Genomic DNA, 141,089 nt, shown 5'->3' on the forward strand with positions numbered 1-141,089 from the left:
ACCCTAAGCTTAACCTTTAACCCAAACCCTAAACCTAACCACTAAACCCTTACCTTAACCCCAATTATAACCATAACCCTAATTCTAACCATAACCCTAATCGTAACTCTAAACCTAACCCCTAAGCTTAAAAATTGCTTTTGTCCTCATGGGTATGTGGAACATTTTCCTTGTTATCCTATCCTTGTGGGGACTTTGGGGGATTTTAGGTCCCCACAAGGCTGGGTGAATCAACACACACACACACACAAACAAAACATGCAGGTAAACGGACAAAGCACAGCATATCATTTTACATAAAATTTAAACACTATTATAACTTATTTGTGGTTCTCAATATGACCAGTCAAGTGTATGCATGTAGTTACGGAGCTTGGTTCACCAGGTTGTTATATGTAATATGTAGTGTGTTACACTATATTTTTAATATACTGTATAACTTCCTTTGTTATCTCATATATTATGCGCTGCAGACAACATAACTATTGTTCCCCTCCTTCCCACTCCCAGAGATTGGATCCAGGACTTATCTGCCTACGCCACCTCCAACTTCCTGCGTGCAGCCGAGCTGGGAGCAGAGATTCGCGAGGCCTGGGTGGTGGTCAACGCAGCCGTGTACTTATGGAACTACAACAGCCACTTGGTGGAAGCTGGGGAGCAGCGACGCCTCCTGCCCACCTTCCAGAGAGCCGTGGAGCTGCTGAGACAGACCGGCCACGCTGGGTAAGTCTAAGAGGAACATCTCACTGGACGGTAACACTTAAACACTACAAATTGTAACATTTGCTTGTTGCTGTCACATACTTCATGCTCATCAGCCTTTTAGTGACATAGTACATATGTGACCCGATTCAGGAAACTAGGCGTATGTCGCAAGTCACAACTTCACAGGAGAGCTGTTTGAACGGAAAAAAATATTTTCTTATCAAAATGCATTTTTTAGCAGAAATGCCTTCTCGAACATGTGAACTTTCATCTGCCTTAATATCAAACTTGCATGTAGGGTTGCACAATTTGGGTAATATTCATAGGTGGAAACTTTCCGTGGGAAATAACGGGAATATATGGTAATTAACGGAAATATATGCAAATTAATATGAATACCATTTAAATGTAGATGTTTTTTGCATTGGATATATTTACCATATCATATGGAGACATAACCTTTTACCTTATCATAAGTACAGTAGACATAATTGCGAATTATTCAATTCTTTCAATAGAAATACAAAAAAACTATTTAGTTATGAATTGAACTTTAATTAAATTAGTTGACTCTTCACATGGGATGATTTCACTGAACAACAAAAGAAAGGGAATATTGAATGATCCCCAATGATCCATCGCATCTCCCAAAACTGTTTTCAGCATACATCTGTAAAATGATAGTCTAGAAACTAAAGCTTTGGTTGTCTTCTTCTCAAGCTTCCATGTCTTCTCCCTGGACCTCCTCAATGTCCACCTCTTGAACATCAGACTCTGAGGCCTCATCTTCACTGTCACTTTCCAACCTTGTGGACGATGGCTCATTGTCAGGCTCAAAAAAACAGACATTTTCCCGGATGGCCACCAATTTTTCAACCCTTTTATTGTTGTGTGCTTGGTCAGCCTGTTGTGTGCTTGGTGTGTGTTTTCCCAAACAAGGACCAGTTGCGCTCTGAGGCGGCTGATGTTGGTGGGATTTGGAGGATGATGGAAGCAACAGGGGAAAGAGCCTCAGATCCACAAAGTCCCTTCCATCAGGTGACTGATGAGATATGTTGGCACCATAGGCCTTGTTGAACTCTGCACCTAACAGGATGCTCTTGCCAGCATACTTGGGGTCCAACATGTACACTGCGGCGTGTATGGGCTTCAGGCAGAAGTCTTCACACTTTTTAATTTATTTCAGAACTGAAGTTTCCTCTGCTTGGAGCAACAATGAAGTGGGCAGGGCAGTATGGATTTCTTCTCTTACATCTGCAAGCAGAGTCTGAACATCAGACAGGGTGATATTGTCTCCCTCAATCCGTGCAATGGCTACTGCTATAGGTTTCAGGAGTTTCAGGCTGCTTACCACTCTCTCCCAAAATACATAATCCAGGAGGATCCTCTTGATGGGGCTGTCCATATCGGCAGACTGTGATATGGCCATTTCTTGGAGAGACTCCTTCCCCTCCAGGAGACTGTCAAACATGATGACAACACTACCCCAACGGGTGTTGCTGGGCAGCTTCAATGTGGTGCTCTTATTCTTCTCACTGCTTGGTGAGGTAGATTGCTGCTGTAGCTTGATGACCCTTCATACCTAACTATTTCCTTGGCTCTCTTGTAGAGTGTATCCATTGTTTTCAGTGCCATGAAGTCCTTGAGGAGCAGATTCAATGCATGAGCAGCGCAGCCAATAGGTGTGATGTGAGGGTAGGACTCCTCCACTTTAGCAGCCTTCATGTTCGCAGCATTGTTTGTCACCAGTGCAAATACCTTCTGTGGTACAAGGTCATTGATGCCTGCTTTCAGCTCATCTGCAATGTAGAGACCAGTGTGTCTGTTGTCCCTTGTGTCTGTGCTCTTATAGAATACTGGTTGAGGGGTGGAGAGGATGTAGTTAATTATTCCTTGCCCACGAACATTCGACCACCCATCAGAGATGCTTGCAATACAGTCTGCTTTCTCTATGATTTGCTTGACCTTCACTTGAACTCTGTTGAACTCTGCATCCAGCAAATTAATAGATAAAGCATGTCTGGTTGGAGGGGTGTATGCTGGGCGAAGAACATTTAGACATCTCTTCCAATACACATTGCCTGTGAACATCAGAGGTGAACCAGTTGCATACACTGCTCGAGCAAGACATTCATCAGCATTTCTCTCAGTATGTTCCTCCATTTGGGTCAAAAGAAGCTGTTGCTATCGATAGGGTGTCTGATTCATCATTTTCACCTTGAATAGAAGTAGAGGAACTTTTGTCAGAGGTTGCTTGTTGTGAGCACTGAGGGAACTTTATGCACTTGGCCAGATGATTCTGCAGCTTTGTTGCATTCTTCACATATGATTTGGCACAGTATTTGTAAATGTACACAGCTTTTCCTTCTACATTAGCTGCAGTGAAATGTCTCCACACATCAGATTGTATGTACAGAGTATGACGCTCTTCTGTGCTTCCAGGGAGCCGGTGCTGTTGGTTATGCTGTGTGATGCGGTGGCCCAGGGGCTGATCCAGCCCTGGTTTGTGTCGCCTGCTGGGCCGGGAACTGGCCAGGGAAGGGAGGACAGCGGAGGCAGGGGGGAGCTGAGGAAGAAAGGAGCTGGGAAGGGAGCCGAGAGGACAGGTAGCATCCACAGCCTCCCCCTCGACCATGCAGCCCTCCAGGACATGCGGAAGGCTCTGGAGGTGTGTGTGTGTGTGTGTGTGGGTCAAGTAGTGAGCTAGCCAGGAGACGGGGCCATGGGAGATTTTAAAGGTGACTTGCTAATTAGGTTTGGCAGAGAGTCAGGTTCTATTATCCTTCAATGTGCTGTCAAGGGTACTCCCTCCCCTGAAGAGGTCTTAATTTGGGCTCTGCAAAAACAAACACCCTCTCTCCCACTCTGAGCTTATTGGGATAGGCAGAGGGCAGAGGTGGACCTGCATAGAGACCTGGACTGTATTACTGAGGGATTATTATTGAGGGATCAGAGAGCTGTGCCTGTGTATTCCTGAAGGGCAACCTCTGGTCTTCAGGTTTCACAAGTTTCTCTGAATAAGTGATCTCTAAATAAGTTCCTGGAGGGCTGTTGAAACTCTTTATGTCTTACATCTTAGTATCTCCAGTATCTTTCTCCTATATTTTATTTTGTTGAAAAGGGGGGGGGGGGGCACAAAAAAATGAAAGAATCAAGGCACTTTGATACATTATGCTTTTCAGAAATACTCTAAATACAACTAGGGCTCTATTTTAACAAATACATTTTTCTACAACTAGGGCTCTATTTTAAAAAATCTATATTTCTAACCTAGCACTATGGTAAATCTTAGAGCAGCCGCTGTTGAGTTGTGGTTGTTTTAAAATATTTATTATATTTTCACAGCGGGAATCATGGGCGCAATAGCTGGCGGTGGCAAGGAAAGGCTGGGTTTTGATGAATAAATAAGTTGTAGGTGTGGCGAGGGCTTGACCACTCACTGGCTAATAAATGTTCTCCATGGCTTAATACTGCATGCGGTTGTCTCAAGTTGTTTAGGCTATTGGCAGTCTTTGCGATATCATCAGCTCCAATTCGTCTGGAGGGAATGGGAATGGAATATTCTCGTCCTAGTCCATTGTGGATTGATACTGTTTATTAAATAGTGTACAGCAACAAATAATAGCAGTAACAGTAAAATACATTGCTTTGTTTAATGTTTCGCATATTTGCGGTCTACATTGTTCTATTTGGCTTCAACATGTAGGCCTAAGTGTCTTTACGCATCACATTTTCACTTCTCCAGAATGAAAAAAATATTAGCTCCAAAAAATTGTGAATTAAGCAAAAGCATGAGGGCAAAAACCTCAAATATTTCAAGGCACTCTCACGAGTAGAATATTTTGTAACCTTTCATTGATAGGCTACTTGGCTAATGTATGGCCAGAATAAACAAAAAAGATGCGAAGACACATTGCTGTTGAACCAGACTTATAGTAGGGTAGCCTACTGCGGGCTTGGTTTTTAATCAAATAAAATCGAAAACAAGGAATTGGACAGGAAAATAACTTAAATATTTCTAAATATGAGGGTCACCGACATATTCGAATCTTTCGTTCCATGATGGGCATATGGACATATACATTTTTATTTTTATTTTTTACCTGTCTAGGACTGGGGTCCTCGCCAACAGCCAATGAAATTGCAGGGCGGCAAATTCAATCAACAGAAATCTCATAATTCAATTTTCTCAAACATACAAGTATTAGACACCATTTTAAAGATAAAATTTGCGTTAATCCAACCACAGTGTCCGATTTCAAAAAACCTTTTCGGCGAAAGCAGAACATATCATTATGTTAGGTCAGCAACTAGTCAGCGATTTTCCAACCAAAGAGAGGAGTCATAAAAAGCTGAAATATTGATCAAATTAATCACTAACCTTTGATATTCCTCATCAGATGACACTCCCGGGACAACATGTTACACAATATATGTATGTTTTGTTCGATCAAGTTCATATTTATATCCAAAAACCTCAGTTTACATTTGGCTTTGCCTCCAAAACATCCCGTGAATTTGCACAGAGCCACATGAAATCACAGAAATACTCATAATAAACATTAATAAAAGATACAAGTGTTATTCACAGATTTAAAGATATACTTCTCCTTAATGCAACCGCTGTGTCAGATTTCAAAAAAACTTTACGGAAAAAGCAAACCATGCAATAATCTGAGTACGGCGCTCAGAGACCAACACAACCCAAGAAGATATCTGCCATGTTGGAGTCAACATAAGTCAGAAATAGCATTATAAATATTCACTTACCTTTGATGATCTTTGTCAGAATGCACTCCCAGGAATCCCAGTTCCACAATAAATGTTTGATTTGTTCCATAAAGTCCATCATTTATGTCCAAATTCCTCCTTGTTGTTCGCGTGTTCAGTACAATCTAAGCTCACGACGCGGGCAGGTCCAGGCAAAAGTTCAGACGAAAAGGCATATTACAGTCCGTAGAAACATGTCAAACGAAGTATAGAATCAATCTTTAGGATGTTTTTAACATAAATCTTCAATAATGTTCCAACCGGAGAATTCCTTTGTCTGTAGAAAAGCTATGGAACAGAGCTCGCTCTCACGTGAACGAGCGTCACGAGCTCAAAGCATTCTGCCAGACCTCTGACTCACTACCCTCTCATTCGGCCCCACTTCACAGTAGAATCATCAGACAAGGTTCTAAAGACTGTTGACATCTAGTGGAAGCCTTAGGAAGTGCAACATGACCCATATCCCACTGTATCTTCAATAGGGAATGAGTTGAAAAACGACCAACCTCAGATTTCCCACTTCCTAGTTGAAATTTTTCTCCGTTTTTTGCCTGCCATATGAGTTCTGTTATACTCACAGACATCATTCAAACAGTTTTAGAAACTTCAGAGTGTTTTCTATCCAAATCTACTGATATGCATATATTAGCAACTGGGACTGAGTAGCAGGCAGTTTACTCTGGGCATGCTTTTCATCCAAACGTGAAAATGCTGCCCCCTATTCATAATTAGTTAAGCAAGGAAGCTGATGTTAGACAGGTAAATTGCCGAACCTGGTTGCAAGGGGTGGCAAATGCCAGAGCGACAGTTTTTACAAGCCTAAATTGCCAAATACTGTGCATTTGACAATAGCGCCGCCTTAGGGGCAGCCAAAATGAGCTGCCTACCATCCAGGACCTCTACACCAGGCGGTGTCAGAGGAAGGCCCTAAAAATTATCAAAGACCCCAGCCACCCCAGTTATAGACTGTTCTCTCTACTACCGCATGGCAAGCGGTACCGGAGTGCCAAGTCTAGGACAAAAAGGCTTCTAAACGGTTTTTACCCCCAAGCCATAAGACTCCTGAACAGGTAATCAAATGGCTATTTGCATTGTGTCCCGCCACCCACCCGCCAACCCCTCTTTTACGCTACTGCTACTCTCTGTTTATCATATATGCATAGTCACTTTAACCATATCTACATGTACATACTACCTTAATCAGCCTGACTAACCGGTGTCTGTATGTAGCCTCGCTACTTTTATAGCCTCGCTACTGTTATTTTTCACTGTCTTTTTACTGTTGTTTTATTTCTTTACTTACCTATTGTTTACCAAATACCTTTTTTGCACTATTGGTTGGAGCCTGTAAGGAAGCATTTCACTGTAAGGTGTATTCAGCGCACGTGACAAATAAACTTTGATTTGATTTCATTTGGAATTAGAGCCCCTAGTCTGTGTGAAACCCAAGTGACTCATTCTGACATTCATCCATATTTTACAGAGATAGATCTGCTTTGTTTGAACTATTTCATGTGAATGAAGTGCATTTGTTCCTATTCTGCTATTCTCCAAAGGGTCTGCTGTATCGTCAGCACATACTCTGGATAGAAGTATCTTTATTAGTGAATTATTAACTAAGCGTTCTCTTTCAGAACTGAAGATAATAATGGTTCTCCATTTTCAACATATAGGCCTATATATCAGATAAGTCTTAGATAGCTGACTTAAACAAACTCAGATTACGCAATGGATTTTCTCTAGATACTGTCATATGTGGAACTCAGAGCTGCAAAGCCCCCGCTATGGAGTCCCAAGGTTATGAGTGTATGTGGATTCGAAAAGAGTATTGTGCAGATTCACATGGTTAGGCTAGTTACTTTGCTAACTGCTATGGTTATGCAAACAGTTTTAACGCTTTTGCAAAGCAGACAGTAACCGGGCCAGTAACCGAAAGGTCGCTAGTTCGAATCCCCGAGCCGACTAAGTGAAAAATCTGTCTGTGTCCTTCAGCAAGGCACGTAAACCTAATTGCTGCTCTAAGTCGCTCTGTATAAGAGTGTCTGCTAAATGACTAAAATGTAAATGTAACCCTTATGCTGCTATGGTTACTATGCTAACTTTTATTTCCCCCACTTTATGAACTTTTAGCTGTGTGACTATGCACTGCACCTGTCTAATGGCAATGTGCCGGGAGAGAGCATCCCTATCGCAGCGAGGAAACAGGTCATTTCTACGTGGGTGTGGACCAAGAGGCTCCTCCAGCAGCAGATTGGACAGAAGCTGGACATTGATGATGAGGTACAGTAACATAACAGTCCAAGTCTCCCTTGGGAAATATGTTTTCTGACCTCAATGGGACTTTCTGGTTAAATATAGGTTAGATAAAATCAAATAAAAACATGCTCACCCAGTCAAGTTAGTCAGTATGATGAGCTGTTCATGAATCTGCCTGGCTGTCAGCCCAGCACCTCAAGCTCAACCTCGACAAGCTATAGCTATAGCACTTTGAATGAATTCTATTGTGTAGTTTCTGTGTTTCCTGTTTTATGTACTGTCTTTTTAAGCACATGACCAAATTAATTTCCCCTGGTGGGATAATAAAGTAGATCTGAATCTGAAGGACAGAGTACCTGCCCATCTTTTGAAAACGTCTGAACCCCCCCCCCCCCCCCAAAAAAAACACAACTAACACCCTTGCCTTTTGTAAACTAAAACTTGCACTTTACTTTTTTCTACTAGCACTTGCTTTGTTAATAGCTACTTTGAGGAAACTATAACTGAGATGTAGTTGTCTCACCTAGCTATCTTAAGATGAATGCACTAACTGTAAGTCGCTCTGGATAAGCGCGTCTGCTAAATGACTAAATTACAAAATGTGGTTATTCCCCCAGACTCTGAGTCAGTGCAGTGTTAATGTGAGAAGAAATATGATCCATCACCCAACCGTCTGTATGTAGTAAATCATTGTTTTAACTCAAGTTACAGTCAAGGCCAAACGTTTTGAGAATGACACACATATTAATTTTCACAAAGTCTGCTGCCTCAGTGTCTTGAGATATTTTTGTCAGATGTTACTATGGAATACTGAAGTATAATTACAAGCATTTCATAAGTGTCAAAGGCTTTTATTGACAATTACATGAAGTTGATGCAAAGAGTCAATAGTCAATAGTCAGTGTTGACCCTTCTTTTTCCAGACCTCTGCAATCCGCCCTGGCATGCTGTCAATTAAATTCTGGGCCACATCCTGACTGATGGCAGCCCATTCTTGCATAATCTATGCTTGGAGTTTGTCAGAATTTGTGGGGTTTTGTTTGTTCAACCGCCTCTTGAGGATTGACCACAAGTTCTCAATTGGATTAATGTCTGGGGAGTTTCCTGGCCATGGACCCAAAATTGATGTTGATGTTTTGTTCCCCAAGCCACTTAGTTATCACTTTTGCCTTATGGCAAGGTGCTCCATCATGCTGGAAAAGGCATTGTTCGTCACAAAACTGTTCCTGGAGATGTTGCTCTCAGAGGATGTGTTGGTACCATTCTTTATTCATGGCTGTGTTCTAAGGCAAAATTGTGAGTGAGCCCACTCCCTTGGCTGAGAAGCAACCAAAAACACATGAATTGTCTCAGGATGCTTTACTGTTGGCATGACACAGGACTGATGATAGCGCTCACCTTGTCTTCTCCGGACCAGCTTTTTTTCCGGATGCCCCAAACAATCGGAAAGGGGATTCATCAGAGAAAATGACTTTACCCCAGTCCTCAGCAGTCCAATCCCTGTACCTTTTGCAGAATATCAGTCTGTCCCTGATGTTTTTCCTGGAGAGAAGTGGCTTCTTTGCTGCCCTTCTTGACACCAGGCCATCCTCCAAAAGTCTTTGCCTCACTGTGTGTGCAGATGCACTCACACCTGCCTGCTGCCATTCCTGAGAAAGCTCTTTACTGGTGGTGCCCCGATCCCGCAGCTGAATCAACTTTAGGATACGGTCCTGGCGCTTGCTGGACTTTCTTGGGCGCCCTGAAGCCTTCTTCACAACAATTGAACCGCTCTCCTTGAAGTTCTTGATGAACCGATAAATGGTTGATTTAGGTGCAATCTTACTGGCAGCAATATCCTTGCCTGTGAAGCCCTTTTTGTGCAAAGCAATGATGACTGCACATGTTTCCTTGCAGGTAACCATGATTGACTGAGGAAGAACAATGTTTCCAATCACCACCCTCCTTTTGAAGCTTCCAGTCTGTTATTTGAACTCAATCAGCATGACAGAGTGATCTCCAGCCTTGTACTCGTCAACACTCACACCTGTATTAATGAGAGAATCACTGACATGATGTCAGCTGGTCCTTTTGTGGCAGGGCTGAAATGCAGTGGAAATGTTTTGGGGGGATTCAGTTCATTTGCATGGCAAAGAGGGATTTTGCAATTAATTGCAATTCATCTGATCACTCTTCATAACATTCTGGAGTATACGCAAATTGCCATCATACAAACTGAGGCAGCAGACTTTGTGAAAATGTATATTTGTGTCATTCTCAAAAATTTGGCCACGACTGTACAGTATCACAAGGGGATAGTGAGCCATTTATTAATTGCGAATGTCAGTCTCATTGATATACTGTACATGTATGATTGTGCCTGTCAGAGATAGAGTTGTTAATTAATCTCTATTGTTTTGACTGGTAAGCCACGGTACCATTGTGATGAAATATTCAGTTGTATCTTTATCTAATTTTGTCTTTCCAGTGTAAGAATGAGGCAGTGTCAGCCATGACACGTGTGCTGGTAGGAGTGGAAATGCTGTTATGCAACAGTCACCCCAGGCAGATAGAGTTCTCTGTCCCTAGTCTCTCTACGGTAGGTCCTGCTTTCTTAGCCAGGAGGCAACAGATGCTTTGAGACTGTACTGGTAATCAGAGCGTTTGTTCATGTCTATGTCTGTGAATTTGGTCAAAAAATGCTTCCTCAAATGAACATCTTATTTGATTTGTTTGTTTTCATTTCCTAGCCCTGTAGGACTGTATGCATTTCCGCCCTGCATTCTTCCATCATTAAACCCCAGTTCTATGGATCCAGAGGACAGAGCACTCATTGCCTCTTTCTCCCTCATCTCCCTCCTCTTCTCCTCCTTCCCTACTATTTTCCTCTCCTCTCTCCATCCTCTCCTCTAGCTGGTCCGCATGACGTCAGACTGCAAGTGGAGTGACCCTGTGGTCGAGCTGCAGGTGTGGACACACCTGGCTTGCTTCTCTCACCAGGCCCAGGACCACAACCTGGTCATGACCTGCAGCCACAATGCACTGCAGCTGGAGGCCGCTGCAGCTCAGAGGTTGAAGGTCATGGCCTATGCTCTGTAGGTGTTGGTCACTATGGTGACTTTGATTCCATCTGTTTTACCAAGGCTGAAATGGTCAGATCTTCCCTGTATGTTTTACCTGATATTTACCCATTTTGGTCAATTTGCCTTTAAATCAAAATATGGGATGTGATCAAGTGTTTTTTTTACATAGGAAGTTGAGGTGCAAATGACACCTACAGTAGTGTCCACAAGAGAACATTACAATATACTCAGGGCCATATATGCAGTAATACTTTTATGTTACAACAATGTGCAATATACTATCATCGAATGACTTCAGTTAATGGTTATCTTCAAGGCTTTAAGGTCCCACTCTTTGTAGGATTCTGACAGTCAGTCATTCTAAAAAATGGTGACTGTCAGTATCTAAGTTACTGTAGCAGTGACATTTTGTCAAATTCCTGACTGGCTGACTTGATTCTCTGAACTGCATATTTGTCAGCTTATTTAAAAAATGTTTTTTGACCTTTTCAAGTTATAGCCAGTCAGCCGTGCAGGAGATGTTGAGCAATGCTGCATGTCTAAGAGGATTGAGCATGGTCCACAAGTCAAATGGACATCCTCACAGTTACAGAGAAGCCTTGCAGATGCTCCAGTCCAGTGTCAGGTTAGTTTCTGTTTTCTGTCATTCCTAAACAATAGACTGCTCATTACTTTGTTCTACCTTTATTTCACTTTGTTGCTTTGACTACAGTATCTCTCTCTTTTTCTCTCTGTCTCTTTCTCTCTCTCGTTTTCGATCTGTCTTAATTTTCTCTCTCCATTTCAACCATCTTCATATCCATTCGTGCCATAGCAACCAATGCTTTCTCTCTTCTTCAGCTATGCGGAGCGGGCAGGTAACTCTGTCCTGTGTATGGCTACAGCGCGCCACTACTGGAACAACTGCCTGCCCTTGACTGAGACCTCACTGGAGAGACAGCAGCTCCGACAGCCTCTGGAGAAGATCCTGAAAGCCCTGGTCCACACCAGCAAGAAAGACCCAACTGTAAGAACCCCATCTCGAACTAGCCTGGTCGCAGATCTAGTTTTATAGCGAACTCCTGTCGTATTTGTCATGTTTCTCTGGTACGAGCCACTCCCCACATTGGCTTCTGTACAGTATGTGTATCATTGGTGCTGTCACTGTAAAAATACTCCTATTCAATCAAGTGGGGTTTGAAGTGTTCATGTGTATGATTCATTTTCTCTGGTGGTTTAAGCAGGGGGAGGAGAAGGGAGGGGCTACCCTGACTGTGATGCCCTCTGTGACCTCATCGCTGGAAGCCTCAAGTGAGTCCCCACACAAACTTCAAATGTTCATACCACACAAAACTTTGACTGCTGTTTCACAGCTAACTACTACTTTTTATTCTATAATCTTGTTTATGACTTTAATTCCATAAGCCTGCTTGTTTATTTTTTCCCAAAACGGCCTGTCTTGTGCTGTATCATTCTCAAACACCACTAGTCGACGTGATCGATGAAGTCACATTCCCACGCACACCAGTAGGCCATTAGATCTGTGGCATTTACATCCAAGCAGTCACATAGAGTAGTGCTTTTTCCTGAAGTTCTGTTAAGTTCCGTCACCCAACCTATTCACTCTCTACAGAGAACTTCAGGATGCAACAGATCTAATAGCCTACTGGTTATGCGAATCCAAAATATTTGTGATTCTCATTCTCTATTCCTTTCTTTCTGTGTCTGTTTGTGTCTCTGCATTTGTGTTTGCGTGTGTGCGTGCGTGTGTTTATCTATACATTTTTGTGTGTGCGCCTCTGTCTGTGTGTGCGTGTGTAGGCATGGGGAGCCCTGAGGATGACCTGACCCTGAGAGCAGCCATGTACGGCCTGCTGTTCCACATTTATGCGGACAGCTCAGATTGGACAGGAGCTCTGACGTTGCTGGAGCAGGCTATCAGAGACATGCCCCGCACCAGACACAGGCTGTGAGTGCTGGAGAGAAATGATGCGGGGAATAAGGGGAAATAATGGGGAAGGCCAGGAGGAAAGGGAGAGAGGAGAGAGATGGAAGAGGTTTTTAAAGGCCATGAGTACTACACTGACACTAGGAGAAAACGGGGGATAGAAATGGTGAAAGGAGAGGAGAGGGGGAGAGAGAGAGAGAGGGAAGAGGTTATACAGGACTGCGGACTCCTATCACTGGCGTCATCACATTTCTGTGTGCTTATTTGTACGCATGTTAATATGCCTCGATATGAATATGACGCTATAAATAAGTATGTGTGTTTTATGAAATGTCATATTTTGGATATGGGAAATTCCATCATTATGGAGGCCTCAGCAAAAAAGCCTGACCCTTATTGGGTGAATAAGCATAAAATATGTTTGATTTGTAAAATCTTTTGCTTAAACAATTCGTTTTTTTGTGGGGGGTTTTTTCAGCTTTTGTGAGGGCTTTTCAGAGCGTCAAATCCTTAGTAATGAAAACATTAGGTCTTGATAGTTTAGCCGGAGGAAATTATGCCCTTAATAAAGCATCACACAAGTTTTTCAGTGTTTGAAAAGGAAATATGGAACGTAACTCTTTCATGGCGATTATCACAATCATATTTCTGTGGGGTTACCCATGTGTGAGTATGTGATACCCTTTTCACACCACTGAGCCAAGATAAGCGGTACTGTGCTGGCCTGGTTATGGCATTCTGGTTACACATCCACATAGTTGCTGGAAATGACAATGTGAAAAGAAAATGTCTGAGCCAGCACAGGATGGTTTGGGTTGGCACGATGGTGGGAAACGGGCATGAGAATGTGAAACTGTGCTTGTCTTCCCCCATGACTGTGCCCTAGGCTCCTGTTCAAGCACCGGGTGCTGGTGAAAGCTCGGCTGGGGGAGAGTGTGGTGATAGACATGCAGAAGTTCCGGGATGAAGGGGAGCTCTACTGCTCCCACATGTGGCACCGAGTGGCGCTGTGTTCTGGGGAGATGCTACAGCAGTTGGCCTGCTACCAGAATGCCATTACTTCTTTACTGGTAAGGAAAGGGGGACACCTAGTCAGTTGTACAACTGAATACATTCAACCCGAAATCTGTCTTCCGCATTTAACCCAACCCCTCTGAATCAGAGAGGTGCGGAGGGCTGCATTTGCGTTTAGTGAATCCACCAGATCATGTAGTAGGGATGACCAGGCTTGTTCTCTTGATAAGTGCGTGAATTGGACAATTTTCCTGTCCTGCTAAGTATTCAAAATCGAATGAGTACTTTTGGGTGTCAGGGGAACTGTATGGAGTAAAAAGTACATTATTTTCTTTAGGAATGTAGTGGAGTAAAAGTTGTCAAAAATATAAATTAGTAAAGTAAGTAAAGATACCAAAAAAAACGACTTAAGTATTTTTACTTAAGTACTTTATACCACTGCACATACACAAACATATACACACAAAGAGACATTCTTGAGCAAACACATACACACACACCTACACCATACACATTCACTTTTGCATTTTCACTTTTGATTACTTTACATACATACAGTTCTTCAGTGTGCTCTTCGAAGTGTGAAATATTGTCGCAGTTCCTTGCCAGGTCTGAATCCAAGTGGCCCTATTGAGCTAAGGGACTCTAGCAGCATCTAGTGGAAGCTTAGTGCTATTGCAGCCAGGCTCTGTGCATCGCTTACGCTGTAGCTTTGTATGGGTGAACCTTATGGGTTTGTTGTGTTTGTGTAGAGTGTGAAGAGTCAGTGGCAGAAGGCAGATTTCCTGTTGGAGTTTGGGGAGTGGCTGTACTGTCAGAACGTTCCCCTTGCTGATGCCCAGCACCAGATACAGTGGGCTATCGACATCCTCCTGCACATGATCACTGACCAGGAAGAGAGCAATGGTATGTTTCTTGTCATTGCTATGTGTTTGTGTGATTGCTATGTAAAGGTCTGTTTAGTTACTGAAGAATCGTAAACCATTTCCTTTTTTTCTTTTCATTTTAATTAGTAGAGAAGACCGGTTCCAAGGGAAGCAAACTGAAAGAACTGGAGAGGAGAGAAAATTCCCAAGGAGGTACTGCTTTCTCTTGGGATAAATGAGTCTACTCATTTATGTTGACTGCTGTGCGTGTGTGTGTGCTTGTACATGTACGCCAGCCTTGGGTTCGAATACTATTTCAGATGTTTTCAAATATTTTAGCAGGGGTTGATTGAGCTTGCCTGGACCCAAGAGAATATTTTCAAAACTGCAACCCTGCAACTAGCACTACAGACAGGCCAGAGCGAATGGGAAAGTATTTTAAAGATTTAAACCCAGGTGGACAGTATGTGGGGAAATCCGACCCGAGTTAAGCACGCGTAACTGGAACGCAATTCCCTTTTTATGCAGTTTTCTCTCTATGCGTATTCTGACCTTGACCTTAAGCATGAGAACAGCATCCTATTCACCATTTGAGATCTAAGAGGTGTGTCTACAGATAAGCCGCATTATGACTTAATTCCCTCATAATTCCACCACCTTTACTCACAATGAAATGATGATTAAGGTCGAGCAACCTGTCGGTCCCAAGTGGAACAACATCTACTTAATTTTTCTGAAATAACACCGTTCTCCGTGCACTGTAATTTACAAATTGATAAGAGCTAGGTAAATGGAGTAAGCCGTTTGGGTAAGGGGATTGTAAATATAAATGACAATCGTTTTCGATCTTAGGATCGCTTGTAGACAAATGTGAAACCAGTCATATGGCAGCAAACTGAAGCATGTCAACAGGTCACCTTTTATCACCACAGTGACGTTTATGAAATGCTGGCCTTATAACATGTAAGGATGACATTTGGAGATCAACGCTATGACAGGCCTATAGCGCAAATGACAGGCCTATAGCGCAAATTACAGGCCTATAGCGCAAATGACAGGCCTATAGCGCCAAACCTACCAAGTTGATTTATGATTTCTAAAATGTTTTAATTATGCCCAGACTTTTCACTGTATCTAACAACAAAAAAATGGTATGGTGTTAAATATTATCTACTATCGGTAGCCACCGTCAATTATCCCTACATTCATGTATTACTGTCACTTTTTTTTCTTTTTTTCTTGCTGGATTCCATTATATCGTTAGTTTACCTTTATTTCCTCTGTCACGTTCGTGTGGTTGTTTCTTAGGATTGCTAGCAATAGTGGATCATATTAGGCTAACTTATTACAAGTTGTGCAATAATAGGGGACGGGTAGCCTATTTGTGTCATTATGGAACGCAGGCCATACGTAGCAGTTTAAACCTGGAGCATAGCGCATGGTTCACGATGACCGTTGTCATCACAGATCCATGGTGAGTGAGTATTATTAGGGTAGATTCATATGACTACTGTTCACTCACCTATTGTACACTCACCTTCCAATATTTCAACTATTGAACAATTGAATATGGCAACTTCAGGATGAATCAAACCACTGTATTTTTTGATTCGCCAATATATTTAGTGTGTAAAAGCTCTCCAAATATATATTTTTTATCATTCATGAATACCTTCTAACCCTAAATAATATACAAGATCAGAATATTTTTTAAATCTACCAATTGATGCTGAAAAGGAGACAAATATGTGTGTATTTAGGCCTACATGGCTTTCTTGAATTGATCCCTAATATTTTGAACCGTTCTCTCCATATATTCTAGTGAGTCTGTCGAGAAAATTCGAACTAAAGGTACCCAAATTTAAAGGGATTGCTTCAGATAAATGTACTGAAACCTCTATTGAATGAAAACTCCACCAGAAAATCTGTTAGCAAGTGGGAGGGTTTTCAGCAGGTGAATTACTTTTATTCAGCGCGTGCAAGGGAACCACGCCTGCAAAGCCCTTTACGCATCTGCATAAGGTAAGTCTGAATACCAACTACTGACTAGTGCGTAGGAAAGGCGTGCGCAAGGCGGCGTACATTTCTTAAGTCTGAAACGGGCCCTATATGTTTTTCCTCCTCCCTTACAGATGAGTCGGGAGAAGGGACAGGGCTGATACCAGTGAAGGTTCAGTCCCACATCGGGGTGCAGGGGGCGGTGTCTGGGCCCTGTCTCTCTGACCTCAGGGAGGTGAGGCGTCTGGACAGCCTGGTCAGAGCACACACTCTGCTGGCTGCCATGGGGGACAGGGCATCCCCCCAGCACCAACAGAACCTACTCAGGGCCTATAGCCTAGTGCTGCAGATCTGGCAGGTAGGGACTCCTTTAAAACTACCACACCTAAGTTGTGTTCATGAGGGCACACCGTAACAAAACATTTTGTAATGGACAACAGGTTCAGATAGTACCTTTACGTTTCATGTCTACTGAACACGACCCAGTAATTTCACAATGTTTTATACCAGCAGATGCATACAGTATAAGCCACAAAACGGTTTCTCCATTTAAAAAAAAATTGATTTACGGGTAACAAAAAGACGAGTGATAGCAGTGCACTCCCATTGCAGGTGTCCATGGCAACTGCACGTGAGGTAATCAGGGAGATGATGAAGAATCCTCTAGTCCCACCGTCCCGGCCATGTCCCTCTGCAACAGCCCAAAAAGACAAAGATAAGGAGAAGGACAAAGGCAAAAAATCTAAAGAGGTAGACCTGACCACCCAGGCCTGATCACCTTCAGAGAAGTCCATGGCTATTTTTTGTTGTTTTCTCATTGTATAGCATTGCAAATGACAAGTAATGAATGATACGATATGTTATTTTACCATTGTACATTCTTGCCAATGTGCAGTTTAGAGTATTTGTACAGTTCAATTGTACACTTTTGCCAGCTGAAAGGAATTAGGAATGAATATTTGGCCAAGGAATACCAGAGCTCTTCTGTGTTGAAACAGCCACCCCCTACTGAGGAGAAGCCCAAAGCCCGGAGGCCACAGGATGACGTGTTGCCCTCCAGCCCAGAGGAGTGGGCACAGTACGACTGTCCCGAGGATGTCCGCCAGGCCTTCAGATATGACACCAGCCCCCACTGCATCAACAGACACAGCCTCAGCAAACAGGCAGGCACCACTAAGCTCTCTCTGACTGCCTCTGTTATAGAGCCCGATAGGGTCATGTTCATTAGGGCACACCATGGCAAAACGTTTTGCAACAATAGTTGACAAGTTCAGGTAGTCTCCCTATTTCAGTCTGTTTTTGTCCTTTTGGTCCCTAGTGAATATAAATTAGAGTCATTATCGGAACAGGGACTGTTTCAATTGGCCGTGGCGGCTCAGGGTCGAAGGCTTGAAAGCCGGAAACATTGACTCAATATTGATCCTCGTCTTGACAAGTCATAATTTGTTTGTTGGAAGAGGATGTCTACTCATTGATTTTGGGAGCAAATCAGAATGTTGGCGGAGAGAGAAAAAAAAGAAGCTTATTTTAAATTAAAGACGTGTAGTGATTCATTTATCTTATGCCACTCCAGTGTGACAGTATTAGGTGACACAATTATGCTTGGTAATCATACAAGTTAAATGAGAACATGCTCAGATGGTGCAGTCCTACACAGTGTCAAAAATATGCTGATCGATGACCAGTCCAACACTTCATGATATCAGGCTGTACTGTAGTGTTTTTTTTTCTTCTCTGTCCTGTTCCACAAGCTGTATCAACACATGATACAGGTGGATAAAGTCTTATTGTCTATGGCTCAAAGTTTACACGTTCTACACATCAAATTTAACCACTGTCCTGCACAATTTAACCACTGTCCTGAACTACTTATTAAATTACTAATTACAAACGCAGGATGTTAATGAAACAAAATAGTAATGATTAAGTCATGTATTTACTTCCTTTTCTCCCTGTGTCTGGGTGGCTACAGACTCAGAGCTTGTTCTTCCTGGACCTGCTGGTGAAAGAGCTGCAGTCTCTTTCTCTCACCCACCTGACTCTTCCCATTCTGCACCTGGCGGAGGTCATTGCCCATGACCTGCTGGACAGAAGGAGCCTCTCTGACCTCTACCGTCTCAGGTGAGAGTTTATTCTTTCTGTGCGTGCACAGGTGCAACACTGCTACTTTCACTGGAAATAGTCTATGGGGCGTTTTACCAGACACCAGGCTAATACGGGACTAAAAAGCATTTTCAATGGAGATTCTCCATTTATCTTGCCTTTTAGTCCAGGACTAGACTTAATGTGTACAGGACATTGTGCATATACACTGAGTATACAAAACCATGAAGAACACAGTCTGTCATGCGCTTTCCTTGACAGACTGACCAGGTGAATCCAGGCGAAAGCTATGATCCCTTATTGATGTTATTTGTTAAATCCACTTCAATCATTGTAGATGAAGGGGAGGAGACGGGTTAAAGAAGGATTTCTAAGCCTTGAGACAATTGAGACATGGATTGTGTACAGTATGTGTGCCATTCAGAGGGTGAATGGGCAAGACAAAAAAGATTTCAACTCAATATTAGGAAGGTGGTCCTAATGTTTGGTATACTCAGGGTATGTTAGTTAAGGCTACTGCTTTTACTTTTGGCTTGTCAATGATTGAAAAACAGTGTAGAGCTAAACATTCAATATGAAAGGTTTTCCACGTGTGGTCCAAATCCTTGCCCATTTCAGAATCATTGATTTATTGTGAAATATTACCTAATAGTTTTCCCGTTTATTTCCTTATTCTAACGTTTTAGAATTGTGAGGAGCTGTTCTCAGCTGGATATGGAGACGTCTACAGTGTACCACGAGAAGCTCCTGAGCCTGACTGGTATCCATGAGCAGGAACAAATGGAGTATGTGTGCCTCACTCTTTTCCACCAGCTCCTGTACATATTGAATACTCATTTGTATTGGATTTGTAGTGTTTGCCCTGATTCTGTTACTGGTGTTTTGATCTCCTGTCCATGCATTATTTCATTGCAGGTGTCGCAAAGCTATAGCTTTACAAAGAGAGAGAAACAGCCTGTATATGGATTATAATGGCAAAACGGACAATGAGGTTAGTTTCAAAGTGTCATAGCTGAAATGAACAAGCATACCATACAAGGTGTATTATCACCGTAAGGGTTTATAGACCTAGAATTGAAGAGAAAGAAAGCGAAATGACCCCTGAAATGAATAACTGTACTCCTGTAGTTCTTAGTTTGATTCTACTTTTATTATAGTTTAAAGCCTGATTGGCAAGCAGCACAGGTTGATTACAGTCAAACGCAGAGACAGGGATATAAGTCCAAACTGCACTTTTCATAATGTTAAACCCATAACACATCATTATCACAGGTTCATGAGAGTTTAATTAGTTGCTTGTTAAATTTCAAATGGCCGTCGTTCATGTCAATCTGGCATGACGATGATCCAATTTTTTTTTTTAACGAGCATTATTAATGGTTGTACTTTTTCATTGCCTTACCCAGAGTTCTGCAGCCCGTGAACAATCCTTTAGATTTACAGTATGTTCAGATTTAACCTACTGAGTTCATTCCATAATTCCATATTTTCCATCTGGTGCAGGGCCAGAGGATTGAATAGAATTTAGGGATCAGAATTCTGACATTGCTGCCTTTATCCATTTCTCTGTTTACAGAAGTCTAAGGTTGACCACATCTGTCTGTCTGGGAAGCAGTGTGGGGATCTGTGGAGTCAGGATATCTGGCTTGATAAGGCTGAGATATGCCTTGGTATGGGACTGTACCAACCCGCCAGACAGCTACTGGCAGAGGCCCATCTGGTGGCTAAGGTTATTTCAGTTTGAGTAATTTTGTCAATAGTTTGGTTTTCAATATTTCTCTTAAGTAGTCCACTGCATATTTGTGAAGTGTTTCTCTGTTTTGGTTGAAATGTGACTCCTATTTATGTGTATGTGAAGTCATAACAGTTTAGCAATTCCCTTGTATTATATTTTTGTGGTCTCTTCTATTGTGTGCTCAGGAGCTGGGAGATCAGGCTGCAGCAGGGAGGAGTCTGCTCTCTCTTGCCGTCCTGGCCAATAAGGAACAGAATCACTCTCAGGCCTTGGCACTGCTGGAGAAGGCCCAAGACATGGGAGGTGATGAGGACTTCTGGTACAAGCTCACCCTGGCCCTGCTGACAGCTACGGTGACCCAGAGGGGCCAGGATACAGACACCAAGGTCAAAACTATTCTATTTTATTCTATTGAAGCTCCTACAAGCCTCTGCTCAATTGTCTCCTCTGAAGCAAATGTTGTCCTTTTCAATGTGACCACTCTCTCCCGTTACAGACAGATCAAATAGTAAAGCAAGGCTGTGGAGCCCTGAAATCGATGCTGGAAAAGAGGCGGAACCGAGCTCCCGTGCTCAGGTTCCTGATCACGTCTCTGGAGAGCAGGTAAGGCTCTTTGATGTCTGTGTTCTCCAAATTCAGTCCTGGAAAGCTGGGTTGTGCAGGCTGTCGATCCAGCCCCGCTGTAAATCACCTTATGGTCCAGAGTCAGACTCACCACCTTGATTAGTTTGATATTTGAATCAGGTGTGGTACTGCAGGGTTGGATCAAAAGCCCTGGTGTACAGTGTTCTCCCCTGTGCTGTGACCAAAATAGACCTCTAGATGTCATTGACTCACTGTGATGTCTGTCTTTCAGAGGGGCGGTGGAGCGTCTGCATGCAGTCAGCCCTGTCGAGCCAGGTGAGGCTCTGTCCACCCAGTCAGTACAGAATCTCATGGCTGCCTGTGACTCCCTGAGAGCGAGCACCAGTGAGTTCCTCCGACTGGGCCACAGAGAGCAAGCTGCTGAAGCTCTCCTGGAGCACGCACAGGCATTGAGGTCAGACATCAACACAACACATCATAGTATGATCTATCCAATTTGGGATCAATAACGTTCATTCATTCACTTTTGTCTACAATTCCTCTGTTGGTCCGCTTCAAATCATTCACAGCATGTTCTACTTTGTAGGATACTGGCTAAACACACTGACGATGAGGGAAAACTGCGCCACCTGCTGGATGCCTACTCCTTCATGCAGCAGGCCGTCTCCGTACAGGAACATGTGGTTCTGAACGCTCAAAGCCTGTTCCCATCACAAGAGGTAAAGCACATACTGTATACCTTCCCAATATCAGCCTTCAAGTCAGAACATACCATACAGTTCAAACTCTTAGGTAATAATTTGGACCTATTTTAAAACATGTTGTAATTTTACTAATCATCACCACCAGGTTGAGTCAAGTTATTCGGTTAGATTCTGATCTAAGGATGACGTGTGTATGAAACAGAAAACAGAACACATTTATTTTATAATTTTTACCCCCTTTTTCTCCCCAATTTCAGGATTACGATCTTGTCTCATTGCTGCAACTCCCCAACGGGCTTGGGAGAGGCGAAGGTCGAGTCATGCGTCCTCTGAAACATGACCTGCCAAACTGCGCTTTTTATTACCCGCTCACTTAACACGGAAGCCAGCTGCACCAATGTGTCGGAGGAAACACCGTTCAACTGACGACCAAAGTCAGCCTGCAGGTGCCTGGCCCGCCACAAGGAGGCGCTAGAGCGCGATGAGCCAAGTAAAGCCACCCCGGCCAAACCCTCTCCTAACCCAGACGACACTGGACCAATTGTGCGACGCCTTATGGGACTCCCAGTCACGGCCGGTAATGACACATCCTGGGGTCGAACCCCAGGCTGTAGTGACGCCGCCACACTGCGATGCAGTGCCTTAGACCGCTGCGCCACTCGGGAGGCCAGAACGCATTTATTTGAACCATATCTCAGCAGTGTTCTTCATTGTGAAGGAATTTGTCTTAATAAGCGTGCAAATCCTATTTTGCTCAGCTGTTACAGTTCCTCAAAACCGAGTTCTGGCTGTCTGTCCTGGAACTGAAAGCATTTGCAAACAAATTACACTCTATTTAGAGAGTAACTGAACATGTTGACAGGGTTGAGATATTAGATTTGCTTGTGAAAAGTCCATATATGGCTTGTCAGAAAGCCTGATTCGCTGCTTGGACTCAAGTCGACTCAGGGCTGCCAAGTCCAAGCCAGTGCTGCTAAATTATTTATTGAGTTCATTTTGCCCTTTGTTTCACTAGGGATCTACATTGTTACATTTTCCAAATGGATTATTTAATTATAGAACAAGGAATTCCTGAAAAGGAGAGAACCATCCATTATAAAGCAGATAAATATACCTATAAACAAGATAAACCTGACCTGCCTGTTAATACTCGCTCAATAAAAATGGCATAATCAGTTTTTTTTACTGAACATGATATCTCAGCCAAATTATTACTGAATGTGTGTGGACTCTGGTGGATCCACCTATTTGCTCCAGACCTCAGTTAATATCTGATATAGCCTACAGAGTAAACAGACAGACAAACAGACACACACACACCCGTTTTGAGTTGTTTTTTTCAGAAACACCTGATGGTTAAAAGCCAACTTTCAAACAGGCCGACATCCAAACTGCCTTATGTAGAAAAAGCATTCCAAAAGTCAATGTCAAATATGGAGCAGACACGACTTGCACACTGCCATTTTGAAATGCATCTTGATCTAATCATGAAAGGACATTGAAATTGCATCTTGCTTCATTATTAAACCACCTGCTGAAATCCGGAAGAATCCAGTGAGCTAGATACAATCTACTTTGACGGTCCAATTCTGCATTTAGGATTAACAGTCTATAGCCCTGTGCTTTCAGCAGATGGTACTGCTGCCCCAATAAGTTACATTGAAATGACATACCAAATATGAAAACAGCAGTGTATATGAATTCACTTACTCTCATGGAACCAGACGAGTGTCTGAAAATTGCATATGAAGTCTGTCACGCAAGATTTGAGTTTATTTGACCCAATCTACATTTTGTTTCTTGGTTACTTCCCTTTCGTTACGTTGTAAATGAAGGTGTCACTTTTGTTCAGTCTGAAGATGTACATCGATATACGTTTATCTTCTTCATGAACTTTTCCATTACAAAGGAAATCAAATTCAGATCTAAGCCTTTTAAAGCTATCTTGCACTGGGTTGAAAAATGAGCTGGGCACAATAAGACATTTTAACTTCCTGCATTTGCATTTACAGTGGTGTCTGTGCGTGTGTTCTTGTTGTTGTAATGTGTCTGTCATAATCTTTGTCTTTTTCTCGCTCTCTCTTTCTGCCCTCTGTACCTTCCACAGTGTCAGCCCTTGTCTCTCCCAGCCACGAGGAGGCTGTTGCGGGTCAGACTGGCTCTGGCTGAGCTGTCCTTAGCCATGCTGGAACAGGTGTGTGCTGAGGAGAACAGACTTGCCCTGGCCCAGGACAGGAAAGCCTCTGTGGAGAGAACCGTGGAGGAGTTTGTACGCATTACACCAGACCTCGGATCTGTAGAGCAGGTAAGGGCATAGATAGAGGTCGTGTCCAAATACACATAATTGCGTTCTAAATAGTAGGCTTTTTGGGTATGCGAAGAAATTTAACGTTTTATAGTATGTGACATTTCTGAAATGTTTTATGCTTTAAATACCAGGATGTCATACTCATTTCGCTTTTCATCAAGTAGAATTCGCTGCACACTGTTGAGGAAGAGAATCATATTTTCACACTTTTTGACTGTTTGACAACAGTTGATAATCAGAATAGGGGATGCCCTCAAAAAAAATGAACGAATAGCAGCGAACAAGCACGATTTTCAAACCTGTTTGGTTTGCTTGGATAGCTAGCTAGCTAGTAGTCAATGCCATGGCAAGCAAGATATGATCTAAGCTAGCTAGCTAGCCTATTATGCTAGCGACGACGCTTACCGTTTAGCTAATTAACGTCAACAAGCTAAATACATAGCTCTGAGTCTGGCTGGCACTGGCAGGAGTATGGGGTAACGTTAGTTACAGCATGGTGAGGGTGAATTAAATTCTTCAACATCTTGCTAGCTAGCAACATTAGCAAAGCTAGCTGCAGTTATATATTGGCTGCCTAGCAACATGACATCATTTCTGGAGGCAGTGTAAACACAATTTGTGTTAGTCCACCAAGGCCAGCCCAACCTGGGTTGACTTCAAAGTCCCAATGGAAACGGGGATTAAGCCAGTTCCAATGTGATCGGTACCCCTCCCCTTGGCCCTAATTACCCCTTCAATGTTTGCAGATCTGTACGGTGAAAGCAATATGGTGGAAGCTTTACCACTACACCTATACAGCCTCTTCAGACATGCTAACATCAAGGGATTAGTGCCAAGGGGGAGGGATAGGGAGAAATTTGAGACTGGTGGATAGACATAGCGAAAGAAAACTACTGGCCTACACAGTTATTGGACAAGTTACAAACAAAACTATTTCCTCAATTCTGGGAGGCTTATTACAAGTCAATGCCCGACTTGTGAGAGCGGGAGAGGAGATTGCCGATTTCATCAACTAGCGCTTTGAGTTGCAAATGGTCTATCTAATATTTATGTGTGAAGCTAATGATTAGGCTCAGACAGGGATGGGCTCGTAGGATATGGGCATGCAGACTGCAGAGCACACGCACTCCTCTGGTCAATCTTAAGTAGTTCTGTGGGAGGACCGCAATCATGTCTGTCTGATAGTAAAGGGCTTTTCTCCCAGAGTGAAATCTCCACCGCTATAATGGTCTGATCTGATCAATACTGGCAGTGATTAAGCTTATTGCTTGATGACTCGCTTCATGTTGTTTCTCTCTGTTGCTGCTCCCCCGTCATATCAGCTCCCCCATGAAAAGAACTAAGCAAGATCTCACTATTAGTAAGATCTGGTCTGTAGCTACAACCTTTAAGGGGTTTTTTTTTGTTGAGAAATGGCCCGTCTTCTGCAACCAAGACGATTCATTAAACCAATGTGCTTTCGATTTGGAGGAGTTTGTGTTTGTCTTGAAATTCCCGAAGTTGGTACACGGGAGGGAGGACCTCCTCTATTAGAGGAAGTCCAAGTTGGTTTTGGAATAAGGATTAGGCCTACCTATTGGGTAATGACCGACGCCGGGGATGAGAAGCAGGTACGGGGAGTTGAACATTTTAATGCGGAACAGACAGGTAACAGGACAGGAACAGCGTCAGCACACGGGTATACAAAGACATACGAACATTACTGTAGAAGCCGGGAACAGAGCGGGGAACCAGATAGATATAGGGAAGGTAAGGACAGAGGTGATTGAGTCCAGGTCAGTCCAATAATTGCTGATGCGCGTGACGGGGGGAAGGCAGGTGTGCGTAATGATGATGGCAGGAGTGCGCAATGCTGGGGAGCCTGGCGCCCTCGAGTGCCAGGGGGGAAGAGCTGGAGCATAGTGCAGTGGTTCCCAACCAGTGTACACTCACTTATAAAAGTGACCTGTGGAATGCACATGGAATTTTGACTTGGGGGCACTAGTGCCGGTCAGATAATAGATTAAATGGCACATGGTTACAACTGTATCTTTGTTTCAAGTCCAGTGCGCTCAGGCTGTTATTACATTTGTATCATTTGAGTGGAGTGCAGTAATTTGAATCATTTTTCTTCATCTGTGAAAACCATTAGCAAAGGCAAATCTGATTTAGGTTTAGTCAGTCATTTATTTCTTAATACATGGCTCTGGGCTTAGCTCTACCACAGCCTCTGCCATAGAAACAAACGGAGCATGACATTGTGTCTGCGGTTGCGCCTTTATAATGCCTAAAACCGCTCATCTGTAGCTCAAACTGTTCAAAACTAAAGACCTATTTTACCAGAGCTACATTTTCTTCCTGGTGCAGATTCGCGGAACGCTCTTACAGGGGTACACACAAATTAACATGAGTAAGGAACTATCAAACTATCAAAACGATGAAAATATTTCAAATAAACCCTATTTAATGTCTAAACTTTAGTCCCAGAAAATAGATGATTTGCAGTGTTGGATCAGATGAGATGGTCATTACCATTCAAAAAATGAATAGGGACATTTTAGGTGTGCTGCAGAATTTTGTATTCCATCTCCCTCCCTTCTTCCTTTATACATCCCTCCATTTCCTCTGTGTCCCCCAGTAACCACCCCATCCCCTTTGTTCCCTTTGTAGGAGTGGATAACTACAGGGAGGACCCTGGGGCAGGTGGCTTTGAGCCAGCTGGCCACAGTCAACTTCCTGTCCCTTGACTGTTTGGAGACCAGAGCCAGCTCTCTGAGCCTGATGGGGAAATGCCTGAGGCTGCTAGCCATGCAGAGAGACCCGCTCTACCCCTTCACCCTCTGGGATGGACACAACCTGGTACAGACACTGACAGACAATACCAAAAACATAAAAAATGGACTAAAATAAATTAGGGGGGCTCAAAGTGACTTTTAGAGATGTCATTCCTCTTCATAAAAATCTAAGAGCTCAAACATTGTCAGCGTTCATGACCAGATTGTGAACTAATCTTGATTCTATGAACAGGAGGAGGACCGGTCAGAGTCTAAAGCCAGCCCTGAGGAGGAGGAGGAGTTAACCGGAGAGAATGGCCGAGAGTCAAGCAGAACGGAGCCCAGACAGTATGCAGCCAAATATGCTGAGTTGCAGGTACTCTATAGTCTACCTGGAACCTTTCCTCCACTTTAATCTGGTGTCTTTAGACAAATCTAGTTGTTCTTATCTTCAACGGAAGTCACTTTCTTGGCTAGTCTTGATATACTGTAAAAGGCCGTCTTTATTTTTAAAGTAATCTTGGTTACCCAGAAGTAAAATTCTCTCGTGAAAGTTTGTCGTTTCCTGTTTTACTTCTGGGGGAATGCCATTAGCAATTGTGATTATCTTTGTGCAAAGCAGTGATGGAAAAGGTACCCAATTGTCATACTTGCGTAAAAGTAAAGAAAGTCACCCAGTAAAATACTACTTGAGTTAAAGTCTAAAAGTATTTGCTTTTAAATGTACTTAAGTATGAAAAGTAAATGTAATCGCTAAAATATACTTAAGTATCAAAAGAAAAAGTAAAAGTATAAATCATTTCAACTTCCTTATATTAAAGCAAACCAGACAGCACAATTATTATTTTTTTTTTAAATTCACGGATAGCCAGGTGCACACTTCAACATTCAGACATAATTTACAAAGGAAGCATTTGTGTTTAGTGAGTCCGCCAGATGAGAGGCAGTAGGGATGACCAGGGATGTTTTCTTGATAAGTGCGTGAATTAGAACATTTTCCTGTCCTGCTAAGCATTCAAAATGTAACAAGTACTTTTGGGTTTCAGGGAAAATGTAAGGATTAAAAAGTACATTATTTTCTCTAGGAACGTAGTGGAGTAAAAGTAATATAAATAGTAAAGTACAGATACCCTAAAAAACTACTTAAGTAGTACGTTAAAGTATTTTTACTTAAGTACTTTACACCACTCGTGCAAAGGAAGGAAGCGAAGTCTCCTCCCTCGCAAACGAAAACTCTCGGCCAAATCCCTCCCTTCCGCTAATTTCACCCATGTTTATCATGGCCAAAAATGAATGAATGAATGAATTGTTTAATGAATATTTACGATACAGCCGATTTTGACTTTGTGGCTGTGGAATCTAGTGGAAACCGTTTATCATCCGCACACAGGCTTGAAAATCACCGCACCAGTTTAAGCACCGCCTTCGTCCAATCCTGATTCATCCAAATAATCAATGACGAAAACCCAAAACCAGGAACTACTGTTGCTCGTAATCACAAAATTCTATGTGCGCTTTGACAGATTCTTGCCGTTTCATCTGTCCACGAGAGTATATTAAAAGTAACCTAAGAAGGTCAAGTCCATCCAGAAATGTTACTCTGAAGTTGGTGCAATAGATTAATAGCAACAGGTGGCATTATGATAGCATGGTGGCATGCACAACTTGTAGCTACTTGTTTTCTCTCTCTGTTTGTGTGTGCGCGTGCGCACGTGTGCGTGTGTACGTGTGCGTGTGTATTCCAGAGAAGAAGACGTTCTGCCCAGCAGCTTCTGGCTCAGGCCAGTGAGACTTTAGCACAGGCCGTCAGCCTCTGCCTCCAACACAAACTCCCCAGCTCCATCCTCTCAGAAGCCTGTCTCAATATGCTGGAGTGTCACGGACAGTTTGACCCCTGTGCCACTGGTCAATACCTAGCCCTGCTCCAGGTACAGTATGTACAGTTGAAGTCGGAAGTTAACATTCACTTAGGTTGGAAAAATTAAAACTTGTTTTTCGACCACTCCACAAATTTCTTGTTAACAAACTATAGTTTTGGCAAGTCAGTTAGGACATCTACTTTGTGCATGACACAAGTCATTTTTCCAACTATTGTTTACAGACAGATTATTTCACTTAGAATTCACTGTATCACAATTCCAGTGGGTCAGACGTTTACATACACCAATGTCGTGTCTTTGGGTATGCCGGATTAAGTGATATGACATGCTATTCTATAAAATCCTTTCTCTGTAATTAATATTACCTGATTGAGCTAATCATGTAAATGTAATTAACTAGAAAGTCGGGGCACCACGAAATAATATTTATAGAGCAGTTATCTTCCGAATAAACTCTTAAAGACCTAGTAATATTTTACATCAATAGCAGTCAATATTAATCGTCACCTTATTTCAGTCTCATCTGAAAGTTGTAAATTCTTGGTTATCTTCACAAACCCTGGCTAACAAGTTGAATCAGCAATACAAAGTTGGGTTTAATTATTTATTTACTAAATACCTAACTAATCACACAGAATTACATATACACAGAATGAATCATACCTTGATTACAAATTATGTCATAAAGGAAAATGTCCCGAGCGGATGGAACAGATATGACAGCTGGTTACACAAAGAACGGGGGTTGGGTTTGAGTGAAAGAGCGGGAAGACTGAAGAACAAAGGGAGAAGCTGTGTCTATCGGGCCGACAAAGGGAGAAGCTGTGTCTCTATCGGGCCGTAGGCAGCTACTCTATTGTAAATACAAAATCTTATGCATTCTAAATTACCGCCCATTTGGAAAAGGAAATTGAAATAAATATTTACTCTGAGCTGCGCTTCAATAGGTTGGCGGTAGATGGAAGGCCGTGTTGCCCAACAGAGTCCTTGGTCCTTTGAAGAGTGTATCTGGTGGTGAACGGGATACGTTGTAGTGTCGTCGTTGTGTGGTAGACGGGATACTCTGTCTGTCCTCTCCTAGCCCATGTTTACAGCGGCCGCTGCTAACTCAACGGCTAGGAGGTGTCACTTCTGTAGCGAATAAGTGTTCAAAGTTCATACCATTCACAACCAAAGCTCACACTGAGGTTGGCTTCGTTCTGTAGTTATTATCTGAATCCTTCTGACATCGGACCGTCATCCTAATGTCCCCGGAACAGGAGGTTACATTTTCGTCAAGGGCTTATATAGTGGAGGGAGAAGGGTGTGTTTCATAGTTTATAACCCATGTCTCTTCACAGGGGCGGGCCACTGATTGAGCAGAGCCCTAACCTTATGAAAACCCAAATCTCTCATTTGGAAGCTAAAATTACATTTAATCTTTTCACAAATAATTTTATATTTAAACATTTGAATTGCACAACAATTCCATGTGAATCTGATAACTATAATGTGTAGACTTTCCCAGTTACAGTTTAGGTCGTCCTGTCATCAGTCATAATGTCTCAGATGACAACCGGACTGACATCATATTCATTAACTTCTTACGGCTGAGATCGGCTGAGATCCCGTTAACGGACTTGACAACAGCCAGTGAAAGTGCAGGGCGCCAAATTCAAACAACAGAAATCTCATAATTAAAATTCCTCAAACAGACAAGTATTTTACACCATTTTAAAGATAAACTTGTTGTTAATCCCACCACAGTGTCCGATTTCAAAAAGGCTTTACGACGAAAGCACACCATCTGATTATGTTAGGTCAGTACCTAGTCACAGAAAAACACAGCCATTTTTCCAGCCAAAGAGAGGAGTCACAAAAAGCAGAAATAGAGATAAAATTAATCACTAACCTTTGATGATCTTCATCAGATGACACTCATAGGACTTCATGTTACACAATGCATGTATGTTTTGTTCGATAAAGTTCATATTTATATCCAACATCTTAATAATAAACATTGATAAAAGTTACAAGTATTATACATGGAACTTTAGATAAACTTCTCCTTAACCTCTAACGCCTCCCAAACCCGCATCCGGGATCCCCCCCATCACAAAAGCTGACTAGCATAGCCTAGCCTAAAGCCACAGGGATATCATATAATAAAATGTTCATGAAATCACAAGTCCAAGACACCAAATGAAAGATACACATCTTGTGAATAAAGCCATCATTTCTGATTTTTAAAATGTTTTACAGGGAAGACAAAATATGTAAATCTATTAGCTAACCACGTTAGCAAAAGACACCACTCCCATACTCCACCATTTTCTTACTGCATCAGTAGCTATCACAAATTTGACCAAATAAAGATATAAATAGCCACTAACCAAGAAACAACCTCATCAGATGACAGTCTGATAACATATTTATTGTATAGCATAGGTTTTGTTAGAAAAATGTGCATATTTCAGGTATAAATCATAGTTTACAATTGCAGCCCCCATCACAACTCTCACTAAAATGACTAGAATAACTACAGAGACCATCGTGTATTAGCTAATTACTCATCATAAAACATTTCTTAAAAATACACAGCGTACAGCAATTGAAAGACACAGATCTTGTGAATCAAGACAATATTTCAGATTTTCTAAGTGTTTTACAGCGAAAACACAATATATCGTTATATTAGCTTACCACAATAGCAAACCAGACAACAGCATTGATTCCAGCCAAACACAGCGATAACGTATTCACCACCAAAATAAATTAATTTTTCACTAACCTTCTCAGAATTCTTCAGATGACAGTCCTGTAACATCATATTACACAATCCATATAGGTTTTGTTCGAAAATGTGCATATTTAGCAGCACAAATCGTGGTTATACAATGTGATCAGTGGCAACAGGTCATGCATTCTGGCCAGCGCCATCTTGGAAAGGCACCTAATCTAATCAATAAATAATCGTAAACTTGACTAAAAAATACAGGTTGGACATCAAATGAAAGATGCATTAGTTATTAATGCAACCGCTGAGTTAGATTTTTAAAATTAACGTTACTAGACATACAGTGTGCGTTACAGCCAGACTAGTGCCGCAATAATGGCGGACAAATCCGTTTACATTTTTCCACATAAATACGGAATAACATCATAAATAGCTCTTACTTTTGGACGAGCTTCCATCAGAATCTTGTGCAAGTGGTCCCTTGTCCAAAAGAATCGTTGCTTGGTTGTAAAACGTCGTCTTCAACTTCGGAATTAGCAGCTAAGAATAGCTATGTGGCCACAACATGCCCAAATCCTCCAAACGCAATACTAAGGAAATTCCGAAAATAGCAATATACTCGCATAAACTGATATAACTCGGTTTAAAATAACTTCGTTATGATGTTTCTAACACCTATATCGAATTAAATTACAGACGGATATATCTAAGGTCGATAACTGAGCGTTTCAAAATGCCATCCTGAGGTCCTGCTTTGCGCAATGACGAACGTCGAAAAGAGAGCTCCCCTCGTTCCTTGGCCTTTTATAAACTCTGAGAACTACGTAGAAACTCCATTCCACTTCTCATTGGTTACTGACATCCAGGGGAAGGCGGGGGCAGTTCATGTCGACCCATAGGATACATACAGAGCTTTAAACTGATCTGAGAACAGAGCCTCATTTTCAGACCTTCGCAGTTCCTGTCATGGATTTCGCTGCAGAAAGAGTTCTGGTTCACCCACAGACATAATTCAAACGGTTTTAGAAACTAGAGATTGTTTTCTATCCAATAGTAATAATAATATGCATATTGTACGAGCAAGAATTGAGTACGAGGCAGTTTAATTTGGAGACCAATTTTCACTAAGTCGAAACAGCACCCCCTATATTCTCAAGAGGTTAATGCAACCGCTGTGTCAGATTTCAAAAAAACTTGAAAAAACAGCGCTCAGAGACCAAAACAAGCCATACAGATATCCGCCATGTTGTGGAGTCAACAGAAGCCAGAAATAGTATTATAAATATTCACTTACCTTTGATGATCTTCATCAGAATGCACTCCCACAATAAATGGTTGTTTTGTTCGATAACGTCCATAATTTATGTCCAACTACCTCCTTTTTGTTCGCGCGTTTAGTTCCAAAATCCAAATTGATGACGCGCAGGCCAGACGAAAAGTCAAAATATTCCATTACAGTTCGTAGAAACATGTCAAACGATGTATAGAATCATTCTTTAGGATGTTTTTAACATAAATCTTCAATAATGTCTCAACCGGAGAATTCCTTTGTCTGTAGAAATGCAATGGAACGCAGCTAACTCTCACGGGGGAGCGCCTGAGTGAGCTCGTGGCACTCTGCCAGAGCCCTGGCTCAATCAGCTCTTATTCCCTAATCCCTCACAGTAGAAGCATCAAACAAGGTTTTAAAGACTGTTGACATCTAGTGGAAGCCTTAGGAAGTGCAATATGACCCCATAGACACTGTATTTTGGATAGGCAAACCTACAAACCTCAGATTTCCCACTTCCTGGTTGGATTTCTTCTCAGACTTTTGCCTGCCATATGAGTTCTGTTATACTCACAGACATCATTCAACAGTTTTAGAAACTTCAGAGTGTTTTCTATCCAAATCAGTTTACTCTGGGCACCTTATTCATCCAAGCTACTCAATACTGCCCCCAGCCATAAAAAGTTAAGAACCAACGCATATTTTCAACTGGTTCTATTACCGAAATATGGTTCCTTTCCCTCCACTTGTTTGATGTTCCCAGACTCTCTATGTTTAACAAAGGCTATTCAAGAGTCCCTCTGTAGAGTCAAGAGAGAGGGAAGGGAGAAAGGTATTTATGGGGGGGTATTAAACCTTACCCACAGGCCAACGTCATGACACTAAGTTGACTGTGCCTTTAAACAGCTTGGAAAATTCCAGAAAACGATGTCATGGCTTTAGAAGCTTCTGATAGGCTAATTGACATAGTTTGAGTCAATTGGAGGTGTACCTGTGGATGTATTTCAAGGCCTACCTTGAAACTCAGTGCCTCTTTGCTTGACATCATGGGAAAATCAAAAGAAATCAGCCAAGACCACAGAAAAAAATTGTGGACCTCCACAAGTCTGGTTCATCCTTGGGAGCAATTCCCAAACGCCTGAAGGTACCACGTTCATCTGTACAAACAATAGTATGCAAGTATAAACACCATGGGACCACGCAGCCGTCATACCACTCAGGAAGGAGACGCTTTCTGTCTCCTAGAGATGAACGTACTTTGGTACGAAAAGTGCAAATCAATCCAGAACAACAGCAAAGGACTTTGTGAAGATGCTGGAGGAAACAGGTACAAAAGTATCTATATCCACAGTAAAACGAGTCCTATATCGACATAACCTGAAAGGCCGCTCACCAAGGAAGAAGCCACTGCTCCAAATCCGCCATAAAAAATCCAGACTCCGGTTTGCAACTGCACATGGGGACAAAGCTTGTACTTTTTGGAGAAATGTCCTCTGGTCTGATGAAACAAAAATAGAACTGTTTGGCCATAATGACCATCGATATGTTTGGAGGAAAAGGGGGGAGGCTTGCAAGCCGAAAAACACCATACCAACCATGAAGCACGGGGGTGGCAGCATCATGTTGTGGGGGTGCTTTGCTGCAGGAGGGACTGGTGCACTTCACAAAATAGATGGCATCATGAGGCAGGAAAATTATGTGGATATATTGAAGCAACATCTCAGGACATCAGTCAGGAAGTTAAAACTTGGTCACAAATGGGTCTTCCATATGGACAATGACCCCAAGCATACTTCCAAAGTTGTAGCAAAATGGCTTAAGGACAACAAAGTCAAGGTGTTGGAGTGGCCATCACAAAGCCCTGACCTAAATCCTATAGAAAAGTTGTGGGCAGAACTGAAAAAGCGTGTGCGAGCAAGGAGGCCTACCAACCCGACTCAGTTTTACCAGCTCTGTCAGGAGGAATTGGCCAAAATTCACCCAACTTTATTGTGGGAAGTTTGTGGAAGGCTTCTCAAAACGTTTGACCCAAGTTAAACAATTTAAAGGCAATGCTACCAAATACTAATTGAGTGTATGTAAACTTCTGACCCACTGGGAATGTGATGAAAGAAATAAAAGCTGAAATAAATCATTCTCTACTATTATTCTGACATTTCACATTCTTAAAATAAAGTGATGATCCTAACTGACCTAAGACATGGAATTTTTACTAGGATTAAATGTCAGGAATTGTGAAAAACTGAGTTTAAATGTATTTGGCTAAGGTGTATGTAAACTTCCGACCTTAACTGTATGTGTGTAGGGAGGGGTGTTTGTGTACATGTGTACATGCATGTGTATTTTTGCATGTTTGCTGTGCAAGTGTGTGTAGTTAGAGACTGTCTTGGTCACTGTAAGATGTTGTGTCACAGTCTAAATGTTTGTGTGTTACTGTCCCTACTCCCCTTAATTTAGATATTGTGTGCTTTTGCTAATCTCTGTTAATCTCTATTCCCAGAGCTGCTCCTGCACGGCTATGATGGCTGACATTCTAAGATCTGCTTGCACTGACGCTCGTGTGTCCCAGCTCTCTGCGCTACTCAACTTACACAGCAACCTGCTCCCCTCACAGGAGGAGACCCCCACTAGTCTGCTGAAGGGAGTGGAGGACTCACTCAATGGCCTCTCCAAGGTACTGTCCCACAAAACACCCTCAATACAACAGATGTTTTCTAGGCACCATAGAGATTCACTTGAGCACCCATTACTGGTTCCCCATGAATGTATTGCAATAGATTAATTATACCTTGTTTTGTTTCACACATTGAACGCCATGTGGTCTCTCTGTGGTGTGTCTATCTTTCTTAGCTGGCTAATTGCCCTTTAGAGAGTGTTCATTACAAGCTTTGGATAAAGAGTATTTATTTGCAGTTGCCATTTCAATTATGTATCAACATAAATAATGTGCTCAGTATAAATGGGTAGAAAAAGTATCAACATGTAGCAAATCTGTGCCCAGACCTACAGCCACCTGACCATCAACCCAAGTCACCTGAGTCTCCTGGGAGAGCTGCCCTCTAACCTGAAGATCCTGCTGCTTCAGCACACACAAGACAGGTACATGTAAAATCGGGCTTTGAGTCTGTCTACCGTGTGTCAGACACACACAAGCCCACGAGTCTCCTCTGGCCCCATCTGTTACACTGGCTCGCGGTCTGTCATTTTATGACCGCGTGGTCACATTTCACATTGGGTTAGTTTACATACATTTTCTGGAGCTGGGTGCAATATTTGATGACGCCACAAGAGGTATAGTCTCATCCTATGTCCTCTGTAGAATCAGCACAGTCAGGCTCCTGCTACACCATTTAACATACTTTACTGGAAATGCCAAACATACTTTACTGGAAGTGCCAAACATACATATAAAGTTCTGTCATGACACGGTTTGCATGGCAAATAGGTGAAATGTGTGTTCTTTTTTAGGTCAACTCTCTATGGAGCTTTCTATGAGAGGAGCAAACTTACAGAGAGTCAGAGAGGGAAGGCCATGCAGGTTTCTGGTGAGGCTTCTCAAACTTTGGGATATTTTCATGTAGTACATGTTCAGTAGGTGGTAACCAGTAGCACGCTTGCATTTATGGAATAAGAAGATGGATGCCAACCTTTAATTAAAGGTTTATTATGTATTTTATTTATTTTTGTGTATGGGTGGGATTTTCATTGCTATGATGTGCAATTCGTTTTTTAAGACTAGGCAAATATTCCATTGATATGCTGCAGCAATGCACTTAAGTGTTATCAGCATTCAGAATTAAACTATAAAGAAATAAATCATTCCAGCGTAACATTTAGTATGCTGGGTCTCTCCCTAACAACAGTGCCAATGAAAAGTTGAGAGCTAATTTAGACAGAGACACATGCAAAGATGAACACTATATAGTAAGATACCTGGACACGGACCCTTTCACCTTTTGTCTGCAGCTGCTAGCCAAGCATGGGAATAGCAGATTTTCTAATTCCAAAAAACAAAGGAATGTTTGCATATTACCTCCTCAAATTACCTTTCTGTAGACTCTGCTGTTCGAAAAGGCACAGGCTAGCATCTGGGCTTGTTTCGGTAGATTGAGATCAAATACAATCATCACAAAGAAGAGAGGGGAAGGGATGGAGAGACAGGGTTCGTACGGTCTTGAAAATCCTGGAAAAGTAATGGAATTTTATAATGGTGTTTTCCAAGCCTGGAAAAGTAATGGAAATTAATTTCATAATTTCTGTTAATTCAATTTATTTAGGCACAGTTTTTAAATATTTTATCAATCAAATAAAAATCAACATATAATTCGGGATCGGAACGACACTGTGTTTGCGAGCATCACCTGCGTGTGTGCGAGACAAGTGGGCCATTGCTCAAGGAGAGAGAGACAGTCGGACATGCAGCAGCAGGTAGGCCTAGCCTATAAAATATGATAGAGAACAGACTAGCTAGGCAGCAATTCAAAACAAAACTTGTACCCTCTAGTTAACGGTTTAGCGATTGATAGCATGTATTAATGTTTTCGTCATGTCCCCAAAATCTTTCCACCGACATTTGCGAATAAGCCCATCCAAAATTTATTAATTTTTTTGAAAGATTCATATGATTATTTTAAATGATTATTCTTGATGAAACAAATGATTCACTTCACCATTGTATTAGTTGGGATCCAGTTCAATCGTGGTGAATCGAATCATGTGAATCAAAATAATAAAATGGGAATAGTGAACATTAATTTTCGGAAAAAATATTAGATTTAGCCTTTCTTTTAGATTATCTGGTTTATTGGGCATCCAATGTATGGGACATTGCAACTCAATAGATGCTAATCAGCCTGCAAAGTAAATAATTCTAAAGTAGCTAAGATAAATATTTGAAAAAGAAAAGGCGAGGAGCTCAGATGCAAAAATGTAATAACTGTCACGACTTCCACCGAAGGTGGCTCCTCTCCCTGTTCGGGCGGTGCTCGGCGGTCGTCGTCGCCGGCCTACTAGCTGCCACCGATCCATTTTTCTTTTTCGTTTGTGTCTGTCTGTTTTGTTTACACCTGTGTCCTATTAGTTAATTTCGGTGGGTTTATTAACCTCCGCTGCCTGCTATGCTTTGTGCGGGAATATTTGCTGTTGTTTGCTCTGTTAGGGGTGCGTGTTTGCGCCACAGGGTTTTTTCCCCCTCACGGTCGTTGTACCGTTTGGACTGTGATTAGGAGTAGAGGTTTCTCCTCCGTGTGTGACGTTACTTCCCTGTGTGTGGCGACTTCGTTGGGTGTGTTTCCCCACCTGTTGTTGTTGTGTTGGGACTTTCAAATCAACATTGTGCGACTGGGACTTCCTTGCTCTCCTGCTCCTGACTCCTGCGCCTACCTCTTCTTAGGAGGCACATAACAATAACAATGTTTTGACAGCCAATATGTCTTCATCAGGCTATAGTCTAAGATAAACATGACTAAACAATAAAAGGTTTATTTCCTGAAGAAAATGTGTGTGCCTGCTTCAGCAGAATAAAAAGATTTGTAGCTTACCATAGCCATTTGATCTTTGATATATTGAATGAGCACATTATTTAAAAAGGCATTAAACATATTTGATTGTATTGTTGCAATGTTTTACATCAAGGGTGGTCAACCATCCTCCAGGAGAGCTAATGGGTGTGCAGGATTTTGTTCCAGTCCCCCTCTAACAAACTACATTTTAAAAATGAGCTGGTCAACCGGACCTTGATTAACTAGCTCTGGTGTGTTTGAGCAGGGCTTGATCAAAAGCTTGCACAACCAGTAGCTCTCCAGACTGAGGGTTGACCACGTGTTTTATACAGTTGCCTAACAGGTATTCTACTTTATGGGGGGTTAAGTGCCTTGCTCAACGACAGAAGATGGTACCACCCATGGTGTTGATACCACATTATGCTTACTTTTCTATACGTACATAGAGACGCTGCCAATTGTTGGTCATGGAAATTTGGTTAAAAGTCACGGAGAACTCATTGAAAAGTCATGGAATTCTATCTTTCAAAATGTGTATGGAGAGAGAGAGGGAGGGAGAGACATGGAAGGGAGAAGGAAAGAGGGATGGGAGGTACTGAGCAGAGAAGGAAGATGTGGGTTTTGGGGAACCAGTTACAGAGGCTGTGCTGTTCTTTTGTTGCAGGTATGCTGGTCTGTACCAGGGTCGCCAAGGTTGCTGTCCAGCCCAGGGCTCTGCTTGATCTCCAGGACAGAACACAAGCCTTCAAACGCGAGACCAAACACAACTTATTGAAAGAGGCGCATTGGCTTGGCAATGAGGGCAGGGCGGGGAGCGAGCGTCACGTTCACCTAGTAGGTCACGAACCCTCTACAACCCCTTTATGAACCCACTACGACCCTTTGCGACCCTTTTACTTGGCTGTGCAAGTAACATTTTTAATCGGTCGCATCAATGCGACCTGCATATTCTAGCTGGTCACTTCAGTCAAAACATATTTGGGGGGGCGGCTAAAACCATGATTTGGTCGAACAGTAGCTCAAACAAGATAACTCAGATGTGCTAGTGCTTTTGGATTTTGGAACAACATTCAAAATGCAATCGCAGGGAATGAACGGTTTGAACACATATACTGTTGTGACTGTTAGAGAGAGGAGGGTCTCAGCTTCCTGTAAGTATTACGTTTATTTCTCATCTCTCAATATTGACTGTATTAGCACCTTTTCTAACCGTCTATATGGGTTTGAGAAATATGGAGCGCGGGAAGTGTGCATCTGCCATTTTCAGTGATTTCATTGGCTAGTATGCTTAATTAAAAAAAGCTGAGTTACTGTATCTAGAAACAGGTGCATGGGAATAATATGATTACTTCAATGAAAAGAGAAACCCGCATCATACATTTTATTAAAGCTTTTGTGTCGGCCTCTTGACCTTCGTCAGAGCTTTGAGCTTTAATCAGTGACACGAGCAAGAGAAGTTTGCGCGCTTCTCTTTTCTTTCTCTTTTTTTGTTGCTTTTTTTAATACATTACATGTACTGTTAGTTTGATTAATTACACAATGGTGAATTAGCACAAAATGAATAATGATATTGGTACACAAAAAATTTACCAAATGAATCTCTATTCAACAAAAGGAATCTGCAATTCTGGAGCCCTATTTTGAGAGTAAAATATAGCAACAATAGCCTAATTGTCAACCCAAAATTCATGACAATCACTTTTTCAGATTGCACACAAAATATCTTGATCATGCATTCCTGATTCCTGCTTCCTGCAGTTAAGTTAAATTCAACTTATTTCTTGAAACATACCATCTAGGTAGCACTGTGAATTACTTTATGAGATGATTGCAAAAAATATATATATTGCATGACGCCTCAACAACATGGTGCGAACAAATCATGACCTGGTGCCACCAACTGAAAATGTTAGTGGCCCTGCTCTATTACCCCTCCACAAACCCTCTACAACCCCTTCTTCTCTTTTTCTCTATTAAAATGATCGACTGGCCTCATAAATAAACCAGTCTACAACAATATCCCGGAGCTGAATTTCTCTCTTCCCTCACTTCCTGACGATATCGGATTTTAATGTAGGTCTGTGTAATCGTTGTCAGTGCTCGAGACAAGTGTTGATTTTACATGTCAGCTAGGCTTTTTCTTTTTGTCCCTGTATAGAAATCGAACTCAGAAGAGAAATTGGAATCTCATTTCAAAGCCATTGTACAAGAAATGGAGGACTATTTGTGTCCAATCCTCTCTCAGTTTGACTTCTCATGCTTCGGGTAAGTCAGTACAGGTCCGGATATTGTCCTGTATTGTACAATGGTCATTTTAGGGTAAAACTATTTTATATCTTAGCTGTACTGGGAGGTCAAAAACATTCTGCTACTGAGTTCTGTTTATTGCAGAACTTAAACTAAATCCAGCCCCTTACACTAACCTTAACCAATTGGGAACTTACTGGACCTAAACATGACCAGCCTATTTTTTGGGCTGAACCACTCAACCAATCACATTGTTTCTGCCCTTGAAGCAGAGCTTGAATAAGGAAAGATTGAATAAGGAAAACTCCAATGCAGTTGATTTTGTCTACAGTTCATCATAGATATGGGCAAAAAGCCATATTGCAATAAATTGCCTGAATTGATGCATTAACAATAAATAGAATGATAAGACTATAACATTAATGTGCAACACATTTATTTTTAAAATGTTTATCCTTTAAACTACTACGAGCAATTCGATGGTTGTAGCCATCAATTCTCCCATTAACATCACCCATATTAGCAAACTTATTTAATTTCAAACTTCTCTAGTATAGGCTATGATCGGTATGGTCAGTGTTGATTATTTTCTGTTTACCTTCCCAGGTCTAGTTCATCATGTCTGACTTATTCATGTGTTGTATCAGCTAGACATTCACATTGCAAGACTTTGTGTCAGTGTGGCCTGTGATCTTTTTCTCTCTCTCTCTCTCTGTGTTTGTTTGGTTTTACTATCCTTGTGGGGACCAGAAGTCCTCACAAGGATAGTAAAACAAGGGACATTCTGTGTTTCATCCGACATGTTGGTGCAGCAGGCTTCCGGGTTAAGCGAGCTGGTGTTAAGCGCTTCTTGGCGGGTAATGTTTCGGAGGACGCTTGACTCGACCTTCGCATCTCCTGAGCCCGTTTGGGGAGTGGCAGCGATGAGACAAGATCGTTATCACGAAATTGTGGAGAAAAAATGCAAAATTGTAATAAAAAAAAATTTGGGTTGGGTTTAGGGTTAAGGATAGGGTTAGGTTAATGGTTAGACTGGGGCGGTATATCGTATATTATAAACTGGGTGGTTCGAGCCCTGAATGCTGATAGGCTGACAGCCATTGTATATCAGACCGTATGCCACGCGTATGACAAAGCATTTATTTTTACTGCTCTAATTACGTTGGTAACCAGTTTACAATAGCAATAAGGCACCTCGGGGGTTTGTGATATATGGCCAATATACCACGGCTAAGGGCTGTATCCAGGCACTCCGCGTTGCGTTGTGCAAAAGAACAAGCCCTTAGCCGTGATATATTGGCCATATACCACACCCCCCCGGGTCTTATTGCTTAACTGTATACCGTATACCAGGGTATTTGGAAAAAGCCACAGGATGGTTTTTCAATACCATCAAAACTATTTATTTTAAGTTTTTCAATACATTTTTATATTAATACCTGGACTTACCTTTAAGTTAATACCTGGAGTCAACTTGTGCAATGCGTTAGGAGATACAGCAGATTGCGTTCTTAATTTCACCTGTCACATTATTTTACATTATGAAGCTTACCGTAGTTCCCCAGAACAGTTGAGCCAGTCACGTGTTTGTTTGTAAATTGCACAACAGGAGAAAGCAGGAGCTGGTGAGTCCATAGCGTTCTATTTCTATCTGCGAGTGTCTTGTGTGGCGCACTTGAGGTATTTATTTAATTACATTAATATTTAACCTTTATTTAACTAGGCAAGTCGGTTAAGAACAAATTCTTATTTACAATGACGGCCTACCCCGGACAAACCCTAACCCGGGGAAGGACTATAGCTCTCCTATAGCTCCTCCTACCAGCCTCCACTGGTGTGTATGTTTGTGCGTGCGTGGGAGTGGGTTTCTTTGTGCATGTACAGTTGAAGTCGGAAGTTTACATACACCTTAGCCAAATACATTTCAACTCAGTTTTTCACAATTACTGACATTTAATCCTAGTAAAAATCCCATTTTAGGTCAGTTAGGATCACCACTTTATTTTAAGAATGTGAAATGTCAGAATAATAGTAGAGAGAATGATTTATTTCAGCTTTTATTTCTTTCATCACATTCCCAGTGGGTCAGAAGTTTACATACACTCAATTTGTATTTGGTAGCATTGCCTTTAAATTGTTTAACTTGGGTCAAACATTTCGGGTAGCCTCCCACAAGCTTCCCACAATAAAGTTGAGTGAATTTTGGCCCATTCCTCCTGACAGAGCTGGTGTAACTGAGTTAGGTTTGTAGGCCTCCTTGCTCGCACACGCTTTTTCAGTTCTGCCCACAAATTCTCTGTGGGATTGAGGTCAGGGCTTTGTGATGGCACTCCAATAGCTTGACTTTGTTGTTCTTAAGCCATTTTGCTACAACTTTGGAAGTATGCTTGGAGTCATTGTCTATTTGGAAGACCCATTTGCGACCAAGCTTTAAATTCCTGACTGATGTCTTGAGATGTTACTTCAATATATTCACAATTTTCCTGCCTCATGATGCCATCTATTTTGTGAAGTGCACCAGTCCCTCCTGAACGGTATGACGGCTGCGTGGTCCCATGGTGTTTATACTTGCGTACTATTGTTTGTACAGATGAACGTGGTACCTTCAGGTGTTTGGAAATCCCAAAGATGAACCAGACTTGTGGGGATCTACAATTTTTTTTCTGAGGTCTTGGCTGATTTCTTTTTGATTTAACCATGATGTCAAGCAAAGAGGCACTGAGTTTGAAGGTAGGCCTTGAAATACATCCACAGGCACACCTCCAATTGACTCAAATGATGTCAATTAGCCTATCAGAAGCTTCTAAAGCCATGACATAATTTTCTGGAATTTTCCAAGCTGTTTAAAGGCACAGTCAACTTAGTGTATGTAAACGTCTGACCCACTGGAATTGTGATACAGTGAATTATTAGTGAAATTATCTGTCTGTAAACATTTGTTGGAAAAATGACTTGTGTCATGCACAAAGTAGATGTCCTAACCAACTTGCCAAAACTATATTTTGTTAACAAGACATTTGTGGAGTGGTTGAAAACAAGTTTTTATTACTCCAATCTAAATGTATGTAAACTTCTGACTTCAACTGTATGTGTCCGCATGCATCAGTCTGTCTATTTGTCGAGTTAGGTGTCAGCTGTGACATTCCTCTGTGTTCTCCTCCTCCTCGTGCTTCTCTGGGCCTTGTACATTCATTTTCTCATGTCTGGACCAGGTCCCCACTGTATCCCTCCTGATCCTCACTGTCCTTATCTACTTCACTTAGACACCAGACGCCATCAATTTCCATCCCGGAGTCCATCCGGCCCAAAGAAAAGGAGGAGAAAGCAGGCCTAGATAAAGGTCTAGCGGGTACGTATTGCTTTTCCCAATAACTGATATATACAGTGTATGGATCAGGGGACTGATGTTCAGAATCTGGAGAGTGCTTGATGTGTTGTAATGTACTGTACTATACCTGCTCATTGCGTGTGATTAGCCCCACAGATGGATTTACTTAGATTAGATTAAGTTTACTAATTCCCCCTCCATCTCTTTAGATTTTTGTTATACCAGTTTGTTTATTGACCAAATGATATACAGTGAAGCCACATCAGCATGTTTTTACACAAAAGGCAAATGGTATTTAATTCCCTAAACACAATACTACCTGAAATATACAGTGGGGCAAAAAAGTATTTAGTCAGCCACCAATTGTGCAAGTTCTCCCACATTTCCGTAAGATGAGAGGCCTGTAATTTTCATCATAGGTACACTTCAACTATGACAGACAAAATGAGAAAAAAAAATCCAGAAAATCACATTGTAGGATTTTTAATGAATTTATTTGCAAATTATGGTGGAAAATAAGTATTTGGTCACCTACAAACAAGCAAGATTTCTGGCTCTCACAGACCTGTAACTTCTTCTTTAAGAGGCTCCTCTGTCCTCCACTCGTTACCTGTATTAATGGCACCTGTTTGAACTTGTTATCAGTATAAAAGACACCTGTCCACAACCTCAAACAGTCACACTCCAAACTCCACTATGACCAAGACCAAAGAGCTGTCAAAGGACACCAGAAACAAAATTGTAGACCTGCACCAGGCTGGGAAGACTGAATCTGCAATAGGTAAGCAGCTTGGTTTGAAGAAATCAACTGTGAGAGCAATTATTAGGAAATGGAAGACATACAAGACCACTGATAATCTCCCTCGATCTGGGGCTCCACGCAAGATCTCACCCCGTGGGGTCAAAATGATCACAAGAACGGTGAGCAAAAATCCCAGAACCACACGGGGGGACCTAGTGAATGACCTGCAGAGAGCTGGGACCAAAGTAACAAAGCCTACCATCAGTAACACACTACGCCGCCAGGGACTCAAATCCTGCAGTGCCAGACGTGTCCCCCTGCTTAAGCCAGTACATGTCCAGGCCCGTCTGAAGTTTGCTAGAGAGCATTTGGATGATCCAGAAGAAGATTGGGAGAATGTCATATGGTCAGATGAAACCAAAATATAATTTTTGGGTAAAAACTCAACTCGTCGTGTTTGGAGGACAAAGAATGCTGAGTTGCATCCAAAGAACACCATACCTACTGTGAAGCATGGGGGTGGAAACATCATGCTTTGGGGCTGTTTTTCTGCAAAGGGACCAGGACGACTGATCCGTGTAAAGGAAAGAATGAATGGGGCCATGTATCGTGAGATTTTGAGTGAAAACCTCCTTCCATCAGCAAGGGCATTGAAGATGAAACGTGGCTGGGTCTTTCAGCATGACAATGATCCCAAACACACCGCCCGGGCAACGAAGGAGTGGCTTCGTAAGAAGCATTTCAAGGTCCTGGAGTGGCCTAGCCAGTCTCCAGATCTCAACCCCATAGAAAATCTTTGGAGGGAGTTGAAAGTCCGTGTTGCCCAGCAACAGCCCCAAAACATCACTGCTCTAGAGGAGATCTGCATGGAGGAATGGGCCAAAATACCAGCAACAGTGTGTGAAAACCGTGTGAAGACTTACAGAAAACGTTTGACCTCTGTCATTGCCAACAAAGGGTATATAACAAAGTATTGAGATAAACTTTTGTTATTGACCAAATACTTATTTTCCACCATAATTTGCAAATAAATTCCTAAAAAATCCTACAATGTGATTTTCTGGATTTTTTTTCTCATTTTGTCTGTCATAGTTGAAGTGTACCTATGATGAAAATTACAGGCCTCTCTCATCTTTTTAAGTGGGAGAACTTGCACAATTGGTGGCTGACTAAATACTTTTTTGCCCCACTGTATATGATGTTCAAATATTTACTCTAGTGCGAGATACAGTACAGCTATAGTGTATGTAATGGAACATATAACTTACCAAATAGCTAACTGGACCAGGGCTTAAGAGACCCATTTCAGATGGTGATTTGTACTTTGGATTTTCCCTCGCGCCATTACATGAATAAGTATACGCTGAGTGTAGAAAACATTGGGATCGCCTTCCTAATATTGAGTTGCACCTAGGGCTGTGGCGGTCATGACATTTTATCAGCCGGTGATTGTCAAGCAAATAACTGCTGGTCTCACGGTAATTGACTGTTAATTAACATAAACACATTTTAGCATCTCCTGGCTTCCACGTATAGACTACAAGCCACTGATGCAGACTTTTTGGAACAGCTACATTTAAAAAAAGTAATAAATCCATACCTTACACAATCACAATAAATCCATTATGTATTTTAGACAGGTCTAAAGAAACATGATTTGAAGAAAATGTATATTTCAGAAGAACAGAATAGCATACTCCTTGCCCTTATGTTAGATCCTGATCTGGCTATGCCATATGGGTGTGGGCTACACTAGTTTATTTAGCAGACAAGATTTGCTTAGAATTCCGTGGCATTATTTTATAGTATGAAGAATATAATTGAACATAGCTGAATAAAATAGATAGGATATTTTCTCAGCGATTTCTGAGGGAGTGCGCACATGTGGCTATACTGTGTTGAGCGGTTAACAAAGAAACAGGTCCTCCTATATGCTTAATTTAGAGTTATTTATGCAACTTTAGTTGTGATCAAAACATATAGCCCAACGTTTGTATTTTTAATACTTTCTAAGGCTGCGTGATACGACTAATGATGATTTGAAAAAAGTCGCATGAAAGGCATGAGCTCTGTTGGTATTTGCGCAGGTTGCACACATTTCATCAGTCTCTTATTCACAACACTTGATATTGCCTCGGTTTTCCCGACGGCATCCCCTGTGTGTGGCCGTAATGCCCCCTAAATAAATCCATGCCTTTTGCGGCCAATGGGTCGTTATGCCCTTGGGCTGAATATAATAATTATAATTCCCTTCTCCCGGCTACGTGCTCCGAAGAAGCACCTCTCACTCACATGGGTCTCTCAGCTCAATTCTTATTAGCCAATGCCCGTCACGTGATCAGGTCTTTCTCGCAGGCTTTTCGGCGGCCAGCATGATGAGTAGGTCTAACGAACAGCAAAAGCACTAGGCTATCAACTTTTGTACTATGGGGGATAGTAGATTGACATAGGCTGCTATGTCAATCTACAATGCCTCATAGTACAAAAGTTTACCTATTCTGTTCGAGAAATAAATATTCCAAACATAGTCTGGGACAGTTGTGGGATGCGATAGATCCCAAATGAATACAGTATAACCACTAGCATCCCCCCAAAAATTATTAAGCAATGAGGCTGACGCAACAGATCAGAACGTTTAGCTTAAAATGTTGATAAACTATTAGGCTTTTTCGTCACATTATAAGCACAGGAATGTGCACACGGCAGTAGGCTATAAGCACAAATGTTCCAAAATGCAATCAATTAGCAGGAAAAACACCATTCTCAAAAGTGACCGCAAATGTAATTATGCATGTCAGGCTTTTATTAAAAAGGTGCATTTTTATGGTGAAAATTATCTTCCCCAAACTTGAAACTCATGCGCTGCTTATATATGCCAGTTAGGCTCTACACCCGTTGTAAAGTGGATTAATGTGCTTAAATTTAAGAAGTTATTTGGCCACTTTTGTTGTGATATAAACCTTGGGCTAGGCTACATGAGGTGTGTGACTATAACTGGAAATATTCGCAAAAAAAGGCATGCTCTGTTTCTTGCCTTACTGCACACAACCTGGGCATGATTCACAAGTGATAAATGATATTATTCACAAGTGAGTTAGCAAGTTTGGTAGGCTACTAACGACCATCAGCAGCATCAGTGCTTGGAGAAGCCTAATTACAGTGACTAAATGGTCACATGGAATTTGACTTCCTTCATGGCTCGTGACTGCCGGTGTGGAGGTAATACGGTCACCGTAGCAGCCCTAGTTGCACCCCCTTTTGCCCTCAGAACAGCCTCAAATAATCTACAAGGTGTTGAAAGCGTTCCACAGGGATGCTGGCCCATGTTGACGCCAGTGCTTCCCACAGTTGTGCCAAGTTGGCTGGATGTCTTTTGGGTGTTGACCATTCTTGATACACAAGGGAAACTGTTGAGTGTGAAAAGCCCAGCAGCGTTGCAGTTCTTGACACACTCAAACCCATGCGCCTGGCACCTACTACCATAATCTGTCCAAAGGCACTTGCATTTTTTGTCTTACCCATTCACCCTCTGAATGGCACACATACACAATCAAATGTCTCAGGGCTTAAAAATCCTTCTTTAACCTGTCTCCTCCCCTTCATCTACACTGATTTGAAGTGGACTTAACAAGTGACATCAATGAGGGATCATAGCTTTCACATAGTTTCACCTGGTCAGTCTATGTCATGGAAAGAGCAGGTGTTTCTAATGTTTTGTACTCTGTATAAAGTATGTTGTACGGCTTTTGTGATCACATTTTATTTTCACTGTTTACCTAATCAGAGTTTGTGAATGGCAACAAAATGACTATATATACACTAATATAAACATTTTCACAGCAAGCTTAGCATATTGTATTGACGTGTGTACACTGTGTGTGCGGGTGTGTGTGCTCACATTTATCTGTGTCTGTTTGTATGAACAGTGGGGTCTCCTGCAGAGCTCGGGGAGTATGTCGTGCTCCTGGCCGACTGGATGCTCATGGAACTACCACTGGAAGCGTTGGCAATCCTGCAAGAAGAGGGGCTGAGCTCTGTATCTCGTGACTTCTCACTGCAACTCCTCCACACTCGCCTGCAGAGAGAGGAACCAGGTGAGGGGTTACACACACATTAGCATGCCCACACTAGTAGTATTAAAGGAAGACTCAGCGATATGACGTTGGAGGCAGAAATTAAACAGCATAGTCAGTCAGTTTCTGCAACAACTGAGAGCATTGAAGCGCGAGGCTCAACTTGTCCGCAGTTTTGGCTTCCACACTGTTAACAGAGTGACACAAATCTGTGCACATGCGCAGATACTGTGTGTGACGGTGTGCGAGCGACGTGTTGCCTCTCGCTCATTTCAATATCTCCGGTGCTGCTCGTGGCAACGTCATTTAGCTGAGTCTACCTTTAACAAAAACATTATTTAAGGTAGTTCATCACACATGCATAAATTCGGCAACTTGCAAACTTTGCAAGTGCAAATTAGCGTCTAAGTCCGTCCAGAGGGTTTTGTACTTTACAAGCATTTAATCTATTCTTACCCCTCCATCCAATTGGCAAAGCTTCATTAAACTTTTTGGAATACTAATGATGTTTTCATGACATAATTTGTTCAGGCAGGATTTAACACCCTCTCCCACACTGTAATCGCTTTAAACCTCAGTTGGAATGACTTTGACACTCCATTCCAGCCATACTCAATAGGCAGAATATAATAGTCCCGATCCTGACCTACAATGTGTTAATAAACGCAGTTGGGCTTTAAACTTACTGTTGAGGGAAACTTACTGTAATAAAAGAATGCAAAAGAAGCAATTCTTGAAATCAACTAGCCCATTTTTTTAGCTAGGTTATTTAAGCTAACCAGCTATCTAAACCTTGTAGTTATCATGGCCAGATTCTCTGCTGAGGACCCTATTTGATTTGGTTGTAATGTCGGAGTCACTCAGATATCATATTGACATGGCAAAATGTGTAGAATTGCAGGAAATAATCTTTAAAGTGGCAAAATGTTCTCTCCGCCAAAAAGAGGGTTGTGAACAATGTGTCAAGTTGAAGTTTTATCGCATGCACAAGTACAGTGAAATGCCTTGCAAACTTTACCCAAAGTGCAGTAATCAATGTCAAAATAGTATAACTAATATAGTATAACAAATAAAAATAAATATTAGGCGAAAGTGGCGGGTAGCAGGATCAATAATAGTAAACAGTATGGCAGCAACTTAAGGGTGGGACATTTTAGTTAAAAAAATATGCATTTACATAAGTATTCAGACCCCTTACTAAGTACTTTGTTGAAGCATCTTTGGCAGCGATTACAGCCTTGAGTCTTCTTGGGTGTAACGCTACAAGCTTGGCACACCTGTATTTGGGGAGTTTTTTCCATTCTTCTCTGCAGATCCACTCAAGTGCTGTCAGGTTGGACGTGGAGCATCGCTGCACAGCTATTTTCAGGTCTCTCTAGAGATGTTCGATCGGGTTTAAGTCCGGGCTCTGGCTGGGCCACAGAAGGACATTCAGAGACTTGTCCCCGAAGCCACTCCTGCGTTGTCTTGGCTGTGTGCTTAGGGTCATGGTCCTGTTGGAAGGTGAACCTTCGCCCCAGTCTGAGGTCCTGAGCGCTCTGCAGCAGGTTTTCATCAAGGATCTCTCTGTACTTTGCTTCGTTCATCTTTGCCTCGATCCTGACTAGTCTCCCAGTCCCTGCCTCTGAAAAACATCCCCACAGCATGATGCTGCACCTCCATGCTTCACCATAGGGATGGTGCCAGGTTTCCGCTAGTCGTGACGCTTGGCATTGAGGCCAAAGAGTTCAAACTTGGTTTTATTAGAACAGGGAATCTTGTTTCTCATGGTCTGAGAGTCCTTTAGGTGTTTTTTTGCTAACTCTAAACGGGTTGCCATGTGCCTTTTACTGAGGAGTGGCTTCTGTCTGGCCACTCTAGCATAAAGGCCTGATCGGTGGAGTGCTGCAGATATGGTTGTCCCATCTCCACAGAGGAACTCTGGAGCTCTGTCAGAGTGACTTTCGGGTTCTTGGTCACCTCCCTGACCGAGGCCCTTCTCCCCCGATTACTCAGTTTGGCCGGGTGGCCTGCTCTTGGAAGAGTCTTGGTGGTTCCAAACTTCTTCCATTTAAGAATGATGGAGGCCACAGTGTTCTTGGGGACCTTCATGTTTTGGTACCCTTCCCCAGATCTGTGCCTTGACACAATCCTGTCTCGGAGCTCCAAGGACAATTCCTTCGACCTCACGGCTTGGTTTTTGATCTGACATGCACTGTCAACTGTTGGACCTTATTTAGACAGCTGTGTGCCTTTCCAAATCATGTCCAATCAAATGAATTCACGACAGGTGGACTCCAATCAAGTTGTTGTAACATCTCAAGGATGATCAATGGAAACAGGATGCACCTGAGCTCAATTTCGAGTCTCATCGCAAAGGGTCTGAATATGATCTAAATAAGGTATTTTGTATTTTTTTTCATATGTTTTTAAAAAAAAATACATTTTAGAATAAGGCTGTAACGTAACAAAATGTGGAAAAAGTCAAGGGGTCTGAATACTTTCCGAATGTATGTGTATTAAAGTAGTACAACGTTTAGTATTTGGTCCCATATTCCTAGCGCGCAATGATTACATCAAGCTTGTGACTCTACAAACTTGTTGAATGCATTTGCTGTTTGTTTTGGTTGTGTTTCAGATTATTTTGTGCTCAATAGAAATTAATGGTAAATAACGTTCTACATTATTGTTCCATTATTGTGGATACTACCATGGTTACGTTTAGTTCTGACTGAATCGTGAATAATGATGAGTGACAAAGTTAGAAGCACAAATATCATACCCCCAAGATATGCTAACCTCTCACCATTACAATAACAGGGGAGATTAGCATTTTTGGGGGAGCTATGATATATGTGTGCGTCTGTAACTTTCTCACTCTCACTTTTGTTGGTGGGAGAGGGCAGAGTGGAGTGCCGTTGAGATTGCGTCGTCTGTGGATCTGTTGGGGTGGTATGCAAGTTGGAGTGGGTCCAGGATTATGTGTGCCATGACCAGCCTTTCAAAGCACTACATTACAGATGTGAGTGCTACAGGGCAGTAGTCATTGTTACGATGTCGATAAATTACAATATCCATCCGGACCTTTGTCGCTTAGGAAATTTGTGTGACCGGACCTTCTCAAAAAGCATTTGAGTACCTCTGCTCTATTCTTTCCCAATATGGTCTGCGTATCCAAATGAATTTGTAATTTGGTTGTAAAATTCACATGACAAGTGAACTTTACATTTATATCTGGGAAGGTAATTCTGATAATGACGCGGAGAAATGTGAGCCTCACATTCTTGAGGATACAATAAAATAAGTGTCAGATAGTGTTCAATCAATATATTTTATTAGTAAGCTGCAGTGTCTATCCAATAAGTTATGTACTGCACATAGATCATGATGCTCTTACATAGAGTACCAATCAAAAGTTTAGACACACCTACTCATTCAAGGGTTTTCTTTATTTTTACTATTTTCTACATTGTAGAATAATAGTGAAGACATCAAAACTATGTTGTAACCAAAGAAGTATTAAACAAATCCAAATATATTACATATTTGAGATTCTTCAAAGTAGCCACCCTTTGCCTTGATGACAGCTTTGCACACTCTTCAGATTCTCTCAACCAGCTTCATGAGGAATGATTTTCCAACAGTCTTGAAGGAGTTCCCACATATGCTGAGCACTTCTTAGCTGCTTTTCATTCACTATGTGGTCCAACTCATCCCAAACTATCTCAATTGGGTTGAGGTTAGGTGATTGTGGGAGCCAGGTCATCTGATGCAGCACTCCATCACTCTCCTTCTTGGTCAAATAGCCCTTAAACCAGATGGGTTGGCGTATCGCTGCAGAATGCTGTGGTAGCCATGCTGGTTAAGTGTGCTTTTAAATTCTAAATAAATCACAGACAGTGTCACCAGCAAAACACCATCACACCTCCTCCTCCATGCTTCACGGTGGGAACCACACATGCGGAGATCATCTGTTCAGCTACTCTGCGTCTCACAAAGACACGGCGGTTGGAACCAAAAATCTCAAATTTGGACTCATTAGACCCAAGGACAGATTTCCACCGGTCTAATGTCCATTGCTCGTGTTTCTTGGCCCAAGCAAGTCTCTTCTTCTTATTGGTGTCCTTTAGTAGTGATTCACGTAGTCTCCTCTGAACAGTTGATGTTGAAATGTGTCTGTTACTTGAACTCTGTGAGCACTTATTTGGGCTGCAATTTCTGAGGCTGGTAATTCTAATGAACTTATCCTCTGCAGCAGAGGTAACTCTAGGTCTTCCTTTCCTGTGGCAGCCCTCATGAGAGCCAGTTTCATCGTAGTGCTTGATGGTTTTTACGATTGCACTTGAAGAAACTTTCAAAGTTCTTGAAATTTTCCAGATTGACTGACCTTCATTTGTTAAAGTAATGATGGACTGTCATTTCTCTTTGCTTATTTGAGCTGTTTTTGCCATAATATGGACTTAGCCCTATTTGGTAAAATACCATTTTCTGTGTACCACCCCTACCTTGTCACAACACAACTGATTGTCTCAAACGCATTAAGAAGGAAAGAAATTCCACAAATTCACTTTTAACAAGGCACACCTGTTAATTGAAATGCATTCCAGGTGACTACCTCGTGAAGTTGGTTGAGATAATGCCAAGAGTGTGCAGAGCTGTTATCAAGGCAAAGGGTGGCTACTTGGAAGAATCTAAATATAAAATATTTGGTTACTATATGATTCCATATGTGTTATTTCCTAGTTTTGATGTCTTCACTATTATTCTACAATGTAGAAAATAGTCAAAAATAAAGAAAAACCCTTGAATGAGTAGGTGTGTCTAAACTTTTGATTGGTTCTATAGATCATGATGCTCTTACATAGATCATGATGCTCTTACACCAACCACTTTTTTGGTAAACAGCTAAGGGATTGTCTGGAAAAATGTAACATGCTCAAATTCATAGACTGAGCTGTGGATGCTTCGTTCTAACGTCATTGATTTGAGTATAATCCAATTCAATGGAATAAGAAATGTTTTAGAGGCATTTTGAACAAATAGATCCTGAATGACAGCCATTGTTTAGTGAAGGACAATGTTTACTGTAGCCTGAAGCATCTACAACACAACCACGAAAATGTAATAATGGACAAGAAAATACTTATTTAAGTATAAATAACTTTACTACTTTTTTAAAAAAATGTAAAGGTCCATTTGTCAGCAAGACTCATTAATTATTTCAGGCTACAAGAGTGTAGGCCTAATGACAATTGTTGAATGTCATTACACTTTTTTAATACATTTTTTTTCATGAGGTTTTATAATTTATTGGTTGACAAGACAAACTATAACACACAAACACACACAAACCAACAGACATTACACATTTATCCCCCCACCCAACTTCCCATCTCACTCACAGGACTTGCTTACTTAAGTACATGTATTTACAGTAATGATTTTATACTGCCAAGTGTTGTAGTTTTGCACAATGCAGTAGAGAGATTGACAGTTCAAATTGAGCTATGTCCATGAATAAATAAATCCATTGCTAATGTGGCAGGGTGTGTGGGGCTTGGCATTGTAAGGCAGCCATTCTCTTGGCTGTTGTTAGGCCGGCAAGCCAAAACCTTCTCTGCCTGTATGTTAAGTTCAGTGAAGACTCATCGTTAAACAGTAGCACATTGGCCAGACATGGGATGGGTTTAGACAAAATGCCTGACATTGATGAAGCCACAGATTGCTAAAAGGAGTGAACCTCTGGGCACTCCCAGACCATATTAAAAAATGTGACCAATATATATTGTCCTGCAAATTTTTTATTTTTTTATTTTACCTTTATTTAACTAGGCAATTCAGTTAAGAACAAATTCTTATTTTCAATGACAGCCTAGGAACAGTGGGTTAACTGCCTTGTTCAGGGGAAGAACGACAGATTTGTACCTTATCAGCTCGGGGATTCGAACTTGCCGCCCCAATAACAGGGTTAATAATATAACTGTGAGAATGTCCAACGGGCTTTTATATAATTCTAAATTAATATTAACAATAATCGCTTTGTTTAAAAAATAACAATATTTTGGAGATTCTATTTTCAAATAACGTAAAATGAGCGAGGAAAAAGGCCATTCTTGAACATGGGGTGAGACATTGTTCCAATTTGTTATTTAGAATGATTTATTTCTGTTTTTAGAGGGAGAGAAACCAAAAACCTACAATCATCTCATGGGTCTCCCAGTCGAGGGCGGCACAGGTATTGAACCAGCATCTGTAGCAACACAGCTTGCACTGCTATGCAGTGTCTTAGACTGTTGCGCCACTCAGGCGATGTATAATGTGACTGGTCGGGAGTGGCCTACACTACAGTAAGACCAAAATAAAATAATAAAAACCTTAGTGTAACAACAGTTTTAGTAAGTAATACTGAAGTACAATTATCAGTTTCTATTTAGGTTTATGTCGCCCATTCATTGTCAGAGACCCATTTGGACCCAAAAGCATAATCAGTGCTCTAACTCCCCCTTGCGCTGGTCTGGAGCAATGAAGTGGTGACGCAGGGTACCGTACTAAACCACAAATTATCCCGTGGTGTAAGCTCACAATTTTTAAAGGAGGAACCACTGTACTTTGGCGTTAAACCACACATTGTGGGCACAGAATAAAGACCCAGAAATATAATTTAAGATTGGGGAGATTTTGGCCTCCAGAACACTTCCGTCTTTGTAAAGTGGACATTTTGATCCAAGGGCACTTTCCCCTCCAGATACATTTGGAAATCAAAGGGTGCAGTTTCTTCCAATATCCCAGTGGCTGTGAAAGGGGAATCATAGAGCTGTAAAAGTTTATCCGAGGAAGTATGTTCAGCTTAATGATGTACATGCAAGTTTGAAAAGAGTTTGAATTTGTGCATTGAGACCATCTTTGTAGGTCTGACTCTACTTGTTTATGAACACTATTAAAATTGGTAGTGATCTGTAAGGACGGATAGATGTCAATGCCTTGGTATTTGAAATGGCTTACTATTGGGATGTCAGGGGACATGTAGGTATCGCTTCATTAAGCGGTAATAGTGTGGATTTGGTCCAATTAATTGTGTAAACTGAGATTGAACTAAAGTTTTTAAATATATTGAGAAGGACAGGTAGAGAACGAGGGACGTCTCCAACCTATAGTAATATATCATCTGCATATGGTGGTCAGAGATGTGAGCAGTGGTAGGAACATGTGTGGACTGACAGACTGCCTGAGCCAGGGGTTCTAGTGATAAAGCAAAGAGTAAGCTGCTGAGAGCACATCCTTGCCTTGTCCTTCTGGCAATGAGGAATTGTTTAGAGGTACTGCCATTCAAAGTGATCAAAGGCCTTTTCGGCATGAAGTGAAATGAACAGCATCAGCTAGTTCCACATCTGCAGCTGCAGAAATGACGTGTAGCAGACGGCAGATGTTGTCAGAGGCCAAACAAGTTTTTATAAAACCAGTTTGATCATGATGAACTAAATTTGTCATGCAAGGTTCAAGTCTGCGAGCCAATAATTTTTGCATATCATTTAACATCTAAATTGAACAATGATATGGGGCGATAGTATACTGGTGCCATCATTATCATCATGTTTAACCTACAATTTAGAATAAAAAGAGCGAAAAGTATTGTAATTTAGCTTTTGGTCTGTATGGACTATCCCCTCTGTTGAGTTGACTGTAATATTATTTGCAAAGCCCTCATTGGTCTTTAGTTTCATAGCCAATAACCGGCTGGGCCTTGCACTGTTGAAGTAATAATTCTGACGAGCTTTGTACATAAGAAATTCCGCACATCTGTATAAAACATTCAGTTCTTTCTTAACCAATTCTATGTCGTGTAAATATTTTGAGGAGGTGACAGATTGCACTCTGTTGTAAAACATTTAACTTTGCCTCCAATCGTTTTGCTTCATTAATATTTGCCTTGTGTAAATTAGAAGAGAATCAAGTTGCATTGCTTCTAATAAAGCCTTGAATTGCATCCCGAAGTATGCTTGGATCGTCAACCGGTCCTTCATTAATGCTAATGAATTCTGTGAGATCTATTGCAAATTGATGTTTGAAGCTCTTATTTTGTAAGAGAGGGGTATTGAAGCACCAGCGAGCTGCAAAGTTCCTGTTACCACATAAATTAGCCATATACAAAACTATATTATTGTCTGACCGAATATTTGGCATACACTGAGTATACAAAACATTAAGAACACCTGCTCTTTCCATGACATAGATTGACCAGGTGAATCTAGTTGAAAGCTATGATCCCTTAATGATGTCACTTGTTAAATCCACTTCAATTAGTATAGATATAGGGGAGACAGGTTAAAGAAGGATTTTTAAGCCTCGTCATTTTTCATGATAAGACTTGTGTTTTATTTTTGTGTTTTATTTATACATGAACATTTGCAGTATCTCGCAGCCTGTCTGGGTGTAAAACAAGTGTAACAAACATCAGACATGCATTCAACATTTTGAACCTCTGAAATAGTCTTCACATGTAAAATTACAGTAAGTAAATTGTATTTAAATGTTTTATTGTAGTTCTTTTGAAGGATGATGTTTTCTTAACCTTTCTGAAAATATGCACATTTGTAATTTACAAAAGAAAAAGTAGTTCATGTTATGTTTGGGCAAGCTTAATTAACTTTAAAAAGGTTAAATCATTTGCATAACACCAGTGGGTGCTCAAAGGTTACAGACTTAAATGAGCAGAGATGTACATAGGGCATTTGGAATCTGCTGTGTGTGTGTGTGTGTGTGTGTGTGTGTGTGTGTGTGTGTGTGTGTGTGTGTGTGTGTGTGTGTGTGTGTGTGTGTGTGTGTGTGTGTGTGTGTGTGTGTGTGTGTGTGTGTGTGTGTGTGTGTGTGTGTGTGTGTGTGTGTGTGTGTGTGTCTCGTGCACACACATGTCGTACTGAGCAGAGATTGTATGTGAATGAGGGTGGCTGGAGTATATATAAAAAAGTGACATTTACTTTCCACACCTAGGACAAACATTACCATCATTGTGACATCTATAGTTTACCACTGTGTCAAGAAGATGTAGTGCCTGAAGCACCTTTTGGAAAGCGCTATTTGTTATTCTACGCAGTAGTTTGCATGAAACATGCACAGGATGAATTTGAGCATACAAAAGACTTCCTTTGGGAAAGCAATGTTTATTTTGTTTAGGTGTCTTTGTTGTTTCTGGATTTAATTATAGGGTACATTTACTGTAAAGGAGTTCTACAAGGCCTGACGTTTACGTGTTCAATGCTTTGCAATTCACTAGTTTGCTATCTCGGTTAACATGGAACTATAATCTTGCTTAATTTGGTCAGACGTAGTCTGTCCGCGAGAGATTACTAGTTTGCTAGCGGTCACTGCAGAAGGAAGTATTTATGGGTTGTAGGAAAACTTTCAGAGTTTCTGTATTCTTTCAGCGTCTTCAATGATGTCATTGGCTTTGGCAATAAACCTGAAAGTAAAGTAAAGTCATTAGGGATTTGTCAAAATGCTGTGTAATTTAAACCGCCAGACAACTGCTTCCTTTATTATTTCTGCATCCTGTTTGTGGCAGTTGAAAGTGACAACAAAAAGGAGACCAAAGGTGGAAAGGGAGCCAAGGGGAAGGTAGATCAAAGCAAAGCCATCAAAATGGTGAGTTCAGTAAATAAATATAGGCCTGCCTTTTTACCTGCCTTCAGCACAGGAAATGATTTAAGTCCCCTGGCCCGCTTGTGACTTCTCAATCAATTACATAATGTTTCTGTAATGATCCTGTGTCTTGCTTCTAAACCATATTTATTCTCTGTCACCCTTTCACTCTTGCTCTCTTTCTCTCTCTCTTCCTCTGCCTCTCTTTCTCCCCCTCTCTCTCGCGCTCTCTATCTCCCTCTCACTACTCCACTCTCTCACTCCCAAGTCAAATGTATCTCTTCCGCTCTTGCTGTCACAGATGTTTGTTTGGATGTCTCTATCCAATATTAGTCTACCTGGATTTAATCTGTGTTTCTTGTTACCCAGGTGCCGGTCAGTCGTGTCTTGCCTCCCAACACCCTCCCAGTAGACACACACAACTTCAAATGTATATTTTACTTGTTTGACTTTAATAATGACCTTTAACACCTCCAATAAGTATTTCACTGATTTTCAGTGGTGAGATAATCTATATTTCTAGGAATTTCCTAGATAGGTATTTCTTAAATATCTTCCCGGTACAGCCAGAAGAGGACTGGCCACCCCTCAGTGCCTGGTTCCTCTCTAGGTTTTTTCCTATGTCCCTACTTTCTAGAGTTTTTCCTCGCCACTGTGCTTCTACCTATGCATTGCTTGCTCTTTGGGGTTTAACCCTGGGCATCTGTAAAGCACTTTGTGACAACTGCTTATGTAGAAATGGCTTTATGAAATTTGATTTGGGAAATAAGATTGTTTGTAATGCCAGACCAGTGACATAATGTGGAGAGAATTGTCCTTAATACACCTCATCTAAGATATCATAGACCCTTACAACGAAGAGGAATATGGTAAGTAAGCATAATCTCAGTTGTCATTATGATGTTTCTGATTTTGCTAATAATTTCCTAAGAGAATCGTTGATCACGATACGGCCCCAGACGATAAGCTATGTTGTTCTGACAGCCCCGGCCCATATTCATAAAGTGTCTAGGATCAGATTTGACTTTATATCATAATGTATAAGATTATATGGACAGAGGGTACCTGATCCTATCAGCACTTCTACTCTGAGACACTTTATGAGTATAGACCCTGATCTCGACTGATATCTTTGTAAGCTGTGCTATGATGGGTTTTGTTGCAGTAGGCACCTAGGGGCATGGCTCTCCTGAACGAAACATCCAAGAATACCATAAAGAGGTGCCTCCAATCTAGTGTAGAATATGCCCCCAAAAAGTAATTGATTTAAGATAGCACTGTTTTCCAATCCCATTTATTGATTTGATATTTTGTTTTAATAAGCATGAAAATGTTGCCAGCGCCAAATAGACGTGGTTGTAATGGTCAGAGTTTTTAGCCGTTAGCAGACTTTTATGTTGATGTCCCTACGCGCGGGTGTAGTATGTGAGTGGCCGTTTTACGAAATCTGTCTTGCCTGCTACTTACTTAAACCGCATACTGTGTACTAATCATACCAAATACTATATAGAACGTACTGTTTAGTAAAATCATATGCAGTAAGCAACAAATATCAATATACTACTCATCTTTATTGAGATGGCCTCATTGAATGCGCAATCGCGCTTTTCCCCCGACGTTCATACATTTTTGTAGAACACGTCCACTATTTTGATTATTAGCTGGTGTCGAACACACTTGAGTGTGAAAAAACTAATCAGTTCTGTGAAGCAAATTCTACTAGATGAAGAGCCAAAATGATTATGACATCCGGGCATTTAAAGTATACTTGATTTTCAAAATTTCACATACTATAAAAGGTAATTTTTTCGCATACTATGCAAGGATAGCAAGGATATGCATATTCTTGATACCATTTGAAAGGAAACACTTTGAAGTTTGTGGAAATGTGAAATGAATGTAGGAGAATATAACACATTAGATCTGGTAAAAGATAATACAAAGAAAAAGCGTGTTTTTCTTTTTGTACCATCGTCTTTGAAATGCAAGAGTTAGGCCAAAATTTATTATTCCAGCCCAGGCGCAATTTAGATTTTGGCCACTAGCTGGCTTCAGTGTATGTGCAAGTTTAAGACTGATCCAATGAACCATTCCATATCTGTTGAAAATGTTGTATCAAGGCTGGCCAAATATGTCTAATTGGTTTATTAATACATTTTCAAGTTCATAATTGTGCACTCTCCTCAAACAATAGCATGGTATTATTTCACTGTAATAACTACTGTAAATTGGACAGTGCAGTTAGATTAACAAGAATTTAAGTTTTCCTGCCCATATCAGATATATCTGTGTCCTGAGGATTTTTTTTGTTACTTACAACCTCATGCTAATCAACACCTACGTTAGCTCAACCGTCCCGCAAGGGGGGGGTAGAGGTTAATTAGGAAGATGGATTTCTGCTTTCTCATTGAAAAGTGTTTCTTGTTCTCTTGGCCTTCGTCAGAGCTTTTAAACTAAATATTAAACCATCTTTTGATTTCTGAACGTGTCGACACAGGGGACTCGGGATGTGGCTACGTTATTGATGTCATGTTAGTCAGGCCTTATGATTTGAACATATGGATTGTTATAGTTTGTAGGCTAGGTTACCTATTGAATTATTACATTTATGGATCAAGCCTTAGCAGTCACTTAGTTTATTACGTTGCTGTCCAACGGTTCTGAATTTGCAATGCACCCAACTGTCCAAATTGTTCTGTGCAATAGCCTTTTGATTTGAGCATTTGAAAGGTTTTGGTGTGTGTACTAGGCTATTTGATTTAATGTATATATGTTACAGCACTTAGGTTTCACTAATAAATATGTTGAAATGGAACCAGATTATACATTTCTGTCTTCAGTCCTTTTTAAATAGGATAGATGGGCTATATGGTCTACTATGGTTTAAGTCGAATGTGATAGTGTTCCTATAACCAGCCTCAGTAGGCCTATTACTCCATTCCTATTCTATTCAGAGTTTTGAGCAATTAATCAAATTAAAATGAGCTATTATCAGACTGGTTCATGTGGTGCATGCCTGTTAAATTTGGAAAAATCCACCCACACACTGCCTGCGTTGCGGCCATGGCATACTGCATACTTTTTAATAAACAGTACAGTGCATGCTAAATACTATGCAACGATGCATACATAGTATGCGGTTTAAGTACAGTATGTAGTACGCTAGTATGGGTATTCGGACACAGCCTCTGTGTTTAGAGCTAAGACTCCTTCTCAGCAAGGAGAATTTTGCAATGATTAATGTGCTGTTTGCCAAAATCCAATGGACTATTGACTGGCCTTGACGTGTCCTCCTCCCTCCGCCATCGGGTCCCCAAACTCCCTTCACACTGTACATTTTGTCAGTGCAATTTTTAGGTGCAGCTTAGATTTAGATTATGCAATCCAGCTTCTACTATAGATTGGGTGGTCCTACAGTAATGTACCTCATCCAATGATAATACATTGTGAAGTAGCTGGAACTGTTGTTTATTCTGTGTGTGTGTGTCGTGTGCGTGTGTGTACGTTGCGGGGGGGGGGCGGGGGGGGTATGTTTCAGAAGGCAGCAGCCTGACAGAGAGGATGAAGAGGACTTTGGAGGCATACAGCCAGCAGTTCACCCCACTGTGGGAGGGCTTTTTGGGAAGTGAACACACTCCCAGGTCAGAAGTCACTTTCACTCAACACACTCATTAGCAGTAATGACACAAGTGCTCCAGTAGAGTCACATATGTATGTCATGTATTCCTGTCCGCTGGCATACCAATCTGATGGCAGATGTGTTTTACGTGATGTTTTTTCACGGCATGCTGCACTCTTAAGCCACTAACACTGATGTGTGTGTGTCAGTCTCGCAGAGCTGGAGCAGCTGCTGACAAACTGCAGTGCTTTCATCTTCCATGGAATGGAGCGCTTTCTCGCTAACATCCCACCATCCAAGCTGGCTGCCCTCAACCTTTCTGGTACTGTATCCAATATCTACCTACTTTTTTTTGTGGTTTGAGTTTGTTTGATCTGAGTTTCAAGAACCTTCTTGTGAAGATGTTGGACGATTTTGAGGTAGATTTTATTTTGTAGTATCAGCTTTTTCCATCGAATACCGACTGTTTCAATTTTTTGATCAGAAAACAAGCATGCCCTTAACCAAAGCCAAAGCTCAAATACCAGAACACAAATAAATAACCAGAACCTGCCACATTCCAACTATGCCTCCCTGCCAGTAAGCTGCTGTTGTATATATGCCATCACTGCAGAATTAGCACAACATACCTTTTGAAGTGACCCATTCGTCTGAAAAGGCATCCCAAATGGCACCCTATTCCCTATGTAGTGCACTACTTTTGACCAGGGCCTCTTGTTAAAAGTAGAGCACTAGCTTTAGGGAATACGGTGCCATTTAGGATGCACGCTGTGTGTCAGAGATTTATTGTCTGCCATCTACTATTACACTGGAATGTAAAAAAAAATTAAGGAAACTTAGTAGAAAACAACATCATTCAACTCCAACTCCAACTCATTCAACTCCAACTCCAACTCAAAAGACTGGTATTCAAAGGCATTAGGCTATAAGTTCAGAACACAGAACATAACTCTTCCATTATGACGGGGAATATTTGTAAAGAATTATATAAAAATGTCACGTTATGTCGAAGATCTGAGGGGCTTTGGATATTATGTGATGATAATATGATTTATTTGATCAAATGAAGGATTTTCCAAAGTCAGTGATGGAGAAACAAAAACCCAGATATACATTTTAAATAGTACTGTGTGTAGCTTATGTACGTAAATGGAGCAGTAGACTTAATCTCTTTAAACACATCAATCTTTAATTCCCCTAGTGGTTATATTTAGAAAGACAGCAATGTAACATAAATTAGATTTCATTATAGGCCCTTTGCTGTTACATTTTCCAAGTTTCACCAAGCACTTGTAGAAATTATACAGAGATTCACAATGAATGGATTAGGGATAATCACTAGGCTTAGATGATTTATTAGCATGATATAGGCCTAGTAATTGTTTGATGTAGGTTTAATGTGTGCATTGGAGATGTTCATCAGATGTAGTGTTCTGAATCTGTCGCCCGGAGTTGAAGTAGTTATTATAGGCACTAGAGAGCAAGCTGTCAATTAACGTTAATCTCACATTGAACTGTTCCCTGGACAGGAACACTGGCGTTCCCAATCCAGCAGATCAGAGTCTGGAGCTGACAGTGCCCCACCTGTGGCCTAACCCGGGTGTGTCACACTTTGGCAGATCAATCAATCAATTTTATTTTATATAGCCCTTCGTACATCAGCTAATATCTCGAAGTGCTGTACAGAAACCCAGCCTAAAACCCCAAACAGCTAGTAATGCAGGTGTAGAAGCACGGTGGCTAGGAAAAACTCCCTAGAAAGGCCAAAACCTAGGAAGAAACCTAGAGAGGAACCAGGCTATGAGGGGTGGCCAGTCCTCTTCTGGCTGTGCCGGGTGGAGATTATAACAGAACTATGCCAAGATGTTCAAAAATGTTCATAAGTGACAAGCATGGTCAAATAATAATAATTTTATTATTAATAATTTTCAGTTGGCTTTTCATAGCTGATCATTAAGAGTTGAAAAACAACAGGTCTGGGACAGGTGGCGGTTCCATAACCGCAGGCAGAACAGCTGAAACTGGAATAGCAGCAAGGCCAGGCGGACTGGGGACAGCAAGGAGTCACCACGGCCGGTAGTCCCGACGTATGGTCGTATGGTCGTATGGCAGATCCATTGACAAACACCTCCGCAATTGATATTGACTAGGGGCCTAGTCTATAAACATTGATTACACCAATTGCCACTCAAAAATCTGTTTTGAGGTCGTAGTGCTGTAGTACTACGAAGTAAATGGAAATAGACATTTGACTAACACATTCATTGACAAAAAATAATAGCATGTTTTTGTCGAACTTACAGTATGTTGTGAAAAGAATAGCCATGTTTTTTCTTCTCATTTGCATTATGTGAAATGAAATACCGGTGTCTAAATAGAGCATAAAGCAGCCTGTATAAAACAACGAGGAAGAGAAGCGCTGCTAAGGTACACGATAGTAGATTTTGGTAGACAGAAGGTGCTCTTTGGTAAAAGGGGTAAATTGGTCATCAAAAAGAAAGGAGGAACAAGGCACTCTTCATAGAAGTAACAAATGTTTTTTTGGGGGGCGGGGGGTTGATTCTCATCATGTTCATATTGCAGGCCTTTGGTATTTTGGAGACAGAGACTCCACTCTTTCCTCAGTGGCTGCTGTCTTGATTCCTTTATTACGATACTTTTTCACTAATCTTCCTTAAATAACTGATCACACACCCCAAAAAGCCTACTGACTTTTCACACCTTTCAAACCCTTTTCACAACAATCAAACCCTTTTCACAGGCATGGCTCTTGGCCTTGCTTGATTTTTTTTTTTACTTCCTCCAAAACAAAGGACGTTTTGGGTGTGGATGACACTGGGTGTATTTGATCTGATTGACAGGGGAAGTCAGGATGACCTTACACATCACCCTGGGCCTCACAATACCATCCACTATCACAGACAGGCTGGGCTTTGGCACTTCTAACCCAACAAAGTGGTGAGGAATGTTCAGACTATGTTGCCTCGTCTGAATAACAGCTGTTACTCGATAACAAGCCGACCCCACCCAGTTAACAAGCCAGCAGGTACAAGGTGTTTGCAGATGTTATAGATAGTTTCAAGTTTTAATGTCATGCACAAGTACAAGTACAGGGAAATGTCTTTTCTTGCATCAGACCGAGATGTTCAGAACTGATCTAGAGCAGAGGAAGGGAGGATGAGTTATATTCTACTTCCTGCACTCAATCTAATGCCTGAAGAGAGTTTTGACCATGACAAACTGTGCTTGTTGGAGTCATGAACATGAATCAACAGCTCTCTTCTCTTTTTCCTTTCGTTTATACACACTGGCCTAAATTCATTGACCTTCCTTCATAACCTATCTAGGGGCTACAGATGAGAATTAGCCCTTTTACAAACTCATGTGCATTTACATTGATGTAAACAAGGAAATGTTAATTAATGTGCACGGTCCCTGTCAAATAAATCCCATAAATAAATAATTCCAAGAATACATACACTACCGTTCAAAAGTTTCGGTTACTTAGAAATGTCTTCTTCTTTTCTTTTTTTTTTTTCAAACACATTTGTTGTCCATTAAAATAACATAAAATTGATCCGAAATACAGTGTAGACATTGTTAATGTTGTAAATGACTATTGTATCTGGAAACGGTAGATTTTTTAAACTGAATATCTACATAGGCGTACAGAGGCCCATTATCAGCAACCATCACTCCTGTGTTCCAATGGCACGTTGCGTTAGTTAATCCAAGTTTATCATTTTAAAAGGTTAATTGATCATTAGAAAACCCTTTTGCAATTATGTTAGCACAGCTGAAAACTGTTGTTCTGATTAAAGAAGCAATAAAACTGGCCTTCTTTAGACTAGTTGAGTATTTGGAGCATCAGCATTTGTGGGTTCGATTACAGGCTCAAAATGGCCAGAAAAAAATACCTTTCTTCTGAAACTCGTCAGTCTATTCTTGTTCTGAGAAATGAAGGCTATTCCATGTGAGAAATTGCCAAGAAACTGAAGATCTTGTACAACGCTGTTTGCTACTCCCTTCACAGAACTGCGCAAACTGGCTCTAACCAGAATAGAAATAGGATTGGGAGGCCCCGGTGCACAACTGAGCAAGAGGACAAGTACATTAGAGTGTCTAGTTTGAGAAACAGACGCCTCACAAGTCCTCAACTGGCAGCTTCATTAAATAGTACCCTCAAAACACCAGTCTCAACGTCAACAGTGAAGAGCCGGAGTCGAGTTCCTCTGTCCAGTGTCTGTGTTCTTTTGTCCATCTTAATCTTTTCTTTTAATTGGCCAGTCTGAGATATGGCTTTTTTTTTGCAACTTTGCCTAGAAGGCCAGCATCCCAAAGTCGCCTTTTCACTGTTGATGTTGAGACTGGTGTTTGATGTTATTTTAATGGACAAAAAAATTGCTTTTCTTTAAAAAATAAGAACTTTTCTAAGTGACCCCAAACTTTTGAACAGTAGTGTATCATTCCACCCATAGAGTGCCTTTTGGGTAGTGTAATTTGGTCCCAAAAAACTATTTATTTCACCTAATTTCAAAATGTTGTCATAAAGAGCACATAGTCAAGAATTTCGCTACACCCGCAATCTGCTAAATATGTGTATGTGACCAATCACATTTTATTTGATAAAAAGCATGTTTTCACATCTCAAAAGGATTAAATTAAGAATTAAGTGCCATTTAAAGTAACAGGATTGACATAATAAGTGTCACGATCGTCGTAATGTGGAAGAGAGGAGGACCAAGGCGCAGCGTGATATAAATACATCTTCTATTTATTATAATGAAGAACACTTAACCAAACAACAAAACGAATGTGACGCTATATAGAAAATAGTGCTGAACACAAAACACTACACATAGACAATCACCCACACCCACAATGACAAAACAGGCTACCTAAATATGGTTCCCAATCAGAGACAACGACTAACACCTGCCTCTGACTGAGAACCATATCAGGCCAAACACAGAAACAGACAAACTAGACATACAACATAGAATGCCCACTCAGATCACACCCTGACCAACCAAAACATATAAACATACAAAGCAAACTATGGTCAGGGTGTGACAATAAGGCTGACGATTTCGTCTTAAATCAGCCATAACTCCCCTTGTGACGGGGAATGGAATGAATTACTTAAATTGAATGTAAGTAAAAAATATATATGAAGTTAAACATTTCTAGCCTATCTATCAATGCGTAACAGGGTTGATGTGTTATGCTCGACCCGTTCAGTGTTCCACCACAAAACACCAGAAAAAGGTCAAAAAGAGTAAAACCAGCTGACATGCTTTTACACTATGATTTACATTATCTTTTGAAAATATAACTTAAAGGAATAGTTTGACAATATTAAAATGAGAGTTCAGTAGAAACAGGGTTTAACTTCAAATAAGGGAAGAATGTAAATGAATCACTAATAATGTGAAATAAATAATAATCTTCCAAATTTTGGAGTTAAGTGGGTTGAAATCTTCCTAGAAGTCGGAAAAACATGCACTTTAGCAAGTCTTTATTCATATAAAAAAATCGGAGTTTATTGAATTGAGGTTGTGGTTTATGTTAGGGGTACTTCATTTAATATAACAGGCTTTTAAAATGCAATATTGGTGCACCATTTTTACATAAAATATCAAAGGGACACAAAAGTCACTATTTGTGGAACGACCCATGACCAGATGATGATAATGTGTTGTTATTTGTCCTCAGAGTGCCAGATGGCTGTCCTTTTCGACCTCGTCCAGAACAGCGCCAGCATGCTACGGCAATCCAAGCTAGATGTGCAAAAGAGGTAAAGCATCGCATGTGCTTCCTATGACTTTATACAACGAAGTGTATTAAGTTGCATCCCCTCCTTCACAGCTGTTTGATGCCTAGTCTCAGGATGGTTATGAGAAGACGCTGGACAGTTCCTTTTTAGACCTCGTGTGTCTCCGTCTCTCTTTCTATCCTTCTTTCTACCTCTTATCTATATATTCTCTATCTCCCCCTCTCTCGCTCCCCTTTATCTCTATTTCTCTCTCTTTCTATCCATCTCTTTTTCTCTCTCTTTCTCGCTCTCTATCTCTCTCGCTTTCTCGCTCTCCTATAGTGATGGGCACCTGGCCCTGGAGAGGCCCCTGGAGACAGTCCTGCTACTCACTCTGAGTGGCGTCCGTTGTGTTCTGCTCAACCAGTGGCACAGCAGCCCCCAGAGGAACATAAATAACATGGACTCCGTCATGGAGAGTGAGTTCAATACACTGTTACTGATGCACATTACTGTATGTAAATTAAACACAGTTTCATATAAAACTAAACTGGGACATGACGGCTTTAATTTAAGGTGTGATATGAAGTCTAAGAATAGCCGTATTATGTGTTGTGTACTGTGTGTTTTCATGTGTTGTAGATCTCCTGAGGGTGGGCCTGACCTCTGGCCAGACTGTCCATGCACTGAGGAAGGGAGAAGTCCAGAGGACAGAGAAAGACACAAACACTGCAGGATCAGTTGGTAGGCTATATACTGTATACCATCACTACAACTCTGGGGCTGGGCCATATTCAATCATATCTGGTAGTATTCTGTGAAGGCAGTGAGCAAATATGTTGAAATTGATATGTAGATAAATATACCCATTTGGAAGAATGTTGAGTGCTTTTTGCATTACAAAAATGCCATGGGATGCATTTGCGCCGTTGTTTACATTTTTGTTGGTGGCACTATGCGGGAATAATGCCATTCATCAAGTAAGCCTTTAATCCTTTACACTAGCGGGAAATGGCCTATATGGATAGGGCTAAATTGAAATGTTTCTTACAGAATAAATATGAAAGGCATATGCATAACCATGGTGGCAATTGAAAGGGAACAGTTTGGAGATAATGGGGAAATTATTAGACCAAAGGTGAGGACACAACAGTTCACCTGACACAAGACTGAATCCAAACCTTACACTGTTGATTTTATGTGCATTTGACTTTTGCTGTACTTTTTTGCCGTATTTGTTGATAACGAAATCTGAAACTGTTCTGGATACATTCAGTAACAAAATAAGAATATTCCTGGGAAATGTGGGGTAGGTGCAATACAAATTACAAGGGTTTGAGTGAGACGTCTAACTGGTGTCCCCAAGTGGCAATACACCTCCAAAGTGTGCACAGTTCCTAAGCAATTTCAACTATAAGGTACTTTTTTTTAGCTTTCGTAACTGCCGTTGAGGAACTAGAGCAAGCATACTTGTAGTCGTTTAATTCGGAACACAACCCTGCTTCCCTGCCATCAGACACTTACTGTTGTTGTTTACACAATCCAAAAAACGGTCAATTATAAATCACAATCTGGGTCAGGTCGGCATGACTTGAAAGCTTGTTCTATTGCTAATATGACTATATAAAATATAATTGTACAGTGTTAGGCTTTCACGAGGCAATTCAAATAGAAATGAGTCATGAGTATATACAGGTGCGTATGACGCTGTGGATTTTCTTCACAATCAACAAACAGGCTCATGTTCACAACCCAGGGTATGACGCCGTGTAATCTTGTAACTGTACATCAAACATAGTGATCATGAAAATTGACACTGTATATGACATGAGTTTGGAAATGTGAAGTGCACATTTGGACTCACGGGTGTTTGGCTTGCTTTTATGGCATCAAAGCAGTATTTATTATAATCCTCAACGTCTCATCTTTCAGAATACACCGAGTCATCTTCATTCACAGCATTTCCCCAAGTCAGATAACAAAACATTTACAAAAGTTGCCCAATTAACCGGGATAGACGAGGGCAACTTTTTGTCACATGATGCTCAAGTTCAGTACGGCTTTCAGTCAAAACTCATACAGCACTGTGAACCGAAGAACCTGTACTCTACATCATGTATAGCATGTTACTGTACAGCCACTGCGTTCCAATGTAGGTGCTTATTAGTGCCCAAAATCTGCCATTTTCAACCCGTATACAGGTACGAGTGTAAAGGGTTAAGTGCATGTATTCAGATGTCAATTAGTCTTGCCACCAAGCAAAATGTGATTTTTTTTTTGCTTATCCCATTCATGACACAATTCCTAGAATTAAAATGTTCCTAAAACTGAATACTCTGTCAATTATTAGGATTTAAAAGACGGAGCACATTACGTGTGCTACCTGTCACTCTCACTCCCTTTTAGTCCTCATGAGTCATCTCTCTCTCATACTCCCTCTCTCTTGTCTCTACAGATGCCATATGCCATGAGGATTCGGTAAATAGAGATGGGAATGCACATGATGCTCAACCAAGATTGACCACTTCACCATCAGCCTTCAATTGTGTCGTCTATGGACTGCCTAACTTAGTTATTACATGAGCCGCTTCAGTCCCTCGTGACATTCCTTCAAATTTAAGGATAATATTAAAATTGTTTTATTAAAAGAAAACATCAACACAATGTCATCTAATAACACAGTTATTCCTAAGGCTGTACAATTACAAACAGATCCCAAAAATGCATTAGCCAAGAGTAAGCCTCAGTTTCTCTGAGACAGTTCACCGTTCATTTCTTGGCTTCAGTCAATAAATAAATATCTTGTTTGCCTCCACTTGTTCCATCTGTTTTATTGCGCCGAGCAGAAATAAGCCATCTAATGCACCTGGTGCCAGTGGTGGGATAGACAGGGTTGGGTAAGAGGGAAATCTCTAAAGCATTATCGTCCACTCCCCAAGCGTTCTCCCCTATGGAGCTCTGCCATGCTTTGGAATTACACTGTTATCAAAACCAATAATGTCATAAAACTATGAAAACATAGGGATGTATAGTACATTATACTTGGACCACATGAGTTGGTTGTGAGAGGACTAGATCTACAATAGGCCACAGGACAGCACCTGGGGCTGTATGTATAAAGCGTCTCAGAGTAGGAGGGTTGATCTAGGATCAGGCCCCCCCCCCCATGCTGTCTGTGTGACCTTATTCATTGTAATCTAAAAGTCTAATCTTATCCTAAATTAGCACTCTTGACACGCTTGATATATACGGCCCCTGGTCACAAATAACATTTGTGCCACTTGACGTTCCAGCAGATGCAACTGAAGTAGTTGTGTGTGTTGCTCTTGAGATCTTTCACCCTGTCGATACATCAGACCTTTGTTAGCAACCATGTTGTTTATAGTGCTCGCTTCCGTGTTGTCTTTTGGTTGTGTGTTTACTCAAGATATACCTTAACAGTCTACTCTAGATGATAAGTGGGATGTTGGCTGTTATCTGGTATCCAAGAGTCACTGTAAAACTCTTGACAGCCCTTTCGATCCATATTTCTATATCTCTTTCTATCCATCTCTTGGAGATCACTCAGATTAACATAAAGGACTGAATGATCAATGAGTTAAAAACTGATCTGACCAAACATAATTTAGAGGAGCCATGGGCAAGTCCAAAAACTCTAGAAAATCCACTTCTCGTAAAGCAGGTATGTTGTGTGTTATTGTAGAGGCTTCAATAACATTCGGTGAATGTTTGCCTCGAGGCAGATTTTTAAGTATGACCACCTGAATCTCAAGGCAAAGGGAAAGCGAGCCATCTTTGAATTAACATTAAGGTTAGCCTTAGCTGTACGCACCCTCGGTAGAGATGTTTGAACTAAGATAATTGTTTTCTTTCCGATGTTCTCTGATTTCTGTAACATGCATGTCACACAAGAATCTTTGAATAAAAATGGGATTTTGTACTTACCGGTAAATCAACATTCTGTCGACGTGAACAAAGCAGAGGCTTTGTCAGTTCACATGGTGGCTGAGAGAACATGATTCACTGTTTAAATGAAATGGGGCTTTTTGTGTGAGGGTTATTGATTCTAATTCAGGGACATGTGGTTATGTAGTGCAACCAGAATATTAACCATAAGCTTGTAATCCTCAGTTTCCCAGTAATTGTTGTTATGTCCTGCTGACTTTTATCCTACTGAAAAATGGTTGTTAATTGGTCAAAATGTTTGCTCTCTCTGTCAGCGTATGTGCTACTGGTGTTGAAGTCAGGTGCAGGAGAGCAGAGAGTTGTGATCAGGCGCACTCTTTATTTGGGCGGAAGCACAACAAACGGACGCAACAGCGTCAAACCTCCAGCCAAAAAGCAGAAGAGAAATGCGCAAAATAGCGTCACAAAACAAATGTAATAATCCAACCTCCTATGGGTTACACAAGAATACCCATGGGGGGAAATAACGAGCCTGGTGCGGCACACTGAACATGTAACAAAAACAATTCCACACAAGGACATGGGGGGAACAGAGGAATATATATATGCAGTGTGATTAGGGAATGTAAACCAGGTGTGCAGGGAACAAGACAAAACAAATGGAACAATGAAAAATGGGGCGGCGATGGCTAGAAGGCCGGTGACGTCGACCGCCGAACGCCGCCCGAACAAGGAGAGGAGCTGACTTCGGTGGAAGCCGTGACACTCTCAAACATCTTTGTCTTGTGTTGGGTGGATAATGGTCTTATACTTTAAGAGGTCCATGAACTCTGGATGTGAAGCTGTCCTCAATTACTTTATATCAAAATAGAAGGCCCTACTAGGTCGTAGCACTGAGTGTGTATGTGTGTGTCATTGTGGTTGAAGGTTACTCCAAGGAGCGTTCTGGGAATCCAGGAGACAAGTGGGAGAGAAGGAGGCGTACAGTGATAATGAAGGTACAGTAAAGGCTGGGTTCCAATAGAGGGATGAATGGGCATTCTCATTTCTCCCTGTTTTCCCTTGTTCAGATAATATCAGTTCAATGGGCAGGCAACATATTTTCTTCCTATATAGCGTACTGTATATGTATATGGTTTGTATGGCCTCAGGCCCAAACCGGTATCTGTAGATTATTACCCCTGAACAGCTCTGTTTGGAGTAATACATTTTGATATTATGTTCGGTAAGAGTGAAATGAAGAGCTGTCTCATTAGCTTATCAGACAACTCTCAATTGATGTAACTGTGGTCATACAAACGTGCCCATTCCATACCAACATTTAGAGCCATACACATTCCTTGTTTAAGATAAGGCCCTGAGATGAGCAGCTCAAGGTCTGTTACTGTAGGCAAACACTGTGTACCAGGGGTCCAATCTTTACTTCCTCTTCCCAGTTTCCAGTATACACAAGATGCTTATGATTGCACTGCATTCAATCTATAGACTATTGTCAACATACTGTACTTGCAAAATACTTGACATTCAGTGATTGTTTTGCAAGTACAGTATGTGTGTACATGCCAAATCAAGGGCATTTCTTGGTTTGAAGAATGGGGACAATACTGTAATTATTCCATATTTGAGATATTTAAAGTGTAATGCAAAGTTGTCAGGCAAGTATTACACTACTCTACATTTAATATACATTGAACAAAAATAGAATGCAACATATAAAGTGTTGGTACCATGTTTCATGAGCTGAAATAAAAGATCACAGAAATCTTCCATACGCACAAAAAGCTTATTTATCAAAAATGTTGTGCACAAAATGTATCCTTTGCGAACATAATCCATCCACTTGACAAGTGTGGAATATGAATAAGCTGATTAAACAGCATGATCATTACACAGGTGCACCTTGTGCTGGAGACAATAAAAGGCCCCTCTAAAATGTGCAGTTTTGTAACACAACACAATGCCACAGATGTCTCAAGTTTTGAAGGATCGTGCAATTGGCATGCTGACTGCAGGAATGTCCACCAGAGCTGTTGCCAGAGAATTGAATGTTCATTCTACTGCCAATGTTTGTCAATTGAGATTGCGTGGCTGTGTGCTTGATTTTATACACCTGTCATAAACCACTGTGGCTGAAATAGCCAAATCTACTAATTTGAAGGGATGTCCACATACTTTTATATCTATCCACCTGTGGTAAATTCATTTGATTGGACAAGATTTGGAAAGGCACACACCTGTCTATATAAGGTCCCACAGTTGATAGTGCATATCAGAGCAAAAACCAAGCTTTGAGGTCAAAGGAATTGTCCGTAGAGCTCCGAGACAGGATTATATCGAGGCACAGATCTGGGGAAGGGTACCAAAACATTTCTGCAGCACTGAAGGTTCCCAAGAACACATTGACCTCCATAATTTTTAAATGGAAGAAGTTTGGGACCACCAAGACGTCCTAGAGCTGGCTTGGTCAGGGAGGTGACCGAGAACCCGATGGTCACTCCTCAGTAAAAGGCACATGACAGCCCACTTGGAGTTTGCCAAAAGGCACCAAAAGGACTCAGACCATGAGAAACAAGATTATTTGGTCTGATGAAACTAAGATTGAACTCTTTGGCCAGAAACCTGGCACCATCCCTACGGTGAAGCATGGTGGTGGCAGCATCATGCTATGGGGATGTTTTTCAGCGGTTGGGACTGGGAGACTAGTTAGGATTGAGGAAAAGATGAACGGAGCAAAGTACAAAGAGATCCTTGATGAAAACCTGCTCAAGAGCACTCAGGACCTCAGACCGGGGCGACAGTTCACCTTCCAACAGGACAACGACCCTAAGCACACAGCCAAGACAACGCAGGAGTAGCTTCGGGACAAGTCTCTGAATGTCCTTGAACACGATCGAACATCTCTGGAGAGACCGTAAATTGCTGTGCAGCGACGCTCCCCTTCCAACCTGACAGAGCTTGAGAGGATCTGCAGAGAAGAATGGGAGAAACTCCCCAAATCCAGGTGTGCCAAGCTTGCAGCGTCATACCCAAGAAGACTCGAAGCTGTAATCGCTGAGTAAAGGGTCTGAATATATACGTTAATATGGTATTACATTTTTATTTAAAAAATTGTTACAATTCTGAAAACCTAATTTTGCTTTGTCATTATGGGGTATTGTGTGTAGATTGATTAGGGGGGGAAACGATTTAATACATTTTAGAATAAGGCTGTAACGTGACAAAGTGGAAAAAGTCAAGGGGTCTGAATACTTTCCAAATGCACTGTATGTGTGTGTTGGTCTTTGTTTATTTGTATGTGTTGGGCTTTAGCTGAGATTATTCTTTACAGAGTCAAGTATATTTACCCAGTCCTCAATTGTTCCTTGAGTAGCACCATTCTTTCTCAATAATTCCAATGTCATAGCTTCTAATAGTAACTGTATCCACTGGCGAAATGCGAGAGAGAGTGGGGTGATTGCCATCTAAGAGCCTACGTATTTTTGCGGCAGTGCTGCCTGCCAGTATCAATCATCTCTGATTGATTGAGAGATTCAAGGACCTATCATCGTTAAGTACCATGGTATGTAGATGCAATGCATTGAATATTAAAGATTCTTGCGCTTCAAAATGGGTTTAGTAACTTTGTCCCAGAAGCATTAACTGCAGGGCACCTCCACATCATATGAAGGAATGTGCCTACCTGATTTAGGGAACACAGTGAACAGTTGGGAGTTGGGGCCAATTTCATCATTAAACTTTTCCTTGGTGTTAAATACAGTCTGTGAACAAATTGAAAATGTATAAATTGATGGTATGGATTACGGTCATATTTTTCTATATTCTGTTCCAGTTAAAGTGTTGTTCAGATCCACTTAGCTCTGTTGATCATATTTTTTTAATGGCTAGCTCAGAATTTGAGCTTTCCAAAAGTAGTTTATATATTATAGCAATCAGTCCCTTCGGGAGCCCAGATCATTTATTTTTAAATTCCATCATTGGATGGTTCGGTAGTTGGGTTTCCCAAGGGACTCCATAGGCCAGCATAGCTGGCCTAAATTGTAAATATAGTAAAAAGAATTTGCCTGGTAATATGTATGCTTCTTTCAAATCTGGGAATGTTCTAAAACCATTACTGTCCATGATATCGGCAAGGGTACAGATTCCACATTTGGACAATTGGGGGGATGCAAAAGGCTGCCCTCCAGATCACTAGGCAGTATTGGGAAATATTGGAGTATGGCATACCATTTTGATTCCCAGTTACATTGTTTTATAAATTTTGTGCCAAATAGAAAGTGTGAGCAATAATAGGACCAAGGCATAGTTTACATTGTTTAAGGGATATACAGTTGATGTCGGAAGTTTACATACACCTTAGCCAAATACATTTAAACTCAGTTTTTCACAATTCCTGACATTTAATCCTAGTAAGAATTCCCTGTCTTAGGTCTTAGGTCACCACTTATTATGTGAAATGTCAGAATAATAGTAGAGAGAATGATTTATTTCAGCTTTTATTTCTTTCATCACATTCCCAGTGGGTCAGAAGTTTACATACACTCAATTAGTATTTGGTAGCATTGCCTTTAAATTGTTTAACTTGGTCAAACGTTTTGAGAAGCCTTCCACAAGCTTCCCACAATAAAGTTGGATGAATTTTGGCCCATTCCCCCTGACAGAGCTGGTATAACTGAGTCAGGTTTGTAGGCCTCCTTGCTCGCACACGCTTTTTCAGTTCTGCCCACAAATTTTCTATAGGATTGAGGTCAGGGCTTTGTGATGGCCACTCCAAAACCTTGACTTTGTTGTCCATAATCCATTTGGCCACAACTTTGGAGGTATGCTTGGGGTCATTGTCCATTTTGAAGACCCATTTGCGACCAAGCTTTAACTTCCTGACTGATGTCTTGAGATGTTGCTTCAATATATCCACATCATTTTCCTCCCTCATGATCCCATCTATTTTGTGAAGTGCACCAGTCCCTCCTGCAGCAAAGCAGCCCCACAACATGATGCTGCCATCCCCGTGCTTCACGGTTGGGATGGTGTTCTTCGGCTTGCAAGCCTCCCCTTTTTCCTCCAAACATAACGATGGTCATTATGGCCAAACAGTTCTATTTTTGTTTCATCAGACCAGAGGACATTTCTCCAAAAAGTACGATCTTTGTCCCCATGTGCAGTTGCAAACCGGAGTCTGGCTTTTTTATGGCGGTTTTGGAACAGTGGCTTCTTCCTTGCTAAGCGGCCTTTCAGGTTAAGTCGATATAAGACTCATTTTACTGTGGATATAGATACTTTTGTACCTGTTTCCTCCAGCATCTTCACAAGGTCCTTTGCTGTTGTTCTGGGATTGATTTGCACTTTTCACACCAATTGATTTGCACTTTTCACACCAAAGTACGTTCATCTCTAAGAGACTGAACGCGTCTCCTTCCTGAGCGGTGTGACGGCTGCGTGGTCCCATGGGGTTTATACTTGCGTACTATTGTTTGTACAGATGAACATGGTACCTTCAGGCATTTGGAAATTGATCCCAAGGATGAACCAGACTTGTGGAGGTCTACAATTGTTTTTCTGAGGTCTTGGCTGATTTCTTATGATTTTCCCATGATGTCAAGCAAAGAGGCACTGAGTTTGATGGTAGGCCTTGAAATACATCCACAGGTACACCTCCAATTAACTAAAATTATGTCAATTAGCCTATCAGAAGCTTCTGACGCCATGACATAATTTTCTGGAATGTTCCAAGTTGTTTAAAGGCACAGTCAACTTAGTGTATGTAAACTTCTGACCCACTGGAATTGTGATACAGTGAATTATCAGTGAAATAATCTGTCTGTAAACAATTGTTGGAAAAATTACTTGTGTCATGCATAAAGTAGATGTCCTAACCGACTTGCCAAAACTATAGTGTGTTAACAAGAAATTTGTGGAGTGGTTGTAAAACGAGTTTTAATGACTCCAACCTAACTGTATGTAAACTTCCAACTTCAACTGTAGGTATTCTCCTTGTCCAGATGGGATAGGGCAGTGTGCAGTGCGATGGGGCGGTATGCAAATTGTAGTGGGCCTAGGGTGTCGGGTAAGGTGAAGGTAATATGATCCTTAACTAGCCTCTCAAAGCACTTCATGATGGCTGAAGTGAGTGCTATGGGACAATAGTCATCAGCTCAGTTAACTTCTCTCCCTTGGGTACAGGAACAATGGTGGACATCGTGAAGTAAGTGGGGACAACAGACTGGGATAAGAAGAGATTGAATATGTACATAAACACTCCACCAAGCTGGTCTGCACATGCTCTGCGAGGGTTAACACGCTTAAATGTCTTACTCAAGTCGGCCACAGAGAGCGAGAGCTTACAGTCCTCGTAAGTGGTGGTGGCCCGTGTCTGCGGCTCACTGTTTTCCTTGAAGCGGGCGAAGAAGGTGTTTAGCTTGTCTTTGAGCAAAGCGTCAGTGTACGCCACGTGGTTAGCTTTCCCTTGCCTGCGCCGTTGAATTGTGACTTCACTTTGTTCCTGTACTGTTGCTTTGCCTCTTTGATTGCCTAACGAAGGGCATAGCTGGTCTGTTTAACACATCCATGTTCCCAGCCACCTTGCTGTGGTTAAATGCCATGGTTCACACTTTCAGTTTTGCGCGAATTCTGCCCTCTATCCAAGGTTTTTGTTTTGGATAAGTTCTCATCATAACAGAGGGAACACCATCCTAAATGCACTTCCTGATGAACTCAGTCACCGAGTCAGTTTATATGTCAATACTATTCTCAGAGGCAACCCATAACATTTCCCAGTCAAAACTCATACTTGTGACATATCTGTAACTATACGGTGTGACCTGTTTTCTGCTTGGGGAATTTCGTCACTTTCAGATATAAGATAATTGATTTTGCATAGTTTAATTAGATTCCTCTTAACAAGCCATCACACTCCATTTTGCCATGACGGTGCTGTGATGCTGCCTGCTTTGTTCCAGGCCTCTATTGACTATTTTCACTCTCAATGTTTTCTCCTAAACTTCAGCCCTTCTCCCAAACTTCCAGTGTTGTTCCCAATATGTTAACATAATAAGAAATGTATATTTGTCTAATTCTTTAACGAGTATGTTATGACATTGTTTATTAATTGCTGACTTAATATATCTAGTATGTGAATCATGGTCCTAAACTGAATGTAGTTCAGGAAATTGATTGCGGCTTACTGTCAGTGACTGTTGAATGGATCAATTCAAAAAGAAAACATTTAAGAACTTTAGCCACTTCAAAAATCTTTGGAACATAACTGTCAATGTAAATTTGCTAAATCTACCCCACACTCATTCTCTACCTGAATTGATGTCCCTGAATTCTCCATTTAGTTTGGTATCTAAAGCTTGTCTGGTGACACTTTAATCAATATTCCACTTAAAAGGCTTTGTAGAATACACCGTTCTTCACATACAAAGCTCATTGATTGCAGCCTTGTGATTGGCTGTTAAAAGGATCCATTACTAACACATTTTCCTGCCGTTTCACAAGTGTTTTGAAACAAAACTTGATTCGAATCTCCTGAGCTGGTTTGGGCCAGTATCTAAAGCTTGTATGGTGACACTATCGCAACAACATCCTACCTAAAAGGCTTTGTAGAATAGCAGTGTTTGTGTTGTTCAAGGCAGTATGGAAGTAGAGCAATTCTCTTTGACTCATCCTTGACTTGAGGCATTGCAATGACGCAATTGGTGCTCCATTGCAATTAACACTCTCGACCTTCCATGTGTCATTGACAATAGGTCCAATGTGAGTGTCACAGGTTGGCAATAGAGAACAACACTCTCAGTAGAAGCACTCTTAATCTTATTTACCTGTTTCAAACCACTAAAATGAGACAATAGCCAAGGATAGCAGAGATTGGTTTAGTCTGAAATGGCACCCTATTCCCTACAAAGTGCACTACTTCTGACCAGGACTATATAGGGAATATGGTGCCTTTTCAGATGCAGCCATGCTTTAACACTCTGATAGTCTTTTACTAGCGTAGTCAACATAGCCAAAGAGTTTATATTCAGACCAGGTTCCAGTCTGCAAGTCTTTAGAAGCAGGAAGTCAGAATAGTACATTTACTCTGGTGCTGGAGAGCAGTGCACACAGTAATTGAGTGAAAGGATTACAGATCTCTTGATGGTGTTCATGTTGTTTGCTTCCTTCGCATGGCCATGTCTGTCTTCTTGCATGTTAAACTGAAATAACAGCATTTTCCAATTAAGGAGCAATGCAATAATCCACAGTGCATATCAGTTTGCGGATCCCCAAAAATATGACATGCAATTGTGTACAAACACACAAACCCACACATAATTATTTAAAACGAGCTTTTTAATGATTTGACCAAAGCAAAGAGATTCATTCATCTGCTCAAGGCCCTTATTTCTGCCTTCTGAATACACCAGGTGAATGGCAAGTTCAGCTCCTTGGGATCAACCAACTCCACCCTGCGTCAGGACATTGAGACCATGATAGGAGAGACGAAGAAGTTTCAACAGCTACACAGAAAGCTGCAACGGGTAGGAAGGGGAGAAACCTATTTTCAACACTTAGAAAATGTGTTTTTTTGTCAAGTCTGGGGTCCAGGAGTTGAAATATGTAGTTCTGAGGGAGACAGTTCTACATTCTACAAATCATGAGTTGATTTCCAAAGTTTTGTCTGCAATGCAGTTTCTTTGACAATTTTACTGGGTTTGGGTTTGACACAACAGAAACCATCGGAGACCTGTCGGCAAAAGGGAAATGTTTTGGACGAGGCCATTGAACACATTAACATGAGGTACAGTAATCTTCCTTCCTCCAGCTCTCTCTGTAGTTGTGCGTAATGCTTTATTCAGCCTTTAAGTAGGCCTACAGTCATTTAGGGCAGGCTCCACCACAGTGGGAATGGAAATATCATGTGATACCATTTCCTCCTTCCATCAGACTCGCTGTGCTATAGAGCCCCGATCAGGCCCTATCAGGATAATATGTCAAAGTAGCATCACTCATATTGGTCCCTCTTACAGGGATGTTTGATGTTGTTGAGGTGCACTGCTGTAGAAAGGGAGTTTTTTTTGTTTTTTTTGTTTTACATCTTTCTGTCCCCTCGTTCAGGGAGGAAGTTCGGATCCGCCTCCTCAGAGCCCAGGATCAGCGGCTAAAGGACAGGGAGAGGCGGAGAGGAGAGGGAGCTCCACAGAGCGCTGTGCCACACTCACAAAACAGAACAGTTCCACCAGGAGAAGACCAAAGTCAGACGAAATGACAAGAGTTTTCTCAAAGCTGAGGATAACAGAGGTGTGCTGCTGATTCATGTTGTTCCCAATCCTTGGGGGTGATCGTCCTTTAACTTTTTACTCAATTCTACTATCCCCCAGAAACTTGTTTCAAATTCTGTATTCACATCATATACTTAAGTTAAAATTATGTGTTTTACTTGAAAGATACTATAAGCATTATCTGTAATTTCTTGGAATGCCATTGTCCCTCTCTCCCAAAAGCAAAATAGCTCATATTTCATTTTACACCATATGCAAAACCGGCTTTTGTTCCTTTAATACAAGGTCATTAATACAATACAATGCCATATGGCAGTATATACACCTCGTCTACATTACAAAACAATGCATACATTGTAAATAGAGTGCAAATGGAGTGCTCGTATATTACTTTAACAGCGTCTTTCATGCTTTGTCTGAATGCCACTAACCGACACAGTCAAATTTGTAGAGGCTGAAATCAGAGTTCCCCGATTAACATTATCAGTGTGGCCCTCAGACACCCTATGCTTCCAGCTCGCTACTGTTTTGTCATTACTGATGGAATTTGAAAATGACGAGCCTGTTGATTGAAGGGGCAAAACTAAGTGATATTTCTCTACCTCTCGTTAAAAACATAGAATAACATTTGAATTAGATTTCTTTCTACAAACTTGTTTGCCTTTTCTGTTCTTTATCTATTTTTCCATGTGACCTGTTGATTCATTCATCATACCTAGACATGCCTAGGCGTAGCACCAACGCTGATGGCATAAGCAGGGTAAGGGTTGTGTTCATCAGGGCATAATGTAACAAACTGTTTTGCAAAAAAAAACGAAAAGGATGGTTCTTATTGGACAAGTTCAGGTAGTCCCTCACTCTTTTAGTCACCCTTTCTTCCATTTGGTGTCCAATGAATGTGGCCCAGGAGTTTTTATTTACCATGTGACCTGACAAGTCTATAACTAAGGCTCAGAGCTATTTCTGGCCAGGTCATGTGGTCGGGAAAAACTCCTGGCCCTACTTATGCCTTGGCATCTGATTGGTGTTGGGCTTGGGTATCTCTTCAACAACAGTCCCTGACTGTTACTTGCTACTGTGCCTGGTGTGTGAATATAGATTACACTGTGCTGCTGCTCCTCACCTCCTCGATTGTGAGTCAAAAGAGAGCACGGAGGCATGTGATTAGGTTTCTCAGGCCCTTGTTAAGTTGTACCACAAGCCCCTGGACCTACCAGGCAAGCCCGAAACATTTCTATAATGGAATAGGGAGAGTAGTTTCAAGGGCACAGTGTGTGTAACGGATGTGAAATGGCTAGCTAGTTAGCGGGTACGCGCTACTAGCGTTTCAATCAGTTACGTCACTTGCTCTGAAACCTAGAAGTAGTGTTGCACCTTGCTCTGCAAGGGCCGCGGCTTTTGTGGAGCGATGGGTAACGACGCTTCGTGGGTGTCAGTTGTTGATGTGTGCAGAGGGTCCCTGGTTCGCGCCCGTGTCGGGGCGAGGGGACGGTTTAAAGTTATACTGTTACATGTGCTTCCCATATAATTAATAGGATCTCTATGGTTCTTCCGTTTTGGTAGCTACAGTTGTAGTCCTCAGACTCTATATCATCTACTGCATCTTGCCATCTTTATGTAATACATGTATCACTAGCCACTTTAAACTATGCCACTTTATGTTTATATACCCTACATTACTCATCTCATATGTATATACTGTATATTCTTTATCCCTTTACACTTGTGTGTATAAGGTAGTAGTTGTGGAATTGTTAGGTTAGATTACTCGTTGGTTATTACTGCATTGTCGGAACGAGAAGCACAAGCATTTCGCTACACTCGCATTAACATCTGCTAACGATGAAATAGAACTGCATGCTTCACAATGCCTTGTCAGCCATTACTGAGTGTACCTATGAAGGTGCAGTCAGTGATGTGGTCAGAGGCTCCCCCATTCTAGTCGTTCTATTTCTATGCCTCAGACTCCAAAGGAACTGTCCCTTTACAGGACTGCAAAAGAAGGAGAGCAAAGTGTAGCAGCAGATGTAGCTGAAATAGTATGAGTTTGCCGCGGAAAAGATGGGTGACATTGTGGAGCATAGCACCAAGAGGAGGAGCCAGCCAAGGGGAGGAGCTATAAGCCAAACCATCCCCACAGAGGATCTGGGAGTGGAGGAAAGGAGACGGGCCCTACTCTGGGAATCAGGTAGATCCTTTCACACTACTGATCTGAACCAAGCCAAACCGAGCCAAGCTGTACTGTACTGGCCTGCTTTAGCATCCACGTTAGTTGCTGGACCCATGCTGAAAAGGACAACATGCAAAGAAAATATCATTGTCAGCACAGTAATGTTCAGGAGGGGACAATAGTATAAAAAAGGGTACCATCCAGCCAATATCCTGACATATGGTTGGACATTCATATATATAATCTACGGACGTCAATAGAAGACGTGCATAAATGTGCATGAATGTATCTCTGCTGTCCACAAATATACAGTAAGGGTAACTATTAAAAAGACTGCCTAGTCAGACCATTAATACAGTACTGTTCCAGCTGGCTGATAGGCATTATTACTCAAGTAGTGTAAAGCAGAGCAACAAAGAATTTTCGACCGCTTTACTTGGCGATACATCCTCAATTTCCGACTTGGAAGACAACGCCTTCTAAACGTCCATGACTAGTTGCAGACAGCATCAGATACATGTGCTACACATTCATAGACAGAGGGGTTCTGCTTCCCTCGCTTGGTTGATTTTCCGGTGAGATTCAGCCACTTGCAAATTGAAGAAAAATTATGAACGCACATAGACGAAAGATACATTATTTTATAATTTAAATGTTTTTTTTGGTCAAATATTCGGGCAAGCCTGGGTTCCTTTGGCGTCCACGAATACATGCCAATGGTGGTCCGTTTGAATTTAGAAAATGCTCCGTTATTCAATTAAATCCATGTTTTGCTCCATGAAATATCCAACATCTTGTATATTTCAAATCTTCTCATTGATTGAGGCAGGTGAGTGACCTTCAACGCAGCACTTGATTTCTGAGTCGTGCTTATGACATGCTGCACTTTGGGGGACACACCCACCTGTCTCAATCAGTGAGAAAACTATTTAAATAGACAAGATAGCAAAAGTGTAGTATCCAAAGGTACAACAAAAATGGAAGAAGCAGGCAAATTACATCCAAATGAAACGGTAGAAAACTGAAGCTCTACATGGCTTCTTGCATTTGATATATGCAAAATGGCTCTAACAGTAACAATGACCAGTTTCTGGAACCAAAATGTAAAAAGTATGATATAAAAATAATATGGTGTGTGAGTACAGTATAGCTAGTTAAAATGTGCTCTCACAAGTGAAATATTCTATTCAGTACCATTAAAACACTTCCTGTGTTTTTTTTTTGTGTAAGCCCAAAGTCATAGCCACAGAATACAGTTACACATGTCATCATTTGTTATTAAAAAATAATGAGTCGGACAGAACAGCTCTCCCAAACGCACAGGAGGTTGGTGGCACCTTAATTGGTTTCCATGTGTTTGACGCCATTTCATTTGCTCTGTTCCAGCCATTATTATGAGCCGTTCTCCCCTCAGCAGCCTCCTGTGGCTCACTCAGGGAATATAAAATTGGCCCTTTTTCTCTGATGAACAAGAGGAAGAAGTAGAGAAACTGTGAGATGACAGATTGGACACGGACACACTTTAATTCACAAGGTGGGGGGGGGGGAGGAATAAACATTGAAAGACAACCACTATAATGTAAAAGCCTTGGGATTCAATAACTAGACCAATCTTGACAAGAGACATCGTTTTTCCTGTGTAAAGAAAAGCCTTACGTTAGATAGAAAGCCGCCGACAACTGCATTCTAAGTGTTTCAAAAACAGAGCTGGAATGTAATTGGAGAGACAGAGAAGGAAATAAGAACCGAACACTCTGTTTGTCTACACTACCTCGTGGCTCCATTATGCTTCTCACTCTATACCCAATTATAAAGAGATCCTCCCTGAACTGCATTTTAAAGGCCTATTATCCTCTTCACCATCGATTACATCGAGAGACAGTGGAGAAAATCAACACACCGTATTTAATATGAAGTTATACGGTGCAAATAAAGTGTGCTGCGACTGAGAGCATTCAGAGGGGTCATCTCGATTGCATTGCGCCAGTGTTGTCGTGACAACCCCAGGCGTTTACTGGGCCTGCATGTCAGTCATGGAGCCGTGGAGGAGCACACTGGCGTATTGGGGTTGACAGAATGAGGATGATTTGGATGGTGGACTGTCCCTCAAGCAAATAAATGTTCCTGCAGCGTCCCCGGGGGCTTCAGACTCCAGGTGCTGGCAGGCAGGCAGACGGTTCCTTGGCCCAGGTGCCTCTCAGCCTTCCACCATCCTCCTAACCAATCACCTCACTGCAAGGACATAGCTGACTCAAGAGAGATAAACAGCTAGGTTCTGTACATGCATTTCGAATAAAGGAGGTCTATGGAGAGTTGTGAATTTAGGTCAGAGACAGAACCATGGCTGGTGGATACCAGTGGGCTAGCGTCCAGATGGTCGGTATTATGGAGATATATGGTCTCACTGTTCGCACCATGAAACCTCTGTGAAATACACCAGTGACAGAATATTGGTATGAAGGACAACAAATGAGTAATTGAGCTGTGATACTGTACAAATCTTACAAAGGAGAATTCAGTGTCACAGCTCAAAGTGCCGAGCAGCTAAATGTAGCCAAAGTCAATTTCAGGGACAACGGTCGACAAATAAACACTTCACTTTCAGTCAATTGAGGGCATTATTCTAATGAGCCTCTAGTGGGTAGACTGAGAAGGAGCTGTGCTCTATGCATAGTAACTTAAAATGAATGGATTGTGCTCATGTTCAAAGATTTTAATAGACATTTCAATAGACTATTGAACCTAAATGTAAGGATACACAAAGCTGCTCACACTCTATCCCCTGGATGCCATTTAAAGCAAATACACTTGAGGTTTCATGCCTCACATCTCACACTTAAGCCTTGTTCACATTGGCAGTTTGAGGTGATCTACACACTGAAGAAGGCTGCAAAGCCGAAACGTCTGTGTACGCCAGGGTTCCTCTACTGATGGCCCGCGGGTCGAATTTGGCCCCTGGGGGATTCTATTTGGCCCCCCAAGTTCTCTGAGCAAAAAATATATAAATATTGTAAAAACACCAGCAAGTCAGCTCTGAGTGATTTTAATTTTGGAAATCTGTTCCAAAGTAATCCCACGCGTAATAGAGAGAGATATAAATGATCATATACAAATGTAAGCAAGGTTTGAAATGATTGTTTTAGTCAAGTATTATATTTGTTTGGGCTTCTTGCGGTCAATTTGCTGTCTACAAATTATTTGTAATTATATTCCGGGCCCCCCACTCATTAAAAAATTAGGCTTGAGGCTGAATCTAGTTGATGAACCCTGGTGTACGTTATCCCTTATGCATGTGGTAGCTAACTGGCATGTTCATTGATTACAGACAAATTAGTGAATGTGCTACAAAGCTAAACAGCTACCTAGCTAAAAAGGTCCTGGCTAGCCATAAAGGACTTGTTTTGAAAGTTGGATCATCTTATCCTTTGAGGCTTTAAAAGTGTTCTTACGGTATGATTTTGAACATTCAAAGCAACTGGGAAACATCCATGGCAGTCATTGTTGTCACCTTAGCTTGCTACACAACTTCTGAGTGAAAGGAAACAAGTGCACCACAACCAATCAGCTTACACTAGTACGCACACACCCGTGCTTACGATGACAATTAGCTTAGACATGCCAGCAAATGACTGCTGTCTGAACACATACAGTGCATTGGGAAAGTATTTAGCAATACCCCATAATGACAAAGCAAAAACAGGATGCATCTGAACTCAATTTCGAGTCTCATAGCAAAGGGTCTGAATACTTATGTAAATAAGGTATTTCTGTTTTGCAAAAAAGAATAACTGTTTCCATTGAACATCCTTGAGATGTTTCTACAACTTGATTGGAGTACACCTGTGGTAAATTCAATTGATTTGACATGATTTGGAAAAGCACACACCTGTCTATGTAAGGTCCCACAGTTGACAGTGCATGTCAGAGCAAAAACCAAGCCATGAGGTCGAAGGATTGTCGGTAGAGCTCCGAGACAGGATTGTGTCAATCACAGATCTGGGGAAGGGTACCAACACATTTCTGCAACATTGAAGGTTCCCAAGAACATCATTTTTAACTGGAAGAACTTTGGAACCACCAAACAGTACCGTGACAGTACAGTGCCGTATCGAAGAGCCCTCACTGCTGCTCGATCATCCTATTTTTCCAACTTAATTGAGGAAAATAAGAAAAAAAATATTTTTGATACTATCGCAAAGCTAACTAAAAAGCAGCATTCCCCAAGTGAGGATGGCTTTCACTTCAGCAGTAATAAATTCATGAACTTCTTTGAGGAAAAGATCATGATCATTAGAAAGCAAATTACGGACCCCTCTTTAATAAATCTGCGTATTCCTCCAAAGCTCAACTGTCCTGAGTCTGCACAACTCTGCCAGGACCTAGGATCAAGAGAGACACTTACGTTTTTTAGTACTATATCTCTTGACACAATGATGAAAATAATCATGGCCTCTAAAAATTAATTCCAACTAAACTACTGAAAGAGATGATTCCTGTGCTCGGCCCTCCTATGTTGAACATAATAAACGGCTCTCTGTCCACCGGATGTGTACCAAACTCACTAAAAGTGGCAGTAATAAAGCCTCTCTTGAAAAAGCCAAACCTTGACCCAGAAAATATAAAAAACTCATCGGCCTATATCGAATCTTCCATTCCTCTCAATTTTTTGGGAAAAAGCTGTTGCACGGCAACTCACTGCCATCCTGAAGACAAACAATGTATACGAAATGCTTCAGTCTGGTTTTAGACCCCATCATAGCACTGAGACTGCACTTGTGAAGGTGGTAAATTACCTTTTAATGGCGTCAGACCGATGCTCTGCATCTGTCCTCGTGCTTCTAGAACTTAGTGCTGCTTTTGATACCATCGATCACCACATTCTTTTGGAGAGATTGGAAACCCAAATTGGTCTACACGGACAAATTCTGGCCTGGTTTAGATCTTATCTGTCGGAAAGATATCAGTTTGTCTCTGTGAATGGTTTGTCCTTTGACAAATCAACTGTACATTTCGGTGTTCCTCAAGGTTCCGTTTTGGTACCACTATTGTTTTCAGTATATATTTTACCTCTTGAGGATGTCATTCGAAAACATAATGTTAACTTTCACTGCTATGCGGATGACACACAGCTGTATATTTCAATGAAACATGGTGAAGCTCCAAAATTGCCCTCGCTAGAAGCCTGTGTTTCAGACATAAGGAAGTGGATGGCTGCAAACCTTATACTTTTAAACTCGTACAAAACAGAGATGCTTGGTCTAGGTCCCAAGAAACAAAGAGATCTTCTGTTGAATCTGACAATTAATCTTGATGGTTGTAAAGTCGTCTCAAATAAAACTGTGAAGGACCTCGGCGTTACTCTGGACCCTGATCTCTCTTTTGACGAACATATCAAGACTGTTTCAAGGACAGCTTTTTTCCATCTACGTAACATTGCAAAAATCAGAAACTTTCTGTCCAAAAATGATGGAGAAAAATTAATCCATGCTTTTGTTACTTCTAGGTTAGACTACTGCAATGCTCTACTTTCCGGCTACCCGGATAAAGCACTAAATAAACTTCAGTTAGTGCTAAATATGGCTGCTAGAATCCTGACTAGAACCCCAAAAAATTATCATATTACTCCAGTGCTAGCCTCCCTACACTGGCTTCCTGTTAAGGCAAGGGCTGATTTCAAGGTTTTACTGCTAACCTGCAAAGCATTACATGGGCTTGCTCCTACCTATCTTTCCGATTTGGTCCTTGCCGTACATACCTACACGTACGCTACGGTCACAAGATGCAGGCCTCCTAATTGTCTCTAGAATTTCTAAGCAAACAGCTGGAGGCGAGCTTTCTCCTATAGAGCTCCATTTTTATGGAATGGTCTGCCTACCCATGTGAGAGATGCAGACTCGGTCTCAACCTTTAAGTCTTTACTGAAGACTCATCTCTTCAGTGGGTCATATTACTGAGTGTAGTCTGGCCCAGGAGTGTGAAGGTGAACGGAAAGGCACTGGAGCAACGAACCGCCCCTGCTGTCTCTGCCTGGCCGGTTCCCCTCTCTCCACTGGGATTCTCTGCCTCTAACCCTATTACAGGGGCTGAGTCACTGGCTTACTGGTGCTCTTTCATGCCGTACCTAGGAGGGGTGCGTCACTTGAGTGGGTTGAGTCACTGACGTGATCTTCCTGTCTGGGTTGGCCACCCCCCTTGGGTTGTGCCGTGGCGGAGATCTTTGTGGGCTATACTCGGCCTTGTCTCAGGATGGTAAGTTGGTGGTTGAAGATATCCCTCTAGTGGTGTGGGGGCTGTGCTTTCGCAAAGTGGGTGGGGTTATATCCTTCCTGTTTGGCCCTGTCCGGGGGTATCATCGGATGGGGCCACAGTGTCTCCTGACCCCTCCTGTCTCAGCCTCCAGTATTTATGCTGCAGTAGTTTATGTGTCGGGGGGCGAGGGTCAGTTTGTTTTATCTGGAGTAATTCTCCTGTCTTATCCGGTCCTGTGTGAATTTAAGTATGCTCTCTCTAATTCTCTCTTTCTCTCTTTCTTTCTCTCTCTCGGAGGACCTGAGCCCTAGGACCATGCCTCAGGACTACCTGGCATGATGACTCCTTGCTGTCCCCAGTCCACCTGGCCGTGCTGCTGCTCCAGTTTCGACTGTTCTGCCTGCGGCTATGGAACCCTGACCTGTTCACCGGACGTGCTACCTGTCCCAGACCTGCTGTTTTCAACTCTCTAGAGACAGCAGGAGCGGTAGAGATACTCTTAATGATCGGCTATGAAAAGCCAACTGACATTTACTCCTGAGGTGCTGACTTGCTGCACCCTCGACAACTACTGTGATTATTATTATTTGACCATGCTGGTCATTTATGAACATTTGAACATCTTGGCCATGTTCTGTTATAATCTCCACCCGGCACAGCCAGAAGAGGACTGGCCACCCCTCATAGCCTGGTTCCTCTCTAGGTTTCTTCTTAGGTTTTGGCCTTTCTAGGGAGTTTTTCCTAGCCACCGTGCTTCTACACCTGCATTGCTTGCTGTTTGGGGTTTTAGGCTGGGTTTCTGTACAGCACTTTGAGATATCAGCTGATGTATGAAGGGCTATATAAATAAATTTGATTGGATTTGATTTGATTCTTAGAGCTGGCCGCCCAGCCAAACTAAGCCAGTCAGGGAGTTCCAGAGTTCCTCTGTGGAGATGAGGATGACAACCATCTCTGCAGCACTCCACCAATCAAGCCTTTATGGTAGAAATGTTATTTGTCACATGCGCCGAATACAACAGATGTAGGCCTTGCAGTGAAATGCTTACTTACAAGCCCTTAACCGACAACGCAGTTTTAAGAAAAATACCACAAAAAAAAGAAAGAAATTAACAAATAATTAAAGAGTAGCAGTAAAATGAGAACAGCGAGGCTATATACAGGGGATACAATATGCAGGTGTCAATGTGCAAGTGCACCGGTTAGTTGAGGTACATGTAGGTAGAGTTATTAAAGTGACTATGCATACATAATAACAGAGAGTAGCAGTAGCGTAAAATAGGGGGGGGGGGGGGGGGGGCAATGCAAATAGTCTGGGTAGCCATTTCAATAGATGTTCAGAAGTCTTATGGCTTGGGGGAAGAAGCTGTTTAGAAGCCTCTTGGACCTAGACTTGGCGCTCCGGTACCGCTTGCCATAAGGTAGTGAGAGAACAATCTATGACTAGGGTGGCTGGAGTCTTTGACAATTTTTAGGGCCTTCCTCTGACACCGTCTAGTATAGAGGTCCTGGATGGCAGGAAGCTTGGCCCCAGTGATGTGCTGGGCCGTACGACTACCCTCTGTAGTGCCTTGCGGTCGGAGGCCGAACAGTTGCCATACCAGGCAGTGATGCAAGCAGTCAGGATGCTCTCGATGGTGCAGCTGTAGAACCTTTTGAGGATCTGAGGACCCATGCCAAATCTTTTCAGTCTCCTGAGGGGGAATAGGTTTTGTCGTGCCCTCTTCACGACTGTCTTGGTGTGCTTGGACCATGTTAGTTTGTTGGTGATTTGGACACCAAGGAACTTGAAAATCTCAACCTGCTCCACTACAGCCCCGTCGATGAGAATGGGGGCGTGCTCGGTCCTCCTTTTCCTGTATTCCATAGTCGTCTACGTTGTTTTGATCACGTTGAGGGAGAGGTTTGTCGTCCTTGCACCACACAGTCAGGTCTCTGACCTCCTCCCTATAGGCTGTCTCGTCATTGTCGGTGATCAGGCCTACCACTGTTGTGTCATCGGCAAACTTCATGATGGTGTTGGAGTCGTGCCTGGCCCATGCAGTCATGAGTGAACGGGGAGTACAGGAGGGGACTGAGCAAGCACCCCTGAGGGGCCCCAGTGTTGAGGATCAGCGTGGTTGATGTGTTGTTACCTACCCTTACCACCTGGGGGCGGCCCGTCAGGATTCCAGGATCCAGTTGCAGAGGGAGGTGTTTAGTCCCAGGGGTCTTAGCTTAGTGATTAGCTTTGAGGGTACTATGGTGTTGAACGCTGCGCTGTAGTCAATTAATAGAATTCTCACATAGGTGTTCCTTTTGTCCAGGTGTGAAAGGGCAGTGTGGAGTGCAATAGAGATTGCATCATCTATGGATCTGTTGGGGTGGTATGCAAATTGGAGTGGGTCTAGGGTTTCTGGGATAATGGTGTTGATGTGAGCCATGACCAGCCTTTCAAAGCACTTCATGGCTACAGACATGAGTGCTACGGGTCTGTAGTCATTTAGGCAGGTTACCTGTTCTTGGGCACTGGGACTATGGTGGTCTGCTTGAAACATGTTGGTGTTACAGACTCAGACAGGGAAAGGTTGAAATATCAGTGAAGACTCTTGCTAGTTGGTCACCGCATGCTCAGAGTACACGTCCTGGTAATCCGTCTGGCCCTGCGGCCTTGTGAATGTTGACCTGTTTAAAGGTCTTACTCACATCGGGTGCGGATAGCTTGATGACACAGTCGTCCGGAACAGCTGATGCTCTCATGCATGTTTCAGAGTTACTTGCCTCGAAGCTAGCATAGAAGTAATTTAGCTAATCTGGTAGGCTTGTGTCACTGGGCAGCTCTCGGCTGTGCTTCCCTTTGTAGTCTGTAATAGTTTGCAAGTCCTGTCACATCCGACGAGCGTCAGAGCCGGTGTAGACGATTTGATCTTAGTCCTGTATTGACACTTTGCCTGTTTAATGGTTCGTCAGAGGGCGAACCATCAAATAGTGGCCAGACGGAAGCCACTCCTCAGTAAAAGGCACATGATAGCCCACTTGGAGTTTGCCAAAAGGCACCTAAAGGACTCTCAGACCATGAGAAACAAGATTATCTGGTCTGATGAAACCAAGATTGAACTCTTTGGCCTGAATGCCAAGTGTCACAACTGGAGGAAACCAGACACCGCTTATCACCTGGTCAATACCATCCCTACGGTGAAGCATGGTGGTGGCAGCATCATGTTGTGGGGATGTTTTTTAGCGACAGGGACTGGGAGACTAATCAGGATCAAGGGAAAGATGAACTGAGCAAAGTACAGAGAGAGCCATGATAAAAACCTGCTCCAGAGCGCTCAGAACCTCAGACTGGGGCGAAGGTTCACCTTCCAACAGGACAACAGCCCTATGCACACAGCCAAGACAATGCAGGAGTGGCTTCAGAAAAAGTCTCTGAATTGCCTTGAGTGGCCCAGCCAGAGCCCGGAGTTGAACCCGATCGAAAATATATGGAGTGACCTGAAAATAGTTGTGCAGCGACGCTCCCCATCTAACCTGACTGAGCTTGAGAGGATCTGCCGAGAAGAATGGGAGAAACTCCCCAAATACAGGTGTGCCAAGCTTGTAGCATCATACCCAAGAAGACACAAGGCTGTAATCGATGCCAAAGGTGTTTCGACAAAGTACTGAGTAAAGGATCTGAATACTTCTGTAAATGTGATATTTCAGTTTTTTATTTTTAATACATTTGCCAAAAATTCTAAACACCTGTTTTTACTTTGTCAATATGGGGTATTGTGTGTAGATTGATGAGGGAATTTTTAAAATATTTTATCAATTTTAGAATAAGGCTGTAAATTAACAAAAAAAGTGAAGGGGTCTGAATACTTTCCGAATGCACTGTACAAATCCGATTTGGTCACTTGTAACACTGTTTAGACAGTCAGTATTCCAAAATGGATTTGAAAAAACAAAACTGATTTGAGTATTAAGGCTTGCAGTGTGAACAAGGCTTCACTAAGCTTTCAACATCAGGTATAATTAGCCATTTGTGGTGTAAAACTTATTCTCTCTGTGTTCTAATTGTACTTAGGTTATTGGTAACACTTTACTTATCAAAGCCTGCCAGTGTAATACTTGATAGCTTGTTATAAGCGTATGGGCCTTTATAATGTCTTATAATAATGGGTGGCGCAGTGGTCTAGGGCACTGCATCGCAGTGCTAGCTGCGCCACCAGAGTCTCTGGGTTCGCGCCCAGGCTGGGCTGGGTTCGCGCCCAGGCTCTGTCGCAGCCGGCCGCAACCGGGAGGTCCGTGGGGCGACGCACAATTGGCATAGCGTCGTCCGGGTTAGGGAGGGTTTGGCCGGTAGGGATATCCTTGTCTCAGTATGTAAAATGTAATAAAATGTATGCACTCTACTGTAAGTCACTCTGGATAAGAGCGTCTGCTAAATGACTAAAATGTAAATGTAAATGTAATAATATCTTAGGTCTCTCTTTGTTTGAAAAATGTTTTTTACCTCCTCAGCAGGAGGCGCTCTACTTTTGTGGGGCCCATATTCCCGAGCAGTTGTAGCAGGTCCTGGGGATGGTGGAGGTGAGTCTGAGCTTCGGAGGGGCAGGAGGCTGACAGAGCACCGGCGAAGCTCCACCTTGCTGCTTGGAGTGTTAGCGGAGGAAAAGGAAAGACTGAGGGAGCTGACTAGGAAGGCTCTGGAGGAGCAGAGGGGTCAGGAAGAGAAAGAACCCAGCTGGCATCAACACTGAGCTCTTGTCTAAATGCTGAGTAAGATGCTCTATAGCATCATCTGAACTAAACAAAGCCACCCAAACACCCCATCTTTGAAAGATATTAATATAAATAAATACATGTAAAGTGGCAGATTACTGTTTGAAGTCTTTCTATATTCCCTTTCCATTTTTGGAAGAAAGACCCCACTGTCATATCTGCCTAATGTACTGTATCATTTATATAATGGAATCAGGAACAGCATTCAGCAGAGCTGCTTTCTTGACTGCAACAGATAAGCTTTTAAAGGCCAAATTGATGATGGATATGTTATTAGTTCTGACTTCCTCTGGTGATGTCTTAAAAGATTTGATTAATTGTGTACTCAAGATACCAACCACAGTGTTGCAGACAGGATTTCACTTGCTTCTGTTTCCTCAGAGATGGCAAAATGAAAATGTGTAGATCATAAAGATACAGTATACCCAAATTGTCTTAGTTATACATTTTTTGTTGTTGTTAAATCATCATACACTACAGTATAGTGACCAATGCAATATTATTTGTACCCATTTGTCAAAAATATAAGTCATTTACAGACTGTTATTACCTTATCCACCCATACCCCAAATGTGTTTGTTATGACAGAAACAACATAACAGTCTGAGTAGAGATTTGTTGAGTTCTGTATTTTTATTTCTTCAAAAATAACAACTAGAACAAACACTTCTACCTTTTATAAAAAATGAAAGACTTGATTGTCTCTGCATGAAATAAACAGCCAAACAGCTGTTTCTCAATGAAGGGACTCATTCTTGTTTGTTCGTCTGTATCTTGTTCTTGTCTTTCCCTGTCAGGAGAGGATCCAAACTTTGCCCTCTTCAATTATGTATTGGAGCAGAGCATAATAGTAGAGGAGACGACCAAAGACTTGGAACAGGTACTGTACTGAACACTGAGAGGGTGAGAGGTTACTCACAGCTCCAGGCCTGTTTCCATAAAGCGTCTCAGAGTAGGAGTGCTGATCTAGGATCAGGTCCCCTCTGTCTATGTAATCTTATTCGTTATGATCCAGAAATCCAAACCTACAGTAGATCAGCTCTCCTACTCTGAGACGCTTTAGGAATCCCGGGCCCCTGATCAGATGGCAGAGTGAGATACAGCGATGGTTTAACTCAATTAAGATGACTAAAGTCATTACTCTTATCTATTGTGATAATCATACAGATTTTTAAGTAGTCACTATTTATATTAAGCCTATATAACCTTGCCTTCTAGTGTCACTATCAAAGGGCTCAATTTGAGTGGATTCATCACTGTTTTAGGACTCATTTTGAAGAGAGGTTCTGAAAATAGTGTGTTAATGTACAGGTAACTGTCAAAATATTGGAAACACGAGTAAATGAGTGTTCTGGCGGATCTGTTATAGTGTGGGTTGCATTTCCCTGGCATAGTTTAGGTCCACTCAACCCCTTAGAGGGCAAGGTAAACACCAATTCACAGCCATTTTGAGTGATCACCTTCAACCTTTGGTTAATCTTTTCTATCCTGATGGGAGTGGATGAAAATGAGTGGTTACCGAATGGTTTTATGAGCATGAAAACGATGTTAACCATATACAATGGCCAGTCACCAGATCTCAAATGATTGAACACTTATGGGAGATTCTGGAGCGGCGCCTGAGACAGTGTTTTCCACCACCATCAACAAAACACCAAATGATAGAATTTATTGTGGAAGAATGGTGCTGCATCCCTCCAATAGAGTTCCAGTCACTTGTAGAATCTGGAAGGCGCATTGAAGCTGCGGTAGCCCAACGCCCTATTAAGACACTTTATGTTGGTGTTTCCATTATTTTGGCTATTACCTGTATCTTTCTCTAAGCTGGATAGCTTGGACAGAAGCTTGTTGCTTAATGATTTTATAGAACTTCCCGCCCCTTTAGAAACAGAGTTGGCTGTCGATAAGGCACAACACTGCACTGATACTGCTAGCTGATTCTCTGCTGAAAATACGTGATTATAAAGCATGGGCCTGGGTGGTGGCACTGCTGAGGCCTCTGTTGCAGCTCAAATGGAGTGTCGAGCTCCAGAAGGAGACAGACTTTGCTGGGCGACGCTCACACCAAGACAGGGCTAGAGAACTGGAGCTAGAGTGTCAGCAGGCTACGGAGGTCGCCAGAAAATTCCAAACAGATGTTGAAAAGTAGGGAGAATATTCTGAACCTGGTCAAAACAGGTATATATATATACAAAATATATCACCACCACTTTGCGAACAGAACGCTGTTATATTGTAGGACAAATAAAAGGTTCAAGAATGATAGGCCAGGTCAAAGAACAAGCCCCAATAAAAAATCATGACTTATAAAGAGCTGGGCCCAGGCTGCCAGGACTAGCAGTACCTCTGTATATCACTTCCCTTGAAAATGTTCTATGTGATCTGCAAATGTAAGTGTTCTCATGTTTTCAAGATATATCAGATGAATGGATACTTGCAGTAAATGTCTAATCAAGAAAGTCATTTCTTTCCCAAAAGGAGAACATCTCCTTTACAATGTATTGCAGTCACACCTGATTATACAGTATATGGTGCTATGGTTCTTAGCCTGTCCTGTAGGCTGGTGTACATCTCCTCTCCAGACAGTTCTGTTGGTCCCCTGAGACCATCCATCCAGTAAGCCATCGACGAAGCCCCAAAACACATCAGAGTTAGCCTTGGTCCGTCGCTGTGTGACTTATGCACACTAGTAGCACAGCTGTTCAGGGGTTAACTGCAGTGTAGGTGAGGTCCATGGCTTCATTATTTTGGGAGTGTGGTGTATAGCATGAATTTACAACTTTATATCTGGTATAAACATAGCCTACTCCTCGTCCAAGGACCTTACTTGCTATGTTCAGAGGTAAACTGGCTCTGGTAGCCAAAACAGCCAATCTAAATCTAACAGTGAATCAACTATCAATTGCGATACGGTTCTAGAAACATAAAGCCATCCACTTTCATATCACATTAAAATGATTTTACAAATGCAAAATATACACTTACCGGTACTGTTTCAACACAGTTGCAGCCAGAGGTGTTTTTCATTTACAACCCTTTTCTGGCGTCCTTCTTCCGTTGCACACAGGTGTTTGGAGACACTAGATAGCTAATTAAAAACAGGTGGTCGCCTCTCTTCCGTAAACAAGCCTTAACATGCAAATATGGTTATGTGGGAATTGTGTTAAAAAGGTGTGTAGTAATTTTACATTTTTTTTATATTTTTCTTCTTTCTCTATGATATAAAAGTAAAGTTGTCCCACTGAAAATAAACTCTATCCCAAGGTTAGTTCGTTTTTAGAGGACTGAGGCGGGTTTTCCTCTGACTTTTTACATGGCCTTTTCTCCTTTCACATTTCTTTTGATCCTGACAAACTACCCAGTCCCTGCCGGTGAAAAGCATACCCGTAACATGATGCTGCCACCACAATACTTGAAGATACAGAGGGTTTCACTCTGTGTTGAGTTGCATTGGATTTGATCCAAACCTGTAGTTTTTAATTTAGGCCAAAACGTTCATTTATTTGCTGCGTTGTCTTGCAGTATTACTTAACTGCCTCATTACAAACATAATGGATTATTTGTAGTGGATTTTTTAACACAGGCTTTCCGTCTTTTCTCTTTGTCATACAGGCCAGTAAATGTGGAGTGATTGCAAAGTTGTCGATCCTTTGTATTTTCAAGTATTGTTGTGGCAGCATCATGTTACGAGTATGCTTTTCACTGGTAGGGACTGGGGAGTTTGGGTGCTTCCACCAAGTAAAAACTCTGGGGTGTGAAAACATATGCAATCAATCAAATAAAATAAATGTTTTTTGGGGGGGGGGTTGTGTTCTATAATTTCTTTCACTTTGAAAATGTGGAGTAGGTTGTGTAGATCTAATTTAATCCTTTCACAGCAAAATGTGAAGACCACGCATGTGGTGTGTAGACTAACAGATCTTCAGACAATAGACCAATACACCAGAATAAATGAATGACACATCTTTGTTGTCAAGGATCTTCTTCGCAATCCTTTCTGCTCCACTTTGCCTCCTCTTGCCCAATGAGAGTTATCTCTGCTTTCTATATATCAGTATGCAGCTGTGTGTGGGAAAGCACAGGCAGGCTGTGTATGCTCTGAAGCCAGTCATCAGTCAATTTTATCATGGCCCCCTTGCTCTTCTGTGGCATCTCCCATTCTCTGTGAAGGGGGATGTGCTACTCCTCACACTCATGTCCTAGCCCAATTATTTTATGGCCTGTGTGTGTGTGTGTGTGTGTGTGTGTGTGTGTGTGTGTGTGTGTGTGTGTGTGTGTGTGTGTGTGTGTGTGTGTGTGTGTGTGTGTGTGTGTGTGTGTGTGTGTGTGTGTGTGTGTGTGTGTGTGTGTGTGTGTGTGTGTGTGTGTGTGTGTGTGTGTGTGTGTGTGTGTGTGTGTGTGTTTGGGTGCCTGAACACATGGATGTTCACTCATCTGTGTGTGTGTTCATGTTTTCATGTGTGTGCGTGTGCACTTTAACATTTCCAAGAAAATGTTATTCCAAACATGTTCAGACACCTCAAGGTTTTCTGGATTCTAGGACAGGGGTTGGCCATTTAGAAGTGCCACAGAGAGAGCACTCATGCTGAAGAAATGTGGTGTGTCCACCTTCAAACCGAGAGAAAATCCCAAGAGGGAGGAAAAACCGACTTATCTCCTTATTTATTTCTTTATTTTACCTTTATTTTATTAACAGGGAGTCCCATTGAGACCAAGGTCTCTTTTGCAAGGAACCCCTGCATATACACAATTTACAAAATACAACATAATACAAATATACAAAGTTACAAACACACTCAAGTAAAACAATCAAATTCATCAGCAAAGAGGTCCCTAATCAACATTGTGAACTGCCCGAGAGGCACCAGAACATCCAGTTCTAAGGAAATCTGTAGATCCAAACATGGTGGTGCAAAGAAACTAAACTAAACAGATTTACCTAACTCTGAGGAGACCGAAGGGATTTCCAGAGTTAGCCATCCCTGAGACTAGGTATGGTTATAAGTATGTCTAAAAGTTATCAATAATGTTAGACACGTTACTTTCAGCCTAGTCGGAGCAAAGTAAACCGTGTAGTTGGGAAGTGATTATTTATTATTTACAAAATCGGGCTCATCGCCGGCTGGCCTTGTTCGCTTTAAGAGGCGGAGGAGAAACTGAGCAAGACGGAGCGAGAAAGCAGGAGCAGACCTAAACACTCTCTCCATCTGCATTTAGATTTATGCTGCATCTTCACATTGTTGTCCACTTCCAGAACAGTCATGCCATTGTTACATTTTTATGAGATGCCAGTGACATTACGTTCAGAGATGGAGAGATACATGACAGTTACATACCCCAAAAACAGGATTTAAATTGGACATCAAGGGTATGTTGAATCATCATGTGCCCTCGGTCAGAATATTTCAGAATTATTATGAGAATGGATGTGTTACCCAGCACATTGTACAACCAGAGAGCTGTCTGCTTTGTATGCTCATTTCGTTCAGCAGGAAGTGTGGAGGCTTACTAGTTGTTGAATAGTCAAGCAAGTGGCCCCTTATCGGATGCAGTGACAACATGCACAAATTAATGATTTACAATATGTGTACTCGAGGCCAAAGGATCAGATTAATATTTTGAGAGTGAAACTACCCTTGAAGATTAAACATGATGTCCCATACAGACAGTTGTATTATGTAATGCATACGTGTGTGTGTGTGTGTGTGTGTGAGTGAGTGAAGACTGGACAGATGACACATTCACCAGGGCTGTCCTCAGCCTACTAGGACAGACCGTAGTCAAGGTAGCAGACCTGCTGGCTGCACACTACTACTAGAAACAGACAGACACCGTGAGTCACTGTGTGTATAGACATTATGGACAGTATATGAATAGAAAAGGTGTGTACAGCAGCAGTTATATAGGATGAACCTTAACTAGAATACAGTAGTGGAGGCTGCTGAAGGGAGGACAGCTCACAATATTGGCTGGAATGGAGTGCATGGAAGGCCATCAAACACATGGAAACAACGTGTGACGAAGACGCAGGGAGTCATAAACAAAAACAGGAGTAGCGTCTGAACATGACAACAGGAAACAATACTGCCTGATGGGCGATACAACGGAGTGCTAGATAAAGGGAAAGTAATCAGGGAGTGATGAAGTCTAGGTGTGCCTAATTCTGGGGTGCAGCTGTGCGTAATGATGGTTGCCAGGTGTGCTTAATGACGGGTTGCCAGGACCAGTGGTTAGTAGACCAGCGAAGTTGAGCGCCAGAGCAGGGGAGTGGGAGTAGACATGACAGTACCCCCCCCTGATGTGCGGCTCCAGCCGCAAGACGATGCCAGCCAGGGGGACGGCCCCAAGGGCGAGGAGCGGGCCGGTCCGGACGGCGAAGGTGGAAATCTCTGATAATGTTGGGCTCTAGAATGTCGTCCATCGGAACCAAACACCGCTCCTCTGGACTGTACCCCTCCCAGTCCACCAGGTACTGGAGCCGACCCATACAACGTCGGGAGTCCAGGAGGGATCTGACGACATAGCTTCCCTCAATGTCTAGGGGAGGCTGATGGGTGTCGTGGGGGATGGTATCAGCCAGGGGACCAGGAACCCCCGGTCTTGGGAGGGAAACGTGAAAAGAGGGTGAGATCCGGTATATCATTGACCCGCCGGAGGACTTTCAATGGCCCCACAAACTGAGGGCTCACCTTCCTGCAGGGAAGGCGGAGCGGGAGGTTCCTGGTGGAGAGCCAGATGCGATCACCAGGATGGAACACGGGAGCCTCACTGTGGTGGCGGTCCGCCTGCTCCTTCTGGCGGTGGACGGCACATTGGAGCCTCAAGTGGGCAGCATTCCAAAACTCCTCTGCATGCCGGAACTACTTGTCCAATGCAGGAGCTTCGGTCTGGCTTGACGTAGCCAGGGCTGCGTAGCCAGGGCTGGCTGGTACCCCAGGACACACTGGAAGGCAGACAGTCCGGTGGAAGAGTGACGCTGTGAGTTCTGGGCATACTCCGCCGATGGAAGGAACCAGGCCCACTTCACCTGCCGGTCCTGACAGTGACTCCTAAGGAACCTCCCCAGCTCCTGATTAGTCTTCTCTACCTGCCCGTTGGACTGAGGCCGGTACCCGGATGTGAGGCTGACCGTGACCCCCAGCTTCTCCATGAAGGCTCTCCATACCTGCGACGTGAATTGGGGACCACGGTCGGAGACGATGACCTCCGGAAGGCCATAGCGTTGGAAGACCTGCTGGAACAGTGCCTCAGCGACCTGGAGAGTGGTAGGGAGACCAGAGAGAGGGATACAACAGCAGAATTTTGAGAATCTGTCCACAACAACCATAACAGTGGTGAAACCATCAGACGGGGGAAGATAAGTAACTAAATGTATGGACAGACGAGACCAAGGCCGCTGAGGCACGGGAAGGGGAAGGAGTGTCCCTGCTGGAGCGTGCCGGGGAGATTTGGTTTGGGCATATATGGAGCAGGAGTTGGCATAGCGGACGACGTCCTGTGCCAAAGTGGGCCACCAGTACTTAAAGGATGTGGATTGAGTGGTGCGGGTGATACCTGGGTGTCCAGCGGCAAGGGATGTGTGCAAATCTAGTGAAGAAAAGGGCCCACTTTGCTTGGCGCGAGTTCAGTCGCCTCGTTGTCCTTATGTATTCCAGGTTCCGATGGCCGGTGAGGATATTATCCTGGTATCCCAAGAAGAAGACAGCGGCCTGATGGAACTGGCACTTCTCCACTTTGACATACAGATGGTTCTCCAGGAGGCGTTCCAGAACTACCTGGACATGAGCAATGTGATCCTCCAAGGTGGCCGAGTATATCAGGATGTCGTCGATATACACAACTACCCTGAACACCTCGTTCACGAATGCCTGGAACACAAAGGGAGCATTGGCTAAACCATAAGGCATTACCAAGTACTTGTGGTGCCCAGACATCGTGCTGAAGGCCGTTTTCCGTTCATCCACCTCCCGGATGCGGATCAAATTGTAGGCTCTCCGCAGATCCAGTTTAGTAAAAAAATGTGTCCCGCGGAGCTGTTCAATGGCGGCCGGCATCAACGGTAGGGGGTAACGGTACTTGGTGGTGATGGAATTGAAACCTCTGATGTCGATGCACGGACGTAGAATCCCCTCCCTCTTGGCCACAAAGAAGAAACCTGCCGACGCAAGGGAGGTGGATGGGTGGATGAAACCCTGTTGGAGAGCCTCCTTGATATATTCCTCCATAGCCTTGGTTTCAGCCACCGACGGGGTAGACGCGACTGTGAGGAGGAGGAGAGTCTGAACATTTTTACATACTGTTTTACCCACATCATATTGGGACTGTGCCATCGACCTGCTAACAAAGTGACCAGTGTTCAATGACTGTGTACATAGGGCAGCAGTTTCTAAGGTGCAGGGTAGATGGTAGTAGGGGTGAACAGGCCATGGCTCGGGTGGCTGAGGTCCTTGATGATCTTCTTGGCCTTCCTGTGACACCGGGCACTATAGATGTCCAGAAGGGCAGGCAGTGTATTGACGCAAAGCATTAAAAAGAGGGGCAAAGTGCTGTTATTTAAACCGCTCACACTTTCTTCGTCCTTCACATCGGAGTGCTGCTGCAGGCTCGTTGCGTGTCTTGACCAATCAGATTCACGGAAATAGCAGCCTCTGCCGAGTCCCTAACAACCAGGCGTTCCGGTTTTCAGGAGAAATGGAAAGAGAGCCTTTGACACGACTTACGCTTTTGGATGTTAACAAGGCGACATTCCATCTCTTCTGGCTGCAAGCCCGACGTCGGTACACTTATGACAACAGCCAGCTCAAGTGCAGGGCGCGGAATTCAAAATATATATTTTTTAAATATTTAACTTTCACACATTAACAAGTCCAATACAGCATTTGAAAGATAAACATCTTGTGAATCCAGCCAACATGTCTGATTTTTTAAATGTTTTACAGCGAAAACACCACGTATATTTATGTTAGCTCACCACCAAATACAAAAAAGGACAGACATTTTTCACAGCACAGGTAGCATGCACAAAGCCAACCTAACTAACCAAGAACCAACCAAACTAACCAAGAAACAACTTCATCAGATGACAGTCTTATAACATGTTATACAATAAATCTATGTTTTGTTCGAAAATGTGCATATTTAGAGCTGAAATCAGTGGTTACACATTGTGCTAAGGTAGCATCTTTTTCCCAGAACGTCCGGATATTTTTCTGACTCTCACATATTCTGACCAAATAACTATTCATAAACATGACTAAAAAATACATGTTGTATAGGAAATGATAGATACACTAGTTCTTAATGCAATCGCAGTGTTAGAATTATAAAAATAACTTCATTACGACATAAGGCTTACGTTATGGCGAGCGAGTGCCCAAAACCTGGGCGCAAAACTAATAGTACACAGTTCGACAGATATATGAAATAGCATCATAAAATGGGTCCTACTTTTGATGAGCTTCCATCAGAATGTTGTACAAGAGGTCCTTTGTCAAGAACAATCGTTGTTTGGATTTAGAACGTCCTTTTTCCCTCTTGAATTAGCAAGCGCACTAGCCAAGTGGCGCGAAGCTCTCCTTCCTGAACAAAGGCACACAACGCAACACGCCTAACGTCCCGAATAAATTTCAATAATCTAATAAAACTATATTGAAAAAACATACTTTACGATGATATTGTCACATGTATCAAATAAAATCAAAGCCGGAGATAGTAGTCGACTATAACGACAGCTTTTCAGAAGGCAATCCCCGGTTCCTTCTCGCGCCTTCCTGAAAACAGGAAATGGGTGACACGTCATTCCAAGAGGATTTATTGTCACGAATCCCGCTTCCTGAGTCTGTTTTTGCCTGTGTTCTGTCCTGGAGTGTTTTTCCGGTGTCCTGGAACGCACCCTGTCTGGTTGCCGGGCGACGTAGCTAGTTGGGAGATCTCTGATTACCCGCACCTGTATCCCATCAGCTATCTGCACACCTGGTCCTGATCATCACCCCTCCACTTCATAAGCTCTGACCTGACATCCATTCCCTGCCGGATCGTTAGCCATGAACAGTATGTTATGCCAGCGTATCAGCCTTCCAGTTTGATAGAGTTTGTTTTGTTGTTTTGTATGTCTTGCTTGCCTTGAACTTACCTCCGTTTGTTCTGTCTACAGTCATTCACCCGGAACACTCACCCCATCCCTGCCTGGTCGTCGGTGGCTTCTGTTACTCCCTTGGATCTGCCTATTCACTCCCATCAACTCACCTCCGCTGCCCGCTCCACCACCTGGATCTTTCTACCTTTACGGTTAAACTTGTAAATAAATACTCACCTTCGTCCTACTCTCCTTGTCCTGGTCTGCTTCTGGGTTCTACTTTAGAAAGTCGTGACATTTATTCCACCTCAGACCAAGATAAACACTCCATTTCTTCTCTCACTGCCTCTTGACATCTAGGGGAAGGTGTATGACGTGCATGTATACTAATACGTATCATGCCCATTTATAGGCAGGACCTAGAACAGAGCATCGTTTTCAGACTTTCCACTTCCTGGTCAGGAAGTTTGTGCCAAATGAGTTCTGTTTTACTCACAGATATAATTCAAACGGTTTTAGAAACTAGAGAGTGTTTTCTATCCAATAGTAATAATAATATGCATATTGTACGAGCAAGAATTGAGTACGAGGCCGTTTGAAATGGGCACCTTTTATCAGAGCTACTCAATACTGCCCCTGCAGCCAGAAGAAATTAACTCCTCTTCCACACATACTGGATTGGTTGAACAGTGTAGAAGAGAACCTCCCCTGACAAGTTTTTTTTCCCCTTCTCGTCAAGACCAGTATGTAGTGGATCTAGTTTCAAGCGTTCCTTTTATGCCTGCTATGTTAGGTTACCTCTTAGCCTTAGCCAGGAACAACCACAAAGCTCAAGGAGCTTTCCACTTTCATCCTGTATTTATTCAGCAAGTGTGATAACACATCACTCCCGACAGACACAAGCAAAAACTGTATTGCATGGAAATTAGAAAATGTTTCAGTCTGATCAACTGTAGACTACTAAACAAAAGCAGTAATGTTGTGTATTTATAGCCCATTTGTTTGTGAGACAATGTGTGAATGGTATACATTGGGTTTATATTCAAACTTGGGCTGATTAGGCCAAAAGTATTAACTGGAATTAATCAATAAACACAATAGCTGACATAGACTACACGATGCAAACCTGCATAAAGCAAGCTCAGCGCTGTGAATTTTATTGTCCATTTTATTGCTTTCTCTGTGCCTGTGCATAGGAACCCCCCCTAGTCCTTCTTAAAAATATAATTCATATGAACAAGTACAAAGTTCCTGCAGTTTGACAAGGGTTTTTCATCTTTTGACCAATCAGATCAGCTCTTTTGCCTTTAATTGGGCAGAATATCAGAATTCTGCTGCCTGTGTAAATGCAGCCTAATAGCTGCCTGTCAGAGATCACGCTCTACTTCTATCAGACCAGCGTGTGCCATTCTCCGTGTAAAGTATAGCCATTTTACTGTAACACCACTGTGGTAATTTACTTAAATCTATTGCATATCTATAGCGCATTCATGTCATGCTATGCAAGAGCTTCATATTTATGGATCTTATTAGATGCATCATTACAATGACAGCATAGTGCCATCATTATGGCTGTTCTCAAAAGTGTTCTTCTGCCATACCAGTGTTACTGAAAATGCCCTGAGGTCAAACCACGTTTTGAAAATGATAGCCTGTTCCAGCCCCATTTCCTCCACTGGTCGGTATAGGCCCGTGACTTACGTTCTTCTTCTCACTGAGGTCAAAGGTGCATGAAGTTCCCCACAGGGTTGAATCCTCAAGGTACATTTTACAGATCAAATTGTGTAGGTGAGGGTAACTCATTAACAGCCCTGCTAGGTGTTTCCCTTGCCGGAGGGGAAGCCAGTTCATACAGAGATCAACACAGGCTCAGATACAGTCTACAAAAAGACACCTTCCACTTCAGCCAGCAGAAATCGTGTTAAACAAAGCCTTACACAGGTGAATCTGTCTCTGTGAGAAGCATCACTGATGTCACAGTTCAGGTAAACAGACAAACTGAAAAGCTGCCATCAGAAAGCATTCATACCCTTTAGCTTATTCCAAATGCTGTTGTGTTACAGCCTGATTTCAAAGTTGATTAAATATACACTACCAGTCAAACGTTTGGACAGACCTACTCATTCAAGGGTTTTTCTTTATTTTTTACTATTTTTTACATTGTAGAATAATAGTGAAGACATCAAAACTATGGAATCATGTGGTAACCAAAAAAGTGTTAAACAAATCAAAATATATTTTAGATTTTAGATTCTTCAAAGTAGCCACCCTTTGCCTTGATGGCAGCTTTATACACTCTTGGCATTCTCTCAACCAGCTTGACCTGGAATGCTTTTCCAACGGTCTTGAAGTGTTCCCCCATATGATGAGCACTTTTCCTTCGCTCTGCGGTCCAACTAATCCCAAATCATCTCAATTGGGTTGAGGTCGGGTGATTGTGAAGGCCAGGTCATCTGATGCAGTACTCCATCACTCTCCTTCTTGGTCAAATAGCCCTTGCACAGCCTGGAGGTGTGTCGGGTCATTGTCTTGTTGAAAAACAAATTATAGTCCCACTAAGTGCAAACCAGATAGGACGACGTATCGCTGCAGAATGCTGTGATAACCATGCTGGTTAAGTGTGCCTTGAATTTGAAAAAAAATCACAAAGTGTCACCAGCAAAGCACCCCCACACCATCACACCTCCTCCTCCATGCTTCACTGTGGGAACCACACATGCAGATATCATCCGTTCACCTACTCTGCGTCTCACAAAGACACGGCAGTTGGAAACAAAAATCTCAAATTTCGACCATGAAGGTCTGATTCACGCAGTCTCCTCTGAACAGTTGATATTAAGATGTGTCTGTTACTTGAACTCTGTGAAGCATTTATTTGGGCTGCAATTTCTGAAGCTGGTAACTCTAATGAACTTATCTTCTGCAGCAGAGGTAACACTGGGTCTTCCTTTCCTGGGGCGGTCCTCATGAGAGCCAGTTTCATCATAGCGCTTGGTGGTTTTTGCAACTGCAAAGTTCTTGAAATTTTCCCTATTGACTGACCTTAATGTCTTAAAGTAATGATGGACTGTTTTTTCTCTTTGCTTATTTGAGCTGTTCTTGCCAGAATATGGACTTGGTCTTTTAGCAAATAGAGCTATCTAGGTGACTACCTTATGAAACTGGTTGAGAGAATGCCAAGAATGTGCAAAGCTGTCATCCAGGCAAAGGGTGGCTACTTTGAAGAATCTCAAAAATAAAATATATTTTCATTTGTTAAACACTTTTTTGGTTAATACATGTATCCATATGAGTTATTTCATAGTGTTGAAGTCTTCACTACTATTCTACAATGTAGAAAATAGTACAAATAAAAAGAAAAACCCTTGAAGGACTAGGTGTCTCCAAACTTTTGACTGGTACTGTATATCAGCATAATTTTCTAAATGTGGTTTTGCCTTTTGGCTTTTTCTCTAACACTTTTATGGGAGAAGCAGACTTTTGAGAACAGCCATAATGACACCACGCTTTCATTATAATGATGCATCTACTAAGGTATTGTATCTAAATATGAGCTGTTGCATAGCATGATATGAATGCGCTATACATATGCTATGGATATCGTGTACAGTTGAAGTCGGAAGTTTACATACACCTTAGCCAAATCCATTTAAAGTAAATTTTTCACAATTCCTTACATTTAACCTCTTTAGGATTAGGGGTGGAGTTTACACTTTTGGGGAAAATTGTTCAAAATTTAAAACGGCCTCCTACTCAATTCTTGCTCGTACAATATGCATATTATTATTAATATTGCATAGAAAACACTCTCTAGTTTCTAAAACAGTTCTAATTATTTCTCTAAGTGAAACAGAACTCTTTTTACAGCCCATTTCCTATCCGGAAGTGAGATTTCCAAAATCGAGGTCTCTCTTCAAGAGCTTGTCTATAAAAGGGCATGTCACTTATGACTGTAGAAACACGCCATACGCCTTCCCCTGGGTGTCATGCGGAAGTGAGAGCAGAAATGAGGTGATTATCTCGTTCAGGGATGGAATACAACCTCTTTGATTGAGAGGACCGCCATTTATTTTTTGTTGGGAGGCGCGAATTTGGACCTGGTATCGCCTCCTGGAAAAGCGTCGTTATTGATGAATATGATCTCCGGCTTCGATTTTATTCGATACATATCACAATATCATCCTAAAGTATGTTTTTTCAATATAGTTTAATTATATTATTGAAATTTATTCGGGACTTTAGACGTGATGCGTTGGAGGAATTTCTTCAAAAAGGAGAGGTTAGCGCCGCACTGCCAGTGTGCTTGCTAATTCAAGAGGGAAATAGTTCGGACTGGACCCAAACAAAGACGGTTCTGAACAAAGGACCCCTTGTACAACATTCTGATGGAAGATCAACAAAGATAAGGACCCAATTTGGGATGCGATTTCATATATCTGTCGAACTGTGCTATCGCTACGTTTGCCTTGAATCAATGCTGTTTTGTGATAGCTATTGTGGTAAGCTAATATAACGATATATTGTGTTTTCGCTGTAAAACACTTAGAAAATCGGAAATATTGGCTATATTCACAAGATCTTTGTCTTTCATTTGCTATCCACCATATATTTTTCTGAAATGTTTTATGATGTGTAATTAGGTAGTTGACGTTGGTGTCTATTTACTCTGGCTACTCCCGTGCTATTTCTGACTGTAGCTATGATGGTAGCTATGATGGTAGCAGTAATGTAAAACTGATTTATAGCTCAAATATGCACATTTTTTGAACAAAACATAGATTTATTGTGTAACATGTTATAGGACTGTCATCTGAGGGAGTTGTTTCTAGGTTAGTTAGGTTGGTTCTAGGTTAGTTAGGTTGGCTTTGTGCATGCTACCTGCATGCTACCGGTGCTGTGAAAAATGTCTGTCTATCTTTTGTATTTGGTGGTGAGCTAACATAAATATACGTGGTGTTTTTGCTGTAAAACATTTTAAAAATCGGAAATATTGGCTATATTCACAAGATCTTTGTCTTTCATTTGCTATCCACCATATATTTTTCTGAAATGTTTTATGATGTGTAATTAGGTAGTTGACGTTGGTGTCTGTATTTACTCTGGCTACTCCCGTGCTATTTCTGACTGTAGCTATGATGGTAGCAGTAATGTAAAACTGATTTATAGCTCAAATATGCACATTTTTTGAACAAAACATAGATTTATTGTGTAACATGTTATAGGACTGTCATCTGAGGGAGTTGTTTCTAGGTTAGTTAGGTTGGTTCTAGGTTAGTTAGGTTGGCTTTGTGCATGCTACCTGCATGCTACCGGTGCTGTGAAAAATGTCTGTCCTCTTTTGTATTTGGTGGTGAGCTAACATAAATATACGTGGTGTTTTTGCTGTAATACATTTTAAAAAATCGGACATGTTGACTGAATTCACAAGATGTGTATCTTTCATTTGCTGTATTGGACTTGTTAATGTGTGAAAGTTAAATATTTCTCAAAAATATTTTTTGAATTTCGCGCTCTGGCTTTTCAGTGGAATGTGGGAGGAGTTCCGCTAGCGGAACACCCATCCTAAACAGGTTTTAATCCAAGTAAAAATTCCCTGTTTTAGGTCAGTTAGGATCACCACTTTATTTTAAGAATGTGAAATGTCAGAATAATTGTAGAGAGAATGTTTTATTTCAGCTTTTATTTCTTTCATCACATTCCCAGTGGGTCAGAAGTTTACATACACTCAATTAGTATTTGGTAGCACTGCCTTTAATTTGGGTCAAATGTTTCAGGTAGCCTTCCACAAGCTTCCCACAATAAGTTGGGTGAATTTTGGCCCATTTCTACTGACAAAGTGAATCAGGTTTGTAGGCCTCCTTGCTCTCACACGCTTTTTCAGTTCTGCCCACAACTTTTCTAGGTCAGGGCTTTGTGATGGCCACTCCAATACCTTGACTTTGTTGTCCTTAAGCCATTTTGCTACAACTTTGGAAGTATGCTTGGGGTCATTGTCCATTTGGAAGAACCATTTGCGACCGAGCTTTAACTTCCTGACTGATGTCTTGAGATGTTGCTTCAATATATCCACATAATTTTCCTCCCTCATGATCCCATCTATTTTGTGAAGTGCACCAGTCCCTCCTGCAGCAAAGCACCCCCACAACATGATGCTGCCACCCCCGTGCTTCATGGTTGGAATGGTGTTCTTCGGCTTTCAAGCCTCTCCATTTTCCCTTCAAACATAACAATGGTCATTATGGCCAAACAGTTCTATTTTTGTTTTATCAGACCAGAGGACATTTCTCCAAAAAGTACGATCTTTGTCCCCATGTGCAGTTGCAAACCGTAGTCTGGCTTTTTTATGGCGGTTTTGGAGCAGTGGCTTCTTCTTTGCTAAGCGGTCTTTCAGGTTATGTCGATATAGGACTCATTTTACTGTGGATGTAGATACGTTTCTACCTGTTTCCTCCAGCATCTTCAGAAGGGCCTTTGCTGTTGTTCTGGGATTGATTTGCACTTTTCGAACTAAAGTACATTCATCTCTAGGAGACAGAACGCGTCTCCTTCCTGAGTGGTATGACGGCTGCGTGGTCCCATGGTGTTTATACTTGCGTATTACTGTTTGTACAGATGAACGTGGTACCTTCAGGCGTTTGGAAATTGCTCCCAAGAATGAACCAGACTTGTGGAGGTCTACAATTATTTTTCTGAGGTCTTGGCTGATTTCTTTTGATTTTCCCATGATGTCAAGCAATGAGGCACTGAGTTTTGAAGGTAGGCCTTGAAATACATCCACAGGTACACCTCCAATTGACTCAAATTATGTCAATTAGCCTATCAGAAGCTTCTAAAGCCATGACATAATTTTCTGGAATTTTCCAAGCTGTTTAAAGGCACAGTCAACTTAGTGTATGTAAACTTCTGACCCACTGAAATTGTTATACAATTGTCTCTAAACAATTGTTGGAAAAATGACTTGTCATGCACAAAGTAGATGTCCTAACCGACTTGCCAAAACTATATTTTGTTAACAAGAAATTTGTGGAGTGGTTGAAAAACGCGTTTTTATGACTCCAACCTAAGTGCATGTAAACTTCCGACTCCAACTGTATTTCATTAACCTTTAATAATGTGGTTGGGACTTGTTATAATACGTTCATGAAATGCTTATAGATGTGTAATAAATGTATTATAGATATATAGTCAGAGTAAATTGTTACCTCATGCACTATTTGATGCAGCTCTATGTCTTTTAATAAAGGGGTTACATGTGAAATGCTCTTGGAAACTATGCAAACTGCAACAATGTTTAAACACCTTATCCCCCACCTGGTTTTATTGGAGTCAACATGGGCCAGCATTCCTGTGAAACTCTTTCAACACCTTTCAGAGTCCATCCCCCGATGAAATTGAGGCTTTTCTGAGGGTGAGGGTTCAAGTTGGGGAGGCAGCGCAGGTGGGGTGCACATCTCAATGTTTTTGGAAAATATATTTAAAATAAACTAAAGTATAAATTATGAAAAAATTCAATAAATAAATGAGAAAAATAGAAAAATCACTAATAATTAAGAAGCAACAATAAAATAACAGTAGCGAGTCTATATACAGGGGGTACCGGCTAGTCAATGTGCGGGGGCACTGGTTAGTCGAGGTAATTGAGGCAATATGTACATGTAGGTAGAGGTAAAGTGACTATGCATCAGTGGAGACTGGTGACTTGAAAAATTGAGGAGGATGGGAGACCCACGGTATGGGCGCGGAACGCACGGAGGCGACAAAGTGTGTTTCAAAGACTAATTATTTTAACCTAAAGCATTTAACAAAGACATTTATAGTACAATATTATGGGGAATGGGAATAAGAGGGCTACTTACACCGTGTTGGAAAGGGATCACAGCAGTGATTGAATGAGGGTATAAGGCATGAGTTGAAGTGTTCAAAGGCTTGACCAGTGCAGGACAGGATTTGACTGGGAAGACAAAAAACTATAAGGCAACACACTAAACAGTTAGACAAAAGAGCTAAGAATGAATTAGTCCAAGCAAGGAGTAAAATCATTGATGTGTAATAATGTGATTGACTCTATACATACAGTAATGAGAGAAAATTGATAGAGGTACTGACAGTGCTTGGAGGGGAAACATTTAATGTGCCAGTGGATGAGCAGGCACATGAGACGTGGCTACAGTTCATGTCAGGAGAGAGTTGACAATGGTAGTGGAGTGGTCATCACTTCTTAATCAGGGAAAAGGAGGGGACTTAACTGTAAATACAAATAGCCGATACATTCCATTACAGCTGCGCGATCGTAGGTTTGGGCAACGAGTTCCTCTATGAACTTAAACTCAGACATCTCAAAATTCATGAAGTTAAACACAGACTCCGCGTCTCGCCCACTTGACTCATTAAAGTATCCCAAGAAACGTTCCTGAATACCTGAAGATAACTGACAACTGCAAGCAGACTGGTGGCACCATAGGCACCATAGGTCCCAGAGCGGTGGCGCAATTTTTAACATTTGATCAGACTGAAAAATCGCTTCGTTCTCATCCGATACAGCATGTCAGATTTCTAATGTTTAGGTGTAGCATAGGCTGCTGCAACATTTATGTCATGATTATGTGTTATCATCTTTGTTAAATAAATATCGGAGGAAAGTGGAAAGCCTACCTGAGCGCGCACAAAAAAATGCAGGTGAAAGTATGATGTGTTCAGCAAGTAAAGCATCTTAATGTGTAATTAACTCTGCAAGCTCTTTGTAGTTGCCCTTGGTAACGGAACTTTCCCTCTCATCGTGTCCTCTAAAAGCAAATTCTTGCATGTCCTGCTTTTGTTTTTTCATTTTGCTGAACAATCGATGTTCTTCAGGTCACTTTACCCACCTTTCGACCAAGGCTCAGACTTGACCTTCATTGCAAAACAATCTACTTTAATAAATTATTCTGTGACGTGAATATATTTAGTATACTGTAGTTTTATCTAAAAATGTTTCACTATTTAAATTTTTATGAAATTTCACTGAGGAGGATGGTCCTCCCCTTCCTCCTCGTAGCAGCAGCATAAAAATGAGGGAGGGCAGCGCAAATAGTCCAGGAAGCCATTTGATTAGCTGTTCAGGAGTCTTATGGCGTTGGGCAAGAAGCTGTTTAGAAGCATCTTGGACCTAGACTTGGCGCTCCGGTACCGCTTGCCGTGCGGTAGCAGAGAGAACAGTCTATGACTAGGGTGGCTAGAGTCTTTGGCAATTTTTGGGGCCTTCCTTTGACACCGTCTGGTATAGAGGTCCTGGATGGCAGGAAGCTTGGCCCCAGTGATGTACTGGGCCGTACGCATTACCCTCTGTAGTGCCTTGCGGTCGGAGGCCAAGCAGTTGCCATACCAGGCAGTGATGCAACCAGTCAGGATGCTCTCTGGTGCAGCTGTAGAACTTTTTGAGGATCTGAGGACCCATGCCAAATCTTTTCAGTCTCCTGAGGGGGAATAGGCATTGTCGTGCCCTCTTCACGACTGTCTTTCTGTGTTTGGACCATGATAGTTTGTTGGTGATGTGGACACCAAGGAACTTGAAGCTCTCAACTACGCCTCTGAGTGACGCTGAAGGAAGAGAAGGAGAGTGCAGTTTCTAATTTGACAACAGAAGACAGACCGCCTTTTGCTGTCAAATAGGAAGGCTGCATTATCAGAATGCAATTTTTTACAGGCCCGAAATTATATTTTTGTGAAAAATTATTGTGAAACACTATCATTCCACTTTTACTACAGATATATTATCGACATTTTCTAAATTACAATGCAAAAATTCTACATGTAGCTCCTTTAAAAGTGTACATGGCTAAATATGTAATACGCATGCTTGCTGAAAGCACAGCTTTAGAAATTGTTCATACATCTTTTTATAATTCTTATCTCTCTGCTGGAACCTATAGCACCAAACCCTTTGCTGCTATGGACAACTGTTTTTCAAGACATGTATTCTGAGCCCCTTCATAAATTCAAATACTGTTTTTCAACAACCATGAGTCATCCTTATTCTCACCTATCACCTCCCTTGTCTACTCTGGGTCTGCATTGCCCAAGATAAAAGCTTTTTCCAGACACCGTATGTTTTTCTTAACTGGCCCAATGCTCTAACTGCTAGGCATCATGGCGCCCTAAAAATCCACTGTAGTTGAGAGAGGAACTTGAGAACCCAAAGGAGCATAGTGTTTTTTTTACCTATGCAATGTACCTGTTATTACAGTTCAATTATTCTATTCAAGCATAATCCCTAAAGACTAATAACTGAAGAACGTTATTTACACTGAACATAAATATAAAGGCAACATGTAAAGTGTTGGTCCCATATTTCATGAGCTGAAATAAAAGATCCCAGAGATTTTCCAAACACAGAAGAAGCTTCTTTCTCTCACATTTTTGCACAAATTTCTTTACATCCCTGTTAGTGAGCATTTCTCCTTTGCCAAGATAATCCATCCACCTGACAGGTGTGGCATGTCAAGAAGCTGATTAAACAGCATGATTATTATTACGTATGTGCACCTTGTGGACAATTAAAGGCTACTCTAAAATGTGCAGCTCTGACACACAGGGAGAGTGCAATTGGTATGCTGACTGCAGGAATGTCCACCAGAGCTGTTAACAGAGAATTGAGCGTTCATTTCTCTAACATAAGCCGTTTTAGAGAATTTGGCAGTACGTCCAACCGGCCTCACAACCGCAGACCATGTGTAACCACGCCAGCCCATCTTAACATCCGGCTTCTTCACCTGCGGGATCGTATGAGACCAGTCACCCAGACAGCTGATGAAACTGTGGTTTTGCATAATCAAAGCATTTCTGCACAAGCCGTCAGAAATTGTTTCAGGGAAGCTCATCTGTGTGCTCCTCGTACTCACCAGGGTCTTGACCTGACCGCAGTTTGGCGTCATAACCAACTTCAGTGGGCAAATGCTCACGTTCGATGGCCACTAGAATGCTGAAGAAGTGTGCTCTTCACGGATGAATCATGGTTTCAACTGTACCACGCAGTACGACGTTGTGTGGGTGAGCGATTTGCTGATGTCAACGTTGTGAACAGAGTGCCCCATGGTGGCGGTGGGGTTATTGTATGGGCAGGCATAAGCTACGGACAACAAACACAATTGCATTTTATCAACGACAATTTGAATGCAGAAAGATACCATGACGAGATCCTGAGGCCCATTGTCGTGCCATTCATCTGCTGCCATCACCTCATGTTTCAGCATAATAATGCACATCGCCATGTCGCAAGAATCTGTACACAATTCCTGGAAGCTGAAAATGTCCCAGTTCTTCCGGGGCCTGCATACTCACCAGACATGTCACCCATTGAGCATGTTTGGGATGCTCTGGATCTATGTGTATGACAGCATGTTCCAGTTCCAGCCAATGTCCAGCAAATTCCCACAGCCATTGAAGAGGAGTGGGACAACATTCCACAGGCCACAATCAACAGCCTGATCAACTCTATGTGAAGGAGATGTGTCGCGCTACATGAGACAAATGGTGGTCACACCAGATACAGACTGGTTTTCTGATCCACACCCCTACCTTTTTTTAAGGTATCGGTGAACAACAGATGCATATCTGTATTACCAGTCATTTGAAATACATAGATTAGGGTCTTATGAATGTATTTCAATTGACTGATTTCCTAATTTGAACTGTAACTAAGTAAAATTCTTGACATTTTTACCAGTTGCATTTCTTTTTTTGTTCAGTGTAGCATACCTTAATCTACAAAATGTATCAATGACCAGCTCAGAAGAATGAACCAACCACATAATTGTATCAGCATCCACCATTTTCAATCTCTCTTTTGCCAGAATGAAATATTAAACCTGAAGGCCTGACAAAATGATGCCATCTTATCAATTAGTGATGTGCTTCAAAGTGCAGGGGAAATAGAATGTGTAATGTCCTCTTTCATCCGGCAAAAAAAGACTGATGTTGTGGAATATTTATACACTGTGCAAATAGATTGGACCTGTAAAGAGTACCCAGGCTGACAAATCATTCACATGTTCACTTGGGTCGCGGCCATCTCTGACTCAACAAAATGATGTAATTTGCATCCCGGTCAGGGTTTCCCATACTTCCCTTCTTGTTTGTTGATCCTTTTTCACTCCAAAGCTAATCTGCAACTTTTTCGACCTAAATATTACTCACCTGGTTTTATCACTGAAGTCGAACGAATGAACAAAAGCTAGCTTAAGATGTGCTGCTGAACACCTGGAAACCTGACAGTAACAGGCCATGATTGAACCTTAGTTACTTCAAAACCAGGTTGTCTATGAGATGTCTTCTTCTTTGGTGTCTGTTATAGATACAGAGGAAAGAGGGCGGGCCAAGATGTAGATGCCTGTTCCTGTGACATCACACCGCAGGAAGCGTGAGGATGGGTTCTCAACATGAATCAGTAGAAAAGGGAAACATATACTGTATGCACATCCAATCATCAGGTCCTGGACAGAAAAACAACTGAATGAAAATGTTCATTAATTTCTGCACATGAATCACCATGGTCTCCAAATTCATAATTTTTAAGATGAAATATACCTCCTTAAAAAAAAATCTATAGCAATGGAGATTAGATTATGGTTAGGAACAATTTAAATTGTAAAATCTCTTTTGACAAACATATCTTTACCAGACAAAGATTAGATACATATATCCTAATATTATATGAAAGACAATGACATCCACATGTTGTACTTAGATGTAATTCATTGTGTTCGTATGACAAGGTTATGTCATAGCCATGTGAGAGACAGAGAGAGAGAGAGAGAGAGAGAGAGAGAGAGAGAGAGAGAGAGAGAGAGAGAGAGAGAGAGAGAATGCATAACATGGTAGCAATTGAAAGGGAACAGTTTTGAGATTATGAGAAATTATTAGACCAAAGGTGAGGACACAACAGTTCACCTGACACAAGACTGAATCCAAATATTACACTGTTGATTTTATGTGAATTTTACATTTACTGTACTTTTTTCTTCACAATAGACAAACAAAAGCTCATTCTGTTCAGAACAACCAAGGACATGACACCATGTAGTGGTGCAAAGTACTTAAGTGAAAATACTTTAAAGTACTACTTAAGTTTTTTTTGTGGTATCTGTACTTTACTTTACTATTTATATTTTTGACAACTTTTACTTCACTACATTCCTAAAGAACATAATGAACTTTTTACTCCATGCATTTTCTCTGACACGCAAAAGTCCCCGTTACATGTTTAGCAGGACAAGAAAATGGTCCAATTCACGCACTTATCAAGAGAACACGTGGCCATCCCTACTGCCTCTGATCTGGCAGACTCGCTAATGCATCGTTTGTAAATGATGTCTGAATGTTGGAGTGTACCTCTGGCTATCCGTAAATTTAAAAAACAAGAAAATGGTGCTATCTGCTTTGCTTAATATAAGGAATTTGAAATGATTTATACTTTTACTTTTACTGTTGATACCTAAGTATATGCTAGCAATTACATTTAGTTTTTATACTTAAGTATATTTAGAGCCAAATAATTTTTGACTTTTACTCAAGTAGTATTTTACTGGGTGACTTTCATTTTTACATGAGTAGCTTTCTTTTAAGGTATCTATACTTTTACTCAAGCATGACAATTAGGTACTTTTTCCACCACTGACGCCATGTCATCTTGTAACTATACCTCAACCATTGTGATTTTTAATGTTGACACCATATGACATGAGTTTTATGATATTTAAAGTGAATATTTGGACTCACGGGTGTTTGGCTTGCTTGTATGACATCAAAGTGGTATTTATTATAATCCTCATCATCAAAATATTTCAAGTCCTCTTAATTACAGAATTTCCCTCATACAGAAAATGTGCAAAAATTGCCCAATTAGTGGGAGGGATGGGGGGCAACTTCTTGTAGCTCGAGGTGTTCAAGTTCAGAACGGCTGTCAGTCAAAACACATACAACGCTGAGGGAAAAAATAGTGTTGAAGTATTTTTTCCGCTCATACAGGAGTAAAAAAGGCAGAGTGCATATTAATACTTTTTTCATTGGGATTTATCTGGGGGTGCTGCAGTATCCCCAGCACCCCTACCTCTCACGACTACGAAGAGTCTCACGATAGTGCTCTACGTTTTGCTAACCCCACAAAACCTTCTAAAGTCGGTACCGTCGACGTTTTACGAACCCCACAAACTCTTCTAAAGTCGGTACCGTCGACGTGTCAACTTTTGTCTGTGGCTTCCGAACCGCTTGGGCTACAAACTAATGTGGCCCCACTATAGAAAGGGGAGATTCTTAATTTTGCTCTACAACCACCACAATTGTCACAGGACTCGTCTGAAGGTAACCCGGTACTGGTTTAATTAAAAAAATGAATGGAAGTATGGAGATTGTTTTGTGCCAACAAAAAAAGGGGTTAAAATATGTCCAAAAATAAACAAAATATTTCCTGAGCTTTCTTATACAGTGCATATGGAAAGTATTCAGACCCCTTGACTTTTTCCACATTTTGTTACGTTACAACCTTATTCTAAAATGGATTTAATTGTTTTTTTCCCCCCTGATCAATCTACACACCATACCCCATAATGACAAAGCAAAAACAGGTTTTTAGACATTTTTGCTAATTTTATTAAAATAGAAATTCAGAAACATAAGTATTCAGACCCTTTGCTATGAGACTCAAAATTGAGCTCAGGTGCATCCTGTTTTCATTGATCATCCTTGTTGTTTCTACAACTTGATTGGAGTCCACCTGTGGTAAATTCAATTGATTGGACATGATTTGGAAAGGCACACAGCTGTCTATATAAGGTCCCACAGTTGACAGTGCATGTCAGAGCAAAAACAAGAGGTTATAGAATTTTCCGTAGAGCTCCGAGACAGGATTGTGTCGAGGCACAGATCTGGGTAAGGGTACCAACAGTTTTCTGCAGTATTGAAGGTCCCCAAGAACACAGTGGCCTCCATCAGTCTTTAATGGAGAAGTTTTGATTCTTCCTAGAGCTGGCCACCCATCCAAACTGAGCAATCGTGTAAGAAGGACCTTGGTCAGGGAGGTGACCAAGAACCTGATTGTCACTCTGACAGAGCTCCAGAGTTCCTCTGTGGAGATGAGAGAACGTTCCAGAAGGACAACCATCTCTGTAGCACTCCACCAATCAGGCATTTATGATAGAGTGGCCAGACGGAAGCCACTCCTCAGTAAAAGGCACATGACAGCCCGCTTGGAATTTGCCAAACGGCACCTAAAGGACTCAGACCATGAGAAACAAGATTCTCTGGTCTGATGAAATCAAAATTGAATTCCTTGGAAATCTAAAAAAAGAAGGGGTCTGGCTGTCAGAGGCAGCTGAACAATCTCCAACCCGTTCTCTCAATCGATCCCCCACACCCAATCTACTCACTCACTCACATAGAGGCTCATGCATGCACACAGTACCTCTCTCCCCTTACCTTTCCTTGGCCTCTATTTCTTACATCTCTCAGAGAAAATGAAAATGTTTGTGGTATTGCTTTATGCACTGACTTTCCTGAACTCTGCAGAAAACGAACATTGTCGCTGAGTGAGTTCATCTGACAATGTGCTCTCCCGTCTATTAGACATTTTGTCTGCAGGAAGGTTATTAAACAGAGTTGCCTAGTTATTCTTCTGTTGTTGATATCAGGTAACGTGAAATCTAACACTGGCCCTGATATGCAATGTCTCCAAACCCTCTCTGATTTTAAATATAGATCTGGTTTTGGTATTTTTCATAAATGTACACCAGTCTCAATGCCAACAGTGAAGAGGCGACTCCGGGATGCTGGCCTTCTAGGCAGGTTTGCAAAGAAAAAGCCATATCTCAGACTGGCCAATAAAAATGGGCAAAATAACACAGACACTGGACAGAGGAACTCTCCCGGTGTCACCTCTTCACTGTTGACATTGAGACTGGTATTTTGCGGGTACTATTTAATGAAGCTGTCAGTTGAGGACTTGTGAGGCATCTGTTTCTCAATCTAGACACTCTAATGTACTTGTCCTCTTGCTCAGTTGTGCACCGGGGCTTCCCAGTCCTCTTTATATTTTGGTTAGAGACAGTTAATGCTGTTCTGTGAAGGGAGTAGTACATAGCGTTGTACGAGATCTTCAGTTTCTTGGCAATTTCTCGCATGGAATAGCCTTCATTTCTCAGAACAAGAATAGACTGACGAGTTTCAGAAGAAAGTCTTTGTTTCTAGCCATTTTGAGCCTGTAATCGAACCCACAAATGCTGATGCTCCAGATACTCAACTAGTCTAAAAAAGGCCCGTTTTATTGCTTCTTTATCCGGAACAAGAGTTTTCGGCTGTGCTAACATAATTACAAAAGGGTTTTCTAATGATCAATTAGCCTTTTAAAATGATAAACTTGGATTAGCTAACACAAAGTGCCATTGGAACACAGGAGTGATGGTTGCTGATAATGGGCTTCTGTACGCCGATGTAGATATTCCATAAAAAATCTGTTGTTTCCAGCTACGATAGTCATTTACAACATTAACAATGTCTACACTATACTTCTGATCAATTTGATGTTATTTTTAAAAATGTGCTTTTCTTTCAAAAACAAGGACATTCCTAAGTGACCACAAACTTTTGAAAGGTGGTGTGTGTAAAGACTAAATTCCTTGTAAGTGTGGCAAAGTCTGAAACTATTTGTAAACAGTTGGAATTTCTTGCTTTGAATCTTGAGGTTTCAAAGGGTCCCTCTATAACTGTGATGGGTTGTTATAGACCCCCCTCTGCTCTCGGTGATGCATTTTCTTCTCTGATGCACCTTATGTCTAAACTTCTTTACAGTGAGATTATCTTGATTGGTGATCTCAAGTGGTGTTGGTTAAAGCTGGTGTCTGATGATTTAAAAATGTTTTGTAATTCTATGAATCTTACCCAGTTGATTAACTCACTCACCCACCCACCCACCCAAATCTCAAATGTCCAGAGAAATCTACCCTGATTGATTTGATATTGACAAATGTTCCAAATAAATATTCTGCAGTTGGTGTTTTTTGTAATGATTTAAGTGAACATTGTGCTGTTGCTGTTAGAAATGCTATGGTTCCTACACTTTATTCGTAAAATAAACTTTAAGAGTTTTAATGATCAGGCTTTCTTTCATGATTTGTTTTATTTTGACTGGAGCAAGATTGAGCTTATTCCTGATGTGGAAACTGCCTGGAAATTCTTTATGGTGTTTTTTTCCAAATAGTAAACAAACATGCCCCATTCCGCAGGTTCAGAGTTAAAGGGCAGGATAATCCATGGTTTTCTTCTGAGCTGTCTTGTATTATTCACAAACGCAATCTAGCCTGGGCTGTTCTGATGCTGTCACGCCTGCTCCCGCTCTCCCTCTCTGGCGCTCAAGGACACCAGTCTGCCTATCATTAAGCCCACCTGTCACCTTCGTTATGCACACCTGCGCCTCATTGGACCCACCTGAACTCCATCATTATTTGATTGCCTCCCTTTTAACTGTTTGTTCCCTCTGTTTCATCCCCGTGTCAGCATTGATGTCGTTATTTTGTCCCCTGTCCAGACGCTGCTCCTGTCCTGTTTCATGTCCGTTATTTATTAAATGTTTTCCCTGTGCCTGCTTCATGTCTCCAGCGTCGATCCCCACAGATGCTGATTGGCTTATTTTTAGGCAGCTACGAAACCAGTTTTCTTTTCTTCTCAGGAAGGCCAAGTCTGAATATGTTATGTCTGTTGTCACTGATAACCTGAATGACCCTAGAAAGTTTTGGAAGGTTATTAAGTCTACAGTATGTCTGGTAACAGTAATGCTAATGAATTACCGTCATGTGTATTGAAGGATTCTCTTGCTGTATATGACAACTGAAATGCTGAATTGTTTCAATGAGCATTTTGTATAATCTGGTAGGCTGTTTGATTCAGTATCCTCTGTCTCTGTACAACCCTGTGTGGATGAACCAGTGAGAGCTGGTCAAAGCTTTTTGCCATTCTCAGTGCAGGAGGTACACAAAGCCCTGAAATCCTAGATCAGAGAAAGCCTGCAGGTCCTGTTCTTCTTGATTCCTGCTTTTTAAAACTGGCAGCTGATTTCATAGCTGAACCACTTATATATCTGTTCAATCTAACCCTGTAATGTAATGAAATTCCAATGATCTGGAAATCAGCATTTGTCCTACCACTTTTAAAAGGGGGAGACTCTTTTAAATAATTATAGGCCAATCTCAAAGCTGGAAAAAATACTTCAAACTGTTGTTAGTGAACAGCTAAAAATGTTTTTATGTGTCTCACTTTTTATTGATCTCTCTAAGGCTTTTGATACAGTTGATCATGCTATACTGAGGCAGAGATTGTTGAGCGTAGGTCTTTCAGAGGATGCAGTTGCATGGTTTGCTAACTATCTGTCTGATAGAACTCAGTGCACTCAATTCGATAGGCTCATGTCTGTTAAATTGTTTGTCTGTAATGGTGTGCCCCAGGGCTCCGTACTTGGTCCCCTCTTATTCACTATGTATATAAATAATTTTGACAAAAATGTACAAAATGCGCAACTTCACTTTTATGCTGATGATACTGTTATTTATTGTTGTGCCTCGTCTTTCACAAAAGCTTTCCAGAACATGCAAGCTGCTTTTTATACTGTTCAACATACCTTGTGTCAATTGAAGCTTATCCTCAATACTGACAAAACTAAACTAATGGTGTTTTCTAAAGCAGGAAATAGACTTCTGAACCTTTAATCTATTACTACCTGTCAGGGCAATGAGATTGAGACTGTAACCTCATATAAATATCTTGAAATGTTTATTGATGATATCCTCTCTTTTAAATTGCATATTCAACAACTTACAAAAAAATTGAAGCTGAATTTGGGATTTTATTTTAAGAATAAGGCCTACTTTTCTTTTGAGGCCAGAAGGAGGCTAGTATCAGCTACATTTATGCCTATACTAGACTATGGGGATATTTTATATATGAATGCTTCCGCTCAGTGTTTGAGATCAATTGACACCCTTTACCATGGAGCATTGAGATTTATTTTAAACTACAAAACCCTTATGCACCACTGCACTTTATATACAAGGGTTGGCTGGCCTTCTCTAGTCAATCGTAGGCTCAGTCACTGGTATACTTTTATTTACATAGACATTTTGGGTTTACTACCATTTTATTTGGGCATTTTTATTGTTCAGAAATGTGGTGGGTACTCTCTTTGTTTGCAGGACTTTATACTGCTAACTGTTGCAAATGTCTGAACTGAATTTGGTAAAAGGGCTTTTATGTACTCTGCACCATCGGCTTGGAATGCCGTACAAAATACTTTTAAACTGGAAGAACTTGTCCCGATTGGTGTTTTTAAATGATTGATGAAGGATTTTGAGGCTAATTCCCTGACATGTCAATGTTTTTAATTAGCTCTTTTATGATTTTGTTATACTCTTGTGAATTCTATGTTTTTTTACCAGGTTACCTGTAGTTTTTCATGTTGTCTGTCTGTAATTGTGTAATGACTTGGTGCTGCCTATCTTGGCCAGGACGCTCTTGAAAAAGAGATGTCAAATCTCAATGAGCCCTTCTTGGTTAAATAAAGGTTAAATAAATAAATAAATAAAGCTCAGTGACTTTCAATAAATAAATACATTTCCAATAAGTCAGTTCGTGAAATTTCTGCCCTGCTAGTGCTGCCATGGTCAACTGTAAGCGCTGTTTTTGTGAAGTGGAAATGTCTAAGAGCAACAACAGCTCAGCTGCGAAGTGATAGGCCACACAAGCTCACAGAACGGGAACGCCGAGTGCAGAAGTGTGTAGTGCTAAAAAATCATCAGTCCTCGGTTGCAACATTCACTACCGAGTTTCAAACTGCCTCTGGAAACAACGTCAGCACAATAACTGTTCGTCGGGAGCTTCGTGTAATGGGTTTCCATGGCCGAGCAGCCGCACACAAGCCTAAAATCACCATGTGCAATGCCAAGCATCGGCTGGAGTGGTGTAAAGCACGCCGCTATTGGACATTGTAGCAGTGGAAATGTGTTCTATGGAGTGATGAATCGTGCTTTACCATCTGGCAGTCCGACGGACAAATCTGGATTTGGCGGATGCAAGGAGAATGCTACCTGCCCCAATGCATAGTGCCAACTGTGAAGTTTGGTGGAGGAGGAATAATGGTCTGGGGCTGTTTTTCATGGTTCGGGCTAGGTCCCTTAGTTCCAGTGAAGATCAATGTTAACACTACATCATACAAGAACATTCTAGATGATTCTGTGCTTCCAACTTTGTGGCAACAGTTTCGGGAAGGCCCTTTCCTGTTTCAGCATGACAATACCCTCGTGCACAAAGCAAATACTCTGTTGAGATTGGTGTGGAAGAACTTGACTGGCCTGCACAGAGCCCTGACCTCAACCCCATCAAACACCTTTGGGATGAATTGGAACGCCTACTGCGAGCCAGGCCTAATTACCCAACATCAGTGCTCGACCTCACTAATGCTCTTGTGGCTGAATGGAAGCAAGTCCACACAGAAATGTTCCAACATCTATCGACGATATCGACTTCAGCCGGGCTTGTGGGGGTCAAAGAGAAAAACGGAGAACACCATCATATTTGTGAGAGTCTTCATAGCTGCGGGAGGGAGGGGTGCTGAGGGTGCTGCAGCATCCCCTGGTAAAGCACAATAAAAAAGAATACATTTGCACTAGGCCTTTATTACTCATGTATGAGCGGAGAAAACAGCTTTCCGACCAACATTGTTTTCCTCAGAACCCCCTGTACAACACTTCCACTGTTGGTTGGCACAAATACACATTTGGTAACTTTTAGTTGACTGCAACCAGTAGCCTGAAGTGTACCGTAAAAATACAGGAACTTTTTAACAGTGTAGCATTACGTGGCATAAAGGAAAACATTATGGAGAGGGAAAGAACACGATTGTTCTTCACAACCATTACAGGAGTAAAAAAAACTCCTGAGCAATAAAGAACCCAACCTAAAAAATTGTTACACATATCACCCTCACCCCTGACAAAGAAACCCTCAAGAACCTTTTTGAGAGTGTAGGTCCAATGACATGACATCAGAGCTCTGGCTCTGCACTTCACAGCGCTGTACGGGTTTTGACTGACAGCCGTTCTGAACGTGAGCACCTCAAGCGACAAGAAGTTGCCCACGTCCCTCCCGCTAATTGGGCAACTTTTGAGGATTGTAATAAGACATTGAGGATTGTAATAAATACTCCTTTGATGTCATACAAGCAAGCCAAATACCCGCAGGTCCAAATGTGCACTTTACATTTCCCTATCATAAAACTCATGTCATATAGTGTCAACATTTATGATCACTATGGTTGAGGTACAGTTACAAGATGACATGGTGGCATACCCCTGGTTGTTCTGAACAGAATGAGCCTGTGTTTGTCTATTGTGAAGAAAATTTACCTCGGCACACGCACCTGAATGCACGTATGACTCATTTCTATACGCACCTGTAACGGTCGTCTTTCGGTGAGAGAGTGGACCAAGGCGCAGCGGGTGATGAATACATAATGATTTATTTGACAAGATGAACACTGACACGAAATACACTTGATAATTACAAAATAACAAACGCACGTAGACAGACCTGAACTAACGAACTTACATATACACGAAGAACGCATGAAACAGGAACAGACTACATAAACCGAACGAACGAACAAACAAACCGAAACAGTCCCGTGTGGCGTAACATACACTGACACAGGAGACAACCACCCACAAAACAAACAATGTGACACCACCTACCTTAATATGATTCTCAATCAGAGGAGATGAAAACCACCTGCCTCTAATTGAGAACCATATCAGGTACCCATTAAACCAACATAGAAACACAAAACATAGACTGCCCACCCAAACTCACGTCCTGACCAACTAACACATACAAAACTAACAGAAAACAGGTAGCTAAGGTAGCTCAGGACAGAGAGGTAGCTCAGGACAGAGAGGTAGGTCAGGATAGAGAGGTAGCTCAGGATAGAGGGGCAACTCCGGACTGAAGGGCAGCTCCGGACAGAGAGACAGCTCTGGACTGAGGGGCAGTTCTGGATAAATGGCAGCTCTGGGCTGAGGGGCAGCTCATGACTGGCTGACGGCTCTGGACGCTCATGGCTAGCTGACGGCTCTGGACGCTCATGGCTAGCTGACGGCTCTGGACGCTCATGGCTAGCTGACGGCTCTGGACGCTCATGGCTAGCTGACGGCTCTGGACGCTCATGGCTGGCTGACGGCTCTGGACGCTCATGGCTGGCTGACGGCTCTGGACGCTCATGGCTGGCTGACGGCTCTGGACGCTCATGGCTGGCTGACGGCTCTGGACGCTCATGGCTCGCTGACGGCTCTGAACGCTCATGGCTCGCTGACGGATCTGGCAGATCCTGTCTGGTTGGCGGCTCTGGCAGATCCTGTCTGGTTGGCGGCTCTGGCAGATCCTGTCTGGTTGGCGGCTCTGGCAGATCCTGTCTGGTTGGCGGCTCTGGCAGATCCTGTCTGGTTGGCGGCTCTGGCAGATCCTGTCTGGTTGGCGGCTCTGGCAGATCCTGTCTGGTTGGCGGCTCTGGCAGATCCTGACTGACGAATGGCTCTAGCGGCTCCTGACTGACTAACGGCTCTGACGGCTCGGGACAGACGGGCGGCTCTAATGGCTCGGGACAGATGGATGGCTCAGACGGCACTGGGCAGACGGATGGCTCAGACGGCACTGGGCAGACGGATGGCTCAGACGGCGCTGGGGAGACGGATGGCTCAGATGGCGCTGGGGAGACGGATGGCTCAGATGGCGCTGGGGAGACGGATGGCTCAGATGGCACTGGGCAGACGGATGGCTCTGGCCGGATGAGGCGCACTGTAGGCCTGGTGCGTGGTGCCGGAACTGGAGACACCGGGCTAAGGACACGCACCTTCAGGCTAGTGCGGGGAACAACAACAGGGCACACTGAACTCTCAAAGCGTACTATAGGCCTGGTGCGTGGTACCGGCACTGGTGGTACCGGGCTGAGGGCACGCACATCAGGGCGAGTACGGGGAGAAGGAACAGTGCATACTGGACCCTGGAGACGCACATTTGGCCTAGTGCGTGGTTCCGGAACTGGTGGTACCGGGCTAGGGACACGCATCTCAGGGCTAGTGCGGGGAGGAGGAACAGGGCATACTGGACCCTGGAGACGCACATTAGGCCTAGTGCGTGGTGCTGGAACTGGTGGTACTGGCCTGGAGCGGGGAGGTGGCGCCGGAAATACCGGACCGTGCAGGCGTACTGGCTCCCTTGAGCACTGAGCCTGCCCAACCTTACCTGGTTGTATGCTCCCCGTCGCCCGACCAGTGCGGGGAGGTGGAATAACCCGCACCGGGCTATGTAGGCGAACCGGGGACACCATGCGTAAGGCTGGTGCCATGTAAGCCGGCCCGAGGAGACGTACTGGTGGCCAGATATGTAGGGCCGGCTTCATGACATCCGGCTCAATACTCAATCTAGCCCTGCCAGTGCGGGGAGGTGGAATAACCCGCACCGGACTATGCACACGTACAGGAGACACCGTGCGCTCTACTGCGTAACACGGTGTCTGCCCGTACTCTCGCTCTCCACGGTAAGTACAGGGAGTGGGCGCAGGTCTCCTACCTGACTTCGCCACTCTCCCTTCTAGCCCCCCCCCCAAGAAATTTTTACTCACAGGCTTCCATGCTAGACGCTTCCCCTCATAACTCCGGTTCCTCTCTCCGGTTTCCTCCGCTCTCCGAGCTGCCTCCAGCTGTTCCCATGGGAGGCGATCCTTTCCAGCCAGGATCTCCTCCCATGTGTAGCAACCCTTGCCGTTCAAAACATCCTCCCATGTCCATTCCTCCTTCGTGCGCTGTCTCTCTCTCCCGTTACACCGCTGCTTGATCCTTTGTTGGTGGGTGGTTCTGTAACGGTCGTCTTTCGGTGAGAGAGTGGACCAAGGCGCAGCGGGTGATGAATACATAATGATTTATTTGACAAGACGAACACTGACACGAAATACACTTGATAATTACAAAATATCAAATCAACTAACACATACAAAACTAACAGAAAACAGGTCAGGAACGTGACAGCACCAATATTATGATCTATTTCCTTGAATGGTATTGGGAAAGCCTAACACCGTAATATCATATTTTATAACTTAGCTAGTCATGTTGGCAATAGAACAGGCTTTCAAATGATGCCCAACTGACCCAGATTGCGATTTATAATGGAACTGTGCACACTTTAGAGAGGTGTGGCCACTTGGAGACACCAGTTAGTCCTCTCACTCAAACCCTTCAGTCTTGTGCCAGGTGAACTGTTGTGTCCTCACCTTTGGTCTAATAAATTATCATAATATCAAAACTGTTCCCTTTCAATTGCTACCATGGTTATGCATATGCTTTTCATATTTCATATGTTAGAAACAATTAAATGTAGCCCTAGCCAATTTCCACGAGTGTAAAGAGTTAATTGCAGGGTACTTTGGATTGAGTTTAACAGGTATCATTATCATTGTCAATGGAACAGTACTTCAATTGAGCACTTGAACAACACTCTCCTGAGCAATTTTCTTCTGAGCAACCTGTGTGTGTGTGTGGCAGGGAGCAGATACAGCGTAAATGTTGTGTTTCTAATTAGAGTTTGAAGTACATAGGCCACATTTGATTGAAGTGGCTGTGTGCAGACCGCCATTAAGTAACAGTCTTTAGTCACAGCTGGCCTAGTTTTCTCTTTCTCTCTCTCTCTCTCTCTCTCTCTCTCTCTCTCTCTCTCTCTCTCTCTCTCTCTCTCTCTCTCTTCTCTCTCTCTCTCTCTCCCTCCCTCGCTCTTGCTCTCTCTCGCTCTAAATATTTTGAAAGAAGAGTCGTTGAGGATAATAATAATCACAGAGTCCAATGGCAGCGAGCTTTACACCACTCAAGCCGACACTTGGCATTGCGCATGGTAAACATAGGCTTGTGTGCGACTATTTTGCCATGGAAACCCCTTTCATGATGCTCCCGACAGTTATTGTGCTGATGTTATTTCCAGAGGCAGTTTGAAACTCGGTAGTGAGTGTTGCAACCTAGGACAGACGATTTTTAAGTGCTACGCGCTTCAGCACTCGCTGGTCCCGTTCTGTGAGCTTGTGTGGCCTTTTTACTGCCAATGTCTGTCTATGGAGATTGCATGACTGTGTTCTCGATACACCTGTCAGCAACTGGTGTTGCTGAAATAACCGAATCCACTATTGTGAAGGGGTGTCCACATACTTTTGTAAATATAGTGTATGTTATCAAAATGCATATTAAAGTTAGAAGTATTAGAAGTATTAGAAAATACAAGTCGTTTTAGCCTTGACTAGGAGTGGCCAAAATGGCGAGAGTAGTCTAGTGTACTATGGCAGCAAACATGAACCACAGTAGTAAAAAAAATAGCAGAGGGCAATATGTCCACTAGATGACAGCAAAGGAACCACTAAGACCCCACAGGAATGGTGAGAAATCCATATCTTCATTTAAACCAGGGTACTTAGTGGCCTGTAGTTTGTAAATTCCAAAACCTTCCCTTTGGTTTAGCTGTTTAAGGCGGTCCCCTTTTCTAATTGAGGCTGGAACATGGTCAAGACCCATAGCTTTTAGGGATTCAGGGATGGCATGATGTAAGGACTTGTAGTTCCTTGTCATGGGGTAGTCTTCATTGCCTGCCCATATTGCATACCTGTGTTCGCTAAGCTGTCCTAAAGGCATCTCTTTGTCTGTCCAATGTAAAATACCTTGCACTGTGGACATTCCAATCTGTAGATGACATGATTGGTTTTACAGTTAATGAAATGCTTGACTTGATACTCTGTGTTAGAAGCTGTGTCAACAAAATACTTTTTCTGTGCAATATTTCTGCAATGATTGCACTGGTTGCATTTGAAAGAGCCCCTGGGTTTTTGTTCTAGCCAAGTGGTCTTTTTTTCTTTTTAACCCCTCCACCACCACCCCTCTTCGGAGGACAAAAATCTTCATTTTTTTACAGCTTTTTTTTTTATACATATACATATATTTTACATACACATTTGACATATACATTTTACATACATGGTACTTTTATATATAACAACAATACATTGCCAAACAAACTCTTTAATCCCAACCCTCAGCCACACTCAACCCATCCCACCTATCACCTTGGACCGCCCTTGTTTGGTTTCCATGTGCCATATATTTTTCAATTGTGCTGTGATGTTTTACAACATTTTTGAATCTTTCTAATCGTATATTATCCACAGATTGTGCGCTAAAGATGAAAACGTTTCCTATGAGTATTATTATATTATTTATTGATTGGCCATGGCTTTCCAGATCGCCCAACACTGCTATTTGTAAGGTTAATTTTAAGTGCATGTTGTGATTTGCCCCACTCATAAGTGCATGTTATGCATGTTTAAGTGCATGTTGCCTCCACTCATCCCATTTCAGTCTCTTGGAGGACCCACACACTCCAAGTAGACCTCCACCAGCCACTATACTTTAATGTAATTTATAAGTTAATACAAACCAACCACAGTGGCAGTCTTTCTTAAAATGTATGTACACTGTAGGTACAATGTAAAATAATATAATAACAACGCTTAAAAGCAATAGAATGGTAAAAGTCTTCAGATTTGATCAGATCAGATTTGATATCAATCAAACAGGGTTTATTAAAAATAGACACAAACAAATACAAGAACATGTTTTAGTTTAATACAATATGCAAAAAAACAAGATATATATTAATCAATAATTGCTGTCGATGCCAAAAAGGCTTTCAACCATCTTAAATTACCTGTTCTATTCAAAACTTTGGAAGCCTTCAACTTTCCAATTGAAGTGTCATGGCCGTCGTAGGGAGGAGACCAAGGCGCAGCGTGGTATGCGTACATTCTCTTTATTATAAGAATGAACACTGAACAAAACTAACAAAACAACAAACCGAACCGCTATACAAAGAGAGCTGAACAGGCAACTACACATAGACAAGAACCCACAAAACCAAAAGGGAAAATGGCAACCTAAATATGATCCCCAATCAGAGACAACGGCTGCCTCTGATTGGGAACCAATTCAGGCCACCATAGACATACATATGCCTAGACTTTACAAAAACAAGCATACCCACCCTCGTCACACCCTGACCTAACCAAAATAATAAAGAAAACATAGATAACTAAGGTCAGGGCGTGACATGAAGTAATACATTTTATTTAAAAAATAGTATTAATGTCCTACAGCAATAATATACACAAATAATACATTATCTGATGAAATGGCTTTAGAAAGGGGCACAAGACAGGGATGTCTCATCTCCCTCCTCCTGTTTGCACTGCCGATTGACCCGTTTGCACAAATAATTAGTCAGGACCCAAATGTAACGGGTATCAGTATTGGGAAACATTAATATAAAATAAACTTATTTGCAGATGATCTCCTGATATACCTGACCAATATTGAAAACTCAATGCCCCTTTGCTAAAAATATTTTCAGAATAATCAAAATGAAAGTGGAAAATACGAAATAGAAAAATATCACACGATCTACAGAAATCCTTTAAGTGGACCACAACAAAATATTAAATACTTAGGATGCTTAATAAATGACAACAAACAAAAAATATATAAATATAACTTTATTCCAATACTCAACAACATGAAAACAGATCTAATTAAATGGTATAATCAATCCCATAAATCTTACAGGTAGAATATAAACCTATTTAGACTGGCATGGCTGCTAAAGTTCATTCTTTAAAAAAGTATACTCTGTCATAATAGACTTTATTTGGGCAAATACAATTCATAGAATAAAAAGGAACGTTTTACATCTTCCTTTGTTGAAGGATGGTTGAAGGTTGGTTTTAACTTTTACAGTACTTCCGACATATAGTTAAATGCACTAAAGAGGAACAATATGTACATATTTAAGATGCGCATGCTCATCCACAGAATCTTTTTTTACGTGTCTGTTTTCAAAGGATAAAGCTAAGAACATGAAGAACTTCATCGTTAGGAACACTATAACAACATGGAAGAAAATGTACCGTATTTTTCAAGAACCAATATCACTTCCTAAAAACACAACCTTATGGAACAATCCTTGGATAACTTTTCAGAATTCCCCGATAAATTGGCCCACATGGAAAACTAAAGGAATAGAAACCGTAAATGACTTGGTAACAGGAAATATATTTATTTCCATGACAGAATTAAAAAGTCGTTTCAAATACACACAAGTTACCCTTTGACATATCACAACATTTTTATTTGAAATCTTTTGGACATCAGAGCAACCTTGAAGGAATAGTTTAAATAAATTCATCAAAATAATGTTTGTAATGAAATATTTAAATCGTTGTTTGAATATGTTGGTAACCCATTGTATAAAAGTGATAATGCCCTCGAAGCCGGTGTTTGGGGGATATATTGACACGGTTTGCAAATCCAATGCCAATATATCCTCCAAACACCGGCTTCTCTGAAGCTCTGAGTAATTAACAATTTTTCAGCACAATTTGGTGAAAGCGCTGAAACCTTTAGAAAGCCTTGCTTTTCCATCACTAACAATAAACAGGTTTGTGAAGTGATTAGTAATTCCTATTGGAATCCAGCCAGAGGGAGGATATCCAACAATTTAAATATTTTATTCCTCCACAACCTGCATTCAGAATGACTGGTGGAGGACTTGACAAATAAGACTACCTAAACCAGCTAAACTGGAACAACTATCTCAGTAACCGGGGCAATAAATCCAATCCCTTACAGATTGGATTTGTTTAGAAAAATGACATTATTTATGTTTTGTATAGTATAAATTAAATGAATCAATCAATGTGCACGCAAAAAAAATGTAAATATTAAAACAAACCATTCTAAAAATCAACCTGCAACAAAGCATTTTGGGAAGAATGGTAATGACGCTCCTCCCACATCATTTTCACTCAGAGTTAAATGAACTCAACACAGTCAAGTAACAACAACAACAACACCACGCAGTGTTGATTCCGCTGTGATTCAAATAACACTTCATTTATTTATCAGAGTCAGTAGAAAGGCCTCTTTAGTGTCCTAAGTTTTCATAACTGTGACCTTAATTGCCTTCAAACCCACTGGTGTTATCTCCACTTGAATCAACACTCAGATATGACACTCACAACACTTTTTACCTTAACACCGAGATTGTAACACAGCCAGATACAGACAGGTGACATGGAATTATTGTCTGCCTATGGGATTGGGTTTACACAAAGGGCAAGGGATAAATTGACCATAGTCTTAGTCTGAACTAACTGTAGTCTGATCTATTTTCCAACAATTAAACTTGATTGTATTTCATCTGGCCATATCTGATTCTGCTGAAACAGACGTTTATGTTCAGAAGACTGATGTGACCAGGTAAAGAGAAGAGACCAACAAACAGAGCCACAGAAAATAGCACGTCATGTTGTAAAGATGGTGTCAACCAACAACACTACCTACCAACAGCTCTCCACCCTGACGCTCTGCCGTTTCCATGTACAGTAGTCTACAGCCAGCTGCAGAGTGAAATATCATGGCTGCTCAGAGGACAGACAGACTTGTAGCTCAGAGGACAGACAGGCTTGTAGCTCAGAGGACAGACAGGCTTGTAGCTCAGAGGACAGACATGCTTGTAGCTTGTGAGAATATACTCGAGTACTATGGGTCAGTGGTTCATCTAAGGTGAGCACGAAAGACAGTGAAAACTCGGACACTCTCCTGACCAAAAAGTTCTGCGCTAACAGCTTGTTAGAGAGTCTATTCTCCACTCACCCTATATAGATATTGCAACTGTAACATTCTCAAAAGGATGAGGTCAGGTCATGATTGGGAGAAGGTGACCTGTATTCTCTATTCTCGGTGTAGTCTGAACATGGTGTTTGTGTGATCAGCCTTATTTTCTAAAGATGACTGATGTCCACATCCACACTGAGATTCACCCGGTCCATCTGAATCAGTGTTGTTTGTCCCTCACCCTCAGCCTTACTGCAACTAGACAGAATAAACAGAACGGGTGATGGAGAGTACCTGTCAGTGTTTGGACTAAATAAGAGTACGGACCCCTCTGATGATTTATGGAAGGTCAATAAAGATCCCTCAGTTAATTATTAAATGAGAGTCGAACAGGGTGGCTGTTTTGTTTTGCTGCATCATTGACCGTATGGACAGGGCTGACAAAAGAATCACACATACAGTACCAGTCAAAAGTTTTAACACACCTACTCATTCAAGGGTTTTTATTTTCTACATTGTAGAATAATAGTGAAGACATCAAAACTATGAAATAATACATATGGAATCATGTAGTAACGATATTATATTTTATATTTGAGATTCTTCAAAGTAGCCACCCTTTGCCTTGATGACAGCTTTGCACACTCTGGCATTATCTCAACCAGATTCACTTGGAATGCTTTCCCAATAGTCTTGAAGGAGTTCCCACATATGCTGAGCACTTGTTTGCGGAGGCCAGGTCATCTGATGCAGCACTCCATCACTCTCCTTCTTGGTCAAATAGCTAGCATTCAGTCTCAATCTAAATCAATAATAGTTGTTGTGGCCTGGGGACTAGTTGTAGTTATACTGTTTGCAGTATTTCGTGGGGAGTTTACACTCCACTTGATCCCACACTTGTTGCTGTGTCTCTGGTGAACAGCAGTGGAGAGCTGAGCAAGAACATGTCCCATTGAACTGGTGCAGAGATTGAAAGTGGCATGTTGACCATGGCAGTCTGGCTCCCCTCCCCTCTCGTCCACAGTAACTTGAGAGAAGTGAGAGCTGAGAGGGAAAGAGGGAGATACGGTGCAGGAGTGGAGGGGAGGAGAGGGGAGGGTTGTCTCTCTCGCTGCCTCTCTCGCTCTCTACGCCTTCAGTGAATCTAATTCATCAAGGTCTAGTGTGACCCAGGTGTCCCTGATGGCTATTCAGGCCACTTTAATCCAAAGCGATTTGTCAAAAGTGTCAAGTTAAAGCATAAATGCAATATGGCATAGGGGACACGCTCTGTAATATCGTCATAATGAAGGAGGTAATGGGACCATGCGTGATCCCATACTGTCCATAATAGCTAGTTAAATGTAACCCGGGTTAATGGAGATGGGATCGGCTCACAGAGACAACATGCATGGAGAAATGTACTCACACATATCAACACACACAACAAAGGACATTTTCTTTTTAAAGTGTATGCAATAAGAAAGAATAGAGACCGAATTAAGAAGGAAGACTCTAGACTTTGGTAGAAATGTTGTACACCATAAGCACAATTGTAAATGTTTTCCTTGTTATTGTCTGTGTGTGTGTACTATGTTATATGTCATCTTACAAAGGATGCTTGTTGAGTTGTTTCTGTTCTTCAATGGGATTGTGTACAATGATTCATAAACCTAGACAGCAACACAAGCAATCATTGCATTTAAAAATATATTTTAATCCAATACATAATTTTTTTCTAATAACTAGCGTTCATGAACTTTAACTCTTGTAAATAACTGAAGACAAAAGAGTTACATTAAAAACAGCAGAACAACTCTCAACATGCCATGGTAAGTACAATACAACAAACACTGTGACAGGAGCATGATAGTCAGGGCAAGAGTGAAATAATTCTAATTGGGGAGAATGGGCTCGTGGTAATGACTGGGGAGGAAAAGGTGGAATGGTATCAAATATACATTATCAAAAGACATGGTTTCCAGGTGTTTGTGATGCCATTCCATTTGCTCCGTTCCGGCCATTACTATGAGCCGTTCTCCTCAGCAGCCTCCACTGAGATGGAGCTATAGATGCAAACACTGTAGACCATGAGATTGATGTGGTCGTTCTAAACATATTTTGAAGCTATACACTGTTTGTGTACAAAGACGCAATGACAACAAAAACATGAACAATGTAGTAGTACATTAGATTTGACAGTGCATAAGTTATATATCTCAATCATCAATGAGTATGAACAGCAGGAAATCTTACAGATTGTGCCTTTAAGCATCTTATGGTCAACATACACTACCGTTCAATAGTTTGGGGTCACTTAGAAATGTCTTTGTTTTTGAAAGAAAAGCAAAAATAATTGTCCATTAAAATAACATCAAATTGATCAGAAATACAGCGTAGACATTGTTAATGTTGTAAATGACTATTGTAGCTGGAAACGGCAGATTTTTATGGAATATCTACATAGGTATTCCAGAGGCCACAGAGGCCCATTGTCAGCAACCAACACTCCTGTGTTCCAATGGCATGTTGTGTTAGCAAATCCAAGTGTATCCTTTTTAAAGGCTAATTGATCATTAGAAAAGCCTTTTGCAATTATGTTAGCCCAGCTGAAAACTGTTGTTCTGATTAAAGAAGCAATAAAACTGTCCTTCTTTAGACTAGTTGAGTATCTGGAGCGTCAGCATTTGTGGGTTCGATTACAGGCTCAAAATGGCCAGAAACAAAGACCTTTCTTCTGAAACTCGTCAGTCTATTCTTGTTCTGAGAAATGAAGGCTATTCCATGCGAGAAATTGCCAAGAAACTGAAGATCTCGTATAACGCTGTGTACTACTCCCTTCACAGAACAGCACAAACTGGCTCTAACCAGAATATAAAGAGGAGGGAGGCCCAGGTGCACAACTGAGCAAGAGGACAAGTACATTAGAGTGTCTAGTTTGAGAAACAGACGCCTCAAGTCCTCAGCTGGCAGCTTCATTAAATAGTACCCACAAAACACCAGTCTCAACGTCAACAGCGACGTTAATGCCCTCGAAGCCGGTGTTGAGGATATATTGGCACGGTTTGTCGCCAATATATCCTCCAAACACCGGCTTGTCAGGCATTATCACTTAATTGTTACATTCAAGGATGGTGCAGCACAGAATGGTAAACAAGAGACGCTGTCATGTGTACAGGATATAGTTAAAGAGAAATTAACAAGTTCAAATACATCTGAAATACACTATTGCTGACTGTAGACCCATGCTTTGTGATGTGATCCTCATTGTACAATGGTTTTGTGTACATTGCTACAACAGTTACCTACGCTAATGATGAGCCGAGCTACTTGGATTCACTGGACCCAGTCACAGTGCCCATATATAGTATTTCTTGACAATGTACAGTAACAGAGTGAAGAAAGAATTCTTTGTGGAATCTGGATATATATACAGTCCCTCTATTTCCCAGCAGAGCCAGCATGGGGCCAGCTGTACCAAGTCTCATTGACTGTCTTTGTTTGGAATGAAAGCTTTCCCATCGAGTCCGCTCAATAAGAGAACAAAAAAAAAGGTACTGAAACAGCATAGAAAAACAATAATCTCTCAGCAGTTGCCATTGCAGGGGCTTCAAATGGGAAAAGAGCTAAAGATGAGTCTGGCTCGTCTGGATTAAAGCAAGACTCAACAGACGCCCCCCTCCGACAACCTTGATGATGCAGGTGGTGGAGTCACAGGCCCCGTACACACTCAAGTTGTACAACTGATGTTCAATGCATTTGGCACAACCCGAGAGTACATCAGTTGTACAAGCTGAGTGTGTACGGGGCTGTTAGGTAGTTAAAACTGTTAGGTAGTTAATGACAATAGGCCTACCAGAACACAAACAACTCACAACTCAAGTAAAGGGGGATGGAATCAGACAAGTAAATTGTCTATTTACAACCATAATTTCTAGCTTATTGAATGGCTCATATTTAATGACTGTCAACAAACATTTAATGTCCTTGTTATAATAATAATAAGTAATGATGGAGGGGATTTAAAGGCCCAGTGCAGTCAAAAGTGTGATTTTTCTGTGTTTAATACTTATTTCCACACTGAGGTTGGAATAATACTGTGAAATGTAGAAAATTATGATAATTTACTTTTAGTACTAGAGCTGTTTGAAAAGACAGCCTGAAATTTCAGCCTGTTTTGGCGCGATGGAGTTCTGGCCTGCCTGGTGACATCTCCAGGAGGTAAATTAGTCGATAGACTAATAAGAAAGAGGGATTCCAATAACAGGTATTTTTTTGTTTTCCAATCCCCACTCAGACCACTCCCAAACAGTCCTAGAAAATTATTACTTGAGAAATTGCTCTTTGCAAAGAAGCTATTTGTTTTTTTTCTTCAGAAAGTATTTGATATTGAGATCAAAACTGCTGCATTGAACCTTTAAAGTATAGCACTTTCGAAGTGCTGAAATAATCTTGTATTGTAGTGGGAAGGGGCAATCAAGGGAGGATTAGGTGGCCATAATTGTATGAGAGGCCATGGAATCTAGGGATTACAGAATAAGGACCTTGCTTTAACTCTCATCCTACCGACTGGGGTCATTTCGACCCCAGAGCCATATTTTTGATCATAGTCCAAATGTGGTTTATTCAGTTCTTCAAATGTTTCATGAATTTGTCAAATGTACGCCTTTCCTACGCACGCCTTTCCTACACACTTCTCAGTAGTTGGTTTTCAGACTTACCTTAAGCAGGTGCGTAATAGACTTTGCAGGCGTGGTTCCCTTGCGCTCGCTGAATACATTTAATTCAACCTCTGAACACCGTCACACTTGCTGGCTAACAGATTTACTCATGGAGTGTTGATTCAATAGGGTTTCAGTACGTTTATCTTAAGCCATCCATTTAAATAGGGGGTACCTTTAATTAGAATTTTCTGGACAGACTCACTAGAATACATAAAGAACAGGTTCCGAATATAGATATCAATGAAAGAAATCCATCTACATATATGCATATTCATCTCCGTTTCAGCACCAACTGGTAGATTTAAAAATACTCTGATCTTGTATATTATTTTGGCACATTTTTGGGGTAGGAAAATATGTATGATTCATTAAAAAAAACTGGTTTGGAGAGCCTTTACGCACTAAATATATTGATGAATCAAAAATGGAGGGGTTTGATTCATCCTGCAAGTTGTCATATTCAAGTTCAATCCATGAAATATTGGAAGGTGGAAAAAAGTGTACAACAAGGTTTGAACAACAGTCCTATAAATCTACCCTAATCCTCACTAATCATGGAACTGTATGACAACGGTCCAGTCGCCGTGAACCGTGCGCCAGGCTCCAGGTTTAACCTGCTACATATGGTCTGAGTCCCATAATGATATAAATACATGTCCCCAATTATTGCACAATGTTAGCCTAATATGATCCACTAATGCGGACGTGACAGAGGAAAGAAAGGTAAACGGAATGGAATGTAATGAAGCCAAAATCACCTAATGATCCAAAAATCACCTAATTCGCCTATACAGTCGTGGCCAAAAGTTTTGAGAATGACACAAATATTAATTTCCACAAAGTTTGCTGCTTCAGTGTCTTTAGATATTTTGACAGATGTTACTATGGAATGCTGAAGTATAATTACAAGCATTTCATAAGTGTCAAAGGCTTTTATTGACAATTACATGAAGTTGATGCAAAGAGTCAATATTTGCAGTGTTGACCCTTCTTTTTCAAGACCTCTGCAATCCGCCCTGGCATGCTGTCAATTAACTTCTGGGCCAAATCCTGACTGATGGGAGCCCATTCTTGCATAATCAATGCTTGGAGTTTGTCCAAATTTGTGGGGTTTTGTTTGTCCACCCGCCTCTTGAGGATTGACCACAAGTTCTCAATGGGATTAAGGTCTGGGGAGTTTCCTGGCCATGGACCCAAAATATCGATGTTTTGTTCCCCGAGCCACTTAGTTATCACTTTTGACTTATGGCAAGGTGCTCCATCATGCTGGAAAAGGCATTATTCGTCACCAAACTGATCCTGGATGGTTGGGAGAAGTTGCTCTCAGAGGATGTGTTGGTACCATTCTTTATTCATGGCTGTGTTCTTAGGCAAAATTGTGAGTGAGCCCACTCCCTTGGCTGAGAAGCAACCCCACACATGGTCTCAGGATGCTTTACTGTTGGCATGACACAGGACTGATGGTAGCGCTCACCTTGTCTTCTCCGGACAAGCTTTTTTCAGCATGCCCCAAACAATCTGAAAGGGGATTCATCAGAGAAAATGACTTTACCCCAGTCCTCAGCAGTCCAATCCTTGTACCTTTTGCAGAGTATCAGTCTGTCCCTGATGTTTTTCCTGGAGAGAAGTGGCTTCTTTGCCGCCCTTCTTGACAACAGGCCATCCTCCAAAATTCTTCGCCTCACTGTGCGTGCAGATGCACTCACACCTGCCTGCTGCCATTCCTGAGCAAGCTCTTTACTGGTGGTGCCCCGATCCCGCAGCTGAATCAACTTTAGGAAACGGTCCTGGCGCTTGCTGGACTTTCTTGGGCGTCCTGAAGCCTTCTTCACAACAATTGAACCGCTCTCCTTGAAATTCTTGATGATCCGATAAATGGTTAATTTAGGTGCAATCTTACTAGCAGCAATATCCTTGCCTGTGAAGCCCTTTTTGTGCAAAACAATGATGACGGCACGTGTTTCCTTGCAGGTAACCATGATTGACAGAGGAAGAACAATGATTCCAAGCACCACCCTCCTTTGGAAGCTTCCAGTCTGTTATTCAAACTCAATCAGGATGACAAAGTGATCTCCAGCCTTGTCCTCGTCAACATTCACACCTGTGTTAACGAGAGAATCACTGACATGATGTCAGCTGGTCCTTTTGTGGCAGTCTGAAATGCAGTGGAAATGTTTTTTGGGGAGTCAGTTCATTTGCATGGCAAAGAGGGACTTTGCAATTAATTGCAATTCATTTGATCACGCTTCATAACATTGCAAATTGCCATCATACAAACTGAGGCAGCAGACTTTGTGAAAATGAATATTTGTGTAATTCTCAAAACTTTTGGCCACGACTGTAGTGTAATTTGATAGATAGGACTTTTATTTGAATCTAGGTTTCTCTGAAGACATAATAACAAGTTATCCATACCACCAGAGGGTGCAGGGGGACCTCTCTTTGTGATTTTGACCAGATAGACAGATCTTCTGAAGAAATACAGCTCCCCATGTGCTGACCTAAGATTGTACTTTTCTATACTACGAATTGTATGACTGTGTACAAAACCAAAATTACCTTATTTTTGTGCATAAAAAAAATCTGCCAATGGTATACAACATCTGCCATTGATATAAATACTTGACATAACGACAAAACAGAACTCAGATACACTCTGGATCTACACAGAGAGCTGTATTTGTCTGTA

At 41.8% G+C, this 141,089-nt stretch overlaps 1 protein-coding gene across 1 annotated transcript; it reads left to right on the top strand.

The window, feature by feature from the left end:
• Positions 1 to 21,671: 21,671 nt before the first annotated feature.
• On the top strand, positions 21,672 to 70,268 carry LOC120045851 (cilia- and flagella-associated protein 46). The gene is made up of 18 exons (XM_038990785.1): positions 21,672 to 21,740; positions 23,833 to 24,030; positions 26,683 to 26,871; positions 27,040 to 27,162; positions 28,532 to 28,714; positions 35,153 to 35,326; positions 35,654 to 35,751; positions 43,664 to 43,749; positions 48,397 to 48,564; positions 58,082 to 58,161; positions 58,528 to 58,588; positions 58,995 to 59,027; positions 61,697 to 61,799; positions 61,987 to 62,099; positions 67,493 to 67,574; positions 67,875 to 68,011; positions 68,175 to 68,276; positions 69,988 to 70,268. Exons 1-18 carry the CDS (start codon positions 21,672 to 21,674, stop codon positions 70,113 to 70,115), a joined length of 2,127 nt encoding a protein of 708 aa, XP_038846713.1. The 3' UTR covers positions 70,116 to 70,268.
• Positions 70,269 to 141,089: the final 70,821 nt, after the last annotated feature.

The sequence above is a fragment of the Salvelinus namaycush genome, chromosome 4, assembly GCF_016432855.1.
Source record: "Salvelinus namaycush isolate Seneca chromosome 4, SaNama_1.0, whole genome shotgun sequence".
Taxonomy (NCBI): Eukaryota; Metazoa; Chordata; class Actinopteri; order Salmoniformes; family Salmonidae; genus Salvelinus; species Salvelinus namaycush.

Coding starts and splice junctions, on each gene's coding strand:
- LOC120045851 (XM_038990785.1), top strand. CDS start 21,672: ATGCAGCAGGCCGTCTCCGTACAGGAACATGTGGTTCTGAACGCTCAA. Junction 21,741..23,832: donor GCCTGTTCCCATCACAAGAG/GTAAAGCACATA, acceptor TACCTTCCACAG/TGTCAGCCCTTGTCTCTCCC. Junction 43,750..48,396: donor CCTAGATAAAGGTCTAGCGG/GTACGTATTGCT, acceptor TTGTATGAACAG/TGGGGTCTCCTGCAGAGCTC.